Genomic DNA, 140132 nt, shown 5'->3' with positions numbered 1-140132 from the left:
CTTGGGTGAGACTCTGGATCAGACTTGGATATAATTTTTAGATGGTTAACATTGGAGATGAATCCCACACTATGGGTTTGGAATGACTTTTCTAGTAACAACTGACCTATAGATACCTATTAGGATCTCAGCTTTGGGAAAATCGCCCCATACTTAAACCAAAGCCTCTTTTGGGTACATCTCATGAAGACTATTCAATCCTTCATGTTCTCCTGAAATTGCTAGTAACCTGTCTTGACTGGATCATTATTTCTGATAAGTATAGTATTTAAGTTAAGGAGCAAGAAATGTCCCTGTATACTCTGACCTGTAACTATTTTGCTGGTGAGAATTACTGTACACAGGTGACATCCCAGAGAAAGTCCTGTTCAATTTTAATTCACTCTTCTGTTTATTTTAGGAAAAAAAAGCAAAGCACTAGAAACTTATTTTAACATGCATTTGGTGTAGGGGGCCAGAGGTGGTGATAGGTGTGGCCAGGACTGCAGGGGTGGCACCTGTGAGAAGACGCAAGGGGCTATCCTGTATCCTATTCCACCCAGCTCCAACGGACACACAGCAGGACACAGCTGAGCCCAGCAACCAAGGTGGTGTCACCTCTGGGAAAACATATTTAAGAAAGGCGGGGGGGGGGGGGAATGCTGGATAGAGAGAGGAGGAGGGAGCAAAAAGAGTGAGAAAAAGCAGAGGGAACACCAAGGTTGGAGGAGAAGGAGGAGTTGGAGATGCTCCATTATGGAGCAGAGATTCACTGCAGCCCATGGAGGACCCATACTGGAGCAGAGAACAAGCATGAGGAGGAAGGAGCAGTGGAGGTGAACTGTTCATGCATTGATCATAGCCCCCCAGTCTCCATCCCCCCTGCATCACTCGGGGAGGTAGAGGACTGTAAAGTGAAGGAGTGAGGTGGAGCCTGGGCAGGGGTGGGGGAAGGCAGGTGTTGTTTTAATGTTTGTCTTCCTGTTTCTCACTACCCATATCTATTTTAATTGGCAATAAATGAGAGTTAATTTTCCTCAAGTCAAGTCTGTTTTGCCCACAGTGGTAACTGGTAAGCAATCTCCCTGTCCTTTTCTCAACCCATGAGCTCTCATTCCTGTTTTTTTCCTATTTTCTCCCCCTGTGCCACTAAGGAGGGGGAATGAACAAGCAACTGGGTGGGAGTTTGCCTGTTAGCCAAAGCTAACCCGCCACAGTATTGCACCAAAATATGACTTTTAACTGGTTTAGACCATATAGTGCTACAGAAGCAGCTGGTGTTTGCAGCTGGCGTACATACTTTTACCTTGTCTCACCTAGACTTACCAACACCTGCAGGAGAAATTGCTGAAGAGGTGCTTTTCTTCCAAACCCAGCCCTTCTGCTGGGTAGAAGACTAACATTGATCATCTCCTGTTAGATCAGACCTAAGACCATGTGGCTGGTTTTTTGACATGTCCTGTTTGAACAGAAAGAAGATTAGCCAAATCAAGAAAAAATTGTGATCAACAGGTCAGTAGAGAAGGCTGCTAAATCTAAGACATGTCAGTATGATGAAGATGGACTGCAGCCAGGCCTGGGATCTAGTCTGGGACTGTTTAACACTGTAGATATTATGGGAGGATTTATGGATTTAGTAATGATAATGCAGAACACATTACTGTTGTAAGGTAGTAACCTAATCTTTGGAGGAGATTTGTTGTCTTCATTTGTCATGTGACTTTGGTCATTGCTCACCCTTTCAACTTTGCTATACAAGTATTATATTCAGACACACCTGTAGAGACTACTGCCAGAAGTGTTCAGGATGTCTGGGTTTGACAAAGACTATCAAGGCCTTTTTAGTTGGTCTTTGCTTGTGAATTGGACTAAACAAGCATTATCACTAAAACAAAGGCTGTGTGGTAAGAGGGGATTGTCAGAGTTTGAAGCACAGGAGAGTCACTGAGCCATTATGTCTTGAACAGCACTACGGGTATCCTGCCACTGCTGAGCATAGCACCATCACCAGGTGTTGTATTAGACATGCTCATACAGTAGGCTACTGGAAGACGTCCCAACAGCTCCCCAAACTGAAGTGCCATAGAAACAAACAAGGTATCCTTCAAGAACTTACTACCTGCACTGCACCCATTTATGTCTTGTTGAAATAGTATCCCATTGCTGATACAGCAAAGTGCATATTAGAGAGGCTGAGGCAGTCTCACAGGGTCAACAGCTCAGTGTGTGCTGCTTTACAGCTAAAAACAGAATTGCTGTAACAGAGAGACTACCCCTGTATGGGTGGAAAGAGTACTAACAACTATTCAATATTTAGGATTTAAAAAGTATTGTATCTTCTCTGAATATCTCAAAGGAAAAACTACACCAACTTGAAAAGTAGAGGGTAAATAGTTGTTAAAAAGACTTGGAATTAAAAAAAAAGAAAAGCAGAACTAGCTTGGATAGTATATCTCACAAACTTGAACAACAGATCAATGAATGAGGTACTTCTAAGAAGAAAACTGCTCTGATGCAAAACCTCACTAGAAAGTGATGATTAGAACATGATAAGCTCAAGTTTACTAAGAAATACAGAAAGGCAAAGGAAGAACACCATTAGTTTACTTCCTTAATATTTTTTCACACAATACTCAGCATAGCCTAGACTGGAAATGACTGAAGAAGAGCACAATGCTCTGTGAGTCAGAGTATAATACTAAGTGCATGGGAAAGAAATGAAAATACTTATGTTACTGCTGTATACCCACAATTTCAGACTGATGCATATCACCTTTCTGGGAATAATCAGATGTTTGTCATTGCAGCTTAAAAGGCAAAGGAACTCTGAAATGAAGGAACGTCTTTTCAGTGGAGATATTTATATCCCACTGAATCAGGTTCAGCTATCATTATTGTCAATGAAAAGAAATACACTGACAAAAAACCATTCCCCTCACCCTGTTATTTTCACCCAGAAAGTATCCATTTCTCTTCACAGAGTCTGAAGTGGGCACAGAGTCGTGTAACTGAAGTATAGATGAGGACAATATGCAGTTTTAATCTGCACTTCAGAAATTAATCCCATCCTTGAAGTCTTGTTTAATGTTCACTGTATGGAGCTATAATGTATAAAATGACTGTAAACAAAAGCATAATTTAGTCTGGTCAGTCAGCCTACCTGCAAATACAGCATTGATCTGCTCCTTGTCAGTATATAAACTCTGTTAACAGAACTTATGTTTTGGTAAAAAGGTTTTAATTTGAGTTTTAATTCTCACAAAAATAAAATAAAATATAAAATAAAAACCAGGACCAGGAGTTAACAATGTCTGTAGCTAAAAATCTTTATCTAATCTATCTCCTTTTTTCTACTTTTTAAAATTTTGTTGTTGTGCTGGTTCACACTGGAACTCCAGTGTGAACTCGAGTCGAAGGGACTGTGACCTGTGGATGAATCCATGTGGGAGCAGGACACCCCAAAGTGTCTGTGCCCATGGATAAGCCCACGCCAGAGCAGGTATATCTTGAAATGTCTGTGGCCATGGTTATGTCTGTGCCACAGCAGGTACACCTCTGAAGGCATGGTGGCCCAAGGATAAGTCCACGCTGGATAAGGTGCACCTCAAAGCATCTGTGGCTGTAGATGAAGTCCATGCTGAAGCAGGTACACCTCGAAGCATCAGTGGCTGTGCATGAGGCCATGTTGGAGCAAGTTTATTTCTGAAGGGACTACAGTCTGTGGATAAGTCCAAGCCAGAACAGGGGCAAGGGGAGGACTTCATTGCAATGTTAAACCCAGTCATCTGGTCCAAAGGGACCAGGGGTGGAGATTGTAATGGAAACACCTTTAAATTGTTGTAACCCATTCTTTGAGTTGCATGTTATAGGAATTACTATAGCAGGAACCACCTGAACCAATGGAGGACAAGCCTTACAAGAAGCAGTGCAAGTGCAGCGGTGACCTGACCTGAGCTGGCTTTGGTGCCCAATAACTCCAAGCAACACACCACCTCTCCTGTCCTGAGTGACCACCATAGCAGATGGAGCCCAAAGTCATGGACTAAATGAACTCAGTGGACATTTTGTGGACATCTATGGACATTTTAGAGACATTTTACAGGGGTGTTCCATAGACTAAGGGAATGACATGTGTGTATTATATCAAAGGATGGGAAGGGTGATGGTGAGTGATGAGAATCTATTGGATAGTGTGAGACCTGAGCATGACATAAATGGTATGGAATAAGGGGTGGAGAATGTGCTGATTTTGGCTGGGATAGAGTTAATTTTCTTTATAGTACCTAGTATGGGGCTATGTTTTGGATTTGTGCTGAAAACAGGGTTGATAACACACTGATGGTTTAGTTGTTGCTAAGTGGTGTTTGCACTAGTCAAGGACTTTTCAGCTTCCCATGCTCTGCCAGGTGCATGGGAAGTTGGGAGGGGGCACAGCCAAGATAGTTGATCCAAACTGGCCAAAGGGCTATTCCACACCATATGACGTCATGCTCAGCATATAAATCTGGGGGAAGAAGAAGGAAGGGGGGGACATTCGGAGTGATGGTGTTTGTCTTCCCAAATAACCATTACGCGTGATGGAGCCCTGCTTTCCTGGAGATGGCTGAACACCTGCCTGCCCATGGGAAGTAGTGAATGAATTCCTTGCTTTGCTTTGCTTGCGTGCACAGCTTTTGTTTTACCTATTAAACTGTCTTTATCTCAACCCACGATTTTTCTCACTTTTACTCTTCTGATTCTCTCCCCCGTCCCACCAGAGGGGAGTGAGCGAGCGACTCTGTGGTGCTTAGTTGCTGGCTGGGGTTAAACCACGACAGTTGTACACGGAGAAAAAGGGTAAGGTGAAGTGTTAACACCACAATAAACACACTGTTTGGGTGGAGACTGGATTTAGATTTCAAATTGTAATTGACTCCAACATAGATTTTTTCCTGATTAAGAGCTCTAACAAAGAATCCAAGTCTGTTCTGCAATTAATATATCAAGTATGTAGTTTCTTTTTAAATATTATTTCCATTACTACATGAATAAAAATTAGTCCAGTACAAGAGCCTTTATTTGGTACAAAGTTTTGCTCCAAAGTATAGGCTTGTGTTTGACCTGGAGATCTCTGTTCCTACCCTTACAGCTGCAAATCTATAGCATCAGATGTTTCCATATTTGCTTTGATTCACAGTCTGAAACAATAGCTCAGAAGCATAAGCTATGGAGAGTGTTTACTACAATCATATTTTATGGAATCACAGAATCAGAGAACGGTTTGGTTTGGAAAGGACCTTTAACCATCATCTAGTTCCACCCCCCCATGCCCCACCCCCCACCATGAGCAGGGACATCCTTCACTAGATCAGGTTGCTCAAAGCCCCATCCAACCTGACCTTGAACATTTCCAATTAAGGGGCATGCACAACTTTTCTGGGTAACCCGTTCCAATGTCCCACCATCCTCATCGTAAAAAATTTCTTCCTTATATCCAACATAAATCTACCCTCTTTCTGTTTAAAACCATTGCCCCTTGTTCTGTCACTACAGGCCCTGGTAAAAAGTCTTTCTCTGCCTTTTTATAAGGCCCCTATTGAAAGGCCACAATAAGGTCTCCCCGGAGCCTTCTCTTCTCCAGGCTGAACAACCCCAACTCTCTCAGCCTTTCTTCATAGGAGAGGTGTTCCAGCCCTCTGATCATTCTTGTGGCCCTCCTGTGAACTCACTCCAACAGGTCCCTGTCTTTCTTGTTGTGGGCACCCCAGAGCTGGATGCAGTACTCCAGGTGGGGTCTCACGAGATCAGAGTAGAGGAGGAGAATCACCTCCCTTAACCTGCTGGTTACACTTCTTTTTATGCAGCCCAGGATGTGATTGGCTTTCTGGGCTGCGAGCACACATTGCTGGCTCACGTCCAATTTTTTGCCCACTAGTATCCTTAAGTCCTTCTCTGCCGGGCTGCTCTCAATCTATTCATCCACCAATGTAAGACCTTACACTTGGCCTTGTTGAACTTCATGAGGTTCACATGGGCCCACTTCTCAAGCCTGTCAAGATCCCTCCAGATGGCATCCCTTCCCTCTAGCGAATCAACTGCACTACTCAGCTTGGTGTCACCTGGAGACTTGCTGAGTGTGTACTCAATCCCACTATCTATGCCATTGATGAAGGTGTCAAATAGTACTGGTCCCAGTACGACCCTTGAGGGATACGACTCGTTACTGGTTTCCACTTGGACATCGAGCCATTGACTGTAAGTCTTTAGATGCACCCATCCACCAGTTCCATAGCCATCTAACAGTCCATCTGTCAAACTGATATGTCTCCAGTGTAGAGACAAGAATGTTGTGGGGGACCATATCAAAGGTCTTACAGAAGGGATGTACATAGGGATGATTTGAAACTCTGAGTTTGGAATGCGTGGGCAGAAATGTCCAGCACAGATAAACCTGTATCTTAGACTTTAATGCATGGAGTGGCCCAATGCTGCTACTTACAGAAAAATTTGCACCTTTTCCTTCTGAAATTAGGGTATGTCTTGTCAGTATTTGTGGAGGAGAATTAAAGTAGAACAAAACACACACAAACCAAAGGGCAGAGTGTCTAAGTAAGGGATGACTGAGTGTAATCAAAAAGCAAAATTAAGCCCTCTGAAAGCTACGTGTGGCCTTCATCTTGTATGCAGGCAGTACCTTGCTGCTTTCCAGGCTGAGGAATCAGTCTTTGTTTCTGTTACTTGGGAAGATTCTCAAAGTGGCCACATGATGGTAGCCTAGGATCAGAGACAAGCAAGCTAAAAATCACGAAAGTAAAGGAAATAGGGTGAAAGTTTACTTTTTCTTGTAAACTAAAATCAAAACAAACGTTGGGACCAGTCACCACCACAAAGTGAGGAGCTGAGCTATATTTCAGCTTCCAGGTAGTGTAATATCCACGATAGGGCTATCTAGTGTACCTACTGGATAGCCCTATACCAAGATATGCTAAGTGTCTGGAGCTCTGCATGGTTATGGAGAAATTTATATCTAGCAAACATGCTTACACTTCCCTTACCATGAGAGGTCAGCATATCATCCACTGCAGTTGCTTACAATTTCCCCTTTTCTTCTAAAGTGCAAAAAAGAAGTAGTAAAAGGTTTAAACAAATCTTCCTACAGTCTCGGAGTGCCTTATTAATTAGAAAAACAAATAGCTTTGACTGTATTTCACAAATAAAGGAAAAGGAGGGGTTTGGACAAAATCAGCCAATTCTGTAGTTTGAGGGCACCTGGTGGTATCTGCAGATTTGAACCAAATTGAGCCAATAGATTCTTAGCCCTGTTTCTTGGAAGGGTATAAACTCTGCTTGTGAGATTTTAAGCATAGCTTAGTTGTGTACAAAGGTGAAGACAGTGTTTGTGTTCTACAGAAAACGTCACTGGCCCTGAAGCCAGCCTGGGGCTCAGGCAATTCTGCTACACAGACGTGTATATTTGTTGGTGGAATTAAAAAAAAATTAAAAAAAAAAACAAAAAGCAAAAAGCAAAAACCAGTTTTAAGCCATATCCAGGTTGCTAATATCACTTGTTTTCTTCTTCTGATACTTCATATAAAAGGTGATAAATTTAAAATAGATTAAGCCAGAGAAACTAAAATAAAAATGAATGAAAGATTCTCTTTTGATTATTCCCTTCTTCTTGACTATAACAGCAATGTTCTTTCTTAGCATTAGCTATGAAGAAGACTAAATGCAAATCTTTGAATTCTTATGTTTTAAATTAAAGGTTACAAAGCTAGTCATATAGAGCTTGTAAAATTAGTCTGGTTTTAAAATACAGATTGACCCAAAAAGTCTGTGGTAAAACGTGCTGGTCTAGTAAAGAATTCTTTTAGACTACTCTGGCATGTAATTCCCCTCCCTTTCATTAAGCAAACCAAATAATCCTTCAGACTGCACAGCAGCTAAGGAGAACTTCATCTTCAAGTTGACTGGTTTGGTGAAAACGTCCATGTCTAGGTCAAACACTGATTATGAGACTCTGAATGACAAGACTGGGATGCATGCGTAGTACCCCAAATCCTCTGCAGAGGTGATCTCAGGCATTTTGTGAATTTTCATGAAGCCGTACATCCATATAATTAGTTAAATTGCCTGTACTGAAATTGATAGCATACAGTTTATTCTGTATAAATATTGAAGGTTTTAACTTTTCCAATCTATATGTAAAATTTTCATAATTAAGGAAATTCACTTGACAATAAATTAAGGCTTTTATACCAGCCCAGAGTCCTGTATCCTAATTCACTGTAACAGTTACATGATGACCCAGCTTCTCCTGTGCTGGGACTCAGGGTTCCAAGAATAATTCTGTTCTGAGAATCTGCGGGGTCCAGTTTCAAGAATTACGGAAGCTGAGTTGACACAAAAGTCTCAGCACTATCTTTATCCTCTAGCAGGACTCTTTCAATTCCTTTACAGAGCAGCAATCAGAACAACTAAGTTTTTCTCTCTCCCATTTCCTGTTTCATGAAGACAGTAATTGTACTGAATAAATGCATTGGCCCATAATTCACAAGGTCTCTCAACCTCCCAGACATTGCCATAATGCAATTTGTCAAAATAAACTTTCGGCATAACTGTAGACTTCTATTTACCTGCTGTTTATGGGCATGTTTGATGCAAGTATTCTTTTAAGAACTATAAATAGCCACATAACATAGCTCTTCACAGATCAGTGCCACTATCGTTCCACATGCTCTGGCATGTGTGTGTTTCAGCCCCTCACTTGCTTCAGGAAGGTGTTTCTCTTGCTGAAGGGGCTTCGGCAAGAAGCAGCACCAGCTTTGGAAGACTAAGCAAATTCTGTCTCTTCTTACTGACACCCCTTGGCTTTCTCAGCAGTTTGCTCATTCTTCCAGGCTTAAAGAGGCTCTCTTGATTTCTATTTGAAATCACAACATTAAACTTTCTTGGTATGTTTATCCTGTGAAATGTTTTGTGCAATCACCTTCAGTTCTAACATGAAGCCATCACTGAAGGAGAAACAAAACCTAAACCATAAAATCCTCCTGATATCAACCTCACCACTGGCAATATAACGGTTGTTCAGGGAAGCCTTTTACCTGAAGACAAACATGCACTCAAAGTGCTAGTTTTTTTGGGGGTTCACTTAAGTCTTGCATAAATGAGTTTGCTGAATGATTCTTCACACCTCTGAAAGTGAAGTGGAGCATTTGTTTTCTTTTATCTTTGGATTCTTTCAATTCCTATATTTTCACAGTAATTCTGCATATCTTTTTGCATCTGTTCCCACAAGCCTCCAATGAAAAGTCCCTTGCAGAGTCTTTTATGCAAATTGGTGTTCTTTAGAAGGAAGGGAATAAAGAAAGTGCAATACTTTCTCTTCAATAAGAAGAAACGGATGACTGCCCTCACTCATACTGCGTTACTTCATCTGCTGTTAACCACAATACGTGCATGAACACCATCCACCTATCTGCATTTTCTGTTTGTTGTACAGGAAGCTAATCAGAAAAAAAAAAGGAAAATAATTACAATTTCAGTCAAGTTTCTTTCCTCTGTGACTGCATTAAAATAGCTACTGATTATACAATTTGCTGTTTTCTTTATTTCTCTCAGTTTCTATTCTAAATCTTTTGATCTGTTTTGCCAACTAAGCTGTCCCTTTAAAGTGCAGCTTTACAGTGAGCTTTCACCTTTTTGCCATTCGTTGTTGCAGGGAAAGTATCCTAGCCAGGGCAACTTCACAATCAGTGGGCAGCGGAAGAGCACATTTTAAAACTTTTTCTCTCCTTGAGAGCTTGCCAAAGAGAGATTTCCACCATTTCATTTGGAAATTAATTCCAAGCCTAAATAGAGCTTAAAAACTAGTTCTTCCCTGAAGTAAACAAATACCCCAGCATTCACAGAAGTTTTCTGAAAGACAGACAGGGACAACCAATTCTGTGTGCTGAGCTCAAGGTGGAAATCACAGGTGAGTGTATCCTAAACCTTTCCTCAGCTTGTGGGAGAAACACTGGTAACACGAAACATACCTGTAGTAGCTGCATCCATAGAGAAAGAGTGTTGTTCTGTGGACCCTTGCAGAGGTTTTGAGGGAAGCCATTCTGGGTGCTTACTTGCCAAAGCACGCCCTTCCCACACACATGCTCAGGATGCAAGAATGTTGATACAAAAGAGAAAGGTAATAAAATTGATGCTTTGCCTTGCAGCAGTAGACTACCACTTGATGCTTGGGTTTTTTTCTTTATCTCATCAGTAAACAAAGCATGAGAAACTTGCATGCTGGATTGTCATGAGAGCACTTCTCTTACAAAGTGTTACAGCTCATCTGGTGCTAACTTCGCATCTTGCCACAGGTGCTACAGGGGTAGAGTTGGTTTGACGGAATTTTCTCTAGTCATTGCAAGATATCATAAGTAATGAGATTTCCTCGGTGGCCAAACGGAGAATGCACACTAGTCCCAAGATCACCAATTAGCTTTTGTTCTACCTGAAGATAATAATATAAAAGCACACTTCACAACTTGATGGTTACCTTTCTGTACACTATGGAACAGTGAAAGAGAAACAGTGCTGAAAATCTTGTTTTCCGTAAGAGCCGCCAGTTGGTCTGAAAGATGTGCCAGTTTGTACCTTGCTTAGGACTCCCATCATGAAAGCCATTTTGTTTCTATTTTGGCAGTTTCACTTATTTCCTGAGGTTAGGTCATGATTTTTGGGTTTTAGTTGCAAACAATGCATATATTGTTTCAGGGAAGACGTAGTGAGTGCACCTCGTGCAAGTTCACCAGGTACCACATCTTGGAGCTAAATCAAATACTAAGATCTGAACCAGATGCAAGGACAAGTTCTTCCTCTGTCACTCTTGACAAAGAAAACATCCCTAGTTTTATTCTGCATGATCCCACTCTGCTGTTTTCATGAGTGGCTTCACCTGAAGGCTCATGTGTTCAATGACAGATTACCTAGTGATGCCTATGGTTCTGGATCAGGTCTCATATTTTTCCTCCTGCTTGGCATGTAGAGAGTGCACATTCAAGTGTGCAATTCTCTAGGAGTTTATATGTAACATTGATGGGATTTGGACTCTTTTCTGCTCTGGCCTTTCTAAATCCTTCAATTTCTTTAACTTCTGTTTTTTTCCTAGGCAACCTGCCCTTAGTTTCAAGAACGCAGTGGCAATGTGCCTTGTCAATAGTTCATTAAAAGTGAGTGTAGAACTAACTGACACTTTGGAAAGCAACAATCCCACCAATGGACTAAAGAACACAACCAAAAAAATCCAAGAAATCACTGGACTATTACAGTTGTTTTCCTGGATAATTCATCCCTCTAACAATGTTAAATGTTCTGAGAAATTCTCATTTATTAAACTGTAAAATAATAGTAAGGATTGCAGATTGTGTCCACTACACAACTAGTTTTCCTGCCACACTGAAAAACTTTGACGTCAGTGTGATTTCGTACTTACAACCTTTCCACACCTTATGGGTGCATATGAGAATCAGTTCTTTAGCTTCCAACCTATACAGCATTATCATCATCTAGCTGGGCAGGTTGTACATACTTTATAGAAAATGAGGTTTCAGGTTCACTCATACCAATCTATCCCAAAACCATAATTCATGCCAATTTTACAGAAGTGTCTTCAATAGAAAGTGAGAAAGAGAACAAAAGGTCTTACTTCTGCAGCTCCTGCAATAAAGTGTCTTAGCAGGGAATGTGCTAGTGTCCTCTTGTCTACTCTATGAATAAAATTGAGGAATTGAGACCTGAAGAAGAGGAAACATCTTCTCAAGAAATCCCCCGATTCCTCCTCTGCCCAGAAGAGCAACAAAAACAGAGGCTGATGGGAATGAAGCTATACAAGATACAGGCAAACAGAAGCAGGACAAATCTGATCTGATTTACCATTCTTCCAGTGAGATATAACAGGTACGTATAGTAAGACTGAAATACTCAGTGAATATTATAACTACTCAGATTTACATGCTGTTGTTTACTTTAATAACTTCATTTTCCTGTTCAAATGATTTAAAGGTGAGAAAAGCAGAGGGATCTCTAATCAGACTGTACTTTGGTTACATGAAAAGGCAGGTGCTATGTTTCTCAGTTCACAGAAAGTTGCTTTGCTGGGCAAACATCTTTCAGGACCCAGGCACACTCTTCAGTGTCAAAAGCAATCACGATAGCAAAAAAGGCTTGGGCTTACTCATTTCAGAGCCTGATAACACAGGCAGTTGTGGATCTCCATGCCTGGGCAGCACACAGCTGACTGTGTTAGTACCACATATTGTGTGCTCACATTGTTGAATGCAGTTGGAAAGAGGACGTTCAGACTCTGCAGCCAGAGGGCAGGAGGGACTGTACACCCTCCTGGGACTAGGGCACGAGCACAGACAAGTGACATAGTGTTGATTTGGTACACTCAGGGCATTTGCATGCATGAAGAAACTTTTCCTGGTCTGTGCATTGAATTCGCCCAGCCCAGAAAAATGTGTACATGTCAAGTGGAAAAGTTGTGGAAGCTGGTGACATTGGTTTGTTACCCACCTACAGGAAATGAGGCTGGCTAGTGCAAAGCTGGAAATGGCTGTTACGAAGTCCAGAGCACCAGACTTATTCTCCTGTGCAGGGCGGTAACCCAAAGCAATAAGCAGAAAATAGTGGCGTGGCTTGAAACAATGGTACCTGACCTATAACTGAGCCAGAAGATAGACTCATATATCCACCTACCTTTGAGACTGTGCCCTGTACAAATGCCTATATGAAAAATGTGTGACAGAAATGAGTTAAAATTATGTGAATGAAGTGATAAAGAGGGTGTCCTTCTATTCTTACCTATTTGTCTCCCTGTAGAAAAACAATGGCTGTAACCACGCTTTTCCCTGTTACATTACAGAAGTACAGGGTAAAGGAAATGAGTAAGACGTAGGCGGGATTTCTACACCCTGTTACATGAGCGGTTCAGAAGACTTAATAATGAAATCACATTATCAAAGCACACAAAAATATGCCACCAAGGCAAATTCACAGCTTCCATCCTTTTTGTGCCCCATTACTGCAACTGCTACAGGGAAATGGGTTTTCAAGGAGGAGGTAGGTTTACTTTTGCCTTTGTCTGTTGTTTACTTTTACTCCAAAGAAGCTAGTCAAAGAAATACTGCATTTTGTTATTTGTGCTAGTTTTACTGTTGTTAAAATAGCTGTGAGGGTTGGATAGACACTACCTGCAAATGCATGCTTTTGTCTGATTAATGTCTTAGCCAAAAATTTGATCATGTATTTTTTCTACAGTCTGAAATTAATTATATAAATATATTTTAAAATTAACAGAGTTTCCAGCATTACTGGCCTCATCCACATAGCAGTATTTTCCTTGTTAAGTTAAAACCTGCATTACAGCATTGAAGAGAGCCTATGTCACTTTCTGTATTCTCTTGAAAACACAGTCAAACTGGAAATGTTCAGGTTTTAGCTCTTTACATGCATAGAGCAAAATCACTGTGCAGGGTGAATCCTTTTTAGGAGTACTGCATTTAGGCACCAGTAGAATGGATGTATGCCAGTGTCTTTTCTCTTATTACAATTTTAATACTGAAGAAGATTTCACATATACACAGTACTCTGAAAATGTCACAGGAATGTAGGCAAAATTTTTTCCTCATAGCACATCCAACATGTAAGCAATAATTCCATTTTATATATTCCTCCAGACAAAAATAACTTTCCAAGTGTTTCAGGGGCAAAGCTGGGAAATAAAACTCAGAGGTCTAGTCTTAAGTACTATACCCAGAACAGATAAGATATCTCCCTTAACAAATAATAGTGATACAAAAACAAAGTACAAGGTTTTTGGTTTTTTTTCAATTACAGACCTTCTTTTTCATTGGTTATAAAAATCATAGCAGTATCGAGACATGATAAGCTACATGGTTATATGTTACTTACAATCAGCAGGTTATTGGACAGTTTTTATTCTCATCTAATCAACTCTCTAATCACCCTGGATGAGAATAGTCACTGCAGTAGGATTTCAACCTCGCTGATATTTCCAAATTCCTAACATGACCATCTCCTGTGGACACGTGTCAGGATTCAGCATGCTCTGAGAGGTGACTGAGAATGGCTTGTGCTGTAGCACAGAGTCTAGCAGTAGCCGATTTTCACAGAAAGTTTATAAACTACAGTGCACAAAGGAAACAACTTCACAGAGAAATACTTTATGTTTCCTTAAGATTTTGATCAATAATCTGCACAGGAATTATTTGAGATGTGAAAGAAAGTTTGGACCACCTCTGGGGAAAATAGTACTGTTCTTCTACTGCAACTGTTTTTCTAAAGAGAAAAAGCATGATACTAGCACAGTTAGTGTGAGGAGGATAAGAAAGAGGAGGATAAGGCATTTTCAAAAATAAATTTGCAGTTTTCAGTGAGAAAAGAATAGTGGCAGCATTTCTGTTTAGTACTTACATGTGGATTCCAGATGATGGAAGAGGGGAAAGGAATGAATCCTCCTGGATTCACCTGACCAAGGTGGATCGCTTAGTTTTAGAAAGATCCTCCTGGGCTGGTCACCCTGGGCTATTTTTTCAGTCACTGGCAGGAAATAAATGCAGTGAAGCCTTCATTCATCCTGTCCTAGACTAGGTTGAATAAACTGTATCTTAAGTAGCAGTTTCTTTCCAGCCACTATTAAGGCAACGTCGAATTAGTGGTTCCCCTGTAGGCATGTCTATACAGCACTTGGGTAAGTTTAGGTAAGACAAACTCTACCCCACAGTTGACAGCATCTTCAGAGTTAGGTTAAAAAGTTAAAGCAATTTAATTTTCCTTTTATTCATTTCCAATAGCAAGTATGTTAATTACAATCCTTTACAAATTATCTATCTCATCCATTGTGTCCAAGAGTCAAGAGCAGTTTATGCATTTTCTATTCAAGAACTACTGAATAAAAGTAAAAAATCTCTTGGGCTCAAGGCCCAGAGGTGAGATCCTGTCCTTCCTTGTTAATAATCCTGATTACCACAAAGGATTGCAGAGCCAAATTTTCTTTTCTCTGATATTTTTCTGCAGCTACTACTCCTACACAGTTTCTAACATCTGCCCAAGAGATGGAGGTAATCTAAGTTGACTCAAGAAAAATAAATAAATAAATAAAAGAAAGCACTGTGTGTGCTTAAAACAGTGGGTTGTTATGCAGTTGGGCGCAATCACAATCATCACATCTGTCTCACTCAGTTAAGTACCTTACCTCTTCCATGAAAAGATATAAAGAATGTCAAGAAAGATTTCAAAAATAGCTAAAGATACTAAAATATGGGAAAATAAGTTATTCAGGTGTGAAACAAAGGATGCTTGTGAGGATAGTAGTATACTTGCATATGTATTTTATTATCATTATCAAAGAATAGAGGAGGCAGTTCAGAAGGAAGAGTGCACTACAGACAAACTAAACTGTTCTTTGCATCACAGCTCACAGAAAAGGATCATGAGAGTATGGTGCTACCTCTTTTTTAAGGAAATAATGATAAAGAAGTGACAAATATGGGCTTATTAAAAGAGGAGTGGTTAAGCAAGAAGCTATTAGAACAATGTAGCTAGTCCTCAAGTATAAACCGGAAAGAGAAAAAATTCAGTGCCCCATTGAAATAATGGGAGATAATGGGAGAAATGTCTCAGAAGAAGACTTAGCTCCATTCCAGGTGTTGTTAAAAATAAAAGTAAAACTGTTAACACTTACCCTGTGGGTGAATACAGTAGGCTCAAAAATAAGCCTTAAAGGAAGGGTAGTCATACTTGTCTACTCTGCTAGATTTTCTTTGGCATATCCACAGAAAAGTGAATAAAGAAAAATTGAAAAATAAATCCCCTCAAAACCTGGGAAAAAAGTCCTGTCAACAAAGGGAATAAAGTGACTCACACATATCTGAGTAATCTTCCCATCATGTGCTTGATGTTGGTATGAACATGACACTGTGTAGCTGATCGTGGCTGTTTTGTAGGCAGAGTAATGTTCTGGCTGTAGAACTTACGCTAATTAAAGAACATCTGAGTATATGTCTATATTCTTCTCTTGGATATAAAAAACTGAGGCCATCACTGAAGAGGCCAAGTATGTGGTTTCATTTGCTTTTTCCTTGACCACAATGTAATTTTAGGAGTTCCTTTCACCCTGTTTCCTATGCTGCCAGTCAACTCAAATCCTCGTTGGCCCACACGTGAACCAGTTTGTGATCTGATCTGAAATCAGAATAACCCTTTTTTCTTTTGATTTGCAGCATTGCCAAAGGCTTTATGGAGCCTATCCCCCTAAGACCCTTGCACAGCACCTGTGATCATACTTCAGACTGCTGCATTTACTTCACAATTTCTTGACGGGAAGAAAACTTCTCTATTTCTTTTGTAAATGAGGAAGTGAAGTACACAGATTTTATTGACCCTGGGTCACAAAGTGAATCTGTGGCAGACCAGAGAACTGAGCAAAGCTCTCCATCATCTCAGTACAGTACCATAATAACTGGACTCTCAGGAGTGGATTGTTATACATATATATATAAACTTATACATAAATTGGATATAAGCAACTCTATGCTGAGAGCTTAGATGCCTCTAGTGACTAGATATGGGTCAACATTTCTTACAGCAGCAGAAATAGCTTAGACAGCTCTCCTCTGGGTCTTTCTTGCTAACCCACACTGTCATCTCAGATGAAGTCATTCCACTGTTTGTGGTAAAGGATGCTAAGCCAGATGAAAAAACAAGAAGAAACAAAAACTGCTGGGGTGGGAGGAGCCTTATTAGTTTTAGTGATGATCACTTCTTCAGAATTACTCACTACAAGGCCTTACAAGGAAAGGCACTAGCACAGCCAGGGAGGCAGGATGGAATCGAGAAGGAGCCACGGAGGATGGGGAAGGAGAGAGAATGCTTAGGCCAACACTGCTGTCAAAAGAAATGCTGCTGAACCAAGCTCTTAAAACAGTTTCAACCTTCCTCTTGGAAGAGAGGAAGTTTTCCAGAAATCCAGAAGTACTCTGATAACTTACGTTGTCACTTGAAGAATTCCTCTTTATTTCCAAAGGAATCAGATGGTTGCTACTCTTGGGACTCCTTTTCAAGGTCCTGTCCCTGACAACATTTCTCCTAGTGCATGCTGACTCCCAGTGTGATGAGTGTGAAGTGAATGCTTCCACCGAGGTGTTCTGAGGGATGGGGTTTAATTCATCCAGCTCTATTTGTAGCCAAGCTACACAACATCATGTTAGGTTAGGTCTCCTAGATAACAGCCTTTCCCTCTGGAAACTGTGATCCTAGCCACCTTTATTATGTACCTGCACTTGTAGTACACCCAAATGAAAGAAACTTCATTATGCAGAGTAGTCCCCAAAGCCTCCATACAGCACAGTAGCTGCCTGGAGCAAGCCATGAAAAAATATTAGGTACGAGAGTGTGTTTGAGCTCCTTCTTTTCTGGAGAAGAATCGCCTTTTCTCACATTGCAGCTCAAGAGAGGAAAGGAGCCAGAAGGAAAGTAGACCTTTTGAATTCTCCCATTGCTCATCCTATTGGCAAGGGATGCGGTAGAGGTCAACAAAATAAATGGATTCAAACGGGATGAAGGAAATTAATGGGAGATCAGGCTTTCTTGGACTGCTAAGCACAGTGATCTAGGAGGTAGCCTGTAACTTCGCAAGTCCATAGGGAACTGCTTGCTGGTAGAAGAGAGAATATATAGGCAAAGGCCTGCTTGGTGTTTTCTCTCTCCTTATACTTTTCTCCCTAAGTGTCCACTGATGTCAGAAGTTTTGGTCTGATCAATAACCACATTTCTTTTGAAATCAGTGCTGTCAGCTACATGATCAGATGCTTGTGGGAACATAAGGAAAAAGAGGCTTCCAGCTTGGACTGCAGTGAAGCTTGGGCAGGAAACAGTCGCTTGTGGCTTCTGAGCCTTGTTTGGGAACCTGTTAGACACATAGGGAGCTTTAAGGCTAACTGGGGAGGTACATGTAAAGGCGCTACATGTGGTGCTTAAGCTCAGTGAATCATTGTCTTGGAAAGCTGTGACCCATTCCTTCAATTCATGATGATAGCAGTTAAGAAGAGTTACGACATGATTATTACTTCCTGTTGGAGATCTCACCTTTTGATAGGGAAGAAACACACAAGGAATTAATTCCTCATGTGAATACACAACCTGGATAGTCTTTTAACTTAAGCAAGCTGTCAACTTCTGCTTCAATTTTGTCTTGGTTTTACACTAATGACATGGATATTCAGGCCTGCTTCTATCAAGTTCATTGCAAACAAAATTCCTCCTATCCTTGCATCCGAAGTGCCAGAACGGGTTAGCAACTGTTTTCAATTCAAGATCAAAAAATATGCCATTCTCTCTTCAAAATCATGACAATTCTGCAGGGGCTAGCTTCAGGAAGCAGTCTCAGGGTCAGGTTGTAATCACCCAGCTGTTACACAGAAGAAAGTGGTGGTCAGCTTATTTTAAATCCTTAGTCCTTTATAAATCAACCAAGGGTCAGACCACTTAAGATAAACACAGGAGAGAGAACTGGCCTTGCTCATGGTGGTAGAATTTATATTCCACTGTAAACTGGACCTTAGATAGACAGTGGATCTAAACAAAGGACACAACAGTGACTGTCTTTGTTATTAGCTTCCACTACATCACCATGACTGAGTTGATTAAAGAGTTGATTAAATCCTAGTCACATCTTCAGCATCTGTAACAATGGTAGGTAAGCCTCATGGCTCAACACAAGTAAAATCATTGCTATCTTAAAGTAAGCACCTAAGTGCAAGGCCCAAACAATATGCGGTTGGATTTTCTAATCAGGTGGCTAAAAATTACTACATGAGCTTGCAGAGATCTGCATGATTTGAGCAGTTATACAGTCTTTCCGCAAAGTAGACATGGGATATTCTTCCTGTGTTTGCAGGCATGAATGGGACAGCCATTGAAAATTTTGTCTGTGTCATTTTTAATGTTTCCTTCATGAACTGCACTTGGCAGGCGGGCAGGACTGCTTCAGAAGATACCCAATATTTCCTGTACTGGAAGACCTCCTCGTAAGTAGGTCTGCTTGAATCTAGGGAATTTTGATTTCTGGTCTGACATGTGACATTGTCAATATTTAACTGATGCAATATCTCATGTAAAGGAAGGAAGATTTCACAGGATGCCAGAATTACATCAAAGATAATTGTGGAAGGCACACAGGATGTAGATTCCAAAATGTGACAATAGAAAATAAGAGAGCCTATTTCCTGGTAAACGGGTCTAGAAGTGGACAAAACATTCAGTCGTATAAGGAGATAATTAAACTGTACAAAATTGGTAAGAATTTTTATTTTTTCAATTTTATTTCCAGTTTAATGCTAAGAGAATGAAGAATTTATCCCTGGGAAAAAAGCATACAGTTTTAAAATACTTCTCCTCACAACAGGTTTTTTTTTTCCTTTTCCCCAGCCTTGATGGCTGAAAAGTCAAAACTATAAGAATGAATAAAAACAAATGAATGCAGAGACAATCTGAAATCACAGGTCAGAGAATTGTGAACATTTCAGTCACATATTTATGCTCTGAAAGACAGGTTTCAACTCTTGGGATTAACTAGCTAAGGATGCCTGAGCAGGACTATCTAGATGTTGGTCTTATATCATTATCTCGTAGTTCTGTTCATCCACATAATACAAAAGAACCAATTACCTTAACACTGTGAGCAAAAACTTTCATTTTTTTTAATGGAAGAATGTTGTTAATAAAAACAAAAAAATTACTTCTGTTTAATATGACCACAGTATAAAAAAAAACCCTACACAGGTTGTATGCTGCATTCAGTAAAATCTAACAAATGGTTTGTGTTTTTTAATTTTACCTACTGTTTGTTATTGATGATACTCCAGGCTCCTCAACTGGAGTGTTAAATCAGGGAATCCTGCTTCAGAATATGCGGTGAATATAATAATTCTGGTAAAGCTGCATTACATCTTTTTAGACTACCTACCTAAATGTCTGTATAATACCTACCTTTGAATGTCTACCTACCTAAATTTTAAAAAGGCGGAGTGAAGAGAGCTTATTATTATTAAATAGTGTTTCTGATTATATTATTGTAGAAAGACTCACCCCTCCATTAAATGTTACTGTGAACTGTACAGAAGCTTCTCATGGTTGTGAAATTCGGTGGCAACCACCTTGCACAAGTCATGTGAAAAAACATGCTTGTTTCAAATATGAAATTGTCATAGAAAACAAGGTAAGAATAATTATGACTCTTAATAGTATTTTGTATGCCTGTATTTCCACACATGCTACCATACAACCTGTCCTCTTTCCCTGTTCTCTTTCCCTACTTAACTAATCTCTCCCTTTTGATATGTAGTGCCCCTCTTGCATATGAGCTGAGGACTGCTGTCACTCACAAATAGGGGCAGCAAATTGAGGGAATGCTTTCAGTCCACTGTACAGCTGATCCTTAAAGAAACTGGGCAAAGGATTCCCCACACTGAGGGTGAATACCTATTCTAGCACGTATAGGGGGATGGACCATATTACCTGATGACTTCATTATGAACAGTTATAGGATATATCAAATGAACTCTAAATATACTACAGAAAACCAAAGCTATTGTTAAATTGGATACAACCAATTTTACGTGTCCCTATAAGGCAGTTTGGGTCCCAGTGTGGTCTTTCAGTCCTACTTCTGGTTTTTGTTTAAGTTAGGTCAGGACCTTCTGTTCTGTGGTTTTCCTCTCTACAGACTCCTATCCTATCAGTCACTTTTTGTCATGTCTGTCACGAACTCACTTTGCATTTGTTCCTACTTCTTGTAGTCATCCTTACTGCTCAGTCAGGTTTATGGTATTACTAAATTAGGTCCAAAGAAGTAACACACGCTTTATTACAAAGGCGTACTTGTAAGTTAGGATGTGCTGCAAGGGCTCTTAGGTATCTCCACCTGGACCCCCGTACTTTCCATCCTGCCCTTTGTGTATCTATCTGGCCTTGCCTTCTTCTTGACTCCATTAACTGACACCAGTGTGGTATTGCTGAAGGAGTTTAGGAGTTTAGGTTTATCTAAAGCAGGTCTGCAGCATACACAATCAGGATGGTTGCACCACAGCTGTCACAATCAGATGTAAGGGGTACTAATACAGCATCTGTTCATTGTGGGGTTTTATGAAGTTCTGTGTCCTTTCTTTTTAACTTAAAGTGGAAAAAGTCATCCATGTCTTTGAATAAAAGAAATATTCTGCCAGGTTATTGGAACAGAATATCCAGGTTTCCCAGGTCTTAACTGTGTATGGTTGTTGTTATACATTTCAGTATTGCAAGCATTTTGAAGACTTGGATGAATATGGAAAGCAGTATTATATCCATCAAAAACAAAGTTCGAAATATTTGCAGAAATATTTGTGAGTTCATTGTTCCAACAGGAAAAAATAAAAAAAAATGGAGACATAATGTAGCTAAATTAAATGTTTAAGAATGTGAAAGCTACACAGACAAAAGTTCTAATGGAAAAAACATTACTTTTTCTAGTATTTTTTTAGATACAGGTAAAATGTACGATTTTAATTGGTGGGCAACCTGATCCTTTTTTTTTTTTTAGTTCTTTGATACTCAGTTCTGTAATCAAATTTAAAGGGTACGGTATTTCAGAGCACCAGTGATGTGGAAAAACCTTTTAGTGGAAGAACAGTGCAGTGGGTTGACCCTGGCTGGATGCCAGGTGCCCACCAAGCTGCTCTATCAGTCCTCTCCTTGGCTGGACAGGGGAGAGAAAATATAATGAAAGGCTCATGGGTGGAGATAGGACAGGGAGATCACTCACCAGTTACCGTCATGGGCAAAACAGACTCAACTTGGGGAAATCAGTTTAATTTATTACCAATCAAATCAGAGTAGGATAATGAGAAATAAAAAGTAAATCTTAAAACACCTTCCCCCCATCCTCCCTTCTTCCTGGGCTCAACTTTACTCCCAGGTTCTCTACCTCCTCCCCCTCAGCAGGGCAGGGGGATGGGGAATGGGGGTTGCAGTCAGTTCATCACACGTTGTCTCTGCCGCTCCTTCCTCCTCAGGGGGAGGACTCCTCACACTTCCCCTGCTCCAGCGTGGGGTCCTTCCCACGGGAGACAGTCCTCCATGAACTTCTCCAACATGAGTCCTTCCCATGGGCTACAGTTCTTCACGAACTGCTCCAGCGTGGGTCCCTCCCATGGGGTGCAGTCCTTCAGGAACAGACTGTTCCAGCGTGGGTCCCCCATGGGGTCACAAGTCCTGCCAGCAAACCTGCTCCAGCGTGGGCTCCTCTCTCTCCTTGAGTCCACAGGTCCTGCCAGGAGCCTGCTCCGGTGCAGGCTTCCCACGGGGTCACAGCCTCCTTCAGGTGCATCCACCTGCTCTGGGCTGCAGCTGGATATCTGCTCCACCATTAACCTCCATGGGCTGTGGGGGGACAGCCTGCCTCACCATGGGCTTCACCAGGGGAGCGCCTGGAGCACCTCCTCCCCTCCTTCTTCACTGACCTTGGTGTCTGCAGAGTTGTTTCTCTCACATATTCTCACTCCTCTCTCTGGCTGCAGTTTTCTGTTGCACAGCAACTTTCCCCCCGTCTTAAATACGTCATCCCAGAGGCACTACCGCCATCGCTGATGGGCTCGGCCTTGGCCAGCAGCAGGGCCATCTTGGAGCCGGCTGGCACTGGCTCTGTTGGGCGTAGGGGAAGCTTCTAGCAGCTTCTCACAGAAGCCACCCCTGTAGCCCCCCTGCTACAAAAACCTTGGCACGCAAACCCAATACGAACAGCTTAACTTCATAGTCTTTAAAAGAACGCATTTAAAATATTAAATGTACATTTTTTCCTGAAAATCAAACATTCATAAGGCAGGACCCCTTATTATACAGTAACAAAAAGAACAATCATAAAAATTGAAATTTTCTCTTGTTACTAGGCTGATCCTGAGAAAAACATCAAGTCTAAAACAGTAAGTCTTTACTATTGTATTAATCTAATGTTTATGCTGGGTTGAAATGTCACCTGTATCAAAGCATCCTCCAACCAAATTTTTTTTGTTTCACACTACAAGTTTCAGTACATATGTATGCTCTTTATTGACAATTTTCCTAAACTCAAAGTTTTAAACTGCTATTTATAAAACATGGTACAAAAAATACCTGCACATGTAGAACTTTACATTACTTCCGTGCAAGTCACAAAATCTTCCATTTTACAGTGTTTTGTACTTCCTACCAAATTCACATATATGTATAATTACGGATCATAATTCCACATTACACTTAGACACAAAAAATGTGGAGAATTTTTTTCTTTATTAATGGTCTCTGGAAGGGGTTGAGATGTAGGAGGCAAGAAAATATCACCTGAAAGATTAAGCCACTATAAACAAGGAAGAAAAAAAAAGAACAGGTTTTCAAGAAGGCTCAATATTCTTCTGAGAAGGATTTCGATATATGTCAAATTTTTCCCTTCTGCATTATCTGGCTGATAAACTCTACTTCAGTTTTGGTAGAGTGGTAAGGGAATGCCAGATCTTTAAAGAATTACCTTATAGTAGAATACAACATTTACAGACCGAAAATAAACTATTGATTTTTTTTCCCAAAGTCCCATTGTTTAGCAGAGGCTTAGGAGCCTGGGAAGAATACTGCAAATTTCATCTTCACATCACCAATAACAAAAATGTTCAAACAAAAGGAATTAGGATGGAACAAGCTAATTTATTAAGGGATAATTTTCTAATTTTTATTTCACTCTAGTCTCTTCATAGCAATATGTGTAAAATTTTCTTTTGTAATAGATTGCATCGTTAAATGAACCTGATGCATTCTTAAAATCTGTACATCTAGTGAATAAAAAGTTCTCAGTCTAGTTGTTTTGTATTTAGGAAGGAAGCAGCACAGGAAACTCCTACATATTTGAGAGCTTCAGTGCAGAAAAAAGGTACAGTGTCAAAATCAGAGCAACTGACAATGGCTGTTTAGTGAGCACAAGCTGGGGAGAGTGGAGTACACCCGTAGAGTTTGGTAAGAATGAAAATCACCTCCTTCACTTAGTTTTCCCTCAGTTATTACTTGTCTGCCTCATTTATTATTTCATACTTACAGATGGAAACACATTGATATTTGCACATTAACTTCCTAGGATGAAAAGGAGCGAAGAATTGTCATCTCTCTTAATATGAGGGAGGTCTCCAAGCATTCTGGTGTGACAGTGGGTGCTTCTTGCAAGGAGACAGTGAATAAAGCAGACCTGTTTGAGGTCTGTTGCCAGCTCTTTTCCTTTTTCCATTTCTACTTCTGGCTTTATAAACTTCTCTTTTCCCCTGTTACTCTCTGCCACCTTGGATTTTGAAGTACTCTCTAGGCCTCAGTTCCTCACAAAATGCTTGGTAAGGTCTCAGGTTACCATAGACAGTCCACATAGTGTCATCCGTCCCATTCCTTCACATGTTACAGGGCAATGAGGTGCTAAGTTAAAGAAGAACCCACTTCATACCAGTGCTTGACAGCGTCATGCAAAGCAGGTTGCACATAGCTGTGCAATCATTCCTGTTCTGTAACCCTAATCAACGCTTTGATGATTGCTTGTCTTTCAGGAAAAGAACAATTTACATCTACTTCTTCATATATGTTATTTCTGACACCAGTGCTGGCAGCAAGTCTCGTACTTTTTCTCTGCATACCGTAAGCCTTATTTCTTGTGCGAAATTTTTATTCTGCAGTTCAAATAACACCTCTTTCCCCAAGAGAAAATTTCTGGGCTCCTTTTAAAGGTGAGGAGGGAGGGGGAAAATTAACACTGAACTATAGCAGGAATCATGACCTGCTGGATGTTCCTCAAGTGGGCTCTATACTTCTGATTCCCCATCTTCTTACTCATCTGATCAATATAACACAACACTTTCCAATACTGGGACAAGGCCTTAAATCAGTGCCGCTTTCCTGCCATCAGACCCTGCAATATAGATGGGTGGCACAGGAAATTGTATCCTTGCTTTGAGGATATTTCCCTTTCAGATACTTAAAAAAGCAGCTTCCTATGATTCTTTAATAAGTCATAAAATAAATTATTATAATCAAATTCTGAACAATGAAATGATACCATTGTATTCAGCCTATGTAATTTTTAGTTACTCTTTCACTACTTTTGTCTTAGAGGAATAAAATAATACCTCAGGAGCATTATTGTATAGTACACATTCATATGTTTGCATAAGTCTTTTCTTCACCAATCCTTTTTGTCATTGTAGAAGCATTTATTTGAAAAAAACATCTGCTACAGTACCACAGCCAAGAGACCCATTCCATGAGATCTCTCCAACAGATTTCCAGGTATGTTTTCTTTCCATTTGCCTGAAATTTGTTGTAAATAAGGATCCATTGCAGTCTCAAAGGTATGACCTAAGTGTCAGAAAGATGCACAGAAGCAAGAATAAATTTTATTTCTTTTTCTTGTTCTTGGGGTATTGAAAGAGAAGGTCCATATGCAATAATTCTTCTGTTTTTCCTTTTCCTTTCTGAAACACTTGTCATCTCTCTACCTGGAGCATTGGAGAAAATACACAATTTCACCCTGCTCTCCCTTATAAGCCATATGCTATCACTAGAATAGTGCTGAGCCTAAGCTCCTCAGTCCAATAATAATGCAGAATCAGACTGTTGGTCAGCTATGGGGAGAGAAGGGGCAAAGAAATCTAGTGCTGGCCAGAAATAGTTGTGCCATAGCAGATGTTGATACACATGTTAGTATCTGGCAATGATGCTGAAGGAGGAAAAGTTTCTACAGTATGGTAAGCAAGAAAGTATAGCAGAGAGCTGAGAGGTTCTAGCTTATGCGGAGAGCTGAAGAGACTCATGAGAAGAAGGGACAAACAGACAGATTTTGCAAGTAACAGGGGAACTGCCTATCTAGAGAGCATGTTGCAAAGTCTGCTGCAATTTGCTGAGAGTCTTTAAGTTGGCTACAACCAGGTCTGGAAGCAAGAATGTGTCTGCAAGGACACACTGGTGAGCCTTTATAAATCCTTTTACTCTCTGTTCCTTTGTCATATTAACTTTCCTATGTTTAAAAAGATGAGTTTTCTGGCTTTTGAGTTGAAAAGTCTTTTGTTCCTTTTTGGGGAGCTCATCATGGTGGGGAGACCTAGACATGTCTACTTCAGTCCTCTCATTGACAGAGTCCCACTACAGCTTCTATATAATAATAACAACTCTCTGAATAACAGGAGATTCATAAATTGTAAACTGGTGGCTAATCTCATGCATGAAACACTAATGAAATTTTTTATTCTTCCTTTAATAGACAGAATATAAGAATCAATTAATAAAGCATGAAACTGAAGAAATAATAACAATTATTGAAGAAGTCACATAATGGCATGGAAGTGAAACAAGCAACTTGAATTTTTTCAAACATATATATGTTGTTGGCAGTAATTTACAGGTTTTTCATATTCTCTCTCCCTTGCAAGCAGAGAAAATAACGTTGCCTGTAGAAACTATTCCCCAAGAGCCTATCTTTAAAAGCCTCTTTGTATTTGATTGCATTTTCCATGAATAATTTGAGTCATTTGGACTATTTTTGTTTATTCTTTTGATGAGTATTCTTGCAATGTTTCAGCAAAAATATTTCAGTAGTGCTTTGGAAGTTATACTGCTTTTCAACACCATGCAAAAGAATAAAATAAGAACAACCAAACTTAAGGGGTTTATACAGGATTTCCAGCGGTCCAGTGCCTTGGAAAAGGTTCAGCTATGTTGAAATTGTGATCAGGAATAAAAATTTGTCATCTGTATGAAAACCCACTGAAAACTGGCCAAGATTAAACCTCTTAAAAAAGATCATTTACTCATAGGAAATTAATATTGTTAAAGAGTTCAGGAGACATTTTCTCATAAGTCTATTTGTTGCCTTCAAACTATGTTGCTACGCCCTTCAGCACAGCATGCCCTAGATGTTGCTCACAGCCATTTACAAAACCAAAAATTTCCTCCCACTTTTCATCACTTCATATCTGTGGTAGATGAAAAATAGCTTAAAATGTGACTGCTAGCAGATATTTATGTGTATGTGTGGGGGGTGGAAAATGCTGGAAATTGAACTTTTGATCTCTCCGACAGAAGCCTGCCACTTGCTAGCTGCAAATGGTACAGTCTGGTTGTGTGGTTTTTATAACACCTGGACAAAACGGAAGCGGCACATCCTGAATCCTCCAATTAGTAAGGACATATGAGACAAAACCACCAATTTGGAGGCTGATCACACATGGTGCTTCTGTGGATGGATTATTTAGATTGGGAAAACCAGGGGTTAGAGGCCATTTATAGCCATGAAGTCCCCAGTGCCATGCCTGTGTCCCACCTCTTATCCAGCCCCATGCCTCTACACCTCCATGCCATATCCTTGTGTGTCCACTTCTAAAGGCTTCTGCCATCATCTAGACCTACACTGCATCGGTGTGTTAGAATTGTAAAACCCTGGTGGTACCATACAAAGATAAAGAAAAGTAAAACAAATTAGCCATGGACACCTGGTCAAACAAAACTACAAACAGGTCAAGAAAAGTTCAAGCAGAGCGAGCCTGACAAACTTCAGCTCTGAGGCCTTGCAAACTCATTACAAAGCTTACAGCCTGTTACTAGCAATGGCAATACCATATTACAGGGATACACGGTTACAACAAATAAGTTCACTAATACTGCCATTACAAATGATCTGTTTTTTCCTCACGTCAGCATTATTTTGAGAGTATCTCTACAGAATAAACACTAAAGATCACCCGTGCCTACCAGGCAATTCTGTTCCTGACTGGCTTTTCCAAAGCTTTACCTTAGGATGCTAAAATGACTTATTCTGAAATTGGTTTGATCTTTGTTTCTGCATTTCTTCTGGAAAAAAAAAACAGAGGACAGATTGCAGCACAGGGGAAAGTCTCGACTGATTTGCACGTTCTGGTAAATTGAATACCTGCAAAACAGAAGATATGCTGCTGAGGTTAAGAAAAGACTATGCCAGGTGAAAAAACTCAGTATGGTGGCCCTTAAACTGAGAAGCTGGAGCTAGTTGTCCTCATCAAACCAGAGCTTCCTCTGACAGTTTTACTTCTGTACAGAGTGGAGCCCTGGCCGGAGGGAGGGATGCCTTGAGCCATCCCATAGCGTGAACTGAGCTCCAGCAGACAGACACCAAGGGAGGGATGCCTTGAGCCATCCCATAGTGTGAACTGAGCTCCAGCAGACAGACACCAAGGGAGGGATGCCTTGAGCCATCCCATAGTGTGAACTGAGCTCCAGCAGACAGACACCAAGGGATGTCCTGCAGCAGAGGAAATCCGCAAGGTCAGGAGGAAGCAAGTGGTGGTAGAGGGCACAAAGACCTGGATTTGTGAGGTATGCGAGGACACCTCTGGCATAGTACATTGCGTGCCTAGGCAAAAGTGGAAGATGTCATGACCTGTTTAGAGAGGTTATTGGGACTGCAAAGGATGAGCTGTGGTCCATGTCACAGTATCCCAGACACAGGAAAGAGCAGGAAGGATGTGCTGGAGGCTAAACCCAAGCTGTTGGCAGGATACTTCAGTCCAGCACACCCATAGTGGGAGTCTCTGAATTACTGCCAGTCTCTCAGTTAAGGGCTGAGAGATGGGCAGAGCACTGGATCTCAGATCCTATCCTGCCCTGAGCAAGCTGAAGTCTGCTCTCATCTGACGTATATAGTATGCTATCTGCCTTCCTCCTTTCTCTCAGGAGCTTAAAGTCCACCACATCATGATCCTTACAGTCAAAACTGTCAATGACTGTCACATCCATGATCAGTTCTTCTTTGATGAGTTGCAGATCCAGCTGAGTACCTCCTATAATTGTCTTGTCCAGCATCTGTATCAAAATATTGTTCCTGATGATCTCTATAATTCTCCTGGCTTGCTTGTACCCTGCCGTTTTGCCCTCCCAGCAGGTCTCAGGATGGTTAAAGTAATCTCAGGTGGCTGAAATTCCCCTATGGTAGATAAAGTTCTCTCAGGGTGATAAAATTCCACTAGAGCAGATGACCTCCAAGAAGCCACCTTTGAAACCAATTTTTTCTATGATTCTGTGTTTCTAAATAAACTTTCATTAACAATTTGTTTTGAGTAGCTTTTTAAAACACAACCAGAGAAGGAGCCTTCTGTTTAAGTTATAACAGCCAAAAGGTAAGAGCATTTTCATCAGAAGTGGCCACCTAAAGCCAAAGCTTACTTTAATCTAAGGGGAATGAAACAGATAGGGTCTACTGGATCCTCTTGATCCTGCTTCACTCACAATCGATCATGGCCATTGGTGCACCCCTTACATCCCCACTGCTTTCACTACAAAAGCTGCTGAGGCTGCAAAGCCATTCAGAAAACTGGAATTCATTACTAACACCTGATGAGAACACCAGAAATCCTGTCCATGAGGTAGTGGAGGTGGGAGTAGGAGTGGAGTGAAGGTATCCCTTTCCCATCTCTGGGCAAAGGCCCAATATAACACTCACTGGGAAAGGATGGTCAGGCTATATAACCTTCTAACCAAGTAGTTCGGATATTCACACAGATAGGAGTCCTGTATTTTGGTCTCCTATGGCTGTTCCTGTTTTTTGGAGAAAGACATTTGCTAAAAACTAGAAAGTTCTTGCTGCAAGGACCAAAGAGAAGGCCTTGTCTCCCATTTGTATTGTTGTGGTCTACACAAAAGTAAGACACCGGCATAGCAAAATGCCCAGGAAATTCTTGTGAGCGCTTCTATTGTTGTTGGAGCAATGAATTATTCTTCAAGCTTTTGGGACTTTTAAGCAAGGTTGGTTTTAATCATGTTCCTGCACTGACTCTACTCTTTGTAGAGCCAAAAGTTGGAAAACAGCCCTAGTGTCTCTGCCCAGCTTTCTCTTCTCTTCTTTTTCTCTTCTTCTTTCTCTTTCTTTTCTTCTAATTTCTCTGCCAGCTCCTGGGGAGGCCACTCAACACTAGTTTTCTGGCCTCTAAAAGATAACAGACTATGGTGGCACAATCAATAGCACCAGCTTTGCTTGGGATTTTAAAAATTTTTTTAATTTGTTTGCATTTTTGAAAGCCTCAGGGAAGGACTTGCCCTAAATATAGACAAGCAAAGAAATCCCCTGGGTAGGAGAGTTCCTTTGTCTGTGGTAACATCACTGTCCTTGTGGGCTGTTTGGATTGTTCTGCTGCAGTATATGCCAGTTTAAAAACAAAAAGTACCCAAACCCCAAAACCTCAAAAGCCAGACTTCCTCATTTTGTTACAGAGGTGCATAATCTGAGGCAGCACCAGAGAGAGCACGCTGCTCCCCTGCTGCCTGCTCTGCAGGCTCAGGAGATCTTCAGAGTGGGAGCATGGGGTTTTGCCTGGGGCGCACAAGTAGTCACACAGTTGAGAGTTCAACTGGAGAAAGAGAATCTAGCACTGGACAGATGTGTTTGTCCTTGTCCACCCATTGCAAGATGCATAATTGGGATGACTCAAAGGTTGGAAGCAGACAGCACTTCCCAGGACCAGATTCACAGAAGAAAAACCACAGTTGCCCAGGGCACTCAACTTCCCACTGCATCAACACAAAACTGTGATGAAAGGGTGTCTCAGATACAGACACTGCCCAGCAATCCAGCCACAGCCGTTAGTGGGCACAGCCTTGTGGTCCAACTGCTTCTGCCAAGAAATCTCCATAGGAGTGTGGAGCTACACCCACCTCACAGCAACAGCTGCCCTTAAACACCATCCCTAAAGTGGTGCAGGATCAGCAAATGCAACTTTGGTGCAATTGATCCTAGCCTTCCTCCTCCCCAGCCCAATCTCTGGGCTGCATTGGTCACCTCAACTCCCTCCCTTCTCCGCTCCTGCAGCGTGAGGTGCCAGAGGGTGAGCAGAGCTCCTGGTTTGGATGTGTCTGCTGCAGGAGTGGATACGAGACTTCCTAACACTCTGGGAACTGACCTATTGGAGGAGGGAGGCCAAGGGAGGTGAAAGGCTGGGGGAAAGGAGAGAGAAAGGCAGATCCACGAAAACTCTCTCTTCCTTCATTTTCCAGAACCCCATTTGATTCTCTGTGACATTTCCTACAGCCCTGAGTTTATTACCGTGGGCACATCCTCCCCCCACCTTCTCCATGAAATGCAGTCTGTTACCACCACAAAATCGCGTGCTTTTCTTCCAAAGATGAGGATTCAATAAAGTGTGTGGTTTTTTCATTCTTTGTGATCAGAAGTCCTTTCTTCCACCTTTACAGCACAGTAAGTGTTAAAAAAATACCTACATGGATAAGTATGGAATTTCTGTAATCTGGAAGTGCAGTGAAACTTCTGACAATGAACTACTTTTTCCTCTGAATGATTATCATGGGCCTAGACCTGAAGTCTAAACTTGCAGTTGCTTTGTCTGTTGACACCTTTAATGTGACAGGGATAGCGATAGTGATTCTTATCAAAAAGGGCTGCTTCTATGACTAAATCCACTTTTTGGTAGAATATCCACCTATTCTTATTTGTTCTTCATTCCCACTGTTTGCTTCATAACTATGCTTCACAAAAACTGTTACATTTTTATTCGCTCCTGGCATATGAAGAAAGTGAACTCCCATGAACTGGTCCTTATAAAGCCACCATTGCCTTAGACCTTTCCCTCTGAAGCCACAAAAGACCAGGCCAGGCCCTGTTGATTCTCTCATGATTACTGTTTCTAGGATGACTAGAACTTTTTAAAGTTCTGGATGCCCAAGGTGAGTTGTTCATCTCCTCAATCAATACCGAGTTACTGATAGACATGATCAAACGCATGAACACAACCATAGGGTGTCACTAATACATTGCTTTTCAGTTCAGACCTTGCTCTGTGCTTCTAGTACTGCATGTGAGAAGAAGTGGAGCTGGTTCAATTTTTATTTTTGTAGAAAATACTTTTGCAGTCAAAAAGTTGCTAATATGACGAGTAGACTTGCTGTGCTACACCTGTTCCCTTTATACTGTATGAGTTGTGGAGAAGAAAGCAGGTCAGATATCCACTTTGGGGTGTTGGCTGGTCTCAGTGACTACTCAGTATCATTCATGCTTACAAGCAACGTAAGAGAATGAACCTGGAAAATGACAGCACACTTATAGCTCATCAGTCATCAGTCTCACACTCTAGCAGGAATCTAGGAAGCAGAAATACTCATGAGCCCAGGCATTTCTGGGTGTCTAGAAAGTAAGCCCTCTTTGCCCCCAAAGGCAGTCAGCACTGTACTGTCTTTGGATTTCTCTTTTGTAAATAACTATATCTTAGTTATGTATGAATAGCTGATATATGAACTACTGCTGATATGGTTATATCACTACATATGTCAATAAAGAAGCATTAGGATAAGAATTGGGATTTTGATAAAGGTGAATCCTGGAGCATCCTGGAAGGGTGCTGGGCAGCAGGTGACTTTTTCCAAATATAGTAGGCAAGAAATGGGAGTGGTAGAGAAGTACCCGGACAGTTCTCTCTCCTACAAGTTTTTAACTCCAGCAGAACAGATCTGCTTGTTTTTAAGAGGAAAATATTGACATACCTTGCTGTTTGAAAAATATCGTATTTTCTAGTGATGCTTCAATTTCAACATGTGAAGAAATGAAATTACTTTACATGGATTACAAATCTCCATATTAAGTAAATTACATTGTTTTCTGTGAAGCAAAGCCTTTCAGGGTATAAGGGAGCTTTTGATGTTTTATACTGTTTATAATAACCCTTTCCTTTAGAAAATGCACAGCTGTGACCTGAGAAGGGAACAAATGCTCAGCAGCAGGCCTTGGAGTGGCTTTTGTAGTTGGATGCTTACTACTTGCAATTTTTTGTCTCTTTTTGCAGTGGTTTGTGGGTTTGGGTTTTTTTTGACACTGGGAGAAATGGACTGAGAACAAACCCAGATCACAACTTTTGATAGTGATATACCTTATTTGAAGACTTCATATCCAAGATTTGAAATCCTCTTTTTCCACAGGCTTAAGGAAATTTTACAATTTGCATTGTCATCTCCCTGAGTGCCCCCATAGACCACCCCTGCCCAGCCCCCTGGGGCTCCCCCACCCTGCCCAGGGCCCAGGACCCCATGTCAGGAGTAGTCAGCCCCTGCCCCAGCGATGCCACAGCAGGGCCGGTCTCCAGCTCCCCACAGCCCTGCCCTGCCCGGCCATGGGCCCCACTGAGCCAGGCCCACCCGTGAGCCCCCAGCCTGGCCTCGGCCCGTCCCTGTGCCCAAGGAGGTGCCCGATGCCCGGGGCTGGGGCTGCCCCGGTGCCCCCGGCTGCCCTGCGCCTGGCTGGGGCCGGGATGAGCCCTGGCTGCCAGGCCCTGCCCTGAGCCACCATGGGGAGCCCCCACTGCTCCCAGCCCCCAGAGATGGTTTGTAGTGAGAGATGCTTTGTAGTACTCAGTATTATTTAGAGCTAGAGAGAAATACCTGTAAAAGAAAATACATTTATGCGCTCGCCGGGTTCCCAAGCACCAGCAGACTCTGTATAACAGAAGGGAAAATTTTATCAGCTAACTGCTTGTTCATGTTATGTGAAATCATGAGTTGTGCAATTACATTAATTTGGTAAGAATCAGGAGGGAAGTGATGAACATCTTATCTTGCAACACTTCCGATGATATGACAGTTCCCCAAAACACAAGTGGCAAGGGACACAGCCCTATTTATAGCTATCCAACCATTTAAAATTTAAGTCTTTCCATCTTCTCTGAGCCTGAAGACTATCATAGAAAGATAAACGAGATAAAGATGTTTCGAAATAGAAGGTAGGTCCATCTTTGTCTTTCTGACTATTTTGTTTGCTGAGGTATTCACTGAGACTCTAGGAAGTCCAGGGCTGGAGGGGTGATGTCCCAGGCAAAATCTAAAAAGCTGTCAGAGGAATACATGGAGTTAAGTTGAATGAAGTTTTCTGCAAATAAGGTACCTACTGCCTGCTAAGAAATGTCCTAGCCACAATGTTAATTTTCTTACCAGGTTTGGTACTGAATTTGTAGAAGTTAGACACCGCTCCTAGATCCACTTTTAAGTGTATACTCAAAAACTTCCTGAAAGTACATGAACTAATGCCCCCACCAAACTTACCATATTCATCATTGGGTAACTTGAGCTGATTGATATTGCTGTGAACCATTTTGATATTTTCTTTTTGCAGCTGTTTACCCACCTGCTTGACATCTATTCATCCTAACCTTTGTATATAGCAGATAGATAAATAACCTTTAGACCTTAAAATAGCAGTCATCAAATGTATGTATGTAACGTTTATGCAGTGCTCCCGAGATCACCAGCTTTATGAATCATTACACAAATTGGTTTTGAAACAATTGAAAAGGACAACTTCTTTAACTGTGTTACTGTTTATTTGAACATTTATCTGACTGCTTGAGAAGTCTACCTTATCTTTCCTCCCACCAGAACTGAGAGACGGTCAGATGGTGTAGAAGCAGGCATATGAGCAGGTCAGACTAGACAAATTCAGAGGAGAGCTGGCATCTTTCACCTTGAGCAAGTTTCACTGTTCTCTGTCTCCAAGGAGGAAGACATGGTTGCTCCTCTTGCACTCATCTTCATGACCCAGTGGATGCTGCTGATCACCCAATTGTGTGTTGGCTGGCACTGCACAGAATGTGAGTAGAACAGTTCCATGGGGCAATCCTCTGAGGTGGAGTGTAACATGCTTCTCATTATTTGAGGAGTACTTGTGCTTAAGTTGCCTCTGTCTTAGATATGCTAGGTAGTAACCTCTGCACCCAAAAATCTGGGAATCAGTCCTGCACCTTACTGATCTTATTATGTGACAATTGCAGTGGAGATGCCAGACTCACTTATTAGAAATTTGATGTTGAATCGGTGGAAAATGGAACTGAGTTGGATGAGCAGCATGAATTTCACTGAGGACTGGTGTTCAGTGACTGCAGGAGATTTTACTGAGACTATAATGGTAAATTTGCTGTGTAAAGTTTTAATGGAGATAAATCATTATACTTTCTTCTTTTCCTTTCATAACCTTAAGTAACTGAGAAAAGTATCCTTGGTAGGAACAAGATAGTCTCTGTTTTAGGAGTCCTTTCTAGGTTTTGTTGAGCCCTATCTTGGTACTGAGGCATATCTATCCTCTGTGGCCATTCTTGTGAAATTCTTGCCTTCAGAGGACTCTTTTGGAATCAGGGTCTTGATGGGACTGAAGTGTAAGATTGTCTCTTTTCCTGGTTTCAGAGGAACTTTGGTGAGAGGCATCTCATGCTGTGCAGATGAGAATTTTTAAGTACAAAGGACAGACTGAATTAGATACATGGGTCCTTACTGACTTACCTAAAAACAAGACATAAGCCTTCAGGGACATTGGAGATGCAGTGATGTGCTTGCTCAGGGCTCATAGGTGTGACACAGAAGCCTGTGAAGACACAATATTTCTGGAGTGGCTCCTGAGGGCCAAGCAGGTTCATACAATCATAAAATGATTGGAAAGGGGCCTTTAGCCTTTCCAGTCATTACCTAAAAGGTTGGAAGGGAGCTTTAAAGATCATCTAGTCCAATCTCCCTGCTATGGGCAGGGGCATCTTTCACTAGATCACTTTGCTCAAAGACCCATGCAACCTGACTGTTGTGGAGGTGCACAAAGTCAAATTAGGCAGGTGATGAAACCCAAAATAAGATTTATTCTAATCAAAGTGTTTTGGTACTCTGATGAACATTAGTAAATCACAAGTTCAGGATGCCAACTGAAATTAATACTACACAGCCGACTTAAGAATTCCTAAGGTTTAGAATGATGACCCAAGATGCACAACCACTCACCAAGGTGAGGGCTCTCAACCCCAGGGAGTTACCTTGGGTAGCGTCGCGACCCAAGGGAAGAGTCCCTGACTGCAGACCCACTGCTCCGAGGAGGACTGACTCCATTTGCCCTCCGGCCAGACTCCATTTATACACTGGTCAAATCTGACCTGTGGTCGTACATGGCCATACCAGTTCCCTATTGACTGAAGGCACAATCTACCAGCAGCTGTCACTGTAAGGGCATAAAGGCACGAAAAGTGACGGCATGAAAGTAAGGGTGCGAAGGGAATCAACAGTCACTATGTTAAAGCCCCGGTCTCTGTCAGGGTGGGTGCACCTGCCACAGTGACCTTGAACACTTCCAATGACAGGGCATCCACAACTTCTCTGGGCAACTTGTTCCAGTGTCCCACCACCCTCATCGTAAAAAATTTCTTCCTTATGTCCAATATAAATCTACCCTCTTCCCGTTTAAAACCATTGCCCCTTGTTCTGTCACTACAGGCCCTGGTAAAAAGTCTCTCTCCATCTTTCTTATAAGTCCCCTTTATATGTTGAAAGGCTACAATAAGGTCTCCTCAGAGCCTTCTGCTCTCCAGGCTGAACAATCCCAACTCTCTCAGCCTTTCTTCAGAGGACAGGTGTTCCAGCCCTCTGATCATTCTTGTGGCCCTCCTCTGAACTCACTCCAACAGGTCCCTGTCTTTCTTGTTGTGGGCACCCCAAAGCTGGACGCAGTACTCCAGATGGGGTCTCACGAGATCAGAGTAGAGGAGAAGAATCACTTCCCTTAACCTGCTGGTTACACTTCTTTTTATGCAGCCCAGGATGTGATTGGCTTTCTGGACTGCTAGCATACATTGCTGGCTCATGTCCAATTTTTCGCCCACTAGTATCCTTAAGTCCTTCTCTGCAGGACTGCTCTCAATCCATTCATCCCCCAGTCTGTATTGATACTGGGGATTGCCCTGGCCCAGGTGCAGGACCTTGCACTTGGCCTTTTCAAACTTCATGAGGTTCACATGGGCCCACTCCTCAAGCCTGTCAAGGTCCCTCTGGATGGCATCCCTTCCCTCTAGCAAATGAACTGCCCCACTCAGCTTGGTGTCATCCACAAACTTGTTGAGTGTGCACTCGATCCCACTCTCTATGTCATTAATGAAGATATTAAATCATATTTGTCCCAGTATGGACCCCTGAGGGACACCACTCCTTACTGGTTCCACTTGGACATTGAGCCATTGACTACTGTAAGTCTTTGGATGCAACCAGCCAGCCAGTTCCTTATCATCTAACAGTTCATCTGTCAAATCCATATCTCTCCATTTTAGAGGCAAGAATGTTGTGGGGGACCATGCCAAAGGTGTTACAGAAATCCAGATAGACAACTGTTGCTCCTCCCTTATTGACTGATGCAGTCACTCCATTGGAGAGGAGCACTAGATTACACAGGCATGATTTGCCCTCGGTGATGCCATGTTGGCTGTCTCTAATCACATCCCTGTCTTCTATATGCTCCAACATAAATTCCAGGGGGATCTGTTGCATGACTTTACCAGGCATGGAGGTGAGGCTGACTGGTCGGTAGTTCCCAGGATCCTCCTTATGACGCTTTTTAAAAATGGGTGCGATATTCACTTTTCTGCAGTCACTGGGGACTTCAACTGACTGCCATGACTTTTTAAATAAAGAGAGTGGCTTGGCAACTACATCAGCCAATTCCCTCAGGACCCCAGGATGCATCTTGTTGGTCCCATGGACTTATGTATGCTCAGGTTCTTCAGGTGATCTCAAACCTGATCCTCATGCTCCTTACTCATTTGACAGGGTGCTGAAGAACATCCTTCAAATAGAAATGCTACAGCAGCGTACTGAAGGATGACAAGCAAATGTTTCAATTTGTGGCACTGTGGCACCAGTGCCTCCTTTTGCATGTGAACAATTCAAAGCACAGGGGTAGCCACTTTAGGCATCAGCCTGTACTAGAGCAGTGTAGGCTCCCCTGAGACTTGTTCTATCAGATGCAGCTATAATCATATCTTTGGAGGATTTATCCATGACAAATTCTTCATTGAATCTGTCAGTGCAAATATCTTCCTGTGTTACTACCTAAAATGAAGCAAGTCATTCCTAAGCCAAGCAATAACCAGCTGGAGTTGCAGTGTCTCACATATCTAAGCATGTGCCAAGATCCTCCAGCTTGGAGCAGTCACACGATTTTTCCTCATCACGGATATTCCTGTGTTTGCAGGCATGAATGGGTCGGCCATTGAAAACTTCTCCTGTGTGATTTATAACGTTTCCCTCATGAACTGCACTTGGCAGGCAGGCAAGGATGCTCCAGGAGATACCCAGTATTTTCTCTACTGGCAGAACTCAAGGTAAGCAGGTCTGCTTGAGTCTAGGGAAGTCTGAATTCTCATTTGACACATCACACTGCCCACATTTAACTAAAATACCTTGCTATATACAGATATGATGATGCAAGGGAATGTGAGCTTTACATTAAAGATGAAAATGGCAGAAACACGGGATGTAGATTCCAAAATGTGAAGATAGAGACTGATAAAGCTTACTTCCTGGTGAATGGGTCTAGCAAAGACTCTTGGATCCAGTTCTACGATGAGCATGTTCAACTGTATAAAATTGGTAAGTAAATAATTTCTTTCTGCTTCATTTTCATTATTGCATGAGGGTAGTAGAGCATTTATCCCTGAGAAGGAGCCAAGTACCCTGTTTCACCTAGAGTCAAAAGTAAGAGACTGTGGCCACTTCAGGAAAACCTATTCCCCAAGCAAAAGAGCAATGAGGAAATTTAAGCAAGAAAGCTCCACAGCTGCAGCCCACCTCAGATTCTTTAGCAATCTACCCTTACTGTTTTTACGTCTTTGTCCAGCAAGGTCCACAGGACTTAAGAGATTGTACTTCCCCCTGCTGTCCTTTCAATGATGGCCAAAGGCCTTTCAACAGAGGAGACATTTCCCAAGAAGTTTATCTGAGCACCGATTTCTCCTCCTTGCCAGTGGGGGTGGCATGCACTGACACCATACCCTTGATTAAAGAAATTAATAAGTGCAAAAAATACCCCAGGTTTTCATATGCTCTTTCACATGTGGTGCTCTACTTGGAAGCGTCCTGTGCAATTACTTTTACTGTGACAAAGCTTTTTCAGCAAAGTCCCACTGTTTTTAGTATTGCCTCCAAAAAATGGACAAACAAGGCTTCATCCTATAAGGAGAAGGACTTGAGCTGTAATATCACTTATGGCAGATGAAACAAGACTGGTCTTTGACCAAGCCCATCACAAATAGGCCAGGTCTGTCTCTAAATATTGATGTAAAGCAGCAGTGTGGCTGAAACTAAGGTTTCCTCTATCAGCCTTTTGTCACCCTTTCTGTCATGAGTGGCTGTCTTTTGCTGTTACAATAATCAAGCCCTTGGCAATGATCAAAATATAAAGGTCCTCATATTTTTGCTCAGATCAGTGAATTTAGGGGAGATATGTGAAGACGTTAGCTAGATTCTTAAAATTGAAGTGTCATTCTTAAATTTGTATGGCTAATTTTTTGGAAGGGTGGAATAAACTGCATAGTTCACAACACCAAGCAAGCAACACCTTCATGTTACAGAAGCATTGCATGAGAAGGCTTGAAGAAAGAAATGATCTTTGGATTTCTTACATTAGGGTTAGCATCAGCTTGTTCTTCTGCAGTAAAAAACATCCTTATTAAAAAAAGACAGGACTCTACCTTATTCATCTAGAAAAGTAAATGGAGAGGGTTTGTATCTTTGTATGCTCCTAAGTCATGTTCCCTGGCTTAGTCCCTGTTTTTTCTGATCCTGGGGAAAGGATTTAAAGAACTTTGGTCTTTCAATTATGTCTAACAGAGTGCCTAAGAAAAATAGATACAAATTAGTATCTTTCTTCATAGAGGTGTTACTTGCAATTTATCAAAGCAAAAAGGGATCAAGTGATTTTAATTATTTGAATTCTTGGTTATATCATTTCAGAAAAGCTCATGCCTCCATCAAATATCACTGTCAACTGTGATGAAATTAAAAATGATTGCATAGTTCAATGGCAAAGACCCCAAATAAGTCATTCTAACAAAGACAAGTGTTTTCAATATGAAATCAACATGAAGGATAAGGTAAGAGGAATTTCTTCACCTACTTTTAACATTAATACATATGTTTGCACTTACCAATACACATGGTTAGAAAGAAAATCAATCTCTCTGGTATGGTGTAGCCTTCCTCATATGTAACACCATATTCCTTTGTGGTTGTGCCTTTCAGGCACCCTGTTATGCCATACTGCCCCATTTTTTTTATTCCTGTTCCCCTGTGTGAGATATTGCTGGAGATACACTGGTTGACTGTGACTGTGTAGGACTAAGAGAAGCATGGTTAATCAAGACTTGAACATATCACAGCTTTGGCTGTGACAACACTCAGAAAAGGCATTTCTTTCACTAAGACCTGTTGGAGCTGTCCTGGATTGGAGTCCTTCCAGTGGTGACTGCCTCTATGTGAAAGGGCAGAGCTCAGCTGTAAACTCTGGACAGAGAAATGTGCATCCACTTAACAAGATGGAGGTGAATGAAATTTATATATATATATATATGAAATGTAAATAGTTTATCCAGGTATCATATATAAGCAACGCACCTGTTGGTCCAAGAGTTGAAGCTTATACATTGTTGAACATTATACAATGTTAAATAAAAGGAAAATAAATGTGACAGAAAGCAGAAAGGCAGTGTGAAGAAGCACAGGTTACTGAGGGAATCATTTAAGCTACTGAAAGTCAAATTCAGACCTTGGCTTTACAAGTCCTTGTGTAGCATTAGGGAAGGAGCGAGATTGCTGTGTTCCGCTGCAGGAGTAGACCTACTGTAACTATGGCAGAATTGCATCAAATGACCACAGGGTGGAAGATAGTGACTGCAAAGAAAAAACCTGCCTGTACTACAACCAGATTTGGCCACTTAGTGTCTGATTGAAGGCATTCCCTAGATTTCTGGTTTTTGGAACTTCTTAGTCTGGATTGGGCTTGCTATTTCATAAATGAGTTTTCTTGAAAGCCCAACTAACTGCTACAAAACTGCATTACTTCTCCGAATCCCTTGGCCATTGCAGCAAAGAAAGGTTATAGAAAACTCTGTGTGACATTGGAATAAAAGTGCATTGCAGTAAAGCAATACATACTTCTTAAAGTCTTTTAATATGCCTAATATTCAGTTTATAAAGAATATTCAATTCACACATAATCTGAATTGCTTAGCATTTTTTAAATAATCATTAGCAGTTTTCATGTTACTAATTATGTCAAGGTCCAGCAATTACTGTATTGCAAAATTTATTGCTTTACCACTGCCAGGTATAAATTTGTATTGTTTTACTAATACACTATGACCAACATATATTGTATTACAGTTAGCCTTTAAACTTTATTTTCACAATTGGAAGTTACTTGCATTGGGAGCAAACAAAAAAAAGGATAACACTGTGATTAACATAATTTCAATCACATTTTTTCATGTCTGACACCAATAAACTGAATTTGCTGAGAATCTTGGATTCTTCTTCAGCGATGTTTTAAGTTAAGGCTTTATAGATAAAGATATCTGAGAAACCTGAAGGCAAACCTTATCAGTGAAAACTGAGCTAAACAGGCACCAAATACCTCAGCCTTTCCTATGTCCTTTGTCTCTAGGTTCCCCCAACTCAGTGAGCAATAGGCCTGCATTCTCCTTAACCTCCCTTTTGCTGTCTTTGAGGAGGCTGTCTTTGTAGATCAACCAGCAACTTTGCTCTCCAGGGCAATTTCCCTTGAGTACCAAGGCCTGTGGCTGTGAGGCTTTCTCACGTTGCCTGAAGGGGGTCTCATCTATTTCCTTTTCTTGAACAGGAGATCGGGAACAAACACCTACTACATTGTCACCTGTGTCGGTCTGTCCTCTGATGCCTACTCACAAGCTCTCTTACTGGTTCATCATTAGTCCCAACACAGAGCTCTATGTATTCAAGGCACTCTTTTACATAGAGCACAAGGATCAGGTTAGCAGCCTGTTTGCAAGGACACTCTCACCCCACTTGGTGAGATGCATCCCATGCCTGCTCAGTAGCCCCCGTTTCTCAAAAAGGGTCTGTTGCGTTAAGAGTTACTGTCGCGTACAAATAGGAGTCTGAGGAGTGGCTGGAGGGGGGAAACCCTCCCGTTGAGTCACGAGGTTCAGACAGGACCCCATTGCTTTCTAAACTGCTTCTCAGAGAGGAGTCTAGGTGTGGCTAGATCCAGTCTTAGTCTCAGACTTGGTCAACGGTTTATTTTCTAGGGACTGTGTGTATAGCCACTTATCAGAACCAGAGCCCCCTCAGGGCTTTCGCTAAGGCAACAGCATTAATTTACAATGTTATAAATCCAGTCGTGTCCAGCGTACTGAACTTCATGATTACGGATTAACTAATAACGTGCTTACACCCCCAGTCTAGTCGTGTTGCATGAACTATCACGGCCACACTTAAAGAGTCTGGTTGTGTTCAATGAGAACTACCATGGCTAGATCAATGAAGAGTGCAGTTTATTAGAGCAACAGACACACATATTCTTTGGATTACTGGTGATAAATTCACTATCTGCAAAGCATGTGCAAATACCAAGAATATGAGTAACACTGCTGGCTACAAAGACGTTAAAAGATAATAAAGCGACTCTATAGAGATTTCTAAGTTTCCCGGGGAGGCACTTGGTATAACCAAGTGTTGGACTCTTACCCAAAGGCGTCCCGATGGGGGGGAAGAGAGGCTCAGCCCGTCGACTGATCCCAAACGTCAGAGTGGTACGCGATGGTGTCTTCCCTAATATTCTCTTTCTCTTAAAACATTTTATACTATCTTTCACCTTTCGGGTGGAGCTTGAGTGACTCTAGTCATACATCTTTGTTTAGGATTGGTGTAAAGTTTTCTCGCTTTGCTTTTAAAGGTATAAGCTAGGAAAATTCAGAGCGCAAGCTCAGTGAGGGGTGGTCGCACCTTGGAGGCGGGTAGCTTTTGGGAAGGAGGTGTGTTTTGGTATTATAATGATGTTATAATGAGCAAAGTTCACCAAAAGGACAGCATTTTGTAAAAAATGTGACAGGCTGTTGGCCCAGGGTAGTAAATATGCAGCTTATCAGTTCCATAATACCTTTAAGCTCCCATATAATCGCAGAGCCTGGCCGCAGCATCTCCACACCGCTCCACCCTCCGAGCAGTACCTCTTAGAGTCAGCACACCAAGTTCCCCTGGCGTTACCGACGTCTAAGGTTGCAGGCCTAGGGAGTTTCCATGGAGTGGATTCCTTGCATGTCAGCCACATTCCACCCGGGAAGCTTCTTCAATGCTGTGCCTTACCTAAAAGTGTAATTTCTAAGTCACCTCAGCAATTATCCCACAGGGTCCCAAGGTCATAGAAGTCAAAGCCCTGCCTGTGACACCAGCCACTCAGACAGGTGTTGACCTGCTGGATGAGTTCAATACTGCTCAAGCCTTTCCCTCTCACTGGAAGGACTGAGGAGACACGATCTGGGCTTCCTGCCCTTCACCATCCCCCTAGTGTTCTGCAATCACCCTTGAAACCATCCAGGTCACCCCTGGCCATATCATTGGTGCTCACACAGAAGAGCAGGAAGGGGTGATAGTTCAATGGCCAGACAAGTCTGGCAGTCCTTCTGTAGCACCCTGGATCCTGGCCCCTAGGCAAGCAACAGACAGGTCAGTAGATTGGTGCCACCATCCCCTGAAGGAGGGAGTCTCTTTTAACTATCAATCATACACATTTTCTCCTTCGTTTTTTTTAAATGCAGTGCCCTTTAATAGATGTCTTCTTCCAAAATTTGCAAAAGACCAGCTGTCCTTCTGGAACTCCACTTTCTGAAGTCTTCCATAACCTCATTGTTTCAATTTCTCATATATTATTTCAGTATAAACACAAAAAAAGGGAAACTGTATTGTTGCACTTTCTCCTAGATTGATGCCTGTGCTTAAGCTAGCTTGTTTACAGATTCTAGAAGCTGTCCTGTACAGCAGCATGCCTTGCAAACTCATGTTCAGGTGCCACATGAGCATGCATACAGTTATTTGATAAAACAAGTTTGCATTAATTTCATTTTGTTTTAAAATGTAGCAATACAGAATGCAAAATAATTTAAAAATACATAACTCTGACAGGCTAATGGAGATGATACAGTCTGCAGTCATTAGTTGTATGTGGTCACTACATTACATGGTAGTCATTATGGCTATTCAGAAGAGATGAGTGAATTTTATTCTATCTATCAGAAATGTAGTTGAGGGCAGCCTAAAATATGTGTGAATCCATGTTAGTCCTGAATATTTTTATTGGAGAGAAAAGGAAACAATATTTACATAGTATTTGGAAATAAATATAGTGACATTTATTGTAAGATATAAACACTAGATGTAAACTAAAAAGTTTATTATTTCCCACATTTTTATCTGTTTTTTTTCCTGGTGTTTTTAAGAATAAAGTTACAGTTTTCATTCAGGGCTGGTTTGCTTGTGTTTCAGTTTAATCACCAATCTGAAATAAAATTTAATTGTCAACTCTGGTGGTAAGGAAAACAAATACTTTTCCACAGAAGAATTAGTTACTATATAAACTTGGCGTTGTAGATGAATTATATATTAGATACTAAAGGTTAGATAAATTACTAGTTCTTCTGAAAAACTGTCAGGCAGATAAGAAAGAGTAATGCAGAAAAAGAGGACAGTAGATAAAAAGGACTTATTATCTGAACACAAAACAAGCAATCATAAAAATAAAGGTTTTCTTCTCATTTACAGGATAATCCTGAGGGAAAAAACAAATACATTTCTATACAAGTAAGTCTGCTTATTCTATTAATCAGCAATACGTGTTACTTTCATAGTCATTTGTGAAAGGTAAATAGTATGCAAATGCCTTTAAATAAGTATGTGTTCAATGTCCTAAATCAGTATGTGTTCAATGTCCTATGCTTTATGGGATCCTTATTTATAAATTTCATGAATGTGTCAAACTGCTAAATCATCATGACATGTCATCTATTATACATTCAAGTGCAGGACTTTATTACTATTCCCGTAAGTATTTTGAAAAACCTTCCATTTTACATTGTATTGTCCACTCTCCCCCTCACATATTTGGATCAGAATTTGAAGTTACACATCAGTGACAGCAGAGAAAAGAGACACAGAGAAAACATCTCCTACGAAGTTAATTTTTTTATGAAAAACAAAGACCACAAAAGTCCTTTGGGATCTTTTGGGATGGAGGCTGTCCTCCAGGTATGCTACACCTCCTTCTAAATCGTGCAGCTTGCACATCCCACCTCTATCCTGAAAGTATCCAAGAGCAAGCATGTTTCAGTAAATTGTAGTAACACTAAGTATTGCAGTCTTCTACTTGTTTTACAAGTTTGGCTGGAAAGTTATGTTTTTCGTGAAAAGTCATAATGCAAAGACTGAGGAAGGTGAGGTGCATGCAGACAGTTTATTCCTCAAATCACTCAATTCTAGCAGTATTGAAATGAGACAATTCAAGATATTTTTCTGCCTCTGTCGGTGCCCCAAGGGAAATTATCAATAGATCACACTATATCATAAGAAATTACAGGATATAGTTTAAAAGATGAAAAGCTTCTAAACATAAAAAGTTTACTGAGTGACAGGTTATTTTTTAAATGAGATACACAGATACGTACATATTATATACATAATAAACATACATATGTTTATTTTTTGCTTTGTAACAGCAGTCTACTTTAACAAGCAATGCTCTCCTAACCTTGTAAAAGTTTCACTGGTAAATGGCACTTGTATATTATGAACACCTAGACATGCAACAAAGAAAACCAACTCAGTTTTTCTTTCTTTTTAGGAAGGGGGGAATAGTCACACGTTTCAAAGATTTAATACAAGAAAGAAGTACCTCTTGAAAATGAGAACAGCTGGCAGTGCCTGCCTTATGAGCTCAGCCTGGGGGGAGTGGAGTGCACCTGTAGAGTTTGGTAAGAACAAAAATCCATGCCTTGGGCTACTCTTCCCCCAGCGACGTCCTGTCTACCTCACACATTGCTGCGCTTCTACGGACACACAGATGTCACCGAAAAGTGACACCGAAATCAGGAATCAAACTCCTTAACACCAACGTAGTATTAAGAAGCAGGCATTCTTTATTACAGCGCCGGATGCACGGGGGACCATTCCACCTAGCGTGCATACTGCAGGTTACATCAGCCACAACATATATTGTCCAGTTACATACATATGCATCAAATTTCCCGGAACAATCATACATATTCATTCTATTTCCCAGAACTAATTATCATATTTGCATGGTCATTACGCATGCATCCTTGAACTCTGAGGGGCTTCCGTGGGGGTCTCTGGTGGTCCTTGGTGGTCGTACAGGTGTGTCCTTTAGTTGATCCCTTCTTATGGGCATGCACGATATCATCTTGCTTATGTAACTTGCTTCCCTTCTTCATGGTGCATGGTTCCTAACAATGATTTGGCACCCTTATTCCTATTCTAACACAAATCAATTATTCTAACTGCCCGTCAACTCATTGTCAAGATGGGCTGGGGCTGTACTGAAAGCATAGCAGCATGTCCGTACTACTCCTCGTCCTATTGTCTTTGGGCACAGTAGCATATCCATAGCCATAGGTGTACAAACACAACATTAAAGTATTGTCACCCCGCTCCTATCTCTATGTTGCTTAGTTACGAAAGAATGAACTAATCATTTCAGTTACATCTGGTTACAAAGGCTTGGCAAACATTTTGTTTCCTTCCACATTACTGAGAAGAAGAGGAGGAAGAGAATTAACACATCTCTTAACAGCCTGACATTGGAAATCAGTACAAACAGTTACACATTTGCAACTGAAGTGCATACCTGCTTACTGCAGGGGATGGACAATCAGGCTTGATGTCAGTCCTTCCCAGCAGATGTTACTGCTAAGGTGTTAAATGAAAGAATTGATTTTTATACCAAGTGAAAACTTTCAGACTGACATTCACCAGTCAGTCACCAGAGTAGATGTTTGACACAGCTGTGCATCTATTCCTCTCTATTAACAATAATACTTTATGACTGTTTCTCTTTCAGGAAAGGAAGAAATTATTTCCTCTTCCGCATGGATTTTACTTGTGGTGGCAGTTGCGACCCTCTTAGTGGCAATCATCACAATTTTGTTCTGCAAAAGGTAAACTTAATTTATGCATTTATTTTATTTTGTGTGGGTGTGTGAAACATCTGCAGTTCTTAAATAAATAAGGTAGAGGTGTCTCTGTAGTATAGATAAAACTTTTTCACTCACACTGTAGTAGAAATCAATCCAAATGAGTGATCCTGAGGCAAGTACTATAATGGTGATGCCCAAAGTCCCTCCCCAGCTGATCCACACAGCTTTTTCCAGGGCCTCTTCTGTCAACATGGCAAAGAGAGTAATTGCATGCAATTAATTATATTAACAATACAGCTGCTCTCAGTATTTGCAGTGTAGACTGTCTACACAACAGGTGTTCTGATTTCTTGAACTGCTGAATTTATTGCAAATACACAGGTTGATTGTACTTACCGGTAAAGATTTTGCAACATTCACTAGAATTGTCGTAGCAAACTGAACATATCTGAAAGCACATGAGCTAAGCAGCTTGCTTCTTGAAATAAACCATGTACATGAAACACAAGGAAAAAGGATATTCTGCACTTTGTATAGAAATACACAGTAATTCAGAGATGATACTGTTCTTCTAACTTGTTAAAATTTTTACACCCACTTTTCACTGGTTGTCGTGACTTAAAGAGCAGGACAATTGGGTGTTCCTTTTGCTTTCAAAGAGGAAAATAACTACTAGTGAATCTTTAACCAAAAATGAAACTATTAACTATTACCATCCAAATTCTTAGTGTTTTCCTGATATATGTTCATTCTGTGCTGAGATGATGTTGTCATGGATTCGGAGTGAGAGTGCACTTCACTCGTAAGAGAGAAGCAAAAATATACTTTATTAATATAAAACAGTGAGTTAACAAAGTTCAATGCGACAGCAGTTTAACAAGATTTGATGGCAAGGCACACTTGATTACTTACTGCATAGAGGACAGGGTCAGACAAAACTGTCAGGGAGACCCTCCCGTTGAGTCATGAGGTTCGGAAAAGGACCCCCTTGCTTTCTAAACTCCTTGTCAGAGAGGAGTCTAGGTGCGGCTGGATCCAATCCTAGTTCCAGACTTGGTCAACAGTTTATGTCTAAAGGATTATATACGAGCAAACAATCCTTTATATCACTTAGCTAAGATTTCAAAGTGTAACATGCTATTAGTCACTTACCGAGGATCTGTTGCGGCAAGAAATCTCTCAGCCTCGAGGAGTAACCTTGAGAGGCGTCCCTGCTCAAGGGGAGATCCTGGTATGCAGCCCGGTGCTGTGCAGGAGAGCTCAAAGGGCTCTTGGGCTGCTCAGTATTTATGGGGGTAAGATGATTGACTTGTAGTCATATTTGCATACCAACCACAGATTTTAGTTTCTTAGCTGGGCACATTGCACAATAACCCTTGGCTATTGTGTTGTTATCTGTCTCCTGAATCCACTTTGAGCCAGATGCAGCCATCACGACCATCACTGGTAGTTATCACCTGAGCAGGGTTACAGGAGATAACGGTCAGGGGCAGGGGAAGCGCACTGTCACAGATGTATATTTTTCATTTCTCTTCTGTCCTGGGAGAGGAAAATAAGAGCTGGTTCAAGGATGCAGTGGTTTTGACACATGATAGTTACTTAATTTTTTTTTTCTATTCCATCCCTTTTGATCTCCAGGACTGGCTGTTGGAAAGCAGCATTTCCACAAATCCCAGAGCCAAAAAATGCATTTTGTGGACTGCCTGATACAAATCCAGAGGTATGTTCTCTTTCTATTTTATATGCAATGTATGAAATACATACAAGACTCTATTGCAGGTATTTTTTAAATGATAAGGAACTTAACACAGAGAATAACTCCTCTCTTTGCCATATTTTGAGGAATTACAAGAGCAAATCAGCAGGCAAGTTTCTTAAGGGAAGTCAAATGCAATGCTCTTCCAGACTCAGGGGGTTTCTCCTGTTTAACAGGTACAGAGGGTGTTGCTCCCATTGGTAGGTTTAGACAGCAGCAAGGGCTGTGCGTTTTCCCAACACGAGGCACACACATGCACAAACACACACACAGAGGACACTAATGCAGACAGCGACAAAGACCAGCACGGGTGCCTTTGCTGGCAACACGTCAACACCAACAGCAGTCACATAAACAGGGTCGCAGACAGCCTGCTGCTCCTCTCTGGCTGAACAGGGCTGAAGTTTGCCGGTGAGATGTGCATACACCCTCACTCTCTTCATTCACACAACCATAAATTCGCAAGTTCCTCACATCTGATCTCTGTGTCCAGACCCTGGGTCCCCCCACCAGGTCACCAGCTCTCACCTTTGGTCTCTCCAGATGCAGGTCTCTCAGAATCACAGAATCGTATAGGTTGGAAAAGACCTTTAAGATCATCGAGTCCAACTGTAAACCTAACACTACCAAGTCCACCACTATACCATGTCCCTAAGCACTCTCCTACCTACCCACTAGTCCAGCTTCAATGAAGTTCACTAGCAAGTTAGACACACAGGATAGAAAGCAAAGTGACACAGAAAACAGGATTTTGTAAGATAACAGGACGGACTGCAGTGGTCACACACAGTGTTTGACCAGACCAGCATACCAACCAGCAGCTCACTTGCACCCTTTTCTTGTCCAGCAGTTTATCATGTTATATCCAGTAATTTCTCATGGCCTGTTCAATTAGCTAAACTTCAGGCCGATGTGTACTCATCTTCTTTCACACCTTAGCAAAGTTAATCCTTTTGTATTAATTAATTTGAGATGATTTGTGGTAATCTGCGTGGTGCATTGGAGAAAAGCACGTTCTCCCTGTCTGCTTCCAGGCCAGTCAAAAATCATGTGTCAGCATTACAAAGTTGCTGAAATTTCACTGTTATGTCCAGCTAAGGAAAGCTTATGAGCTAAGAAACAAAGAAGTGAAATATTTCTATAAAATATGCAACAAAAGTTGAAATACTCTCAGAATTGTGCATAAGTAAGTAGAGACTAAGCTAACCTTACATATAAAACTCATGGAAGTTTTTATTTTCCTTTCAGCTGATGGAGAGCAAAATTCAGTCAAACACATCTGAAAATGAAGAGATATTATTAGTTGCTGATGTAGTGAAATAACCAAGAAAAAATGAGGAATTTGAAAGTGCATTTCTTAGCTCAGGCAACTGTATATTCCTGTGGAAAGTCTGGAATAATATATAGGCTTTCTTCTCTTTCTTCCTTTTCTTGGCAAAAACAGCGGTGCAGCCAAGAGAGAATGATACCTCACATGTAACCTTTCTAAATGCCATTGTCTTTGCTTTTAATTTTGGCTAACTTTAACTGTCTGGGTAACTTGCCCTTATTGGATATCTTCCATTTTGTGAAGATGATTGAAATATTTCTGTCAAGAAGTTTTAGTTATATTTGAATTTGTTTAAGAAAAAATAATGGGTTTGTCTCATATTAAAAAGAGTAAGAATGAATTTATTGAGATGAATAAATATTTTTTAAAAAAAATTCTGGTGCCTGAATGCCATTGTTCTCCTGCCAAGAACGGGCTTATTCATAATTGAAGTTTCCTCAGGTCTCTTAAAGTACACATGGACAACTAGAAAATTGAGAATAGGATTGAAAACAGGCTGACACATTGAGTGGTGGCCTGTAATCAACAGGAATCTCAAAGGACAGGAGTATGTCTAAAACCCTAACTAATCTTAAAGCTTTAAGTGTGTTAGTTACAAGTTAAGAGATCAGCCACCATTAACTTGATATCAGCCCAGAATTTACTTCTGTAGGTATCTAGCTCTTCATGTTCTTACTGCTCATTTGCCTTTTTATTACTTTCATTCCTCTTTAACTTCTTAGTATTTTAAAATATTGAGTGCGTGACTCAGTTTTAACCTCTGTGTCCTTTTGTTCAGAGGCCTTTGCTACTCAGCTGGACAATAATTTTTCAGAGCCATAGGGTTAGGACAAGGTATTGAGAAAACAGCCCAGGCTCTTGTTGAATGTAGTGACTGGTTATGAGCAGCACTCCGCAAGGATCAATGCTGAGACTCAGTGTTTAGTACTAACAGTAACTTGGACAATGGGATGAAATGCAGCCTAGCAAGACTGCGGATGACAGCAAACTGAGGGCAGGCCTGCTGTTCAGATGGCTCTTGACAGGCTGAAGAAATGGGTTGATAGGAACCTCCTGAAGCAAATGCAAAGCCAAATACCTGGGAAAAACTAACTGCATGTATCCTGGAGAATGAATGACTGACAGGTCTGCAGAAAAGCCTCTGAGGTCCTGGTGAGCAACAAACTGAACATGAATCAGAAGTGCTTCCTTATGGTAATGAAAACTATCCACATACTAAGCTATGCTGGGAGGAGTGGACCCAGCAGGTACAGGGCAGTGATTATTCCCTCTACTCAGCACTCATGAGTCTGCACGTGCAGTTCCATGTCCAGATTTCAGCCTCCTAGTACAAGACAGACATTGACAAACTGGGTAAGTTAAGCAGTGGGGCACCAAGATGATTATAGGGGTCTGAAGGAACTGAGATTTTTCAACCTGGAGAACAGAAGATAAGGGGATCTACTGCTGTCTTCCACTGTATGTAATGAAGACAGAACAGACTTGTCTGTCAGTTGCACAGTGTGAGGATGAGAGGGAACAGTCACAAGTTGCAGCAAGAGAAAGTCTAATTTGATATAAGGAAAAAGAATGATTTACAGGTGAGAGTGGTTGGATGGCTCTGGAACAGGTGTTGAGAGAGGCTGTGAAATCTCCATGCTTGGATATATTCAAAACACAACTGGACAAGCAACTGGATCTGATATTGAAGTTGGCTCTGTTTTAAGTGGGAGGTTGGACTCAATGACCTTCAGAAGTACATTCCAATCTAAATATTTCTCTAAATATTTCTCTAAATGGCTCTTGTCAAAGCTGGTCAGCCTTTCTAAGTCCCTGTTGTGGAACAATGGTACCCATTTATACACTTAAAGCAACTGGGAGAGCTGGAGTCATACTATGTACTGGTAAAGTTGCCTAAAGAACTACTGCATAACACATGCCTCTTCCAATTGGGAGTAGGGCTTGGCTCAGAAGGATCTTGGTTCTTTTCAGTGCTGAGCTGTCAGTTTGACCCAGCACTTCTTTTTGATTTCCTGTTGCATTCTCCACCTAATATATAGCATTAGGGTAGGGCCTGGGGAAGCATAGCAAATCCCAGTACTGGAAAAGATGAGGAGCTCAGGTAACTCATGTGTTTTGGTGGTCCCTCTGAGGTAGGAAAAGGAATAATGTCCTTCAGAGCCAGTTCTTCATTTTCTGTTTCACTGACTGGAAGGGCTCTTTGTCTCTCATGAATCCCAAAAGGAGAACTAGTCTTTGCAGTCAGAATGCATCATAAATTGTGATTCTTATTCAAAGGAGAAAGCACTGAGGTGTAGTAGCAAAAGGGGGGTGCTTAGGTCTTATTATTGTGGAGGAATGTAACCCATTTTGATAATATGCTCGCTTTGTATAGATGTAGGAGCATGTTTCTCACCTTCTGATCCAACGATACTGCAGACCAAGGAATGTGAGAATTATGCAGATCATTATCAGAAGGGAAAGGGACTGGTCTGGTGAGAACTTTTGTCCTTTTTAGGGTTCGGACATTTCCAATAGCATTTATAGTTCCCAGTATGAGGTGAGATACAGCTGGAGAAAGCTGCCTGAGGAGGCCTAGATTCTTCTGAACATTGGAGGGTTCTCAGACTTATGAAGAAGTATCATATCTGCACAAGACAAGAACTACATGTATTCTCTGGAAAGCGCTATACCTAATGCTGAGACTTTGAGACAAGCACAGACTTACATTTCTGTTTGAGAAAGATCAGACCCTTGTGCACAGAGCAATGGTTCATCTTGGAGGATGGGTACATTAGGATCAACTGTATTTTCCTCTTTCATTTTCTATGGGAAGTGTATAGTCAACCTCTGTTCTTTCAGGTTCACTCCTGAAAAACATATAAGCTCCATCAAAGGTTTTCAGAAAAGTATTTATATTCTGTTGTTGGTCACGGGTGTCTGACATGGTCTTACCTTGCCATAAATTCATTTGTATGGATGGAGCAATTTTGAAAGGACTAGCAACAGCCTTTTCAGATAAGTGATAAACATAAGGGAACCATTTCTAAAGAGATGTGAATAGGAATATCTTCCAGGATATTGTTCTTGATGTAGGCTCTGTTAGGCCATTTTCCCAGAAGCCTGGGAGTAAACCAAAGCCTAAGGTTTACTTTGCCATATCTCAAATTTGAGGTTGTGTTCTGTAGGAGAGGTCCTGCTTTAGTGTGGCTGAGTAGAGCAACACTAGAAATTAGCCCTGACCTGAGCTAACCCCTGGACTATGTCCAGGAGTTGTTCAGGACACTGCTTGCAAACCTTGGCCAAACCAGTGCTGGGAGCAGTTGTTCCTGGACCCGTTCCAGTGCTGGGGAGCCTTCCAGTTACTACTGGAAGGCTCCAGTGGTAACTGGGGATCCTGGTGATCCCCCACACTATCCAGCTTCTACTATAGCTTAATGCAAACAGCTCTTGGCATACCTACTGTCTTTGACAAAGTTAATGATTGCCTTTTGGTCAAAGTCTCGCCTGGGAAGCTTTTTGCAGCAGATCAGAACAACAAGGACAATTTCTTAATGAGGTTGAGTTAATGCTGGACACACACGCAAACCATCTTTGTATTTTTCTTATTATGCAGCAGTGGCCAGAGTTGAAATGCTCACAGTCACTTGCTAAAAGAGTGATAGGGTTGTACACTAGTTTATACAACACTAGTTGTATATATTTTATACAACTTTTATTTATAAACTATATATTTTATATGTATTTATTTTATATATATTATACAACTTATATTTATAAAAACTATATATTTTATATATAGTTTATATACACTAGTTTATATATTACGCTAGTTTATACAACCTTTCACGATACCTTTCTTCTTGGGCAAAAGTGCCAGAGTGAAGCATAGTTTGTCTCTAATCCACCAAAACCTAGCCATGAGCTATGAACCATTCATTGGCTCTCTGTAGGGAAGGGAATAGGAAAGTATAATAAAGACAGTGTTGAGACACTCAGAAGATGGCATTACGGTCTTGTTAAATAGATGCTATACAAACTCCTCATTTGTTTCCTGTTTTCTCCTGGAAAGGGATAACATACTTCAACTTATTCAGGAAAGGTGTTACACCCATGTTCAAAAAAAGACCAAAGGCTCAACCCACAGAACTGCATGCCTATCAACCTGGGAAATTCATGGCATGAGTCTTCTTGGAGCACATTTCTGGGCACTTTAAGGAGCAGAAGGTCACTGGGAACAGTCAGTATGATTTTACCAAGAGTAAATGCCTGTGACAAGTGGGGTACCACAGGGGTCTATCCTGGGACCTATCCAGTTTAATGTCTTTATCAATGACCTGGAGGAGGTGATGGAGTGCATTGTCATCATGTTTGCAGATGACATCTGTCGTGGTTTAGCGCCAGCTGGCAACTAAGCACCACGCAGCCGCTTGCTCACTCCCCCCCAGTGGGATGGGGGAGAGAATCGGAAGAGCAAAAGTAAGAAAACTCGTGGGTTGAGATAAGAACAGTTTAATAATTGGAACAAAATAATAATAATAATAATAATAATAATAATGAATTATAATAAGAAGGGAAACAACGGGAGAGAGAGAGAGAGAGAGGAACAAAACCCAAGGGAGGGAAAAAAAGAAGGAAAAAAAAAAAAAATTATACAACCGCTCACCACCCACTGACCGACGCCCAGCCAGTCCCCAAGCAGCGATCGCTACCCCCGGCCAACTCCCCCAGTTTATATACTGGGCATGACATCATATGGTATGGAATAGCCCTTTGGCCAGTTTGGATCAACAACCCTGGCTGTGCCCCCTCCCATTTCTTGGGCACCTGGCAGAGCATGGGGAGCTGAAGAAAAAAAATGTCCTTGACCAATGTAAATACCGCTTAGCGACAGCCAAAACATCAGCATGTTATCAATATTATTCTCATACTAAAATCCAAAGCACCGCACTATACCAGCTACTAGGAAGAAAATTAACTCTATCCCAGCTGAAACCAGGACAACATCAAATTGGGGTGACCAGCTGATTTGCTCAAGATGAGGGCTGCCATCCAGAGAGACCCAGATAGGCTGAAGGAATAGTCCAAAAGGAACCTTGAAATCATCCACTACTCACTTGAATTTACATTGTTCAGAAGAGGAAAAGGTAAAAAATATAACAGTATTTTAAGATAGCTTTTTCAAAACCAGTGTTTCGAAAAATTGTGCTGTGCATTTCCTAGAACTCCGTGCATTATAGCAGCCCTTGTTAGTCTGTCACAAAAGAGCTTCATACAACATTTGGCAGCTTCTTGAAGGGTATGAACACAATTGTTCCATCTACTCCTTTTTTATGAAAGGTTGGTAACATTTCTGAAGGTTTTATTAGCCTGGTGTTTTTCTTAGAGCTCCTCCTAATGCTGCAAATGTTAATGCTAAACTGAGACGTTAACAGATTTTTCAGACCACGTAGAGTGAATTTTCTTTCTTTCATTTATGACAAGCTATTCATGAATTGGCTAGCAACATCTACATCAATAGCATGGAACACAACCTGCAAGAGATCCTTTGGGTACAGATCCCTGTACTCTTGGGGGAGTCTCAGCCACTCACATTGCCAATACCCAACTAGAATAAACCACAGAAAAGCACATTAAACTAAACCAAAATCGTTGCTGGCTTATCATAAACACCAGGCTGTAGACTGTGGCAGTTCACAAGCTGTTGAGATGACTGTTCCCAGGAGAAGGTGGGGCCTGTTGATGGGGGGCACAAAAGATTTCCTATGTCCTGAAGGAAGCTGGTCCCCAAGAGAGTCAGAGTCCTGGTCTTATCCAGGACCTGAGGGCAGCCACGGTGCCTGAAGGGCCATGCCCTCCCCGACCAGGGCCCATCCCACACCAGCCAGTGAGGGAGCACAGGCAGCCAGACCCTGAGAAGAGGGGAAGGGTAGCTGTGCCAGTTGGTGCACACAGAGCCCTGATGAATTAATTAATCCAGACTAGAGTTTAAACTGCATCAATTAAAACTATTTCAACCACTGTTTGGGCAGCCTGAAGGTACTGGTCAGACGACACTGTAAGACCACCCTCAGGTTACCCAGAACCTGTCCAAACATGCCACCACAACAGGATGCAAATCCCTTCATCAGAATTAATCAGGCATACTGACACACACTTTGCATCACAAGTATGTGTGGCATGGGACGATGGTGCTATAGAAAAGTTAAGCGAGGTGGTAGTGGTCACTGAGGTGGCTGGTGGTACCCAAGTAGAGCATATTTGATGAATAGGTAGTTCCAGACCACACCGACACATGTACCATCTGTGTTCTTTTTAGGCTACCTAAAATAAGCAAATTAAATCCTTTACTGAGTAGAAGATTTGAAACATGCCAGTCCTGTTCCCAAGGTGCTGAGAAAGCTGGCAAGGAAAATAATACATTAGAAGGAATAGTCAAGGAAAGGAAGGTTAAGAATAGTTCTTCCTCTAACAGACTAACTGCTAAGGATCCTGCCTCACTCCTAAGGAAATTCTTCTCCTTCCTGCTATTGTGCCTGTGTTGGGTCTGGAAGGTAAGGGGTAATCCAAATAACTCTTGCTACAAGCATTTGAGAACAGCAAGAAATAAAAAGAATCTGTTACACGAAGATTACATATCTGCATGCCAGATATCACATAAAACAAACTGGGAAGTGGCTAACGGTTAGCATGACCCGGAGCCACGCCTACAGTTGCTGGAAGTTAAAGCAAACATTGTGGCTTAGACTCTCAAGTTTATATGACTGCAAAGTCTTTTGAAAACTTGACATTATTGAATTCAGCAAATGTTTTGGCTATTTTCTTTTTATTTGAATATTGAGACACTTTTGCACCTAACCCATTATATTGTACCCTAAGATGAACCAAACAAAACCAACGCAAAATCAGGCAGTGAGAAAGTTCAGAAAGTTGGATCTGATATTTTCCTTGCCACTTCTTTGCCTACAAATATGCAAGATATAATTTTCTTGGCTGCAAATGCATGCTAAGGACTGAACTTCCTCAAAGGAGAACCTAGGCTGGTGCAGAGGTCATAAACGATGTATACAGCCAGTCAGGTCCTGACAGAATTAAGTGGCCACGCTGCAAGCACTTTAAACATGGACTAGCCACACAACACTGCTGTTATTTCCAGACCATATTATTTATGAAAATGTGTTTATTTGTAGGAGAAGTATTTCTATGAGCATATTCGTGTAGTATGACTACTGAGTATTTATGTATTTTTGTATTATGAGTTTGCATATTGTGACTATTAATACTTAGTTAATCCAACATAACAGGAAGGAAGAGTTAGTTGCGTGATGAGTTCATGTGAAATCATTAACATCTGCAAATTCAGAAATTTAAGGAAGTTTTAAAACAGCAAGAGAAATGATAAACTGAGTCACTTTCTGACTTGTAGCATTTGCTACTTAATACTGGCATGCAGTAAAAAAGTTAACTGGCAGAGCAAAACACTGATGCCTGCATGACCACAGCTACAGGTTCAAGTGTCCTTGCTGCTGCGATTCAAAATCAAACAAGATAAAGGAGAAGGGATTTTTCAAGAGGAGGTATGTCTCTCTATGTTGTCTATTGATTTTCATGTGCCACATTTGTGCATTGCACAGAAGATTTTGTACAGAACACAAATGTTTGCCAAGGATTAAGTTAGGTACAGTTATACTAGCAAACGTACAAAATCTGGATTAGCTACCTGCTTAAGAAAGTCTAGGCAAAATTTTGGTGATGCTGTAGCCTATTTGAATAAAAAAGGTAAATCTGTGTATATATAAAATTTCTAAAGATTTCTGCAAGATTCAAGGAAGACTATGAAATGTCTATGATGTCTGTTGGACTATTTGACATTTGTTATCTGACATCTATTTTGCAATAACTGAAAGAAATTCTATTTTCTGTACCCTTTCTATAAATTGATCTAACTAGAAATATGTGGATTTCTATTTCTTGAAAAGAAGTAAATCACAGAATCAGGATGGTTGAGGCTGGAAGGCACTTCTGGAGATTGTCCTGTCCCACCCTTTTGCTCAGAGCAGGGTCAGTTACAGAAGGTTGCTCAGGGCTTTGTCCATCAGGTTTGAGTATCTCCAACATTGGAGACTCAACAGCCTCCCTGGAAAACCTGTTCCAGTAGTTGACTAACCTCACAGTAAAAAGTGTTTTCTTGTGTTTAAATTGAATTTCCATTATTTCAGGTTTTGCCCATTGCCTCTTGTCCAGTCACTGGGCACCACTGAGATGAGTCTGGCTCCATCGTCCTTACTCCCCACAGTTAGGTATTTATACACATGGATAAGATCTCCCTGACCCTTCATCTCTCCAGGCTGAACAGTCCCAGCTTTCTCAACCTCTCCTCATATGTCAGAGCCCTTAATCATCTTTGCGGCTCTTTGCTGGACTCTCTCCAGTAGTCTATATCTTTCTTGTACTGGGGAACCCAGAACTGGACCCAGCACTCCAGGTCTGGCTTCACCAGTGCTGAGCAGAGGGGAAGGATCACCTCCCTCGACCTGCTGGCAACGTTCTGCCTAATGCAGCCCAGGATACCATTAGCTTTCTTTTCTGCAAGGGCACATTGCTGTCTCACGGTCAGCTTGTTGTCCACCAGGACACCCAGGGCCTTCTCTGCAAATCTGCTTTCCAGCAGGTCGTCCTCAGCCTGTGCTGGTGCTGGGGGTAGTTCCTCTGCAGGTGCAGGACTCGGCACTTGCCTTTGCTGAAATTCATGGGATACTTGTCAGCCCATTTCTCCAGCCTGTCCATGTCCCTCTGAAGCAAAATAGTGGTATATAATCCACTTCTCCCAGTTTTGTATTCTCCACAGAAATCAAAATACTGATCTAAAGACTGAACCAGTTCTGGGAAAGTTGCATTTAGGCAGCAATTTGAGAGGAATATTTCATTGCCTGGTATGCATTGTAAGCTTTTTATTCCTATTTCTATGCCTCCTGGTATGCTTAGCAAGTGTATGGTACTCTTCCTATGTCCGCAATGTATAAGCATCAGTTTGTCTGCAACGTATAAACATCAGTTTATCCTCACATCACCCTGTGAGTAAAATCCAAATTTTCATTTCTGGAAGTGTGTCATGGGCAGGAGTAACTTTCCCAGAGCACTCAAGAAAATAAAGTCACTGGCAAAGGTGGGAATTAGAACCCTTGGTCTCAGGTGACATCTTCTGATATCATCCTGCACTTACAGCCTAAGAGTGAAGACGACAGACTGTACAGACTACAAGGGTAAGAATTGAAAGTGCTTAAGTCATTATTTAATGGATGCTTTCTGTAAAAACTACTATAGGCATACCACAGCTTTTAAATGTGACTGTATTTTCCTTCTGACACATTGATACTGAGATCATTATAGAGCAGATAGAGTTTGACCATGCCTGCTACAAAAGACCAAACGGACTCATGTTTGCTAGCATCCAGCTTACCAGGGATATGATCACGACTGCTGAGTAAGACACATCATACATCTGAATAAGTTTAGCAATGTTTTCCTTGATAAGATTTTGCTAGTGAAAAACTTCACACAGGGGCTATGCACATACCTCTAAGTAAAAGAAAGCTCCAAGGCCAAGTATCACTGGCTGGCTCATATTCACATAGCTTAAGTGGATAGATTAGGTTTATAGCGAACCTGTCTTGGAGAGAGCTAGGGAATGAGCTAGGAATTGAGGAGTGTGGAAACGAGGTGCCTGAGTCCTCTCTGGGGCCCTCCCCTACGTAGCAGGGTAGACACACGCTGAGATGTCAAGACACTTGTGAGGCTGGCCAGGAGAGAAAATGGGAAAAAGCAAAGCAAAAACAAGCATAGAGTTAAGGATGGGGGTTTTCATCCTAATAGATTCTATATTATCTCTTATCTTAATGAAATATGAGGAAATACCACTTGCACAAGAACATATATGTTTCTTCTGGTCTGATCCTCCAAATAACACTCCCAACCAGTTTGACATAAGCATGTGTTCCTTCTGACACCTTCAGTCCTGAGGTCTGTTCAGAGCAGAGGGAGTTTTACCACACCTGTCTGCAAAAGACCAGTCTGGGAGAGGGTGGAGGTCCTGGAGGCACAAAGCTCCTACAGATGTGGTGCTGGAGCCATTCGCTTGGCCACTGGGCAGAAGGTATGGATGGGTCAGGCAAACGGCTTAGGGGTCACCACAACTCCTATATCTCTTATCCTCCCTGCAGGCCAGAGAAAAGCCAGAGAACCCGGCTGTGTGTTAGCACTTTCAACTGGGGCAACAGAGAGAACATAGGCACAACCCAATACTAATCCTTTCTTGTGTAATTTGTTTTAAAAGTCAGTCAACTGTGAGACACAAATCCTTTGAGAAGCAAACCCCCTTAGTACTGTGGTCAATGGAAATAATTGTCATTTCTTATGAGGAAAGTGAACACTTACAGGCCCTGCTATTCCCACTGCAAGCCCAATGACACGTCAAGAGCCTGGAGGCAATGATGCCAAGCAAGCACTCCTCTAAGCAGGCAGGGCTGCAGATGACTCCTTTGGCAGTGCTCCAGACAAGCATTTCCATGAGAAAACGTGGAGAGTACTTGCTGAATGGGGCTGCTGTCATGTGTAGGAAACCTGAGGGAGATTTTGAAAGCAGAGGAGTCATGAGAGCAGACAGAGGGAGATGACAAGAAGAATGAAGCAAAGATTATAAAGGAAAGGTGAGCAGACAGTAGCCAGGGACTAGGAAAATAAATGCCTAAAAAGGAACATAGGATGAAGAAAGGAAGGAGAAAAGGTTAAGAGTGACTGAACAGCTGGCACAAAATGGAGAAAAATATGGTCATATGAAAAGGGGCAGACTAGAAGGACAAGAAGTCTCGAAGTTCCTATGTTCATTGCCGGAGAGATCACTGAGAGCATGGGAAAGTGGAAATAGCTGTTGAGACCATTATCTCACATAGCATTTCACAGCCAGTCCTCCATACTCTTTGTACTTAAGATTCTTCAGTATCACTTCCCAGCAGCTGTAGCCACATCCTTACTGTAGCATGATGATTTCAAAATAAAAGATTGATGTTGCAAGAGATAAGCAGAGAAGAATCAGGCTACAGTGAAGAGTCTGTCTCTGTTGCAACCCTGACATGGTGTCCTGTCCTTGCTTGATTCCTGGAGACCATGATGGATGGGTCATATCAAGCCAATTTCCATGAAACGTGAGGTGCCTCCTGGAAATACTCAACACTCCAGCTTGCTTGGAGGGTCTGGCTGGGTTTTTGCTTTCACCACAAATGGAATCGGTCTGGAATCAGCACTCTGAAATGACCGTAAAAATTAATATAGAAGGACAGACAAGTAACAAAATATTACCATGATTTTCTTTTTCCTGAGCTTGTAAGAATTTACCTCACAGTCTTAGAATTAACCTTAGAAATACCTGCAATCAAGAAAATTGCTACTAGGAAGTTATACTACTGGGAAATACTAAAACAAAACCAACATTAACCAGTGTTGCTTCTTCTTGTAGAAAAAAAAAACAGAAAAAGAAATGCTGGGAACACAGAATTCTCTTCCAAAGAGTTTTAACTTCCTCTGAGAAAAGGAAAATGGTACCTAAGATACAGATAGGCTTGTAAAGAGTTGATGCCAGTGTTTGACTAGCTCTGCTCAGAGCTCCATGCCACGTGAATGAATGTGGAGTCACCCTTTGCAGGTACTCACACTTCCTTAGTAATTTAAATTTCCTACAGTGATCTGTAACATCTGACTCCTCTGTTTCTGACACGGGAAGAAGCAAAAATTTGAAATAGACTGTTCTGGGGTGAGGGATGTAAACCGCTAAGAACAGAGGGAGTTAATCTAGTTTGAAAAGTGGAGAGCCATTTGTGATAGCAAACAGGAAAAAAATACTGTGGTGGTTTGACCTTGGCTGGCTGCCAGGTGCCCACCAAGCCGCTCTCTCATTCCCCCTCTTCTTTATTCTCTACTTCCCATCAGCAGGCTATATCCAGCCACGCCCTGGGAAGGAGGGCCTCAGTACGCACAGCAGTTGCTTTGGAAGACAAATGCCTTCATAACAAATGCCTCCTCCCACCCCCTCCTTCTTTCTCCCAGCTTTTATTCCTGAGTATGGCGTCATATGGTCTGGAACATCCCTTTGGTCAGTTTGGTCAGCTGTCCCAGTTGTGTCCCCTCCCAGCCTCTTGCCCACCCCCAGAGTACTGGCCTTTATGGGGTGGGTGGAGTGGGGAGGGAGAGACAGCCTTCATGCTGTGCGAGCACTGCTCAGCAACAGCCAAAACACTGGTGTGTTATCAACATCATTCTAGCTACAAATACAAAGCACAGCACTATATGAGCTGCTCTGGGGAAAGTTAACTCCATCCTAGCCCAACCCAATGCAATCTCCACCCTTTATTCCATACCATTCGTGTCATGCTCAGGTCCCACATACTTTGATACATTTACATGTCTTCTGACCATCCCATTGCATCTGTTTCTCTTTCCTGAAATCCCCTCTTACCAACACTTACAACGTATACTACATACTTAACACATCTTTATATCCAACATACAGATTTATACATTCTCATTAATTAATATCCCCTGTCCCTTAACAAATAGCTAGATATTATTTCTCTGTTCCATGGGCCTCTGTCACTCACCAAAATATCCGTAAGAACAGGCTATGACTTTGGCCCATCTGTCAAGGTCATCGCTCAGAACAGGTGAAGCAGCATGTTTGATTGTTGGGCACCAGCACCAGCTTGGCTTGGGTCATCGCTGCACTCACTGGTTCCTTGCAAAGCTCACTCTTTGTCAGTTCAGGTAGTTCCTGCTACATTACTTCCTACAGCATAAAATTCTCAACATGGATTATGTTTCCCCAAGGTTAAATCTCCTTGAGGTACACACTTGATCTCCCCGGCCTTCCACATTACCCACCAAATACACCCAGGTCCTTGAGAAAACACAATCTCACGAATGGGCTTACCTTTTGCTAAGGAGGAAGAACACACACCGCCTTCCCCAGCAACTTCCCTGTGTGCACTATGGTGATCTTATCTCCTCCCACAGTATGCAGGGGCTTTGTTTGGGCAGGACCAGGAAGGTTAGCAGTTCCTCTGGTGGCTTCTGCTAAATTTAAATCCCAGTGCTTCCATACCCTAGTGTCCAATGTTCTCAGCATAGTCTTTAACAGTCCATTATATCGCCCAATTTTTCCAGAGGCTTGTAGGTGGTAGGGGATGTGATACATTCCATCAATGCTGTGTTTCTCAGCCAAGGAGTCTATGAGGTTATTTTGGAAATGAGTCCCATTGTCTGACTCAATTCTTTCTGGGGTACCACGTTGCCATGAAACTTGCCTTTCAAGGCCTAAGATGGTGTTTTGGGTGGTGGCATGGTTTACAGGTATGTTTCTAGCCAGCTGGTAGTTGATTCCACCGTGGTGAGTATGTAACACTTGCCTTGGCAAGTTTGTGGAAGTGACCCAACGTAGTCAATTTGCCAGGCCTCACCATATCAAAAACCCAGCCATCACCCTCTATTCCAGGGAGACTTTACTCACATGCCTCACTTGATTGTGGCAAATTTTTCACATCCATGGGTGACCTGCATGATGGCCACCATGGTCAGGTCCACCCCTTGATCACAAGCCCACCTGTACATTGCAACTCACTCTAGATGTCCCAATGTTTCACGAGCCCATCGAGCTACAACTAGCTCACCATTATGCTCCCAGTCCACATCCATCTGACCCGCTTCAATTTTGGCAGCCTTGTCTACCTGTTCATTGTTTCGATGTTCTTAGTGGTGTGGTTCTTGGGCATATGAGCGTCTACATGATGTACCTTTAGAGCAATGTTTTCTACCCGGGCAGTGATGTCTTGCCACAATGAAGCAGCCCAGATGGGTTTACCTGTGCACTGCCAATTGGTCTGCTTCCACTGCTGTAGGCACCCCCATAGGGCATTTGCCACCATCCATGAGTCAGTATAGAGGTAGCATACTGGCCACTTTTCTTGTTCAGCAATCTCTAGGGCCAGTTGGATGACTTTCACTTCTGCAAACTGACTTGACTCACCTTCTCCTTCAATGACCTGTTGTGTGGGACTCCACACAGCAGCTTTCCACTTCCAATGGTTTCCTACAACATGGTAGGATCCATCAGTAAACAGAGCATAATGCCTTTCATCTTCTGATAACTTATTATATGGTGGTGCCTCTTGGGCACGAGTCACCTCCTCAGGCAATGCTCCAAAATCTCTGCCTTCTGGACAATTCACAGTCCTTTACAGGATTCCTGGGTGGTTGGAGTTCTCCATTTGAGCCTGTTTCATGATCAATGCTAGCCACTTACTCCACGTTGCATCAGTTGTGTGATGTGTAGAGGGGATATTTCTTTTAAACATCCAGTGTAGTACAGGCAATCATAGTGCCAAGAGGAGCTGTGCTTCTGTACCAACAACTTCTGAAGCAGCTCAAACCCCCTCATATCCTGCTAGTATCTCTTTTTCAGTCAGGGTGTAGGGGGCTTCCAATCGTCGATACCCCCAGCTCCAAAACCCTAGAGGTCAGCCTCAAGTTTCACCTGGTGTTTTCTGCCAGAGGCCCTAGGTGCAGTATAGAGCACATTTTGCACAGCTGGTCCTGTACAGATTGGCCCAACAGCTACTGCACAAGCTATCTCCTGTTTGATCTACTCAAAGGCTTGCTGTTGCTAAGAGCCCCACTCAGAATAGTTCTTGTTTTGGGTTACTCGATAGAGAGGGCTCACAAGCTGACTATAACCTGGAATATGCATTCTCCAGAATCCCACAAGGCCTAGGAAAGCTTGTTTTTCTTTCTTGTTACCTGGTGGGAACATAGCTGTTACCTTATTGATCATATCCATAGGGATGTGACAACGTTCATCCTGCCATTTTACTCCCAAGACCTGGATCTCCTGTGCAGGTCCTTTGATCTTGCTTTTTTTTAATGGCAAAACCAGCTTTCAGAAGGATCTGAATTATTCTTTTTCCTTTCTTAAACACTTCTTCTGCTTTGTTGCCCCACCAGTGATGTTGTTGGTGTATTACAGATGTTCAGGAGCATCACCCTGTTCCGGTGCAGTTTGGATCAGTCCATGACAAATGGTAGGACTGTGCTTCCACTCCTGGGGCAGTTGATTCCAGGTGTATTGGACACCCCTCCATGTGAAAGCAAACTGTGGCCTGCACTTTGCTGCCAAAGGAATTGTGAAAAACACATTGGCAATATCAATTGTGGCATACCATTTGGCTGTCTCCAGTTCATACTGGAGTTCCAACACATCTGGTATGGCAGCACTCAGTGGTGGCATGACTCCATTCAGGCCATAATAGGCCACTGTTAACCTCTACCCTCCGCTACTTTTGCACTGGCTGTATGGGTCTATTAAAGGGTGAGTGAGTCTTGCTGATGACTCCTTGTTCTCCAATTGATGAATCAGCTCACAGATGTGAACCAGGGAGTCTTGGTTGGTGCGATATTGCCACCGGTGCACCGTCATGGTAGCAATTGGCACATGCTGCTCTTCAACCCACAGCAAACCCACAGCGGAGGGATCGCCCAAGAAGCCACATAAGGTAGACAGCAGTTTAATCTTCTCTGTATTCACAGTGGTGACACCAAAAGCCCATCTGTACCCTGTTGGGTCCTTGAAGTACCCTTTCCTGAGGTAGTCTATGCCAAGGATACACAGGGCCTCTGGGCTGGTAACACTAGGGTGTTTTTGCCACTTGACCCTGCTAAGCTCACCTCAGCCTCCAGTACAGACAACTGTTGGGATATCCCCATCACTCCAGAAATCCAGATGGGTTCTGTGCCTTTATATCCTGATGGCACTAGGGTATGCTGTACGCTGGTGTCTACCAAAGCCTCATACTTTCATGGATCTGACATGCCAGGCCATCGAATCCACACAGTCCAGTAAACCCGGTCATCCCTTTTCTTCTCCTGGCCAAAGGTAGGGACCCTCTATTATTGGTTGGAGTATTCACTGTCTGACCCTTACAGTGCCAGACAAGAAGTCCCTTCACCAGATTCAAGGGAAGCAATTTCAGTCCTTCTGTGTCGGGAGGATTGCAGGTCGCCTTCTTCTGTCTCAACAGCAACTAAGCTGACAGACTTCTTGGGTGGCCCGTTCTTAGCAGCTGCCTTCCCCCTCAGTTCGCGTACACTGGTTTCCAGTTTAAAAGTAGGCTAACCATCCCACTTCCTCATGTCCTCCCCCAGGTCACACAGGAAGAACCAGAAAGTGCCACATGGCATGCGCCTGGGGCTCCCTTTCCCTCTGACCAGGGCCAGAGGGAACTGACTTGGTGGGGTGTCCCTGACAGCCCAGGTGCTGGCCCATGGGGAGGAGGAGGGAGAGATTTTCTTCAATATTTTGAAGCCAGGAAGATGCTCTCTCCACAGCTGATGTATCTGAATCTGGGCAATAAATCATCGCCAAGCTGTCAGAATATCATGCTGGTGAATTTTGGACCACCTTCCTCCACATGGCCCACACGCACAGGACATCATTAAGATCTTTGGAGACCTGGTTGTCGTCCAGGTCACTGTAGATGACTTCCAGCACTGCTAATTCTCTCAGGTGCTGGATGCCTTCCTCAATGGTAGTCCACTCCCCTTGATAATTCACAAGATCTCCCTTGAACGGATATCTTACCATCATGCTTGACAGGAGCCACCTCCAGAGATTGCAGTTTGTTGCCCCTTTTCCAATTCCTCTATCAATTCCCCAGTCCCTAGTGAGGGATCCCAGCTGTTGCGCTTCCTTGTCTTCTAATTCCTGACTGTTGGCCCGCTATCCCAGCATTGGAGCAGCGAGGCAGCAATCTGCTCCCCTGGCTAGCAGCTGTAATCTTTCTGCATGTCTCAAAGTTCTCTTCAGGTCCTAGCTTTTATTGCATTCAGCTTTCATTGCTGAGCATTACCTCATATGGTCTGGAACATCCCTTTGGTCAGTTTGGGTCAGCTGCCCCAGTTATGCCCACCCCTGGCTTACTGGCCTTTGGATGAGAGATTGGTGAGACAGCTTTGATGCTGTGCGAGCACTGCTCAGCAATAGTCAAAACGTTGGTGTGTTATCAACCTTTCTAGCTACCAGTACAAAGCACAGCACTATATGGGCTGCTCTGGGGAAAGTTAACTCCAGCCCAGCCACAACCAAGTGTTCTTAAGCTAAAGAAGGACAACACATGAAAGCACAGCCATGAACTTCCTTCTTGAACCAGCAGCAGTGCCAACCCTCTCCTACACTCACACAGCCTGGAAGGGGAGGCATAGTCTCCTACACATGGTCTATTCACCAGAGGCAATATTCACACACCCTGTGAGAGACAAGAAAAGAAAAAAGTAGGCAAAAGAAACCCGACCAGGTGTAAGATTTGGTTGCTGATTTAAAAAATGCCTTTAGGAAAAAGACTTCCAAATCAAAGAAACTCAGCAGAGGGAAACAGAAAATCAAATATATAATAAACAGGAAGATACTAAAAAGGTTAAGAAGACTTCTATATAGCAATAGTCAAAGGCTTTAAAACAAGTAATGAGAAATTATTTATGTGTACCAGAAACAGTGAATGGAATTCAACCAGATCTCCATTGACTATAACAGGAGCTTAAACAGCTTGTGCTTATGTAAATACTGACTTGTAGATACTTTTAGATGTTTTAATATCAAAATTCATCCCACACAGGATATCCACAGGTATCCTAATAGGTCCGTTTCATTATCAATACATAATGGAGGCAAGTCAAGAGGGGAAAAAAAACACTGAAAAACATCTCGTCTTTTGTAGCATTCCTCATTGAAAAGGATCATTAGCATATACTATGTCATTTCAGGAAATTGGACTGAAAAACAAAGACAGAAGTAGGTTCTAGAAAATGTTGACAACTTACAGAAATAAAGTTGTAGGTGAAGAGGACCAGAATACCAAGAATGAAGGTGTACACTGTTTGTAATTATGTAAATCTTTTTTCAAATGAACTGTACATGAAGACTTGCGAGTCACATGCTCTGAAATAGCTCTAAGCAGGTTCAGCATTTTTTCCTATCCTCTCAAGTATATTTTATAGCCCAGGTTCAATTGTGCATCACTGCAGTTATATCAGTTTAAAATTATTATGGACATATTTTATGAGCTACCATCATATTTTGATTACAGAGCAGACATCCTCGAAGTTTAACAATGTCCACAGTAAGATTCAACAATTTCTGGACCCAAAACAAATAATAACAAAGAAAGCATTAAAAAAGTGTCTTATTTAATAGTCAGATAAGTAAACTATACCTAACAACTGGGATTCTTTAGTATATTCGGTTTTCCATGAAAAGAGGTGAGAAGTGAGAGACCACATATAAAAATGAAAAATTCATTCAGGTTAGTCAGGAACTGACAGAAGTGTCATCAAGCTTATGATAAATGCTGCTATTTGGGATATTCAGGAAAACGCAAAAGCAGCTGAATCCAGGGCTATCCAGTGCCAAATGGCCTTTGGAAAGGCCCATCAAAATTCCAGCGCCTAAGGTACCTTTTTGAATGGAAAGCTGTTCTTAGCTGATCTGTGGTCAGAAGCGAAAAGAAGAAAAGATGATACAAAATAGCGCTGAAATTGATAGAGAACATATACAAAACTAATGGTCTGTCTGCAGTCAGCTTTGGTCTTTGCCTCCAGGAAAAGAATGAGAAGTGATTCAGGGCATTGCTCTAAACATTATTTTAAGGGCTATTAAGGCCTTACTACATGAAGTCTCGACATCAGCAAGATGCAGCAATCTTTCAAGCAAGACTGTAGATTTGCCATAGTCAAAAATAGGTAAGCAGGTCAGCATTAATTCCTGCTAAAACCTGACAGAGATTGAGACCTTTCTCTTCCTGCTTTGCTTACACAGTTCAGATCTCAGGGACGTTTTCCATGTGCTTCTAAGTCATGCTGGCAGGAGCAGGTACAGGCTCTGAACATGCCTGGTGGTGATGCTGGCTTTAACAGAGCACTCAACAGAGAATTGAGTCATCCACACCCTGACACCCTGGCCTTTGGACAAAAGCCAAACCATCCACCTCCCAAAAGGTGCCTTCAACAAATGGTTGAAAGCCATTCTAAATGCGCACTTTGCAGCAGAAGCTGGAGCACTGCATAGGAAAATCTGCAGTGATGTTCATAGGATCAGAAAGCAAGAAAAGCTGACTTTCTGATGGTATGGTTAGGATAGATATGTGGGACAACAGTAATCCTAAGTCATGGTCTCTGCACTGAATACAGTGAGTGTATGTATCATAACAAGAGTCTGTGGCCTCTCTATCTCAAACTGCTGTGTTGTAATAGACAATAGTGAGCCTACTCAGTTCTTTCAAAGAATAGGTGCCTTCAAGAAGTCCTGAAGCACACCCTCTGCTTGGCTTTTCTAAAGAATATTTCCTAGGGGTGAATTAGACAGCATCTTTGACTCTTCCCATGAAAAAAAATTAAGCTTTGCAGAAACCAAAGGACACTTGGGCATAATTTTTCTTTTTTTTTCTTTTTTTTTTTTCCCTGAAGGCTTCATTGTCTCTTTCCAGAGAAGAAAAGATGTTTGATACTCTTGGACTCATTTATATGATTTGGTGGTGTGTGATGCTATTTCATCCCTTGCATGCTGACATCCAGTGTACAGGGTGTAAGTATGTTCTTGCAGATATAATCTGAGAAACAGGGTTTAATTCTTCATTTATCAGAGATATTTGCAATTAATTTGGCAACTGTCATCTTAAGCCTGACAGATACTATCCTCTGCATTCAACAAAAACAATAGCATATCCTTACTGAACTTATTCTGTAACACTTTCAGCAGAAGCACAAGAATCACCTATTATGAACGTGAAAATGAATGGGAGAAAAATGGAACTGTCCTGGGAGAGCAGCAAGAACTTCTCTACGTACAAATGTACCATCATACACAGGGACATGGAAAGTGTACAGACAGAGGTAAACTTGCTTTTCATTGAGATAAATAACGCACCTTTTTCTTTATCTTTTATCAATTTCACTTACTTTGAAAAAATGAATCAGTTGCAGGTAAAATCTGATCAGTGATTGTTTGCAGTCTACAGCTTGATCTGTCAGGGGCTGTGGAAAGCCATCACCAATGCCAGGGTGCATCTGCTGCAGGAGGACCATCCTGTGCATACCGCAGAACTGAAGTTCTGGCACCAAAGTGGAAAGGAGGTGATAGCCTGAACTGTACCTATGTTGAATCATGAATAGGGATGCAGCTGCTGAAAAAAGCGGCTGTGAGACTAAGTGAGACTCCTAGAGAATTTAGAGAGACAGAGCAAGAGACCCTTCAAATAAAAAGTTAATTCCCCAAACACTGCCATGGATTTTCATTATCTCAAGTTCTTCACTTGTTTCCCAGTAAATTGGATCATGCCTGTAGCACAGGTTATGTTATAAGCCTGCATTATCCAAAGAGAAAAGTAGGAAGCTTGACAGAAAGAGAGATAGAGATGGCTTATTTGGCCCAGCAAAGCAGATGCCTTAATTACAGAATCACAGAATCACAGAATCGTATAGGTTGGAAAAGGCCTTTAAGATCATTGAGTCCAACCAAGAATAGTTTCTTAATAAGAAAATGAAGTTATCAAGATGGAAGCCTTCCTATATTTCTGCATTTTCTCTGTGACTACACTTCTTTTTCTACAGTAAAGCATAATTTGACATGAATCTCCTTCTGCTTGGTTTATATGTTCAAAACATGCATAAAAATACAATGAAAAGGGGAAATGCAGTTCATTTAGAAACACATATTACAAAAACACACCATATCTTTATTGAAGATTGTAAGTATAATCCCATAGACACCTTTCTGACCCCTGGGGAGGTCAGAAAAGGACTTCTCTTTTGCTTAATCCTTTGATTAAATTCCGTTGTGGCTCCCCCATTTATTAACCATCTTCTGTTATGCCACTGAGGTACTATTAGCCTTCTATAATAGTTGCACATCAGTGTAGCATCCAACTCCTGAGCTGCAAAGCTTTTTGTGTAGTTATGCTTTTGATCACTCAGCTCCGTTCTACATCACCCTCAAGTGGTAAAGGAGAGAGTTAGCTCTTGAACCTAAAACGCATACATATACGTGCAAGATTTTGGCCCTATGAATTGAGTTTCTGAGTTGCACTTCCATAACCAGCATCATCTAACTCCAGCAGAGGAAAAACAGAGAAATAAAACATCAACATGTTCTTTTTCAGGTGAATAGTCCACTATGCAGGTTTCCAGTGGAACAATACATACCTCTGCATGAAGGGGTATTCTTCATCATTGAAGTGCCAAACACAAACATCTCAAAAAACTGCACCTTTATCCCTGGAGGTAATGTCTATGGCCTGGGTAAGGTTTTCTCTATGGCAATCTTAAAGGTAAACATTGCCTTAGAAAACAATTCCTTACACAGCTGATAACTGCTTTATTTTCTATTAAAAATGATTTTTTGCAGATCTGCTAAAATTATTTGCTCTGTAATGAATGTTTCCACAATTCTGCAAGAGATGCATTACTACGAATGTATCAGTAATTCCCTTATTGTCTTTCATACCAGGACTCCAAAATTACACTAAATTACCGTGGTTTAAGGGTGGATTCAAATAACTGTTCTGGCTGTTACAAATTAAGATGTTTGTGCCCATTTCTTTATTAAATGCTTTTCTGCTGGGCTGTTGGTGAGTTTGTCAGGAGCCAGACCACAGAGCTAGCTAAAGGCACATACTGGGGATCAGTGAAACCCATAAAATGGAAGGAGGAGAGGAAAGGAAATGCTGGTGATAAGCAGCTAGGGGCAAACTGAATGCAGCAATCTCCTCATCTGGCCCTGGCACGCAAATGCACACACACACACACACACATGCGGGTTCCCTCAGCTGCTGTGCACCCACTGAGCTGAGGGAACTGTTTACAAAGAAATTCTGAGCCTGCCCCGTGTGGGAGTTAATCAAAGTGGGATTTAGGCAGATCCTAGGTTCATAATTCCAAGCCTGAAGTTTTTACGGCCTGTTTTGCCCTTCCTTTGGGACTTGGAGTTCTCCACTAAAATTGCCCAGTCACCAGTGCTCCTGCAGCTGTGCATAATGGGGTATTTCAGACTTGACAGAGGTCATGAGATTAGCAGGTTACTCATATCTGAGCAGAGAAAGTACTCTGTACTCATCTCTTCCTGGGGAGCTGACAGAGGAAACACTCTCACGGTGATCCTCAAAATACAAGCCAGGACACACTGCCTCCTAAAACCTCTTGCTTTTGGTGTTTCTCCCCAGCTGGCCCTAGCCTCCAAGCACGCAGGTTCCCCAGGGGATTCCCCCACTGTTTCCACAAGGGTGCCCTCAATACTGGGCACTGGAGGGGGCTCAAGGCAGCAGCAGAGGAAGCCTCCACCCTTTCACTGAAGTTGGGGCACACCGCAGAAAGAAGCAGAAAATTGGCTGAAGAAGAAGAGAGAAGGAGGCTGAGCATGCCTGCACAGCCCAGACACGAGGGAGCTTCCAAAGAAACGAGGTTGCCACTTCAGTGTGCTCCAGAAAAGGAAGAGATCAAGCCCCTGTTGCCCACGTCGGGGTGGAAAGCTCTAGCTAGGAGGCTATTTGATCAGAGGGCCCCACCTTACTTTTCAAAGTCCCAGCTTTTTAAATGCTGTGTGTAAGCACTTCAGGAGTGGACTCCTGAGCCTTAATTTTAAAAGGAGAAATACTTCTCTCTGTAGCACCAAGGATGGTGTTAAAAGGCAATGTGCCTTCCTTTATCTGTGTGAATGCTCTACTCACTCCCAGGTTTCACAGTTCAGAGGCAGTCAAGATACGGTGAGAGTCCAGCTTTCTCTCAGTTGTCATGCCTAACCCCAAAAATAATCAGCTGGAGTTGCAGGTGTCTCACATGCAACTCCACAAGCATGTGCCAAGATCCTCCAGCTTGGAGCAGTCACACGATTTTTCCTCATCACGGATATTCCTGTGTTTGCAGGCATGAATGGGTCGGCCATTGAAAACTTCTCCTGTGTGATTTATAACGTTTCCCTCATGAACTGCACTTGGCAGGCAGGCAAGGATGCTCCAGGAGATACCCAGTATTTTCTCTACTGGCAGAACTCAAGGTAAGCAGGTCTGCTTGAGTCTAGGGAAGTCTGAATTCTCATTTGACACATCACACTGCCCACATTTAACTAAAATACCTTGCTATATACAGATATGATGATGAAAGGGAATGTGAGCTTTACATTAAAGATGAAAATGGCAGAAACACAGGATGTAGATTCCAAAATGTGAAGATAGAGACTGATGAAGCTTACTTCCTGGTGAATGGGTCTAGCAAAGACTCTTGGATCCAGTTCTATGATGAGTACATTCAACTGTATAAAATTGGTAAGTGAACATTTTTATTTTATTACTGTTTTATAAAATAAGGAAGTGGGGAATTTTCCTTGGAAGAGAAAAGTCTGTAGCCATCACAGGATCCTGTACTACAGGTCAGACTTTGCTCATGATAGCTGACAGAATATAGTTCCAAAAATTAACTAAAACAAGCGAAGGCAGAGGCAGCCTGAAATAATGGCTCAGAGAAGTAGTGTGAACATATCCATGGAATCCAAGTGATGAAACACAATGGTTAGACTTTCAAGGCCACCTTTCTGATGGGCTCATTTTGCCATCCCTTAATTCCACCCTCTCTGAGAGCCACAAGAGCTGTGTCTTGAAACCAGAGGGAGGGCTCAACTTGCAAACTTAGACTGCATTAGTTACATATGTGTGTACCTATGGGTGAGCTAGGTATTTAAGCTCTGATAGAGATCTGGGACAGGATTCAGCTGCCTAAAAACATGCCTCTAGTGCCATTTGAGACACCCTCAAACACTTGAGGCATCCACAAGGCTTGCAGATGTGGCCCAGGACCTGTGAGAGACCAGAGTCCTCCTGGGTGTCCTATGTGGTTTGAAATGCACGGTGTGAGACTGACTCCGGCCTGCAGCCAATGCAGGCTGTAAAGCCCGGAGCTATTCAGCCAAGCACATCTGCTCCATGGTACGCCAAACCACTTTGCAGACATCATGGACACTACCGATGAGATCTCCACTGACTATAGTGGTTAGACACTTAGGTCACACCTAGTCAACTATTTTGTAGGCACTCAAATTCCGATGACTTGGTCTTCCAACTGAATACTACCACATGCACAAAAAGCTCCAACTTTTTTCCTATGGAGACTTGCATTGTCAATGTGAAATTTAGATGTAAAAGAAGATGGCACTGTGCTGACTGTACTACTGAATTACACAAAATTCTTCATCCCTTTTTTTACACAAACTTCAGTTACTTCAGATGTCCAACAACTGAAGTGCTGTAATCCTGAGTTTTGCTACTGTATTTTACTCCTGTTTACCAGATAACATTTGTTAACATCAGTAGCACACAGCTGTACATCAGTTGCCTCAACTTCACATGTATTTTGCTATGAACACGAGTTGTAGCTGATTACTGACCATGTCTACATTAATAATTTAATTTCTTTCCAGAAATACTCACTCCTCCATTAAATGTCACTGTCAATTGTAATAGAGATCCAGAAGCTTGCATAATTACATGGCAACCACCCCTTACAAGTCATGTGAAAAACGGACACTGTTTTCAGTATGAAATTAGCATACAAAATAAGGTAAAAACAATTTCTTGGTTTGTATTTGGCACCATACCTACATACATGCATATCTATAACATGCAAACTTCTGTTTCCTTTATTTATTAACTTCTCTCTCATAAGCTGTGGTGTCCTCCTGCTCCAGCCCTGCTGGTCTCACATCCCACCGCTCACGACCTTATTTCAAACTAACAAGGTGCAAAGCAGAAAAGCAGAGGAGAGCAGGGAAATGCTATGAGGGGTCTCTGTCCAAAGACTGGGAGAGCACCTGAGATGCTCTCCTGCATGAGCATGCCTCAGGAGATGACTCGGTGACGGCAGCCTGTGATCTGCAATGAGGGCACTGCCTGGGCAACAGCCTCCAGCCCAGGCCAGGGCTCCTCATGCTTGCCCTGCTTCCCAGGGCACCTCAGCTGCAGCCACCCTGACGGCATTTTGCAGATGCTGGAAAGCTCACAGCTGCCCCTCAATTTCAACACGTGGGACTGTTTTGCCCCCCTCAGCTTCCACACCTCTCCCGCCGCCTGTTGCCCTCTGGCAGCTTTCCCTCGGATGCCATCCTTCCCCCAGAGACTGGTTGAGCCAACCTGACCCCCACCTGTCTACACAGTGTCTGCCAAAACCTCCGATTTGAAACCAGTGCTGAAATAGAAACCACTCTTCTGAAAAATTAGATACCAGCAACTCAGGGGAAAGTTCACACAGGCCCAGGGTAGACATCCGCAATGGATGTGTTTGCTTTTCAGTGAATTACCCTCTACGCTCTCTGTAGTCAGATGTGGTGTTACCCATCTCCTTCCAAGGTAGATGTCAGACAAATCATGTGCTTAAAGTCCTTCTTTCTTTCCATTGGCTATAAGAGAGGAACCTAAGATGGCTATCTCAGATGTAAACATGTATGTACCAAAAGTGAGCTGGGACTTGTACGCTATAGGCAGAGCACTACCAATTTACCCTAGTGCCCACAGGAAAAGTGCAGGACAACACAGAGCATGTCACTTTACCATAGCTGAGGTATGTCTGGTTTCCATCAAGTACAATGGAGCAGAGAGGCTGAGGTATCAAATCCTCCTCCACAAATCTCAGTGCCTAAAGGACCTGATTTTAACACCTCTAAGGACAAAGGGCAGGAAAATTCTTTGAGCCCATGAGTTTGACAAGGAGGCAAGAAATAGCACTCTTCCACCCCATCCCTGGGATACCTGTTTCACCGTTACGTGATTTTCACATGTGGGTAACGTCTGCGCCGTGACAAATTAGGGCTCCCTACCACTCAGAAGCTTACCGTAGTGGCAATTCCTCAGGCATTTGTAACACAAGACCATTACAGGAAAGATCAGCCAAGGGTTAAACATAAATATACAACTGCAATAAAGCAATACATCATTAAAACTCATTAATTCCGCCAAAACAAGGCCTGCAGCTTGCATGCTGTTTAGATTGCCTGGCTTTTGTATCTTGCATGCATTAATGGTATCCACCTTGGTAGCTATTCCAAGGAGCAATTGCAGTACACGTAGCTTTCCAGCTGGCTGGTATAATCTGACAGTAAGATTGTGTGTGTGAAATACTTAAGAGTATTTTACACAAAGATATATGTTACAACATATGACTAAAGCAATATTATCAAAATGTTTCTTTTAAAGAAATACACGTTACCTCTTCGTTCCCGTGCTGCAGTTAGAATGGGTAAAGTTCAGTAGATTTCTACACGTGGGTGTGAAATTCATCTCACAGACTGAGACACCTTAATGTAGGTGTCTGCAAAGGAGCACAGATATTCCATAACAGTCAATGCACATCTAGGGCCCCATTCAGCTGAGCAGTAGGTGCCTCATGCCCCTTAAGGTGCTACAGGTACTGGACGTACCACAGGTACCTACATGGAGATGGCAGATATAACTCACACCTTTCGGGAGGGGCTATCAGAGGCAAGGCAGGATACCCCGTAGCAGCTAAAATGGCACTATACATCTAAGTTTAGGCAACTCAGGTGCACCCTCCCTGTTCACAGCAAAGGCTGATGACTTCCATCATGTCCTAAACTGAAAAAGCTCAGCTGACAATGAGTAACAGGGAAATACTAGTCTACTTTATAACGCAACATACACGGCGGGTGTATTTTCTGAAATGAGACATTCCTTCCAACAACATCTTTCAGACTTTTCCATAATGCCAGCTATCCTTCTGAAATTACATGTGATAGATGTTTCCAGGACCTCAGCTTTTCAATGTTTTCTGGGATCCTTCCTAAAATCACTGCTGTTGATTTTGTTCACTCATTTTTAACCTATCCTTTTTTCAAAATTTTCAGGTTCTTTGATCCAGGTCAATGCTTGATTCTAGTTAATTAAATTTTGATTGTATGGGTCGTGTAAGTAGGTCTTCACAGTACTTTGGGGAAAGCCCCTGAGTATGGATCACTCAGATGTCTAACAGAGACTTTGACTGGAAGGAGGGTAAATTTGCTGTTCACATCGATTTTATGCCCCATGTTATCAAACTATTCTGAAATCACGGCTTCCAGATCTGCTGTGTTTGGAGGATGATTTGATTTTTGCGTAATTTGAATATACTTCTGCTGGATGAGAATGCACAGTGTAAATATGCCCTTAGAGGCAAATACAGCTTCTCACAACCACTGATAAATAACTCATGTTTCCTTCTTTTTCTAAAATGAAATGGAGGAAGCCAAAACTCTGAATAAAGTGCTATATTCTGGGACATTACTGGAGCAGAATATCCAATTGATTTTTCAGTTTAAAATTACTTATGATCTTTATAAGCAAGAAAATGAGAACAAAAGAGGAAGAAATATTTGATTATTTGACAAGAAAATAATAAAATGAAGATTTGTCTTTGGTTTGCAGGATGAGCCCAAAGGCGAGAAAAAGGATCAGCCTGTAAGAGTAAGTATTCTTGTTCTATACAAGTCTGTGCTTTTGCCCACTTAGGTGTATAAATACCATTACACAGAATATAGTTACTTCTAGAACTATAGTTTTTGTATCAATATAGCAATAAGAATTCAGGAAGATATGTTCCTGTGGTATCTTTATGTGGAAACTTCTTAATATATCCCTTTTGGATGGGTTAGGTTACACTAGGCAAAATTTTCCATGAATTTCAAAAAACTTCATACTTTCCATTTATCACACAAACAGATTTTAAGACAGATGTAACATTTTGCTTAATACAAAATTGGAAAAATTCTCTTTCTTGTACCTGTTGGTAGAAGAATACCACTGTAGTTCAGGACAGCTAGACAGAAGGAACGCTGAGATCTTCAAAACCTGTGGAAGTTAATTGGGATTTCAGTACACACTGTCAGTCTTCCCCTGACAAATGAGTGGTCCTTTCAGCCCTGGAAGCATCTTAGGCTTGGCAGATTCCAGACTTTGTATGAAGTATCATGAGGCCAGATGATACGTATCTGTTATTGGATTGTCTCAAAAACATTAAGTCTGTTTAGCAAAGACAGACACCATCCAGGGAATATTTGCATGATTAATGCCTGTAAAGGTTGCAAGGTAAATTTACTGGGTGCTTCTCCAGTTTCAGCTTTCTGTCCTGGGTTTTTTTAGGATCCATAAACAAGGACAGGGGAAAAAATGTCCTGAAAGCATAATAAATTAAAGTAAATTAAAGACCCAATAAGCTTCAAAATCCGACTTTAAACTTCAAAAACCAGAAGATTCAGTGGCAGGTGTGAACTAATTTATCACACTTTTAAATTTGGGGAGAAGAACATTTAACTACTATATACTTAAAAAATCACACAAACTAGTTTTTTATAGAAACTATCAGGAAATTAACCCCCAAACTTTACTAATATTTGCCTATGGGGTGAAATGCACAGCCTGATTGTTTTGATTTTAGGTAAGGAACTACAGATACGAATTCCAGAATTACAATAAGAAAAAAAAATACATTCTGAGAATCAGAGCACGTGGAAAAGGGTGTCTCGTAAGCTCAATCTGGGGGGAGTGGAGTGGACCCATCGAGTTTGGTAAGACTGTGAAATATTATTTTAATATAGGGTTTTTTTTCAGTATTACCACATTTGCCTTTCTTTCTCCCTCACGCTCACAGATACGAATAAAATCTTAATTCTTACCCAATGACATGGAAGTAACCAGGTGGAAATTATTGATGTGGAGGAGATGCTTAAGTACTATGGCAACAGAGGCTGATACCAGCCTTTGATTACTTGGGATTGTGAAGGCAGAAGTTTCCCAGATGCCAGGGCTGCAGTAACAGGCTGAGATAGACCCAGTCTTGTCTTCAGTCTGGAGTGCCAAGGCTATCTTTCAGTTCTTTTAAGTTTCTGGCATGAACATAATCCTCTTCCTTCCGCATCTTCCTTTTCACCCTTTCCTCGAGACTTTTTACAGTTGCACCACTTTTGCTCTGTTTTTCATTCTGTGACACTGTTTCTCCTTCCCCTTCTCTGGAGTTTTAAAATTCTCTACATTTTAAATATTCAAAATGGTTTAAAATGCACCAAGCGTACCTGAACTTTTTGACAAGGTTCTGTAAGAAGTCAAGTTGAAGTCCTTCAGATTATTTCAAAAATTAGGTGAAATTTGCATTCATTACTGACAGTCACAAAGGTAGCTTTTTGGCATGCTAAGATATTTCTCTCTCTTGGATGTTTCAGGTCGAGGGAAAGATTATTTTATTTTTGTGATTTTATTTCTGATAGCACTTGGAACAATGTTAGTGACACTGCTCCTATATTGTCTTTTCAAAAGGTAAATCAACCTTATTACTGTAGAAACTATTGATATAGTATTATTTGTACGAAACACACTCCTCCTATCTCCTACCTTCCTACCTACAAACTTAAATAATTTGATTATTAATGTCAAAGTACTATTACCAGTATTGTGGTGGATGCCACTTTGACATGCAAAATCACTACAGGTGAAAAAGGGGGAAAAGATGTTAAGGTTAGTAAGTGATTGATCGCACTAGATCCTGCAAAAACATTTCTCTTCTTACTTTTCAGCATTTAATGCCCACATTGCTTTGAAGCCATTGGCTTCACACAGTACCAGACAAGAGGGAATGAGGGAAAATAAATGTGTCATTATGTTGATAAAACTACTCACTTAGTGGTGGAAGAAAGTTATGTTATGTGATTTATTGAAAGTCATTGTTTAATAAAAGTATTTACTGTGACTCTTGTCACAAAATAAGTTTTAGTTACCCAAGTGATAAGATAGTTACCCACCAGTCTACACTCAAACTATTTTCCTTCTCACTTAGTGGTTTGTAGAGCAATAGCTATTCAATCTTGAAAATAAAAAATGTCCTTATGTACAACACAAAATGTTTGTGTAAGTTATATTACCAGTATTTTTAATTTCTTCACAATCCCCTTTTCTACCCAAAGGTATTGCAGTTTCAAAAGCGTATTTCCTCCCATTCCACAACCAAGAGACAAATTTAATGCATCAACTGATGAAGATATCCAGGTACGCTTTCTTTCCAATTCAAGTCCAATTTGTTAAGTATAAACCACGATAGGCTAAAGACTAGAATAATTGGCATATAAAGATGAGAGTTAAATTTGGTCCATTAAAAACTAATTTGCTCCCATGCAAAGTATGCTGTTTTGAACCTAGAAATGCTCTATGCCAGTGCTGAGACTAGTGATTATCCTGTACATATTTGCAGCCATATTTTAAGATCAGTTATCACTTTTACTGAGATCAGTAATTTCTGCGTGTACCTGTTTAGCTAGGTTGCTGTTCATACTTTGAAAATAACCTGAGTGTCCTGGTTTCAGCTGGGATAGAGTTAATTTTCTTCCTAGTAGCTGGCATAGTGCGGTGCTTTGAATTTTAGTATGAGAATAATATTGATAACATGCTGATGTTTTGGCTGTCCCTAAGCGGTATTTACATTGGTCAAGGACTTTTTTTTTTCTTCAGCTCCCCATGCTCTGCCAGGTGCCCAAGAAATGGGAGGGGGCACAGCCAGGATAGTTGATCCAAACTGGCCAAAGGGCTATTCCATACCATGTGATGTCATGCCCAGTATATAAACTGGGGGAGTTGGCCGGGGGTAGCGATCGCTGCTTGGGGACTGGCTGGGCGTCGGTCAGTGGGTGGTGAGCGGTTGTATAATTCCCCCCCCCCCTTTTTTCCCTCCCTTGGGTTTTGTTCCTCTCTCTCTCTCGTGTTGTTTTCCTTCTCATTATAGTTCATTATTATTATTATTATTTTGTTCTAATTATTAAACTGTTCTTATCTCAACCCATGAGTTTTCTTACTTTTGCTCTTCCGATTCTCTCCCCCATCCCACTGGGGGGAGTGAGCGAGCGGCTGCGTGGTGCTTAGTTGCCAGCTGGGGCTAAACCACAACAGTGAGAAAGCATTTGCCATTAGCATTTTCAAATATCAATTATCATAATACAATGTGAACATATATTGTATAAGTTTGACCTATAACCATGTAAAAAAACCTGTTGCACTGAATCCTGAAAAGCAGAGTTGGAAAGTCTCACTGGCTTAACTAGCCTTCCTCTTTGCTTCAGTTTAGGATTAGTTATGAGAATTTTGATGTTTTGAGCAAATTGTGTTCAATCGATATTCTACAGCATCTCTATGCAGTCTATTCTAATGTTTAATTATCTTTACTTTCAGAAAGCTTTTTTAATAGCCTGTTTTACTGCATTTAAAATCCTTTACATCTTATCCCTATTCTTTTCCTGTTTACAGCATCTTACACACTTGCACACTGTCAACAGCAACTAACTCTTCCAGTCTTTCTTCACATGTCATGACAAACAGGCTTCAAATCATTCATGCTTCTCTTCACATTCGTCCATTTGAAGAATGGTTTGCACAGTGTCTGCATAGCGAGGGAATGCTTTGTATCAGCTGGCTAAAGCAAAGATGTACTTGTAAGTCGATAAATCAGGCTAGTTGTCTATTGCCTACAATGTTCCAGTGGGCAACACCACACTTGTCAATGAGGCTTTCAGAAGTGACAGAAATTTTCCATCAATCCTTTACAAAGAATCCTCAAAGCTATTACTCCTAAAACTTTCCAGTTTTGGTTACTATATACCAGCACATTATCCTGACTTATTTGTCTTTGGTCCTACCATCTTTGGCTTTAATAGAAGGCAAGTAGCAATGTAACTTGGATGAGTTTCATCATATATCTGAAGTCAGAAACATCTGATATGTCACTTCATATCAGGCTGTCAGAGCTAAGGTTACAGAGCAGCAGTCCATAGCCCATCAAATCATTAAATAGTAATTGCTAGTAAAGTAGCAAGCAGTCCTTCAAAAATTGCAGACCCCCCAGATTGTTTGCTTTTACTAAACTTGAGGGGCTCCCAAGTTCCTGTACATACACTACCAGAATTACTCAAATCACTCCACTACCACCCAGAAGCCTTTGTGGATGTGGTTTTGTAAACAGTGCCACAGGCACTTCCACACAGGCAGCAACTAATCAGCAGTAATTGTCCCAGTTCAGGTGAAGCCCTCAGCTCAGGTTGCCTCATGCCTGCCAACAGGCACTGTGAAGGTAATTCCTAAGTCTGACATGTCTAAACAGTTTCTAGACTCTTCTTTGACTATTTTAATTTAGTGTTAAAGCTTAGTTTTATTTCACCTCTTATCTCCACACTCAGGTATCTAAGGCTGATTAAACGCTGTAATTCTTCAAAGCAGATAATAAAGCACCAATAGGTTATCTCAGGAGAGCTCTCCTCCATTGAATACCCAGACTCTCTCTTCCTGGCATTTAGTGCCAATATATTTATGAGCTATTTTGAACCTGTGATGTCCTTTAATCACACCTTTTTAAAGCTTGCATTCCCTCATTTTGTCCCTACGGACTCAATGACCTTTCACATTTTCTCATTAGTTGTCCTGTTTCACAATACTTTTCCTTAGATCACTGAAAAACCTCATGATTTACAAACCTAACCTTTCTGCACTGAGTTCGCCCTTGTATCCTTAACACTCATGTTAAAGAACTGCCAGTTTTCCTATTTGCTGTGGGTAAGACCCTACCAACCAATTCGCTCAGTTCATCAGACACCTTGCATTCCTGTAATCTGTTTTATTTTACTCATCTTCCTTCATGGTCATTCTTTGCTTTCCTCACTCTCACTCAGAATTACACTTTTAATACTTTGTTTTCCTCTCTTCCTGAATTAAATACATTCCAAGAACTTGCAAGACACACATCTGCAAGACACACACAATGCATCACACAGATGCATTGCTCTCCTCTGTGAATGGCCAAGTAGCATAAAACACCACGACCGTGGAGCCCTGCAGTGCTTACCAGTCCCACAGATTTCCTAGACAAAATTCCTCACCAAGACATCTTGGTTTGATGTTCTGTAACATACCCTCAATATGACAGCAAGCTTGCTTTTCCCCCCCCGCCTTCCTTTTTCCAGTACTATCCCTCCTACTTTTGTAAAAATCAAATTTATCTCCCCTTAATATTTTAAGCCCCAAGCCCTGTATCAGTACTATGATCTTACCCAGCAACTTCCACTCTTGTAGAACTCCAGGTTAACCAATGTAAAACCATGATAGCAACCAAAATGTTTTCTCTTTAAGTCTAGTTAATGCCTACATATGGGAAAATTCAGACAATACTCACTAAATAAATGAATTTTATTGCCTCAGCTAAGGTTGTCCAGCATTTAAATCAACTTTTATTCTTTTTCCTTCAGCTAACAAATAGCTAGCACTGATCATACATGTTAAAAGTCAAACAATCCTTAACTGTCCTTAAACTGTTTTCTCCTGTTTTGCAAGCATTTCTTATGTATTAAACTAGCAAGATGAGGTGCCTTTGGTACTGGTGTATCTAACATTTAGAAATTTTCTCTGATCAGCTGCCATAACTCTGTAGCTTATTGCATATGTTACAGAATTTTCTTTCTCTTTAGGCAGAATACGTAAGTCTACCAAAAAAATGTTGTACTGAGGAAATAACTACGGTTGAAGAAATGCCCTAACTTTCCAAAAAGAAAGAACTCGCATTCCCCAACATGAAAGAAAATCATGAATCCACTTGGCAACTAGGGAGTACTTCAAAGCACAGACCAGAAATGAGTATCACCGATAAAACTATTGGTCTCGTAAAAATCCACCTAAAATGGAGCAGGGGAAAAAAGTGAAGAAAAAAAAATCAGTAAAATTTGTTCTTTTCCCTTTGTTCAAAAACACAACGCCTGGCAGCTAAGCTTTTCTGCAAACACCTACTGTGAAGACTTGCTTAACCCTTGCCGAGATTTTCTTCACAATGTGAGACAATGCCTCTCATCCACAACACAGAAGAAACTTGGTACGTCTTCATTGCTATGATGCTTCTTTCCTCTGAATATACTGATTTCTTATAGGATGATAGGACTGCTCAGGAATGCCACAGTAGTTCATTTTCCCAGCTTACCATTTTTATGTACCCAGAGTATTTTCTGAAGGAGAAACTAGCTATTCAAAATGTGTTTACAATTGCCCTTCAACCTTGCAATCAGCAATAATACCAAACTGTCTCAGCTTATTCAGTAGGTTTTATGCAAAAAGAGAAAATGGGAAATAAAATGACATTTGCCAAAAATAGCTATTAATGCTGGGCTGCCAGTCAGCCATTTCATGAGCTCAGTACTTCCAGTGCAAGTGTGAGCCTCTACAATATTAATATGGACTTGACTCACATAGATAGTATTTAAGTCTTCAAAAGAATCCAGTGTAACAGTTGTGAGAATTAGAATAAGATCTGTAATAAGATTTAATAACTGGATTTTAAATACAAAGGTTTCCTCACACCAATGCATTTTATTTATTCTGTTCAAAGTGTGCAAGCTCTATTATTTTTAAAATATAGGCTTTAGATACCAGTATTTTTCTTTTTACAAATTCCAGATATTTTCCTGTCAAAAATATTTTTCAAAATAAATACATTTCACTAAGTGTTTTAATAAGGCAGAAAACAAATGCTTTTTTTTTTTTAAAAGTCTCATTTATTGTTTGCCTTTTATGTTCCCACACTGTATAATCACACATTGAAAATTGCTGCTGCACAACTAAGGGAAGCCATATACTAAAAAAATAAACACCAAGTAGTACATGCTGAACACACAGCATAGGTAAATTGCAGTTCCACTTAAACCCCTCACACTTGCATTGATTTCTTTTCCTATTTCTTCTGGTTAAAACCTAGTGGGGGAGGGAGGGGGGAACAACATATCCTCCCCCTTTCAGGGGCTGCTCAAGTAATCATGTTTGGTTCTTTCTCACAAAGCTAGGGCCACCATACACTCACAGCGAGTTATGGGAGGTATTCTATTATCTCTACCTTTCAAGCCACTGATATAGAAAATAAACCTAAGCAACGTATTTATATCGACAAAAACTCTTCCCCTGCCCCCCAAAATCAATATAATTACAAATGAATCAGCAGGTTGATTGGCAAGGTCAACATCAAATGACCTGCCTGCACCACGAGACCTACCATTACTGAACAGGATAAAAACGCTTGCAGTAGGTACATGAATTTTGCTATTAGTCTGTATACAAAGTAGCTGTGTAACATACTTACATTCGCATACAGATGTAAAAAGCAGTACTTCTGCAACAGCAAAAGGAAAAAGGTAAATTATGTTTGAGGGGAAGGTAACAATCAGCCAAAGCCAAGTAGTTAATTTAAATACTTCATCTTGAACAGCAACCTCAAAAGGCACACAAAAGAACTCAAGACAGCTCAGCCAGCCTTCAATGACTCATACAATGACACACTGTTTCCTTCTCGAGATTAGAGAGAGTTCTTAAAAACATGATTTGAAGATGAACACCTTGTTTTCCTTTAGTGGTCCCCCTACCATGTCTTTGCAGATTACAAAGTACAGAAGTAAGATTATACACATACGAAGAACAGCACATAGGTATTACATTATCTCAAATAGCAGTATGAGAAATTGTTCAATCTGATTTTGGTCTTCCAACAATCCCCACAACTACACATCAATCAGTTAATATTGAAGGCTGACCTACCTTGATCTGTATTTACAGCTACACAGAAGCATACATACTCCCTCCCACACACCCCATCAACTTAACTTCTTCGAATGAACCTCATTTCAGATTAAATTCACCTTCCACAGAGGTACTGACCACTGCTACAGATCAGGCCAAACAGTATCTTGAATGGCACAATCAGCATTTCCAAATAGCAGCAACAATACAATACATAGGTTACTCAGAAGTTGAAGGCATTTACTAGGTTCCTGGGTTTTTGCATGAATGCCACATTGCTTTCTGTATGATTTAAAAAAAAAATTAATTTTAAGCTGTTTTACCAAGGGTAAGAGTATTACTTTTTGACTGTCCTTGGGACTTTGGGTTCTCCTAGCACTACAACAGAAAACCCCCTATTTTAAATCATGAGAAGTTGCAAATCAATTTCTACAAATCATGCAAAAAGCCACTTGCAGCAGCCCATCATACACTATCAGGCACAAAGAATGGGAGTGGTTTCTATTAGTATAACCCATGCTTCTCCCCCCACCCCCAAAGTTCTCACATTCAGTTATTTCTTAAAAAAAATCAAGCTTATTCTGTTACAGAGTGCAGTGTAAGTGTATCAGAGGAACCATTATCTGAAACAAGTTTTCAAACAAAAGAGGCTTTCCCAAAGCTTTTGTGTAATAATTTCAACACAGACAGAGTAAGTATGTTTATTGTTTTACAGCAGAATGCCCCAATTTAAGAACAAAATTGCTAGATGTTCAGCTGTGCAAAATGGTACATAGTGCTTCAGTACAAGTGGAAAAGAACATGATTTGTTAGCAAGTACTTTCAAATACAATTTTATGGTCCTAGAAGATAGGACTTGAAACTGGAGACTGATCCACAGGCAAACAATTTTTTTCTGCCTAAATTGGACCCAGCCACTTTGGACCCAGAACCAACACCACTCATTCCTCACTGCTGAAAAAAAAAAAATCACCACACTGAATTGCCAGATTCAGTGTCTTCATGCATGTTACAGAGAAATGGATCAGTCCTCTATGTCAGTTTCTAGCCCCATCTACAAATATCATCTGGCTCCGATAAATAAGACTCACAGGAATTTCTTGAAGGTCAATGGTCCATAATGGTAGTTATTCTACATGATCTGCTCAACTTGATTTCCAATTCTAGTTAGGCTGCTTAAAGGACTTTCTTGAATTCATCGTACAGCACAAGCACAAAAGCACCCCCCATGCCTCTGAGAACATTAGACCATGCACCCTTGAAGAATGCCTTTCCTCCCTCATCCCTTGCAATCTTCCGCCAGCAGTCAATTGTTCCAGAGTACATGATATCAGCTGTAGAAAAAGAGCAAAGAGTAATTTTTAACTCCTGTAATTGTATCTAAGACATTCTTAACAACTGCCCTGTTTCAATTCTCTAGCTACTTTGTGATGCCCCAAACCACATTTTAAGACTCTAACACAATACTAGTTCAAGCAATGGAAAAGCTTCCTATCTGCTTGCCTAGTTATTGAAAGCTAAGTTACAAAACAAAAATGCTAATCATTCTTTTTGGCAATTACACTGTCCCCTAACTGCCTTCATTTAATTTGTCTTTGCAAACAGGCAATCCATTTTCCCATTTCATATTCTATAAAGAAAAGTCATCAGCATAATTCCTGACAAACACCACAAGTTATGACCCTACCGCATCTTCTCATATGATTTAAATGTAATATAACTTAAATCAGATTTATGGAACAAGGAACTGTAAGTGTTGAGGGATTATTATTAGGAAAAAAGTACTCCATCTTTTTAATGCTGCTTAAAGAAATGCACAAATTAACAGCCTACCTCCTTTGCGTCCTGACTGCATCATCATTCTACGTCGCACTGTATCAAAAGGATAGGAGACCACACCAGCCACAGCAGTCACTGCCTGGGCAATCATCCAGCTGATGATAATATGAGTATTTCTGGGATCTGGGAGCATGCCTGCAATAAAAAGTAATTAGTTTTTTTATCTTGCACATCCTCCTCCAGTTCACTCACTGCAGGACAGCTGCTTTACTAGACAAAGTATTATGAGACATTGTAAAGCCACACTTTGAAATTGCACCAAGACACTTGATTAAGTTTAAACATGCTGAAGCAACATTAAAAAAAAAATCAAGGAAATTCACAGGATTTTCTTCTCTGTAATCAGAACAGGTAACATTTAGGCACATGATTCTTTTCAGACTGGCGTAAGACAAGATGTAACTATTACCTACTCTTTTCAGAAGTAAGAGTCACTAAAATAAGTCGTTGTCCCTGTTAATTACATTCAACTATAAGCTAGTATCAATGACCTCTATGACCAAATGTCAACCTTAAACAAATGCTTAGCAAAAGCACCGCTCAAGTCCCATTCTGCTAAACACGCTTCAATTGCTTTAATATAACTACAGTAAGGCACTGAACAAAAAAGAACTTGTAATTGTCTATGGTTACCGACGTGCTTTGCTGGCATTAGGAAAAACTCCTTTAAGGACAAGTACAAAACTAGGAGTATTTGAAAGTAGCCTGCTGCCATCAATATATGCCTGAATTTTACCTTGAGCTCTGCAGTGTCACTGATGTTGGCACCGAAACCCGCCTTCCACCTCCACACTCACATAGTTACTACAGACAGACAGGGAGTAACATCCAAGAACAGACACAAAGAGACAATACAATTCTGAAAATAGGTTTATCAGATCCTCTCTGAAATTTTTACCTTTTGCTGTATCATAGATCCCAAAGTAGGCAGCTCTATAGATGATGATGCCTTGGACAGAGACATTGAACCCTTGGTACAAGCCACGCAGACCATCAGACTTGGTAATTTTGACTAGACAGTCCCCTAGACCAGTGAATTCTCTGTCTGCACCAGCTTTTCCAACATCAGCAGCCAAACGGGTTCTTGCAAAATCCAAGGGGTAGACAAAGCAGAGGGAAGTGGCTCCAGCTGCACCACCAGAAGCCAGGTTACCAGCAAAATACCTCCAGAATTGAGTGTGCTTGTCTATACCTCCCAAGAACACCTGCTTATACTTATCCTTGAAGGCAAAGTTGAGAGCTTGAGTTGGGAAGTATCTGATGACATTTGCCAAGTTTCCTCGCCAGAAAGACAGCACTCCTTGTTCCCTTGGAATACGCACTACACAATCAATGATGCCCTTGTACTGCTTATCAGCGGCAATTTGTTTACTTGCATGTTGTACCTGCAAATAAAAATACATATATTTTGACTGTATGCCTTAGCAGGCCTGCACTACAGCTGAGCTTAGTCTGCTTACACTTTAAAACAAAGAGCTGTTAAGCCTGAATGCTTGATGGCAGTGGTACACAGAGATCAAGCCTCTGTTTACCATGATAAACCAGCTGTGGCAGCAGACTTCTGAGAAACAAAAGCTCCTGGGTCAGTTTGAATCTTAAGACTGAGGAGAACTGACATTTATTTGTATTTTGGTGAAGACCAAAGAACTCGAGGACTGTCTTAATTCTCAAGAATTAAAAGCCTAGGCTTTACACATACACACAAAAAGCGAATGTACATGAGGAAAGAACCGTACATACAGGAGCTCTTGTACAATCCTGAGAACCATGAAAAGGCTCGACATTGCTTCCCAGCTTCTTCAGAGCTCAGGACTTGCCAAAATAGCAAGGGCCAGGCGGGAAGCACAAGGGCAAGCACAAGGCAAGTAGGTGAAGGCCGGGACTACCTAGAGCCGAGAGCCCGTACCGACAGAGGGGGGCCCGCGGGCGGAGGGCCGCCTGAGCTCCCAGCCAGCGGAGGGGAGCGGAGAGGAGGCCGCCAGCCGCACCCACGGCGAGGCCGGGGCCCGCGACCGCCAGCGGCCGCCGCGAAGGTCACGGAAGTCACCTTGGGGCGCGCGCCGCCCCGCCCCGCCCGCAGGGGTCACACGAGGCCGCGCGCGCCGGCGGCAGGCCCGGCCCCACCGGCTGGCCAATGCGCTGCCCGGCCGTGCCGTCACGTGAAGGTCACCAAGATGGCGGCGCGCTGCCTCCCCCCCTCGCCCTCTGCGCGCTCGGCGCCAGGAGCGGGACGGGAGGAAGTGACACCGGGAGCCGCCCCCTCGCCCCTCCCCCCGCGGCCCGCCCCCGCCGCAACGCCGCGCCCCGCATAGCGGAACCGGCTTCCCCGCCGCGCCGCGGGCGCCGCCGACCACGTGACCTCCCGGCCCGCCGCCGCCTCGCGCGCGCCCTTTGTTCCGCGGCCCGCCCGCCCCCCTCGCCCCCCCTCCCCTCCGCCCCCGGCCCGGCCCGCGCGGGCCTCGGCGGGCGCCTGCGGGGCACGGTGACGGGCTGCCCCAGCTCCCGCCGGGCTCGGCCGCGCCGCTGACCTGGAGCAAGAGCTTGACCCGCTCGATGGGCGCCACCGCAGTCTTGCTGATGGCGGCAGCGACGCCGCCCGCCAGAAAGTCCTTGAGGAAGGAGATGGCCTGGTCCGCCATGTTCGCGCCGCGCCGGAGCCGCCGGGGAAGAAACGCCGCTGCCGCTCAGGCCGAAAAGGCGGGGCCGCCGCCGCGCATGAGCTAAATGCCGGGCCCCGCCAGCCCCGCCCCCCGGCGCCCCATTGGCCGCACCGCCCCGGGGGCGGGGCCTCGCCGCCCGGGGCGGGAGGGGCCGGGTCGCCCCAGGGCGGTGGTTACGGCGGGCGCGGGGCGCGTCTGCCCCGCGCGCGGCGGGCGGAGCAGCGCCGCTCCCGCCCCCGCACGCCCCCGCCCCTGCGGCGCCAGTGGCGCAGCGCCGCGTCGTCCTGCGCGCCCCGGGCCCCCCGGCCCCTCCGCCCGCGGCCGCCACCTGTGAAGGGCGAGAGGCCTCGCCTCTGCCCGAGCCCGGCCCCCGCGGGGCGGGGCGGCGGGGCCGGCACCGCAGTGGGGCCCGCCGGGCCCGGCCCGGCCCGAAGCCCACCGTTGCGCGCGCAGTTTTTTCCACAACGGTCTCTTTCTGAGGCGTTTTCTGCCGCGGCTGTGAGCCGTTCGCGGTAGAGCACACAGGAGCCTGTACAACTTAACAGGTCGCATCTCGCAGAAACGGTGTGCCCCGCACGGGCGGACACCGAGCAGAGCGCCAGGCGGCGGAGCACCGGAGCTGGGGTACGGGCTTGTGAGCCCGGCCGGTCAACGAGCGGCACAACCAAGCGAACCGGGAGGCCCATTTGGCGGGAACTGTTGGAAGCCAGCGTAGGACGGAGGCACTGCTTTCCGCGCCGGGCCTGGGCGGCAGCAGCAACCGTTGGGAGGAGGGGAGCGGATCTGGGGCGCTGTCTGAGCGCCAGCGGGCCTTGCTCCGTGCTCGCCACCCCCAGGGTAACGCTAACGTAAGGCATCTCCTTGTGTCCAGGTTCTGTTCCCATCTGGTCCTCCTCGCCATTGCGGTGCCAAGCGTGACATCGCCGAGCTTTACCATCAGTCACTGAAGTGACCCGAGACAATGAAATGCCAAGGAACTTAACCGTGGTTTCCTAGCGGGACGATGGTCCTGGCTTCTTGTTTGGGCGCTCAAAGTTGGATGCTGTGAAAAGCCCTTCTGCGGGTTGCCTAAGTAGGCACTCATGGCAGGGCCTCTGCCCCTACAGACACAGGCCTGATCTCCATCAGTAATTTCTGCTAATCTTATGTATGCTAACGTATGCTGAAAGTGAAATTTTACACCTAATGGCCAAACTTCTGTCTGAAATTATACCTATTCTTTCTAAAAGTAAGTCTTGAAATTGTCCTAGCTGGAGGGCATTAGTTCACATGCACCTTTTGTAATTGCTTTCGCTTTTAATGGATGTTTCCTACAAAAGTAAATAAAGCCAAACATTTTTTTAAAAGAGATGACTGGTGAACCACAAAGTTGCAGTAGCTGAGGTGTCTGAAACCACTGCTTACACATGCATGTACTTTGCAGGATTTCAAAATGAGAGCATCCCTCTCGGCGGGCATGTGAGAACAGGACGTGCCAGGCATAGCCTCTCTGCTGTAGTATGATAGACCACATATTATACATCACTATACCTTTTTTTTGCACATCAAAAGATATGAAGTAAATTGTGTGCTATTTTATATTCTAAATCGTAATACAGATACAGTGAACTGACTCCTGTGCCCACAGGGTTAGGCACATACAGTGTTACAGGACCATACTTTGGATGTAATTAATGAAAGGCTGTGGTGCATATCCTCAGGCAGGCACACACAGCTTAGTGTGGTATTTTTCTTTTAAATAAAGCTCGTAACTGAATGTCAATACTCTCATAGCACAACATAATGTGTGCAAGGCTGGGATTTTTTTCCCCATAAAGTTTTCTATTGATTAAAAAAGAACTTCATACTCAGGGACTCTGAAGTGTTGTTGGTTTGAAAAATGAACGTAAAACGTACGTAACTTTTGCGACATGCAACTGTTCAGTCAATAGTCGTCCTGTTGCATTCACCTTGGGAGCTCAGATGCATCTGACTGGGGGAAATCCTTTTCTTTTTAGCACCATGCTTTTCCTTCTGTTTCTCCCCTTTGTTTCTTTTCTGATCTTTATCTAATCTCATATTCTGCTATCCACTTTCGTAAGAGCTCACAAATTAAGTAAGGCTAAAAAGGAGGAGGACGTTCTTGAACCAAATGTGGTGCCCCCACATTTCATCTCCAATTATAATCACAGATTAAACTTGTGCTTTTATACAACTGCCTTTTCCAGAAACCTCACAGAAGGCAGAGGAGTCTGTCTTAACTCTCTCGAAAAGCTGCTGCTCCAGTTCTTCTGTTTCCAGTCTTGACTACGCCATTGCAGTAGCAGTTTCCAGACTTCATTAGACAATGTTTCTTTATTTACAGTAGAGAGTGTAACATAAAATAGTATTAAAATGGATGGTGATAGAGTATTGAAATGATATCTCCATTAACCTCCTGAAACAGGGGCAAAGCAATGTGTGCTGGTCTAAAAACTGGGCTACTCTAATTGCACCAAGTATGAAGAAGCTGTGATTTCTCAGCCAGGTGAATACCGCTGTAGGGCTGCTGATACCATTTGTGGTTGGAGACTTGTTTCTGAGGGCACTACAGGTGTTGTGCAGCCACAGTATCACTGCCATCAAATGATGCCAGAATCTTCCAGCATAATTTTACTCAAGTTCAAAATAAATGCAATCAATCTCTCCCCCTTTTTAAAAGTAACTTCAAAAAGCTGATGTAACATTTCTTGTTTATGATATTGATGGGAAACTGAGAATGTATTTGCATAATTACAAAACAAACATGACTAGACACATCCAGATTTTACTACGAAATCCATTTTTTTTCTAGGTCTTAACGCAGAGAACGACATCTAGCAAATTTCCTGTTAATCTGATTTTGACATTAGTGAAGCCATGTTGTTCCAGTAAGCCTCGATATTCAGAGCCACTTCTCTCCTTTCCCTCTGTCTGCACAAGCATGTTCAAAGACTGCAGCAAAGCTGTGCTCCTGTTCTTCTTCTCATCATCCAATACCATTTCAGCCAGCAAAATCCCACAGCCTAATTTAAAAACAAATGCATGCAACAGTACTAATCCATTATCAGGCAAGAGAATTTCTGCTACCATATATAACGGTGCAAACTACAAGACACAGGTAACTTCATTTATCATTTATGGATTTACTCTGCCATTAAATGACTAATCCACTATTAAATGTATAATCCACTCCTCTCACAAAATCCAGGAAGTTCCCTTCCACACTAGGGAGGGATCAAACACTCACAAGTCAAGTCACGTCTCTGTTTTCAGGGGAAGAGGGGATGAATTCTGTAGACTTGGAATGAGGGTTATGGAAAACAGTAAGACAGGAATAGTAGTTACACCTCTTTGGGATATATTGGTGCTTCACATTCATATTGAAATGGTGCCGAGCAGACAGAATGGTGGGTGGTGAGCATTACAGAAGCAGAGAAGTCGTCAATGTTGTACATTATTTCTGTAGGAGCTAAGGTCTTTGTGGTGGGACTGACCTAGGGATGTGAGCAGAACTTAAATGATCCTGTCTACACACAGTCTCTTCCTCCATCTTCAGACCCGTGAGGGGAAAGGAAAGAGAGGGCTACTGACAAAATGAGCATCATTTTACTCATTGACTTTTGGCCTTGCATCTTATGTGGTGGTTTCTCTTGGCACAGTGGGGGTAGGAGGCCACCAACTCAGATCAAAATAGCAGCATTTTACAGTGATTTTAGTACTACTAAGTGCTGTATAACATTCATATTTTTCTGACCCTTAAGACGATCTCCTCAGAGCCACTCCTACCTGTATACACCCCACACATTTAATAATTGATAAAAAGTAAACTAAACATAATATTGCAGTTTCTCAGAGAAGAAACTGAGATCTGCAGATAAAATTGCTGGCTGAGACCTCGTTGTTAACTATCAGGAGTCATGAAAGTCCTTCTGACAGCTTATTAATAAATTCCATGTTTCTTCCCCGTATCATCAGGTACCTTACTAAATGCAAGTTCAAGCCACCTACCCTGTGATGAACCAATGACAGAGGTTTGCTTCACAAAGAAAAAGGATTAGCCAAGGGAGCCTGAACCTACATTATCTGTCCAGTGGGACTCTTCTGCCCTAATTCAGTCATCCATAGATTAGGTAGCTGTATTTCAGCTAGTCCTCTTAAATGTGCTCTATCCACTATGAAATATATAATCACTTTTCTTAGGAAAACCAGGAAATTTCCTTTCACAGATAGATGAGATGAATCATCCTCTGAAAATGCCTGGTTTTCTACTGATTGGAGACCTCAAGGTAAGTAGATACTTTGAATGCCTAATCTTTAGGTATCTAAAGTTAGGGTGATGAAGCCCATTTGTTACGATTCAGTGGTTTCTATCCCCCCCCCTCCCGTGTGATTCTCCTTTGCCTCCAACAGAGACACCTGGGAATCACCGTTCCTGGTTACACAGCTTGCTAGGTAGAGTAATGCAGGACTATCATTTCTAAGTCACCATTATATTACAGCTTTGGAAGACGGTATCCAAATTTTGTACACTCTGAAAGGAGGACACAAATAGAATGGTCATTATGATTTGCCACAGTAACTTATTTGGGACATCCATATAACATCAGGGTAATCTGGAAAAATATACCCAGAAAGCGCAACCAATGTGGGAAGAACACCTTCAAAAATTAGCCACAGTAAATTAAGTTAGTACAGGGAAAAAGAAAAAAAAATTCTCTCTACAGTTAATGAAGATTTACTAATGTAATTGAAATTTCTTTGTGAGGGGGACTGAAACAGAGCTAACTTTCAACCCTTTCAGGAAGCATACTCTGAGGAAGAAATTTTGGCCATGGTTTCATAGGAGATAAAAAGTAATGGTTGTAACAGTCTTTTCTGAATTAGAAAGTCAATTAATCCAGATTATCATTGTTTAACAAGGACATAATTTCCAGCCAAAAGGGGAGGGGGGGGGGAGAGTAAAGTGCCAGCCCTCCAAAACCTTTTTTAAAAACAAAACAAAACCCCACATTAAATACTTCCACTATCCAGGAGTCAGTGAACATATCCAAAACTGAACTGAGAGCTCACACAAAGGGGCTTAGCCATTAAATAGCTCTTCCTAAGCTTTTGTGCTGGGTGGCTCAGATCATGTACTACCCTGTGCTTCCGTCCCATTACTTTTCCAGGCACAAGTACTGTTAATAGCTGTAACAAGGTCAAAAATTGATATAAAAATGATTGAGCTAGGACAGCCAACCAAGTTGTATCTCTTCTTTCTTACAAACTTCTCTTTCTATCTTCCTCAAGGATTCTTACCTCAGCATTCAGTGAGCAAGTGCTGAAGTTCTTGTTTCTATTATCTTTCATTCTGTTAACCCCCACGATTCTCCACCTCAAAAAATTGTTTTCTGTGCATCGCATTTCCTCTAAACTGTTGTTAAGGCAGAATGTGGGTAAAAGACAGCATCCTCAAGAAAGCATAGCTGAATGCCACTTCGCAAGGAGCAACACAAAACCTACAGACTTTATTGGCAGAAGTTCATTTGGATTTTGAAACTTAGCCCCCTCACTCTTCATGTCTTGATTAGTGAACAGGCCCAAATTTTCCTGTTATGCCTATTGCTTAGGAAGTCTTTTCACCATTAAATCCATGCCTTCTACCAGTCAGCAAAAGATACCAGCTTTCTCCAGAGCAACTGGAAAACTCAATTTGGACATTAATGAGAGGAGTTTATAATTTCTCAGGTGACTGGGCTACATCAAATGATTATAGAAGAGCTTAGGCTGAAGTGGACCACAGGAGATCTGTAGTCCAACCTCCCGCTCAAAGCAGGGCAGGTCTACAGTCAGCTCAGCTTGTTCAGGGCTTTGTTCTCAGATCTTGAAACCTCCAAGGACAGAGATTCCACAACCTCTCTGGGCAACCGGCTGCAATGTTTAATTATCCTGAGAGTGCAAAGCCGTGGTGCATTACCACAGACACCATGCCTAAAGGACTAATGCTTAGTGTGTATAGAGTGTGGTGCTTTAATCACAGAGTATGTTGAGGCTGTGTGGTAGCCAAGCACATTCTATTCAAATATTACAGTCAGATACATAGTACTTAGAGGTACAGTTTTAAAGTCTGTGACAGTTACAGGTGTGCCAACTTTAGGATTGAAATTTTCTGACTCAAACAGCTTATAGCAGCTTAAAGAATAGCATTATGAACTTTATGAATAACTATGAGATGAGAAATATCTGATTGCTGGAACAAGTCTCTCTCAAAATACAAACCTGTTAAGCATAATGGCAAGCTTCATGTCAGTATGGAAGAGAAACATTTTATTCAGCTGTTGAATATTTTGCCTTATCTCTTTAAATGTCTGTACAGATGAGATCAGTCAAATTTCCATTCATAAAAACCTTCTATTAAGAATTAAAACCCCCAATGTGGTAAAAGCCTGACATTTCCCTGATTTTGTGCAGCTGAAATGCTCTGTAGTAAGCATATTTCTCATGATGAATTGAATCACTGTGGCACTTTTGCTTTACTCAGTGCTCAAAGAGCAAAGTAACTTCTGATTAAGTAACATAAGACAGAGTCTACCAGACAGATGCAACTCTTGACCTTGCTCATCAACCCTCTTTAATTTGCTGGGGTTGGTGATTCAGCATAGGCACGGCCTCTTTCACACTGGCTTATTGGGATTATTGCTGTACAAGTGTGACAGGCAAGAAACTCACAACTGATAGAGAAGAAAGCTAGTTTGAAAGTGCAACTTTAATCTCCAAGGAAGGCTTCCACTACAAAGTACACTTGGAATAGAAAAAATAAATATCAATGAAGTATCAGGAAAAAATAAACATTAGGAGAGGTGACATTAGTGACAAATTACTTGAAGAGATGGGATACAGTATGTACTTCTCCAATTAAAGACTGGAACATGAAGAAACTTCTATTTTTAATTTTCATAAGAGAACTTATACATAAATCCTAAAACTCATCTCAAGTAATGAGACAAAAAGCATATGGCCATTTAACCATATTCAGAAAAAAACAAAACTGATAAGAACCAATAGGAACAGCTCTCAACTGCAGCCTGTGTGGGTACATACTGTGGCTGGAGGTCAGAGGCTGCCAAGTTTCTCTGTGACATTATAGCTGCTCTAGGAATGTGTTTGAGCTTTGTCCTATTTTCACTTTTGGCTGCGGAAAAAGTGCTTTAAAAAGGGTATCCTTGAGATGTTTTTGAGTAAAGCCCCACAGAAAAGTGAAAAAGAGGACTAGTATCCCCAAATTCAGACAGATGGTACAGTATTCATTTTTATTTTTTCACTTCTGATAAAAATGAGCAGTAACCACTGAATACACTGCAGAGAAAGAATTCTCTTTCATTTTAAGGTCCAAGAAAACTAAGGTATTCATGTGGCTCATAAAAGCTTGTAGTTCTAACTTGCCATGCTATACAGCTATGGCAAGTCTAAGCTTCATACAGTCTGCAAACTAGCCAAAAGAACTGGACATGAAGGTATTTAATACATAGGAGTTTCAGCCTGCCCCAGACACTGTTTAAATGCATAGAACTCACTCCTGCAGAAGCTGCAGTCCAACTTTTATTCAAGGCCTGTAACAACTATGCTGCAGATAAAGGGTCAAAATGATCCTAAACTGACTGTATGTACTGGTTGATGATGGGTATATTGCACAAGTGTTGTAAAAACTCAGCATCCCAGTTTGCTTCTGGGCACACTATGGTGACAGATTCTTCTTGAAGCACAAAACAACATCTAATAAGTTTCCTGTGATCTTAATTTGTACATTTGTGAATCCATATTTCTCCAGTAGCTGTTTATATTCTGAGCCACTTCTCTGCTTGCCTTCAGTCATACTGAGGGACTGTAGTACAGCTCTAGGAGGGTGCGTCTTCTGTTCGTCAAGCACAATTTCTGCCACTAGCAAGGCACTTCCTGCATTTCCAAAACAACCAGAAGTGGTTCAGTAAAGTATTTCTAGCTTCAAGTTTTTAGTGTTTTGTTCAGAGACAGTTATAGAGGTCCCTCAGACTTGTGTTTTAATGGTCTTCAGTGGAAATCAGTGACAGAACTTAACTTTCAGTAATCTCTTCCTGGAAGCAACCATTTAATTGTTAAAAGGAAGGGGGAGTTTAGAGCACTGTCTCCACTTCAATGAAGTTCAGATTACTTCCTGACTATGCTCTTAAACTCAGTCTTGTTTCCATTTGAACCAAGGAACTCCTGTAAGCATCTGTCATACCCCAATCTTTGCATAAGAAGATTACAACAGTCACCCACAATTTTCTTTAATAATTTATAAACAGGATTATGCTTTATGGCCTAGATCTAATTTTGAATGCTCTCCTATGGAACAAACTTCATAGCTACAGTTAATCCTGTTGGATTAAGGAATCAGTTGATCTTAGCAGTCAGGCTTTTCTGCTTTTTGTCTTCTCCTCTGATCTTTAATACTGTCCAAATATGAGTCAACAGCATGCCCTAGCAGCTAAAAGGGCCAACCATGTCCTGGGGTGCATCAACCACAGCACAGCTGGACAGCTGAGGGAAGTGATTGTTCCACTCTGCACTGCATCGGTGCAGCCCCACCTCGAGCACTGTGTGCAGTTTGGGGCGCCCCAATATGAGAAAGACATCAAACTATTAGAGGGTGTCCAGAGGAGAGCAACCAAGATGGTGAAAGGCCTCGAGAGCAAGACTTATCAGGAGCGGCTGAGGTCACTTGGTTTGTTCAGGTTGGAGAAGAGAAGGCTGAGGGGTGGCCTCATTGCCATCTACAACTTCCTCAAGGGGGGCAGCGGAGGGGGAGGTGCTGATCTCTCTCTGGTGACCAGCGATAGGACACAAGGAAATGGAATGAAGCTGCGTCAGGGGAAATTCAGATTGGATATTAGGAAAAGGTTCTTCACTGAGAGAGTGGATGGTCATTGGAACAGGCTCCACAGGGAAGTGGTCATGGCACCAAACCTGTCAAGGAGCGTCTGGGTGGCGCTCTTAGTCATATGGTTTAGTTTTAGGCAGTCCTGCGAGGAGCAGGGAGTTGGACTTGATGATCCTTATGGGTCCCTTCCAACTTGAGACATTCTATGATTCTATGATTCAAATGCAGGAGACAGCAGAAGAGGCTACATAATTCTCATTAAATCTGTGCATAAAGTAGTGCTGAACCCCAGTTTACCATATTCTGGGCACTACTGAGATAGCAAAAAGACAGCAAAACAAACTGCTGCTTCTTGATTAACCTAAAGGAACTTTAGTTAGACTACTTGTATATATAGAAATAAGCACATGCTTAGTTATTTGATGATACAGGGCTTAGTAAGAAAAACTGGGCATGGCAGAGATAGGGGAGATGATTGTACTTGAAGCCTGTAACTATAGTAAGGGCTTATTTTATATAGTTTTATTAGCAGCTTTGTTTCCTTTTCTTCTTAGTAGGTATTACCATAATGCAAGCATAGACATTCAAGCAAAGGCAACTATGACAGAAGAAATATGCTTTTTTAATATGAACTTCTTATGATTACTCATCATATTCATGCATTAACATGCACCTTTAAGCTCACAAGATAAAAAAAAACTTACCTGGTTTGCAAACAGCTGATATCTTGCTTAACAGCACATGTATCTTTTCATCAGGCCAGTCATGAAGAACACGTGAAAGGATGTAAAGATCTGCTTCTGGAAGATTATCCTTGAAAAAGTCACCTGTTGGAAAGCAGAGTTAGTACACTCCTACAGAAACCACAGAGTACATTCCTACAAAATGAAATGAAAATATTGCAGAGGAACTAGGAGCTTCAGCAGAGGTAAGGAAAGAAACAAGAATGAACAGGTATAGGGATGCACTGATGTAAAGATGAGGAAAGTGTAGTTGAAGAGAAGAGCAGATCACAGGTAAGAATTCTGTAACATACAAAAATGGAGAGAAAGCCTAAAGTAAGGAAGGAGACATCGAAGTCCTTTGGAGCCACCATGTTGATCTTGCCTAGAAAAGAAAAGCCTGAGACAAGGACATGCCAGCCTCTACTCCCAGTGGTACTCAAAAATGACTAATGCATACTTCCTTATTTATCCACATTCTCCAGCCATAGCCAGTTTGTTTTTATCCCCACAGGCTTGAGAAATACAATGTTCCCATTTAGCATGGGTGAGCCTACGTTGCCTTGTACAAAGACACGTTTGGGGTTGGAGCAGGGTAGCACACCATTTTCTGCAGCAGAAGAGCCTGCTCTGTGCTCCAGGATAACAGAAATAAGACAAAAGATCATGTGTTACATTTACCTGATACAAATGTCACTGGAGCTGTGTCTTGTCCTGAAGGCTGAAAGTAAGAGGTGTTTGCAATGACTTCTGGAAGGTCTAATACTGTCACCTTGAGATTTGGATATATTTGTACTAATTCATGGGCCAGAGCTCCAGTACAACCTGTTGAAAGTTTAAAAAAGTCGAATGAAGTCTTTTCTCCCAGTATTTGCAGACATTTTAAAAGACAAGGCTGTATATAATGTTAAAATAGAGACATTAAGTCAGAATTAGAGGTAGACAGTCAGCTCCACAATTAACATGGGCAACAGCACTTCCTGGTGGATAGAGCAATGCTTTAAAGCTTGGGGAATGCAGGCATGACTCCTTACTGTCACAGAATTGCTAATATGACCTTTGATACCAGTACCTAAGGGTTTTTTGAGGGGTAGAAGAACATTAATGAAAGGACAAGGACTTGTAATTTGTGGATGAAGAGCACTGAAACTATTCACCATTTACAAAGCACTGTGATATAAAGTTTGACAAATACTCTCCAGCATGGTGAAGGATAGGGATGGTAAAGTCTTGGAGTCTCTGCACAAGTGGCAAAGGTTGCACCAGTATTGTGTTAATTCCTCTGACATGCTGTCCACCTCCCCAGGCACTAAGTAAAGTGTTCCTCCTTCAGTGGATCTTTCCCTATGTAATAACACACCCTCTGTGCAACTCCAAGCACAGGGCAAAAAAGGACACTAACAAGAAGAGTTTCTTCAGGTGTATCATTGGTCTTCAACATTTCGGTGGTCATCCTAGATATTAATTATTAACACACAAAACAAACCCACTCTAAAGGAATCAAAACTTTTTGTTCTAGCAGTGCAGTGTTTCAAGTTTGACACCCCAGTGTAGAAGGATTCAGAAATAAATCCTTCATTATTTTTGAAAATCTTAGACATGCCAAAGGGCAGCAACAGCACAGTTGAAAATGGAGCTCCCAGCTCAGTATTCTATCAGCTGAGCCACAAACCATCTTTTTTTCTGTGTTGAGCTGTGTCAGTATGTAACTGATTGTGACAAACATTCACTTATTTCAAACTACTCAAATACCATTTAAGTAACTCTGCTTTCAGTTAACTGCACTCAGTCCTTTTATTCTGACTACAATACCAGAAAAATGACAGTAGATAATATTACTGCAGTTCTAGTAAAAAATATACATATGTTTTAAGTAATAAAATACAGAACTGAAATTAACTTCTCCCTTTAATTTGTATACAAGTTCAATTACAGGCAATACCTCCTAAATCACAAGCAGATTTAAACTGTGAAAGATCAAATGCTGTAGCCACGTCTCTTGCTGTCAGGTGGGCAATGCTGTGCATAGCAGCCATAAAACGTTGCTTCACCTCCTGGCTGTGATAATAGTCCTAAAAAGGGAAAAAAGCACAGTAATTCAAGTTTATTTTCATTACTTAACTAAAACTATGTACAACCAAGGCAGTAGGTGCACACCATTAACATTAGAATTCTAAAATTAAAAGACCAGTTAAAAGTGCCATTGACTAGTTGCTCATCCAAGTCCTTTGCTGTTTCACTGTAGTGATAAGCAGATTTTTGCATCCTCTCCAAAATTCTGATCACACAGACATCTTTTGCAGTGCTTCTCAAAGGACATACCCTTGGCTGGTTTGAACCTTGTCTTGGCGATGTCCCAAGGGCTGTTAAATTCAACACTTCTGCCCACTGAAGCCGGGGCAGCATAGCAGGAAGAAGGGGTAATCCGAAAAGTGCTTTTTAAAGAAATACTGCGCCTTTGATACGCATTTACTAACACATTTGCTCTGCAGGAAGGTATCCCCAGACTTTAAACTGTTTGAAAGGACAGATTGAGTTTTTTCTTTCAGTTTCCTGAAGTGTTCCTCCTTCTTCTTGATATACTCACAAATTGCTTTCATTTAATTCTGACATTTATTCTCCCATGATGGGAAAATAACTAGATGATTGGACCATAACTTAAACCAGAAACATTAAAGCTCATACTGGGTTTTTTGATTAGGTGAGATGCAAGCATTCAGTATCAGAACCTCATGCCTTTACCTTTGAAATGATATGTAAGCATGAATCCCTTTATGTCTCACTTTCATACAGACTTCATCAATTATGTCTGGCTTTACAGCTACCATGAAGTGGAAGTATCTCCAGGTTGTGGTATGCACAGTGCCATAGGCAGCCCATATATTCTGCTTGGACATACTATCCTGTACACATATGGAGCCCAGGTCTGAACTGGTAGTGACTCCTGCTGCAAGCATCACCCAAGCAAACTCAAGTTGGTAATCCAGATGTTTAACAAAGGATGAGATCCAGCTCACCTCTGTTAAAATGCTTAACTTGCACATAAATTTAAGCATCTACTGCAGCATCTATCCTAAAGCAAAGTATCTAAATTCCCTTTAAGAGCCTTTGAAGGATTCCTGAAGGAGGTTTGGTCTACCAGTAATCTAGGTACTAACATTAGGCTAACAGGACCTTCTTAAGTCTCCAAAAGCCCTTATTTCCTTCCATCAACTGTATATGAGGGATATGGACATCCCATTTAGGAGACTAGCTTCATCAGCATCTAGAAGTATAAACTAAGAACCTCAGGATGTAGTCTGAAGTACACTTTAAGCCAGCACTGCTGTCAGATATGAATTCCTGACATATTCTCCTGCTCGCTCTACTAGCCCTCTCCTTAAACAGGCACCAGTATTTATGTCCCCAACATGCTTCATCAGGTGGATAATTGACAAGTTAGGCTAATTGTAACTCTAAGTGATTCTCCAGTCTGAACACATCCACCTGGGCTAGCATTGGAAAAGGAATGCTACACAGATGGAAACAGATGGAAGAAAGGATTACAATTCTTATCCACAATATATACCAGCTTGAAGCATATACAAAACTACAAACCTTCAAAAGAGAGACTGGATCTTTTCTCCACTGCATCAACACAAAGCAACTCTGAAAACAGCTTTGATTACACTGTCAGCACAGATTGAACTGGATGCACATCAGTACCAAGTGACTGGCATGCAATAGGGAAGGAGTGCACGTGCGATAAGGTACTACCTGGTGTTAGGCCACACAAATGTAAATTAAACAGGCCCAGAGGTTGTTCTGAGACTGTGTTAGCTGGATGGGCAACACTTTAGCCAGAGAATTTTAATCAGCACTTGAATTTCCCAGTATATTCTGTGATTGCTCTAGCACTTTAGAGCCTGAAGTTGAAGGGAACGTAAGTCTGAGACTAGTGAGTTGCATTGTGTTTCTACCACTTCTGAGACTGACCAACTTTCTTAGACAACTCAGTCTCCATTTGCCCCTAGATCAGTTCTGGGTTCCTCACAGCTCGTTTTAATACTAATAAAGAGTTTACATTACCTTAAATAAATCCTCTCCTTTCTTTCCAAAGGCTCGATGGTTCTGCCTGCTGCCTTCTTTGACAGCAGACTCCAAGTTTGTGAAGAGAGGCCAAAGGTGGTCATTAGAGTGGATAATATAGCCATGAAGTGAGTATTCACCATCTGAGGTCAGGTAGGTATTTGCTGAATCTGTATTACTGTAACCTTATGGGAAGAAAACAATTGTAACCAGCTTTGTTTCAGTACTTTACAACTGTCATTTAAAATCTGAAGGCATGTTTTCCTGCGTAGCTGTTAAATAGCTAGCAAATCCTGATCTTAGGATATTATTTTTCGTGCAAAGATTTCTATGAAATAATTCTAAAGGTCTTCTCATTCTTAAAGGAGCAGTTACTTTGTTTACAAAAAGAATGTAGATGCTGGAGGATATAGATAGGCACTGATTTTTTATTTTGGGGGGCTTTTTTCAAACCAGAGTATCTCAGTTACTACACCTGATATTCAAGGGAGAGTATCAGAAGTTCCTCATTCTTGACTGCATTTTTCTTTAGATTATGGGTTCTCCTTCCCTTAAATTCAAGCTTTCTCCAGTATGTTTTGCCTTTAGGGCTTTCTCCTTGGTCTTGTCCTCTAACAGAGTTGAAAGCCTCCTTTATTTCCTTTTCTTGGCACTTGACCATTTCAAGTCTTATTATGTAAATGATGCATAAGGAAACTTACAACTACATAGTGCAGACTGAAAAAGTTAATCCTAATACTGACTCCCTCACCTACATACACCTTCAAGTACTGTTCCAGTTAGGGGCACTACAATGTAAGCTGTTGTCCATGAGGAGGGACACATTCCAGAGCTCTCCTCATTATACCCTGATTCTCTGCTGAAGATTGTGACTCTGCATTGCTGCAGCAAGGAATGGAATTTGGTCCTTATTTTAGATAGAATCATAGAATCATTTAGGTTGGAAAAGACCCTTATGATCATTGAGTCCAACCATTAATCTAGCACTGCCAAGTCCACCACTAAACCATGTCCCTAAGCACCACATCTACATGGCTTTTAAATACCTCCAGGGATAGGGACTCAACCACTTCCCTGGGCAGCCTGTTCCAATGTTTGACAGCCCTTTCGGTGAAGAAATTTTTCCTAATATCCAATCTAAACCTCCCCTGGCACAACTTAAGGCTATTTCTTCTTGTCCTATCACTTGTTACCTGGGAGAAGAGACCGACCCCCACCTCTCTACAACCTCCTTTCAGGTAGTTGTAGAGAGCAATAAGGTCTCCCCTCAGCCTCTGCTTCTCCAGACTAAACAACCCCAGTTCCCTCAGCCGCTCCTCATAAGACTTGTGCTCTAGACCCTTCACCAGCTTCATTGCCCTTCTCTGGACATGCTCCAGCACCTCAATGTCTCTCTTGTAGTGAGGGGGCCAAAACTGAACACAGTATTCGAGGTGCGGCCTCACCAGTGTCGAGTACAGGGGCATGATCACTGCCCTAGTCCTGCTGGCCACACTATTTCTGATACAAGCCAGGATGCTATTGGCCTTCTTGGCCACCTGGGCACACTGGTGGCTCATATTGAGCTGGCTGTCGACCAACACCCCCAGGTCCTTTTCCACCAGGCAGCTTTCCACACACTCTTCCCCAAGCCTGTAGCATTGCATGGGGTTGTTGTGACCCAAGTGCAGATGATACATCTGAACTATTACACTGCTCCCTGGGACTGCCCACACAACTTTTTCTTAGAAATTTTGTCAGTACTATGTCCAAAGAGCAAAAGCAATCTAAGGATTCCTCAAAGGAGACCTGAATGTGTTCGCTAGATAAAGCCTGCCCCCAAATAAACCAATTCCAGCTACTAATAATGAAAGCAAAGAGGCAACAATCCATTCCTCTTTCCCCCAAATCCAAGTTACCCACAATATCAAGACAGACCCTGTGACCTTCAAGGCATCTCTTCCAGTCCTGCACGTCTTTCACTACTATATGCAGTTGGGGGGAGGAGAAATTAAGTCACCTTGTGGTGTTTTCTCCAGTAATCCAAGAGCAGCACATGCATCAAGGAGTCTTTCTGTTCCACACACAGAGGTTCCAACCTCATTTGCAATATCCATAGCCTTCAGTGGACCTTTATCTTTCAGATGATCAAACATCTTCAGCTTAGAGGCTACAAAAAGAGCCTACATGTAGGAAAAAAAATGTTAGCATGCTGTTTAAGAGACTGCAATCAAGAAGCAAAAGAACTATACCTTTTGCCTAGAATTATTCTACACAACTGCTGTTCTTTAAGAAGTGCAACACAGTTTAACAAAACTCCTAAAAATTGCTACGATACCTTTCCTTCCCTCTCAGAGGGTTTCCCTATCTTAGCCAAGTAACAGAATTTTTAAGAGGTGTTTGGGAGAGAAGGGAACTCAAAATATTCTGGAATGCAGCCTACAGATTTGTATGAAGACCACCTCTTTATTCAGATATTTAGCATATCTCCATCTATAAGCTTGTTCCATAAGGTCAAACATTCTTAAGCATCTGAACCAATGCCAAAAGATGAAATTAAATTTGATTTACTCAAAACATAAGCAACTGGAAAGCTCCACTAAGGCAGTGTAACAGCTTCAGTTGCTATAATATTGGTCTTTGTTTAATAAAAATTAAGGAAAAAAAGAATAAAACTTCAGAGCAGAACTGTACTACATGCACACCTTAATAGGACATGTACATACGGAATGAGGAAGAGAGAACAGCTAGTGCCTGATGGTGAAGAAAAACTCATGGGCAATGCAGCTGTCTAAGTTGAAAAACTTAACTGAACTCTTAGAGATATGCCAACCAAACCACAGGAAAGTGAATGATATGTGATAATATATGCCTCTCCGTTTGAAATTAATTTGCAGTTCTGCAGTTTCAGTATTCTGAAACAGTTAACACACCTAAAACCAAGGAACTTCTGTAGAGCACAACAGCAGAAGCACATACAGTAATCACAGAATCCATTTCTTTGCAACTGCAGGCAACTACAATGTACTTAAAAATCAAAGGCAGTCAAAAAAAATGGATTGACATTCTGTTTAACAAAAATCAAATGGAGAAAGAGAGATTAACTTTGAGAGGAAGGTCTGGTACTGTGTTTCTATATATTTTATTATCTTCATCCTCTTTTTACAGTTTCCTCTGTTATTCTAATAAGAACGTATAGCTGAGATTTATTATAATCCAGGCTTTCATGATACTGAGCCAATTGCATCTAGTCTACAACCATTTGGCTTCCAAGACCTGCCCAGTCTTTGGACTGTTACCACCTGGAAACCATAAGAACAGGAAAGAGAAGGTGAGAAGATAGGCTCAAAAACTTGGCTGACCCAAATCACTCTTTCTATGACTCTGTAATTCTCAGTTCGGGGGGGGGGGGGTGTCAAAAAACCCCGAAGGTCCGAGTTTGAATCAGACTATGCAAATTCAGAACATATTAAATTTGAGAAAGTATGATTTAACCTTGACCCCCTCCTGTTCTGCAACAGTAGCTGTTCAGAGTAAAACAGGTGGCAACATCTTCGCCTGCAGGAGATTTCACCCTGCTTTATGAAGACCTTGAAACAACACTCAAGGATCAGAATGAAATAGAACTTGAGAGCTTTTGTGAAACTAAATGCTTTTGTGCTCTTATCCCTATTGTACTAGTGGAGAGATGATGAGTCTTGTCAGATCACAGGAAGCGTTCACTGCAACTGGTAATTAATTTTACAAAGATCCAAGCCCTGAGGAAAAAAAAATTCCCACTAGTTCAAAATGAAACTCAGCACTTCATACTATGACTTTACAATGGATTAGCGTGAAAGGAAAGCTTCTGCTTCTATTTACAGCCTCCACCACCTTTCACTGCACAAAACCGAATTCAGCATCACATCACTGTAAACAGTGTACATAACATGCAACAAAATGCTGATGATTCTCCATATTTTTTTTACTTATACTGAAGAAATGCTAAGCATCATCTCACCTGTTCAAATATATCAAAACTCACTCCCTATGGATACACAAGGAAGTTCACAAACAGCAATATCAAGGCTGCTTTATTCCAAATCTCAATACTGCTTTGCATGCCTGCAAGCAGCACACCCACAGATTTACAGTGACCACAGTATGGTTTTCCTTCAGATCCAAGTACAACTTTCCGCTGTTTCAGCAAAACCATTGTCCACTGTCTTGAGCGTTTCCCTCCACCCCCCTCAAATTTGTTTTATCTTTAGTTCCATGTTTGCCATTTCACTGCCGCTTTAAGCAGTTTTTTCACCTCTCCTAAAATATGAATGACTTGATGGACATCAGTGATCTATTAGAATGATTGGTGTTCATTTCTTCTTCGCCTTCTTCACTATTGTCTTCACTACACTGGAGCTGTGAGTAGAAAACTTGGCAGCACTTAAAATGTCCAGCTACTCATTTGCCATCACACTTGGCTGCTACACAGAGCACATGACCTTCTGTTTGTAAGCTGTTATGTGTATGTCTCCATCAGATACTGCATGGAGATTATCAGCTAAACATACCTGGAACATGAAACAGGGTATGAAAAAAAATAATCTCCTTAATAGGGAATAAAAAAATTAAGATCTTCCACAGAATTCTAATGCTAAGCATTAAAAGTTAGAAAGGAAATATAAAATATACAATTCTTGTCACAATTTTAAGTCAGATAAGTTAACCATATTAAATGCTTTCTTTGCAGATTATATAAAAAGTAACCTCCTGCTTGATTGGGCTCTTGTGATCAGTTAAAAAAAGATCAAAAAAGATCAAACTTTTTTCCTCTCAACTCAAGAAACAAAAATTTTTATCAAATGGGTAACTGAAATTTCATAGAACACATAAAACTAAATACCAAAAAAACCCCCAGTATTTGCAATGCACCAGAAGCTTCAGCTATCTTAGATTCTCTGGTACTTCAGCAGTCCTTTTATACTAATTATTAATACATTCTTACCCCAGCTCAAGTATTTCACATTACCTGCTATATATTGAAGTCCAATGAAACAATCATATCAGTCAGCAATGTAATAAGTAGTTTTATTTTTTCCCTTACCTTTGAAGCTCTAAAACCATCCATCAGCTCTAGAATTTTAGATGGAAGTTTTGCTGCACTTTCCGACACTCCATTCTGATTTTCCAAAGGTACCGTAAAACCAGCTCTGACACTAGAACTGTTTTTGGAATTGTAAATAGCTTCTGAGGAACACATCCCACTGCTGTCCAACTTACTAGCTCCTTCGTGCTCTGTGAAATTTGAAGGTTCACTTTCTCCATCACTTAGGTTCTCAAAAGTGTCGACAGAAGGGATAGAGTCATACTTTTTATGTTGTACATTATGTTTAGGGGGCGGATAGTACAATTCTGCTAGCTTTTTGCAGAAGTGATTCAGAGGAAATCCCACCACATTCAAGAAGTCTCCGTGGACATACTCAACTAACATTCCACCGAGGGCCTGGATTCCATATCCACCAGCCTTGTCCCTGGGGGAGAGAAAGCAAAACTGACATATATCTAATTAAGGTTAAGAGTAAAGGTAGCACAGAACATAAATAATCCACCAGTACTGCAGAGTCTAGAATAAAGACTAGTGTACTCAAGTTAGAGGTGGATTAAATCTACTAGTTAGGCTCAACACTTCAATTTCTAAATCACAAGATAAATATTAGGATCAGTAATTCTACTAAGGCTGAGTAGCCTAAGGTCTGTATGCTTCAGACGGTCCAAGTGCCATAGTCACCCTAAGCAGGAGATACGTCAGCTGACTGCAGTCAGATTGTGTTGCCATAGGTTACCCAGCATTCTCCAAGTCCTGGCTACCAAAAAGCTAACAGCAAGCGTCACTGAGACCAACATTGCCACTGGGTCACCCAGCTGCATACTGACCCTAGTGCTATTCCACAAGGGGCTGAAGGGCCTTTAGGAATACTTTAGCTCCAAAAGGAGCTCACACTGAAGAAGACCTCTTAGAACTCAATTTTAGTATGCGTCTTATGGATCTCAGTCATAGGAATATCTAAAATGAGGATCAGGAAGATAGGACTTTCTTGGGGAGGAGCAACCTATTCAAATACAAAATCCACTACTATCCCATTCAGCCCTATCCAATTCTTGTGTAACCCTCTGAGATAGAAGTAGAGTTGTGGTTCACAACGCTGTGCTCTTAGATGTCATGGTAATACTAGTAATTTGGCACAGGAGTGTATTTTCACAGAAAGTAACCTTGGAAATCTGATTTGTCTTTAGGTGTAATTACAAAAACTCCACTGTGTGGAATGGAAATGCATACAGGCAGATAAGCTGCAACAGACCCAACAATTTTACTGTTTGAAACCAAAGGTCAGTCAGTCTCAGATCTGTTAACTTCAGATACTATGGAATTACACAAACTGCTTGTGAAAGGTTACTACACAAAGAAGAGTGTAGATTTTTCATCTTACGATTTGATTAGAAACAGCTCTTTACATTTTTAGAACTTATTTCTGGATTCCCTTTCAGACAGTCTCCTAAGAGAAACAGAGGAATCCCAGCAAATGGGATTTTTTAATTGCTATAAAGGAAAAGCCCTGTTCCCTAGTTTAATCTTGCATTTTAAGCACCACTGTATAGCTTTGTCATTCTTTAAATTATTCCTTCTTTTATAATATACTTAAGACTTACACCATCTAAGTTAGGAATATTCTTATGACTAAAAAGTCTTTTCATTTTTCAATGAAGTAGTGGTCCAGTAGGATGAAGTCATTCTGGTATGTGCTGACAGGGAGGCAAAAAACATTGTGACCATCAAAAGTAGTGGTATCATACTGCCAGCAAGGACATTAACACAAGTGGCCACATCTTGTTTATTTTTATACAGAACTTTACATTCTGGCATTGGATCCTGAGTAGGATTCTCTACTACAGCTTCTAGTCCAAAAGCATGAGGCTATGTAGTTAGTGACCGTTCCATTGATTTTTCAACGAGTTTCTTCCATGCTAAAACCCAGAATATATCAGTATTTACACAGCTCTCAACTAGCTCTGGCTCATCTGACTGGCTTTTGTAACTGGATACTTTTATTAGCATAGCACTAACTTTAAGGCTTCATTTAGAATACTATGCACAGCATCAGTTAATTTGCATTATAATAAAAAGTACAACTCACTTTAAAGACCTTTTGACAAACAATAAGATCACTGCTGCGACCAAAACATTTTTCAGTAACTGACTGTTGTAGGGGACACATTATTTCACCAGGAATGTGCGCAACATGCACTGATTAAAAAACAAACCAACCAACCCACAACCAACCAACCAAGCCACACATAATACAGCATACATGTGCAGCATCCACTGATTTTTTTTTTTTAAAAAAACAACAACAAAACACCAAACCAAACAATCAAACCCACACACAGTACAATGTGAGAAAAAAATGTTAAGAAGGAGGTAAAACAGAGGTAACTCTTGAAAAGCACATTTCCTTTGTTAGCTGTAGAACTTCTTTAGTCATGCCACAAAATAGTATATCTTTGTATACAATATCTGAATTGTCCAACACAGAGCCAATGATCAAATAAATCACTGTTTTACTAACAAGCACTACTGCTCCTACAGATAAAAGGAGATGCTTGGTTGGGTTTTAGGTGGGTTTCCAAACGCAAGAACACATGTATGAGTTATACATGTGTCTTGGCCCATACAGTCACATTAGCAGAAATACAGACAAATTTCAGCCACATTACACAGAGTCCATCTGAGCTAGCGACTGGGCTTCACTAATAGTAAGAAAGATATAGATACATCACTGACAAAATTCATCTTTACTGAAGCAAACATTTCAAATATGTTAGAAGCTGTACACTAATTTCTTGCATCTCTATCAACTATTAGTTAGTTGATTGGATACCCAAGCTTAGTTATCTTCATTTCATATCTACAAATTAGACAAGTCCCACATTTAGTTCCTTTAAATATGAAGTTAGTGGTTTTGTACAGCAGAGAGACAAAAACTACTGGCACAACAGAAGGTAAGGGGAAACAGAATTTGGTCGCCTATCTGTTTGGAGAGGCAACAGCTAGATGCCCAGCCAGCATACACACATCATGGAACCAGTCAGAGAGATGTTTCCATTTGCAAAGGAACTTGCAAAGGAGCAGAGGTAGGCAGGTACAAGAAAAAGATCTGCTAGTAAGTTCTGGTGAATGTAGAACAACTATGACATACAGAGTCATCAACTGTAGCAACATGATAGATTAAAAATAATATTCGAAGTTAATTCTATAAGACAATAAGACGATAAGACAATACAGCTCCCCTTACTTGTGTAATCCTGCACCTGGAAGATTTTTGCTCTTATGCTCTAAGAGCTCATAACCTCAATCTATCCATGAGCTAATTTGTGCTGTAAGACTGTAATTATTCATAAAATTTAAAAGATACATTTGCTATAGCTTTAAAGGAAGTAACTCTTAAGAGAAATCATACAAGGGAAGAAAGTTAGACATTTACATTCTACATTTTATTACTTCATAGTTAAGTCTGAAACTGTAGAATCCAGCCTCTGTAATCATCTCTTTCCCAGAGTGCAGTAGGGTCCTTTGGTTTCATCACCACCATTAGGAGCAGAGCTACCAAAAACCACATAGGATCTTCAGACTGGAAGTGGTGAGCAGAGACAGAGGAAGTTGTTCACAAGGGAAAGATTACAAAATAAAAAGCTGGGTCAAAGAGGCTGGCAGAAACTAAGTCTAGTCATTACACAAGCCCAAACTAGTTAGGATTACTATGGTCCAGCCCTCTTTCTACAGAGAGCCAGAAGACAAGAAAGAGACCCTGCCAGCAGGAAGAAAATCCTTGGCTGGAAAGAGGAACAGGAACAAAACAGAAAGGGAAAGCCCATCTTTCTGCAGACAAAGTTTTTGAGGGTTTTTATGGCCTCATCACAGTCCACCTTGAGATAGTGCTTTTCCCTCCTCCCTTGTTCATACTTTAAATCAGCTATATACTTTTAGAATTAGTTCCTGGGTCACCAGTGACTGACTTTTAAAATACTATATGCCAGTTTTGTCCTTGATATAAAAAGAACTCAATCCAATCCTCAACAGCACAAAAGAGTCAATTTTCTTTTAATTTTTCATGTGATCAGTCTTGTACGATTTCACAAAATTAAGTCGCCATTAAAAAAAAAAGAAACAAATGGTCACTTGAACTGCAATAGTGTTTAGAAAAACCTGTATGTACATAAATGTGTAACCAGTATGGGTGGCCATGGAGGAGGGGACAGAAAAAACAACAACAACAATAACACCACCCATGAGAGACTTCTTACTGTTTCGCAAAATTTATAGGACACTATATTTAGTAGTTCCTTCCCAAGGCCAGAGGAAATGCTGCCTATCCTCTTGATTATATGAATGAAGATTCATTGGCTTCTGCTCGAGAGAGTAATGAAATACATTGTCTGAACCTTTGGTCCCTGAGGAACCCTTGCTGTCACACACCCTGTTTAGCAGAATGAACAGAATTACCCAGTGCTGCTCATGAGCAATTTTGCTGCAGCACAGCACTGCTACAGCATATTTCCTTCCAGAGGAAATAATCAGGATATTCCAAAATATTTTTCAACCTGGCATTCTTCCTAAAAATCCATGGTCATTTCTCCTTCAAACTGCAACGTTCTGATCAGCTGCATACTAAAGATGACCTTCCAAAAACCTAACTAGGAATTTCTGTTACAAATTGTATTCTTGCCAAAAGATTCTTCTCTGCATAATCCAGTTTTGCTTCAGTCTCTTTAATAAACTGGGAACCTTACATGTTCAGAAAGTATGCCTCATTCACACATAAGCACTTAAATAAATCCAAAGTCTACACTGGTTCCTCTTTCCCCAGTCAAACATTACTGTATTGTTTTATAGCACAAATGAGTGTAAAAACCACCAGGACTGATATTACACAGTCAGAATTGAAGTTACAGAGCTGAAAGTTCACCTCAGATCACCAGATATATAGTCCATAGTGCTAACTATGGCCTGATTTGCTTTCACTAAGCATCAGCTAACACAAAGAAAAGGCAACTTCCATAAAGTCACAAACATTCCCTTGTTGTCTCCAAATAAGTACTTTTTTCTTTTTTTTTTTTAAACAATCTAGTCAACTTCATCCTAGGAGTAGTTAGGCATTCTGTTCTCATCCTATTTCTTCTGTGGAATCAATGTTTGCTGTGACTAACTAGTATATTGCAAAGGTAGAGGAAACACATAAGCTGAGACACAATTATGGCCTAAGAACACGTATAATCTGGCCACAAAAATAAGTGAAAATTAAGTGGGGGTTCTTGCATCAGAGCAGTGTGATTTTGATAAACTAAATGAACAAAGTTCTAGCTTCTTTCAGTACAGTTCTCCAATACCCTGATTGCCCAATACTCACTCTATTCACCTGTTTTATAATGAGACCTATCCATTGTGTCAGGTATCCAAGCTCCCTGAATGCCTCTGTTAACAAAGAGGTAATTGTGCATTGCATGAATGCTTGCTCTAATCCAGAATATTTCAACAGTCTTCACTTTTCAAATTTATCAGGGTACTAAAAACGTAGCTCACTTTCCCAGGAGGAATGATAGGTCTAGACAAGAAGAACAGAATATCCACCTTGCATCACCCATACTATCATTTATCATATATACACAGCAAAATTTCACAAAACACAGGACAAAAAGTTTTATGCTGGTGGCTAATAACATACCCTAAGGCCTATTCTCAAGTACTGTGTGATAGTTTCAGGTTCTTACTTACATTGGCTCCCCGCTATGAATGTACTCCCATAAGAGCTCTTCAGACAGGTCAGAAAATTTTACTTTAGTCTCTTCATAGAAATCAGTGACTTCTGTCTCTAGCTGATTATCTACAGAAAGGTAGAGGCCTTATTAGAAACAGAAACTGTAGTTTAGAGAGCATAACATCTCAGTTTAATTTCCGTTCGTATTCATTTGAAGTTTTTGCTTGGGAAAAATTAAAGATAATACACAGATGTATGAAATGACTAATAATGCTCTTTAGGACAGCGGACTCATAACTTCCCCAAAAAAGTAAAAGCTTGTATTTTCAATCTCTGCAGTCCTGTCTTGGGGCTAACAGGTTGCTCTCCCTGTGTGGGATGCACTCTTAAATTAACAATGCTTATGCAGAGCTAGCATACACATCCAGCGTACACATCCAGCACTGAGTACAAAGAAGACTACAAACACCCTTCTAACTTTACGACTGTTGTCAAAGAACTCTTAATAACATATCACAGTTAAACATGTAGCTGTTACAAATGCTTGAATGTGAATGCGCAGCTGTATTCACACGTATCTGTATTGCAGACTCAAGCATCCAGCAGTCCCATCAGTAACCATCAGTGTCATTTTCATATCATCTCTCAAGAAATAACAAGATTATTTCAGACTTCTGTATCTAGAAGTGGTTGAGAGAAGGCCAGAGGTGCAATAAAGTACTGCACACCTGGGTGGGGACCCTGTTGCATGTGGTACACTGTGAATCTGGTATAATTGCAGATGGAGTCTTTTCAAAAAGATGTTTAAAAGGAAACAGCCTCGCACAAATGAGTGTGCATGTTACAGATTATGAGTTCTCTCTAGTCTTTCCTATAAAAATCAAGGTCAGCATCTCCTGTTACCGCTGTTCTGATAGCAGTGGAAATTCTTGAGGAGTAAGAAAGATCCACAGTACAGACCATGGGAAGAATACTAACCAACTGGAAATGGTGTTCATGTTGAAAAAACTTGTTTTTATAAAATAAAGTTTTAAATAAAAAAGTTGTTGCATATGAAGACAGATTACTACGTCTTTCAGTATTAATTAAAAAAACAATCGGCTCAAGATGAAAATTCCATCTGTAACTTATATGTGGTACTTAACAACAACATTGTAATTATAAACTAAAACTAAAAATGTTTTCTAGAAAAGTATTCCATTGATTGCATCACTTGGGGAATATGCAGACTTATGCTATTTTTATTCATTTAAATATGATGTGGCTTAAATTCCTAAACTTCAAATGAGATGTGCTGTCAGAGCATCAGTACTGCAGTTGTGTGCACTTTTACTGTCTTCCTAGAGTAAACAATGGAAGGCATTATTATTCTTGCTGGATTGCTCATAGAAACCCCTTGATAACATGTTTTATTTCTTTTGCAGCAGCTCTCTTTATACTGTACTAGCATATTAGTAAGGGTACTGGATCACTGACTATCTCTGTTACAAGAGTTAAGAGTAATCATTCCAGTAAAGATTAAAAGCTGTAAATAATTTGTCTACAGAATGACTATGTCCAGTGAAATTTCAGAGAAATGATCCTTGCAAAAGTTCTACTAAAAGAATATTGGCATAATTATCAGAGGAACCTCAAACCAAACACTCCTCAAATTATATTAATGGTACAGTTCTCATAAAAACCACTTGCTTACTATATAAATTATCTGATAAAGAAAACTGATGTATTACTCCCTACAGTTCATTAATAGTCTGAGGCACTAAGCCATTCCTTTACTCATCCCCTAAAAACAGGCACTAAAGCTTCCCTTATTTACTGAAAAACGAAGTAACTACAGATACAGCAACCACTTGTATTTATCAGCTAGTGTAAATAGAACACAGGAATAAAGTTCATATGGATCAGATTCTGCTCGGTCCCACAGTTTGTAGTGCTTTACTTGGATTTCATTTAGAATATTCCCACAATTTACACCAGTCTTTAATTAGTCCCATAGCTTTCAGAGACAGTATTTCTAAAGTCTATTGTATTTTGTCATCCTCCTTCCTGTGTGAAAACTGAATACAGTAAGGAGGTTGGGTTTTGTGGGTTTTTAACTTATATATTGATAAGGTAATTCTCCTCTTGAGCAGGAAGCCAATTCAGACTGTATATGAAAAATTTCCATCCTGTTTCTTCACTTGTACAAGTCCTTATGAGAATAATTTTTAATGAAAATACTGAGTTTTAATAAAATGACACATGTACCTTTACTGCTGCAATGTATAATAGCCACACCTGTGAACACACTGTGCTCCTTCCCACTCAACCTGTTAGGGAAAAAATGTGCATTAAGCAACACTTATGAAATCTGTCATGTGCAAAAACGTTCTACATGAGTATGTTACTACAGCCTGAGAAACAGACCATTATATTACTACATCATCTGATGGCTTTGACATGTATCCTAAATAAATACATTTTATTTTTTAATTTCAATTATAGGTGAAAAGACATTGGCAAAACAAAACAATACTATAAAGAGATTCAGTCATTTCAAGTATCCAAAATCTCACTTGCACCAATGTCCACAATTTGGAAAAGTATTCCGTGCTATCAGCTTATTTAGTGTACATAGAGGGAAGTGACTATTTCAAACGCATAAGAAAAAGCCAATCAGCATAAACACTACTATCCATTACAGGCATCGTCACTGAAAGCTGGCAATAAATAGCTAGGTGATGCAACTTAGACTAAACTAGTGATAGGCAACTAGAGCTTACGTACTGATGTCATCCAGACTGGCCCCCAGGGATCCGCTGGCAAGCCAGAGTAACAGATGCAGAGCGCAGAGGAGGAGAGCCTACGTTCACTTAGCCCAGACCCATCTGCTCTCTCTTGCAGTGGCTCCAGAGCGCCACACCGCGGCCGATTAATTTTGAGGGCTTTAAGTTTACTAATCTAACGTGTAAGCAATGGAAGTATAATAAATAGCATGAGAACTTGAACCTTTGAATAGATTAATTAAGGCATAGTCTCCTAGAGGCTAGCCAGGCTATTATTCCATGTGATCAGAAGCATCTCGCACTCTTACTATCCCCCACAAGATTCCACATAATTAATTGTAAGATGAAACAGCGAGTGAAAATTTTAATCTGTACCTTGGATATATGCAAATATATATCGTCTGCATTTTTTCCTGTTCATATAGAACAAAATTAAGAAGAGTTCTAAAAAACTAAATTTTAAGTGCATTTCATATTTAAGACACTGACAAAAAAAAAGCCAAAACATTCGCAAGTGTTAGAAGTAGACTAAGCACTGTAAAAAAAAAAAAAAAAAAGAAGTACTATTTTTGAACTAACCAAACTTCGCATGATTTCAAGCAAAAACAGTTGTGAGAAATCTCTTGCCAGGCAGACTCCTTTGGGAATCTCCTACTAATAACATATGCTGCTGTCACTTTTTTTTTTTAAGACTACTACTTTTAAGTTAGCAACATGCCACAAAGGATCAAAAATTCAGTGTAAGTCATCAATGAAAAAAAAATAAATCTAAAATAGACTTACAGAGCAAAACTCCAAAAACTACCAAGCCACTTGTATTCCTTCTTTAGGAAATGCCTGAGTTAGAATGTAAACTGGTGAAACAAGCAGTGCACCTTTCTTTATTCCCCTCATAAAACAGAAGCGTGAGTAGTAGGTTCATCATATCTCATCCTTCAGAAAGGAGGTGAATAGAGTTATTCAGTTGGTGTTTCTTAAAAAAAGAGTGCTACAAGATAATGTTAAGCTTGTAGGGAAAAGTATCCTTTAGGAAAAAAGCAGAAGCCTCAAAAAACACCAGTGTACCATCCATGAAGAACACTGATGGAAGTAGGTTTTTCTTCCTCAGTTAAACTATAGAATTTAAAGCATTTGTCCATGGACACATATCACCATGTACTTTCTTGTACATGTAGTATTCTTCCATTAAATGTCAAGCATCAAACCACTTCTATGATGGTTCTGTCCTCTCTCCCATCATCATTTCTCTCTGTATCTCCCCTTCCTGTACCAGCTGAAGCATACGTACAGTCTTGTGATAAATGACTCTGAAAACTAATCCAAGTGAAAACAAAATGGTTCATTATGTCGCTGATCAGCTTTCTAAGGTCAAGGGGCAAGAGCAAGCAGCTGTGGGTAACATAAAAGCAGGTCTAACTTTTTCTGTGGCAGAAGTGGCTTACACTATTCAAAAATGATTGAAAAAATTTGTGTCCATGGAGTTCTTCATACACTTCAAGGAATCCGTACAGCTCCTTTTAAAACAGCTTAATACACACATTTGGAATCTTACTTAAAACTACAGACCTTGACAGCATCCTATACGCATCTTGCTTATCAACTGGTTTCTCCAGGATCTGATCATCCACAGTCTAAAACAGAAAGACAGAGTGAGTGTGCTGCTTTTTTTTTTTACTTTTCAGAAACTGAGGTCTGAAATGACATTTAAACCATGATTTCAGCCAGGGCTTCGAACATGAGTCTACTGAGTAGAGCAAGAAGCACAGATACTTTGGTAGAACAGGTAATTTAAAAAAACAGGTCAAGCACATAATGAGTGCAACATTCCACCCTCAAGTGGCTGCAGCTCTCAATCAAAAGGGCAATTCAACTTCTTCTGTCCTTAACCATTCAGTGTCTCTGTGGAGATGACAGGTATAAAGTGATGCCTGCTACAAGGCACGACATTGAATAGCTCACATAATCTGGACTCGTGGACAGCGAACAGTTGCCTGAGAACAGAATTCCCTTTACATACTAGAGGATCCAAGGCAATACTTATGCAATACTAGTGTCTCTGCAAAAACAGCAGCAAGGCTTCTAGCACTCAAGATAACAAAAGTTGCCTTGTTGGAGAAAAAACCCTAAAATCCACACCCACAAAACCCAAGAGATGCATCATATTGCAGGTATAACTTCTCAGAGAAGACAGTTTTCAAACTTCAACTTTAAACCTAAAGATACAAGTATTTTCTACACTTGTTATAAATTAAAACAATGCTAAACCACATAAAACTTCTTACCACAATAGTGTCTGCTCCTATGACAACATCAGGTGTTCTCAGGTGTTTCTGCAAAGGCATAAAGAAAGAAGATATTTCTCAAAAGAGGTAGAAAGAACAAAACCTTTTAAAACTTAAGGTAAGAAAACATAAGTTTGCTGGTTTATAGGTAGGGCTCTACACTGACCTACGAACAAGACACCATTTCTCCTTTTGCACTGTTTACAAAACAGTAATCATTTACATCACCATAAAAGTGAGGAAAACAGGAGGCTTGAGCAGACCACTCTCAGGTCACAATTTTGCCCAAATATGTTACTGATGAACAAATGCATTCAGTAAAGAACTAACTGCATTCTCAAAGGTCAACCTGATCTTCAAGGTGGCATGCAGAATTCCTTTAAAGGAAGTGCCCAGTAGCTGGAAGTCAGGGAGTACAGTGTTGAAGCCCTCTAGGATCATTTTTCCAAGCCAAGTTTTGCTGAAAAAAACCCCAACTTTCTTTAGCTACAGTTTGCTTCTCTCTCTCCAAAGGGAACACACACACAGTCCATTCTGGGGAACTGAGAGGTAGGGGTATATAAAGATTCCTTGTAGCCTTTTCTTGGCTTTAAACTGTAATCTGTTCTTATAGCTGAATTTTGATTTACTTGCATGTTATGATGTACATAGTTATTAACACAGCAAGTCAGGAAACTTGTCTGTAACTGTGGTCATTGTATTAAAAACTTTGTAGGGAGGTGATTCTTCCGTAGAAAGGCTATTGATGTGCTTTAAATAGTAGAACTAATTAAAGCTATCATTAAAAAAATCCTGTATGAAGAAGCATTTTGAAATCCACTGAACTCGCGTTATCACCACCATAGTGTTTTGCAAGGAAAGACCAATATAAGTCAGTTAGGGAGGTTGGGTTTATAATCCACTCTCCTAATGTCGCATGATTCTCTTTAAAAGAAGTTGACGGAAACCTGGATAACGATTTACATTGGAGATCATGCAATATTTGCTTTGAAGAATGGTGACATCTGGCAACGTTGTTGGTTTAAAGTGTTCAACATTCCTTTTCTGCCGTATAGGTTCCACAAACATACTCATCTCTTTCAGAGCTATATTATTAAGAAATTATTACGGTACATTTTGTGGGATCTAATCAGCTAGAGTTCTAAACAGGTTCTGGTAGAGAACAACCTTATGTGCTCAAATACAGTGATCACAGCCAAGGGCAGAAGTCAAATATGCCACTGATGGTATAAGTTGTACCACTAGTTTTGATGTATTTAGGATACAAAATTACTTGACTACAGAACCTGCAATCACATCAGCTTCTCCCTTCTTAAAATGAAACTGCCCGTTTCTTTGTCCACAATGCTTTAAAACAGAATGTGTTGTCTTTTTCTGCTTTCCTCTAGCACCTCTACACTCACAAATTCTGAACTATTCTCTTGCCACAACTGTTCAACTGAACTACTGTTCAATGAAAGCTACAGCAAAGCACTGGATTCACATCTGTGTTTTTCTGTAGAATCTGTCTCCACAGTCAACCAATACCTGGAATGAACAGGTATGATCCTGTGTCAGCATAAGATCCAGCCACACACCTGACTGTTGAAAGGAACTACCAAGTATATAACCCAAGCGAGAGTAGGTGTGCTGCTGACAAGAGATGCAGGCCACTTCTGTTTGTGGAAAGCCCAAACTGCAGGCATGAAACCTTCTTTTGATTAGGTGAGTTAATTTCAGGAAGCTATCTTTCACAAATGACAGATAACTTCAATTTCTCTTTCGTGGGGAAAATGCACTGAGACCACCCAAGAAGTACATGCAAATTAAGTCACAGTAACACGTACCACTTAAAGACAAAAATCTCATTGCTGAAATAGCTGGTAACTTACTACATGCATTCTGTTTGCTACTTCAAGAGCTTTCTGTTTTGCTGTTTCCACAGCATACTCATAAGGGGCTGCAAAAGATGACTTTTCAAGCGTCTCCTTAAACCAGGATGGAACTACCTCAAACCGCAGGCCCTGTAACAAAGGAAAGCAATGCAGTGAACCTAATCTTGTTATTAAAAGTTGTTCCCAAGACATATTAAGCAAGCAACAAATTTGATTTTTGCTCTTTCCACTTTAACACCACCCTCCCCCCCCCAAACCACACAGGGGAAAAAACAGTGCTTCTATTACAGTGTTTGGTGTATACATATCATTTGCAAGCAGTCCAAAACAAAAAACCCAATCAGAAAGAACTTTTAAACTGGTGTGCTTACTTGATTTTACCCTTATTATTTATTAGAACCTAATCGTATTAGTAATATCACCATTCTTCTCCTATAAAAATCTAACAATATAAAACTGATGCACTTCATAAACAGACTCTTCTACTACTGGATTTTTTTTTTTTTTACTTAATCTATCCATAGCACTACTTGTGCACCAGTAGTACACATTCTTACAGGAGCTTTATCACCCACACTTTGTGTTATTATACATGTGATAAACAGAAAACAAGAAGAGCCAGTTTCTGTATGGTTTTGTCAAAAAAACTATTCTTCCTACTTCTTGCCTCCAGGTTATACCTGTAAGTTTACTACACCCAGCAGGGACATTATGTTTCTAATAACTCAGTGCATGCTTAAACCTTCTCCACATCTCTGTATTTTGAAAAGAATATACTTTTTCCCATTTAAGTTCAACTTCTCCCATGAAGAATAATAACACTAAGCAATCTAAATTATATGCATTAAAACACTCAAGTGCCATTCAGCAGCCTCCTGCAGCCTGCCCAGCGAGGCTGACATGTTCCTCCACAGGCTGAACAGTCTGAATGAAGGGTCACAGCTTCCTTCGTGTTCCACAAGTGCTTTACAGAGAGGAGACAGGTACCTTATTCCCACTGCCTCCCCCCTGACCCCCAATACTAATCCCACTGAGTTTTCATGCACTTCAGAAGCGTAAATCAAATTTTCAGAAGTTTAGGTATTAAGTTTCCTAAGGAAGGGCAATGGAAGTACATTTTAAATTACTTCAGTCTATTGTAAGACCTTCCAAGCTTTTCTATTATATGCCAGAAATAATTACTCCAGCATTTTTCAGTCCCAGCAAGTCTTTTCTTTCTTTGATTACACCCTCTCCCTGTCAGCAGAATACTTTAATCCACTCTCATGTTAATCTGATCAAACAAAAAACCGACGCACACGTACTTGCTTACAGAGAAAACCTGAACAAGAAGAACTGAGACTGTGGGGGGGAAATCACATGTAAGCCGGCGTGCAGCTCAGGGGACAGAAACGGGACCGCAGCCGGCCGGCCTCGCGGTTCGGAAGCTCCGAACGCCGCCGGCTCTGCACGCCGCGGCCCAGGCTGGCAGGCGGGCACGGGCGCGGGGAAGACCGGCGGCTGCGCCGCCGCCATCGCCCCCAAACATAAAAAACCCGGCTGCGGCAGGAGGCACGGCTCGGGCTGGTGCCCGCCCTGTGCCACCAGCCCCCGGCAGCCCACGGGCGGGAGGGCCGGGAGGCGGCGGGCCCGCAGGCCGGCCCGGCGCCAGGCGGCCCCTGGACGGCCGCTGCCCGCGCCCGGCGCCTGCGCACCCCCCAGCGCCTCGGGCTGTGGGGCCCCAGGGGCAGCGCCGCCGGCTTTCTCCCCTGCCCCGGCGAGGCAAGCGGCCCGGCCGCACTCACCACGTTGGTGAGGATCTCCCGCCGGCGCGGCGAGGCGCTGGCCAGCACCACCCTCTTGCTGACCAGCTTCCCCAGCACCGGGTTCAGCACCATGGCGGCCGCCTCGCCTGGCCTCAGCCTCCCGCTCCGCGCAGGTCGGGGCGGGGGGCGGTGGCGGCGGCCTTATATGGCGCCGCGGCCGCGGGGCGGAGCCGGGCCAGGACCGTCCCAGCGAGCCGTGGAGGCCCCGCCGGGCGAAGGCGGGCGGGCGGGCAGGCCTCGGGGCCGGGGAGCGGAGGGGCTCGGCCGGCCGGCCCGCCCCTTGGCCCCCGCCTCGGCCTCAGGGCCTTGGCGGCCTCGCGGAAGTGGGCGTTCGCCGCTAATGGGCTCGGCGTGGGGGAAAGGCGCCGTGCCCGCCGCACGGCTGTGAGGGGTCGGGTAACTGCAGGGGAAGTTGCAGCTTCACCGGCACTTAGCTGTACACCACCTAAGGGCAGGCTTAACTGAAGAGGACTAGGCATCACAGGCAGGTTTCGCGTCGTAGGAGCCACGTGTAACACCCCGCCTCCCCTGCTCCAACAGTTCTTGAATGAACAGTTTGGCAAAGAGGCGATGTCATTCTTTTTTTGGTCAGAAGGAACTATTATCACCATCTGATTTGATTCAAATCTTAGATATCCCCTATTTGGCCTTTTAAATGAGTACAAAAAGTTGAGCATAAAAACTCGGAATTTTTTCCCAATCACTTGCAAATAGTGTGAAGCTGTGTGTTTCCTCAGCTGGCTAGTAAGCAAGTGAAATATGTACTCTTATCATTAAAAAATATATCCAGTCATTAAAATTGCAGTTTGCATTGAATCATCGGGTCTCTCGACATCCATCTCATGGGCCGTATGTCTCATGGGTTGTGTTAGGGGTTGCCAAATCTGGTAGCCCAATGGGGGCGAGGCTGCTGCAGCTCCATGCCCCAGGTGCCACCAGCAGTGTGGCTGAGCATGTGTTGCCAGCAGGCACACACGCACACACTGTGCAACACGCATACATGGATGCGTGGCAAACCACACAGAGCAACACGGGCAGGCACGCTCAGCGCTCACACAGACACGAACAGCACCAAAGGTCTTCCTGTTCCCCTCGCTGGTTGCTCAGGATGAAAGTCTGTTAGTGGGAAATACAGATAGATAGACAGATAGATATATCTACACACACACACACACATATATACCTACCTATACACAGTGTGGAGCCCTCCAGTAGCAGACCTTAGACACGGTTCCTGTGGCACCAGGAGGGGCTGGGGCAGGGGGCTCTGTTGCCCCTGTGGGGCTGCTGGGGCTCCCCCCACCCTTGGGCCTCCTGCTCCTGTCACAGTGCACGGGAATCAGCCTTTTGTCACCATAAACTGACAGGTTGTACATTATCCTCGGGATCAGAATTCAGAAGAGCATTTTCAGTCATAGGCTTGCCAAGCTGGTGAAGGGGGCTTTAAACTAAAGTTGCTGGGAGAGGGGAACCTCAATCCATCCCACTCCTACCAGTTTGATGCCAGTGCCAGCAATAGATGCCCAGGGCCTGGAGAAGGATGACAGGTCAGCAGGAGAGCACCTGAAGAGCAGCACAAAGGAATTCCAGCCACTCCAGCCAGTAAGTGAGCTTAATTGGGGGCCCAACTTAAACGCCTCTATGCAAATGCACGTAGCATGGGGAATGAACAAGAGGAGTTAGAGACGTGCGCGCACCTGCAGGGCTGTGATCTTACTGGCATCATGGAGACATGGTGGGATGGTTCCTGTAACTGGAGTGTTGGAATTGAGGGATACAGGCAGGGGAGACAAGGAGCAGGTATCACCCTCTATGTCAATGACCATCTGGAGTGCATGGAGCTCCACCAGGGGATGGATGAGGAGCTGACCAAGAGCTTTTGGGTCAGGATTAAAGGGAGGGCAGGGACAGGTGACATTATAGTGGGGGTCTGCCACAGGCCAGCCAACCAGGAAGACCGAGAGGATGAGGCCCTCTATAGACAGATAGGAGCAGCCTCACGTTCACAAGCACTGATCCTCATGGGGGACTTCAACCACCCTGATATCTGTCGGAGGGACAGCACAGCAGGGCATAAGCAATCCAGGAGGTTCCTGGAATGCATTGATGATAATCTCCTTCTCCAAGTGATAGAGGAACCAACGAGGAGAGGTTCTATGCTGGACCTTGTTCTCACCAACAAGGAGGGGCTGGTGAGGAATGTGAGGCTCAAGGGCAGCCTTGGCTGCAGTGACCATGAAATGGTGGAGTTCAAGATCCTTAGGGCACTGAGGAGGGCACACAGCAAGCTCACTACCCTGGACTTCAGGAGAGCAGACTTTGGCCACTTCAGGGATCTGCTTGGTAGAATACTATGGGATAAAGCCCTGGAGGGAAGAGGGGCCCAAGAAAGCTGGTTATTATTCAAGGATTACCTCTTCCAAGCTCAGGAGTGAGGCATCCCAACAAAGAGAAAGTCAGGCAAAAATGCCAGGAGGCCTGCATGGATGAACAAGGAGTTCCTGGACAAACTCAAACACAAAAAGGAAGCTTACAGAGGGTGGAAACAAGGACAGGTAGCCTGGGAGGAATACAGAGAAATTGTCCAAGCAGCCAGGGATCAGGTGAGGAAAGCTAAAGCCCTGATAGAATTAAATCTGGCCGGGGACGTCAAGGGCAACAAGAAAAGCTTCTATAGGTACATTGGTGATGAAGACTAGGGAAAATGTGGGCCCTCTCTGAAAGGAAATGGGAGACCTGGTTACCTGGGATATGGAGAAGGCTGAGGTACTCAACGACTTTTTTGCCTCAGTCTACACCAGCAAGTGCTCAAGCCACACCGCCCAAGTTGCAGAAGGCAAAGGCAGGGACTGGGAGAATGAAGAACTGCCCACTGTAGGAGAAGATCAGGTTTGAGACCATTTAAGGAACCTGAAGGTGCACAAGTCCATGCGACCTGATGAGATGAATCCGCGGGTCCTGAGGGAACTGGCGGATGAAGTTGCTAAGCCAGCGTCCATCATATTTGAGAAGTTGTGGCAGTCTGGTGAAGATCCCACTGGCTGGAAAAGAGGAAACATAACTCCCATTTTTAAAAAGGGAAAAAAGGAAGACCCGGGGAACTACAGGCCAGTCAGTCTCACCTCTGTGCCCGGCAAGATCATGGGGCAGATCCTCCTGGAAACTATGCTAAGGCACATGGAAAATAAGGAGGTGATTGGTGACAGCCAACATGGCTTCACTAAAGGCAAATCGTGCCTAACAAATTTGGTGGCCTTCTACGATGGGGTTATAGTGTTGGTGGATAAGGGAAGAGCAACTGACATCATCAGCCTGGACTTGTGCAAAGCATTTGACACTGTCCCGCACGACATCCTTGTCTCTAAATTGGAGACATGGATTTGATGGATGGACCACTTGATGGATAAGGAATTGGCTGGATGATCGCACTCAGAGAGTTGAGATCAATGGCTTGATGTCCAAGTGGAGACCAGTGACGAGTGGCGTTCATCAGGGGTTGATACTGGGGCCGGCACTGTTTAACGTGTTTGTCGGCAACATGGACAGTGGGATTGAGTGCACCCTCAGCAAGTTTCCCAATGACACCAAGCTGTGTGGTGCGGTCGACATGCTGGAGGGAAGGGATGCCATCCAGAGGGATCTTGACAGGCTAGAGAGGTGGGACCGTGCAAACCTCATGAAGTTCAACAGGGCCAAGTGCAAGGTCCTGCACGTGGGTCAGGGCAATTCCAAGCACAAATACAGGCTGGGTGGAGAATGGATTGAGAGCAGCTGTGAGGAGAAGGACTTGGGGATGTTGGTTGATGAGAAGCTCAACATGAGCCGGCAATGTGCACTTGCAGCCCAGAAAGCCAACTGTATCCTGGGCTGCATCAAAAGAAGCGTGACCAGCAGATCAAGGGAGATGATTCTCCCCCTCTACTCCGCTCTTGTGAGACCCCACCTGGAGTACTGCATTCAGCTCTTGGGCCCCCAACATAAGAAGGACATGGACTTGTTGGGGAGTCCAAAGGAGGGCCACGAAGATGATCAGAGGGCTGGAACACCTCTCCTATGAAGACAGGCTGACAGAGTTGGGGTTGTTCAGCCTGGAGAAGAGAAGGCTCCAGGGACACCTTCCAGCAGCCTGCCAGTACCTGAAGGGGGCCTACAAGAAAGCTGGAGAGGGACTTTTTACAAGGGCATGTAGTGATAGGACAATTGGGTAATGGCTTTAAATGGAAAGAGGATAGATTTAGATTAGATATAAGGAAGAAATGCTTTACTGTGAGGGTGGTGAGGCACTGGAACAGGTTGCCTAGAGAAGTTGTGGATGCCCCCTCCCTGGAAGTGTTCAAGGCCAGGTTGGATGGGGCTTTGAGCAACGTGGTCCAGTGGAAGGTGTCCCTGCCCATGGAAGGGGGTTGGAACTAGATGATCTTTAAGGTTCCTTCCAACCCAAACTATCCTATGATTCTATGATTCTTTGATTCTATGATAATTAGATTTTTTTATGGGTAGCAGTGACTTGAGAGCAGAATTGAAAATTTATCTTTAAAGACATTTTTGCTCAAATAATTAAAAAATACTAAAAACTTAGGGAAATTACACTAAATTGAAAATGGAAATAAAATGCTTAAATACAACTGTGAACATAGACAGCTGTCCTCAGCAAATCCTTAATACTGAAAATAGTTCTGGGATAGCTGGAGAGCTGACTAAAAAGAAAGGGCCTGCGTGAAACAGAGAGGAATAGTCTGTGCTTGTCATAGAGCTTGTCAGAATAAATTCACTGCTCTTTTTTTCAGGGCTGTGAACTGTAACATTGCTCCTTGCAAACAAGGAGGCTTGAAAGATACTACAGAAATGGAAACCAGAGTATCTTTCATGTTATTAATATAATTTTTGTCTGACTAAAAGGACAAGGATCTCATCCAATAACAGAAACCTGTGTTTCCTGGCACAGGTAGGACAAAAATGTGGAGTTACTCCTCTTGGAAAAATAGTACATCCCTACCCCTAATGCCTGCAAGTTTAACATAATTGTGAATCCTAATATGTGTCCATCTTCAACGTGACTGCAGTACTAACCAAAGAAAAGGCAATTGCAATTGAATGGATGCTCCTAGAATTTTGGATACACTTCTTATCCAGAGTCATCTTTCTATACTATGCCTTGCTTTGTGTGGGATATAAGCAAGCTTGATTGATAAACTAAATTCAGACACTCCAGAGGAGTAAGACAATAATGCAAAGTTTTCCATCTCAAACCAATGGACCTGATTTTCTTCTTTTTCTCATTTTATGCAGTCTTCCAGTGTAGTTTCACTGACACAGAACCAAAGCAATGAAGTTGTGACTCCAACCCCACACGTGTATACGTATAAAGAACAGACTTGACAACAAAAAATACCTTCTGTTCCTGCCAGCTTGTTTTGATAGACAATAACGGAACACAGATCTGTGTCTAGTCATCTGTAGAGTCTGTAGAGATGCATGCAACATAACTCATCTTTCTTATGTGTGATGTCCCATTAACTCCAGAATAAGACAAGCATGACTTGCCTCCCATCGCTGAATTCTGCTTGTATACTGCTCCTCTGATTTGCACAACAGACTTCTTGAAGGTAAAATAAATAAATAAATAAAAGAAATGTGTAGAATTTCTATAGATTATTTTCCATGAAAGTTCAGACAACGTCCAAAAATGAAGATCACTAAAAGAATTTTTTATGTGAAGAAAATGGGATGTGGCTTTTTGATTATTATTTTTAAGGAGTGGTAATTACTAAATTTGTTCTTCTAATAAACTTACATGACAAAGAGTGATGTACTTTATTTAAAAGACAAAACCATGAAGCTGTTGAAATACACGTTTTCATTCACCTTTATCTTATTTATGCTGGTCTAAATGTCAATCCAAAGAACCCTATGAGAAAAGCTAAACCACATCACATACGCTACCACAGTTGGGAGAGGTTTGACAAGTAATCATTATCAACTGCTCCATTGCATCCTTGCAAGAGTCAGGCAGAACAAGTGTGAGGCTGCAGTGAGCTGACTGAGGTGAAGATCAATGACACCAGTTATCAGAAAAGTTTCTGTCTTGGCTGACTATGCTAGTCAAAGATTAGCTTGTCCAAGGTTGGTTATGAAACTGTTGACTTTTTCAAATACCCAGGGTATTTTGAACACAAGCAAAATAGCAGTTAGTGCTCTGAACTGCAGAGACCTTTCCTTGATATTTTTGTTCTGGACTTCTCTGCTTTTCTGCCTATGTATCTACGCTATGGCCATCACAGTAATACCTTCAAGCATGTAAAGAACACTATGATAATCAAATTCTTGTGCCTACTTTTATTTGTATCATGTTGAGTGTATGTATTTCAGCCTGGATGTATTATTTGGCTGAGTCACCTGTGCAAGCACAAGATGAACTTGTTTGGGGAACAATGCATTTCCATTGTGAAGAAGTTTGTGAATCCTAGGGATGTTACTATGAAGGGAGTGAACGTTTCACCTTTTACAAGGCAGCTTGGCTTTTCTAAGATAACCTCTTAGCACAGAGTTACCCACCTCATAACACTCTATCTCCTTGATCTGTTAAGATTGCTTTACATGTTCAACTAGATTTGTGGGTTATGAAGGGGTATTCTAGATTTTTTTAATAAATTCAGATCCTTGCAAGGTGTATAAAACAGAAGTACATGTTGGCTCTCAAATTATTTTGTCATTGTTTCTTGTAGAGTACTGCTGAAGTTTTATGGAAAAATCGTAAGACTTACAAGTGCCATTTTTCCAGACTTGGGGAGTGCTTTCAGAGTGGGTACCCTAGATTTCTTTCACCAGTCTTACTGTTTAGCTCTGTGTTCTCATAGTCCATTTTTAAGAAGCCCTATCAATTCAGCTTTCTTCAGCTCAGGTCTAAATGCTCCTTTCTCCTCTTCTATCCAACTTGGAAGGCCTGCAATAGCTCAGTGTGTCGTGTCTACATGATCGCTTCCTATAATTTCCTTTCTATTTGAAGTAAAGTGGTGTTACAAGCATATAGAGGTATTCTGGGCAAACCACAGGGAGTCAGATTAAATAAGATTTTAAGTTAAATATGTGGGCTGTATAGTATGTAATGTCCCTGTAAATGTTTTTACATACACTTAATTTGAAGATGTTTATCCCACATAGCTATCAAATGACATTATACCTTGCCTGTGAGGAAACTCCACAACTGGTGGGGGAGTGCAGTATATCTAGTACCAGAGGAATATCAGCCTGTTTCTGAGACAGCTCCAGGTCCATCACATGGGACAAGGAGAAGCAGCTACATGAAACGTGGATGTAGCAATGCTCAGGAGGAGAACGTGGTCATTCACAAAGCATCTTTTAGCAACACAGAAATCATTATCCAAGCCCCGGTGAAGCATCCTTGGCCAGCATATTTAAATAGTGTAGCGTTTCATTCCAAGAATCATTGAAGAAGGGATGTCAGTGGTTCAGACTAACTGCTTTGCTTTTGGCCTCTGCCATAGACAACGTATTGCAAGGTGGAGAAGCCTAGAGTCTTGAAAAAAGAAAATCTCACTGTGAACACAGCTAAATCCTAGTGAGAGGAGCACAGAATGGCAGATTTTGTCCCTGTGTTGTCCAAGAGGACAAGCTGCCAGGTCCACAGCAGCAACACAGGGCAGAAGAAAGAAAAGAATGCTTCCTTCCTGCTAGTTTCCCTCTGATATCAAATGTGTGCTATAGCCCCTTCTGGGATGAAAACGTGTGCTGCAAGCACATCCCAATTTACACGATATAGAAGCAGCATCACAGGTGCATATGCTTCCAGTGCTGTCTTTCCCAGCTGTTGCCACAGCCCAGTGTCTGCCACTGAAAGCAACTTCTGGTCTGCAGCTGGCTTTCTCTGTGCTGTTAGCTTGAGGCCAACAATCAGCCCCAGAGGAGAAGACAGGGCAGTGCCTAATAACCTTGTAATCACTGGGACAGGAGGATAAGTGTTTGCTGACAACACCCCTAGCTATCTGTGTGTTTGAGTGTCTGAGGGGCAGCGGATTATATCGCATCCCTGAGCCTCTCTTAAAGTCACATGGCTGGTTTATGCTGCAGGGGTAGTTCCACCTCTAATCTCAGCATTACCCCAGTCTCACTCCTGTTAACACTTACATAATCTCTAGAGAAAAATGAATAGTATATCAGACTATAAAGACCACTGTTTCTGAATTGTTTATATTTGAAAAACACATAAACAACAAGTTCATAAAGTATTTTCAGAAAACATGTGTGTACCTAATGTATATATTGCATACACAACATGCACATGCTGTATATGTCTGTGTATTTATATAAAACACGTGCACATATATAATGTAAGACACAAATACATTTGTCTAAGTATGAAAAACAAGTCTTCCTTCTACTTGTACAGTATAATGATGACTGCAAAGACAACGGTATAAAGTTGGGGAAAATGAAGATAAGATGCAGAGAAGAGAAGGTTTATTGGCTCAGCTGGAACCCCAGCTCTTCCAGAAAATGACTTGTGAGGCTCCAAGGTCAAGAACATTTGTGGAGCTCTTAAGAATACGTTCGTTATTTGAATCTCCACAAGAGGGCAGTGCATCCCATATTTTTTCTACGTATTTGCTCGCACACTTTAACTTTCAAGTAGCTGTAGAGAGCTGTAACTTCTAAGGACCACGCACCACAAACACTCAAAGTCCTAGTTTTAAGTATAAGGATTACTTAATATAACTGGGTATGTATGCATGTGTGTGCATATAGGGACAATCAGAGCTCATGTTAATGTCAATAAGTCTAGCAATATCTTGAAAGAGATGCGTTGAGATTGGAGCTATAAAGGAACATCATAAACACATTAATAGGTGCTAAGATATGTTTGTAATAGAGCTTAAGGCCCCGCCAGCAAATTTGCATGGTTGTAAGTACAGGAATAATTCCACCCTGAGACCCAAATAACTTTACTGAATATGAAACTAAAAACTTAATCAGTAATTACTGTCATGAGTGAGTAAATATTGTCAGACTAAAGGCTTTATTTTTGTCTTCCATCTTCTCAATCTGATCAGATTTATCAATTAAAGAAAAGTTATTTGCTGTATTTTATCTTATTTTTGTAGTCCTTTAAAGGTTTAGCAGCAATATGTGGGAACGCTTGCCTTGTTAAAAAAGCTCAAATATAGTGACATTTTAGGTAAAAGTGTACAGAGTGGTTTGCATTATTCATCAGAATGGGGGAGATACTGATGCGTTCTGCATATACTATGGAAAATAAGGTGAAATAGGGAAAGGAAAAATGTCAGCCTGTGGACAATAATGAGGAACTGAGGAAACAGAACCATCAGTGTTGCAGTGCTGAAACTTTTTGAAGGAGAAAAGCCATTGCACCTCCACAGAGGGTTTCTAATTGAGAAGGTGGTACAGTCTCTTTGTAGAGGTAAATGATGAGAAGAGGCTTCCAGTCATTTAACTTACATATTTGCTTTTATCTTCTGAAGCCATATGGGTTTGGGGAGGTTAGAAAGCCCTGCAGCCTATTTAAGTGTTTGCTGAGGTCCCCAGGAATATTATTTCTCACGTCATGAGCCAACATGTCTGTCCATCAGATGAACAAGCTGCTGTTACAAGCATGAAGATGGCAAAATCCAAAGACATCTGTCAAGAAGGTGATAAGAGTCCTAGGATACCAACATTGCTTTTGTGGTGTAGTCCGTGGTAACACAGAAGTCTACCAACATCTGGATGTCTGAATGCAACCAACAGCCAAAGCAGCTACCATGGAGGTTTCGGAAATGGAGGAGGCAGTCAACATGAACGCTGCCAAGCAATAAGATGCTTGGCACAACACTTGATATCTACTTTTGATCAGCTAAGTTGTAGCTTTTGTGCCTGGCAAGCCCACATTTCCAGAGATCTGAGCCACGCTGTGAGATGTTTGCTTGGTATCTAGGTAGTGGTTTGTTTGTCTGTGAATCCCATTCCTTTCCTTACAGCAGAGATCTGGAGATTTGCTGCTGCTTCCAGTTTTCACACTGAAAGGGCTCCATGTTTCTAAAACGAAACTGTTTATGAAGAAAACTATTGACAGACATTCTCTAACTGCAGTTGGCCTCTTGCAGAGACTAACTTTCTGGATCTTTTTCCCAAACTCTCACTTTTGTATTTCCCCCCCCTGCTGCCACAGAGGTTACTTCAGTCTCTCTCCCATCTCTATTCTGAATCTGTTTATACCTCCCTTATGTCTGTTGTTCTTTCTCCTTTGACAAGGCTGCTCAGGTATACAGCAGAGGAGCCAAACCTTTGAGTTTCCTCAGATTTAAGACACTCAGCAAAACACTTCCCCATTTTTCTGGTACCTCACTGTATCCAACAACAGCAGTTAAGGGTGTGAAAGATATTGGGGAAAGCTTCAAAGGACAATTCGCCTTGGTAGCTCCCAGCAGGACAACATGCGCAGTTTACTTTCTGCATCTGAGGAATTCTGGCATGCCAGAGCCAAGTCATGTGGGCAGGGGTGCAGAAACTGGGGAAAGAGGACCATCAGTGTCCCAGTGCTGAAAACTTCTGCAGAAGGAAAAGAAAAAGACTGACTGCAGGCCATCGTCGTGAGCCAAGATAGTCAAGAAGGGTTGAGGTATTTATTTATGCTAAAAGCTAGAAAGGTATTCTGTCTGGCAGCTCTGAACTTCTTGTTTTATAATTAAAGAGGGCTGAGAGTCTTCTCATTTGATAACATATTCCAGCTGTTCAGACTTTAAGGAAAAATACTAGAAGTCATAAGACTTGCAACCAAGTCATGAAAGACCAGGACTTCAGTAGGAGTCCAGACTTCAGACAGGCAGGGTTTTTTTGTCAAATACAAAAGCAAGCTTTAAAAAAGGTATTTCAACTAAGCATTATGCTCTACTCTATTATGTGCTCCATAATTACACTTTATACAGGTTCAACAAGAGAACACTTACTTGCAAAAAAATTAATCCAGAATGAATGTAATCCAAATATATCAAGATGAATAGTATGATTGAAATTTTGCTCTCAATAACTCCTTTTAAGACTATGAACTGCAGCATAAATGAGGAAAGACAGTACAAGATCTATTCCAATAAAGAGTTCCTCTTTTTTTCAGGATGGAATTAAGGACTAAGTACAGTAACCAAGGCTTATATCCTAATCGTTCTTGTGAGAGTCATTTTATATCAGAATTTTCATTTGGGAATACTATCAGAATATATTAAATCAGCTTCCCTGGAGGAACTTGTCAGGTCATTGAAAAAGAGACGAGTGTTACATGCTCTTTCAGCAAAGGGACACTAGAAGTCTTGCCAGTGTATTTGTGGCAATTCAGGCCAAGGAATCATATTCTTTGACTAAGGCAGCTGTGACAGCTTTTAAGAGTAGACTAGGCTGCTACCTGGGAAGTTGAAAGAGAGCCTGCAGCTGTGAATGGCCCTGCCCCAAGAGGGCAATGAGGTCTGCTGCTAGTCAGCTCCAGCAGCAGCAGCCTTCAAGGGAGTCGGGTGATGGAAAAATGAGCACAGAGGTGAGAAAAGATGTTAGAAATGGAATTAATAATGATATGCTTTGAAACAAAATGGGTTAACTGTTACCAGCAGCCAGAGGGGTTTGTTGAAGGGCGATACACAAGTTCATCTTTACCTGAACATGAGGGACTGCTTGATCAGGGGGGTTGGACAAGGTGACCTCCAGAGAGCTCTTCCAACCTCAGCCATCCTCTGATTCTGTGACTTGCCAACGGGGCTAAGTGAAAGAGGGCCAAGCGTGTGCCCCAGGCTCCCCCGGAGCACTCTCAGCTCCCTCCCTGACTGGCGTGGCCTCTTCCACAGGCAAAGCTCCCCGCTGAATCCCTGCTGGCAGCACCCCGGCAGGCAGGGTGGAAAAGGCCAGGCTCCAAGGCAGTTCTGGCAGGCCTTATGTGGGAGCGTGAGACTGACTAGAGTGGGGCCAGAGGGCTGTCTAGCTTAGGCTGTCCTGCCTCAAGCACTGGCATTTCAAGAAAAGGAAGAACGGGGCAATCAGATAATGTCACTTCCCCTTAATACTCCTCCAACTTCTGATCATTTTAAGCTCAGGGGTTTTCCTGAGTCTGTTGTTGTTTGCCTATTTAGTAACCTACAATGGATTTCTTTTTCAGGTGCTTTTCCAGTCTCTCTGTGGACCCATGTACTGTGTGTATCCACAGCATTCTTGGCTGGGTGTTCCCCAATTATACTATGAGCTATGAGAAGAGATACTAACTTTTCCTGCTTTTGAGCCTGGATCTCATTAGCTTATGTTTGAGCGACAAGGTTTTGGTAGTGGGGGGGCTACAGGGGTGGCTTCTGTGAGAAGCTGCTAGAAGCTTCCCCTATGTCCAACAGAGCCAGTGCCAGCCGGCTCCAAGACGGACCCGCTGCTGGCCAAGGCTGAGCCCATCACAGAATCACACAGAATCACAGAATCGTATAGGTTGGAAAAGACCTTTAAGATCATCGAGTCCAACCGTAAACCTAACACCACCAAGACCACCACTATACCATGTCCCTAAGCACCACATCCAAACGTCTTTTAAATACCTCCAGGGATGGCGACTCAACCACTTCCCTGGGCAGCCTGTTCCAATGCTTGATAACCCTTTCAGTGAAGTAAAATTTCCTAATATCCAGTCTAAACCTCCCCTGGTGCAACTTGAGGCCATTTCCTCTCGTCCTATCACTTGTTACCTGGGAGAAGAGACCGACCCCCACCTCTCTACAACCTCCTTTCAGGTAGTTGTAGAGAGCAATAAGGTCTCCCCTCAGCCTCCTTTTCTCCGGACTAAACAACCCCAGTTCCCTCAGCCGCTCCTCAGAAGACTTCTGCTCTAGCCCCTTCACCAGCTTCATTGCCCTTCTCTGGACACGCTCCAGCACCTCCATGTCTCTCTTGTAGTGGGGGGCCCAAAACTGAACACGGTATTCGAGGTGCGGCCTCACCAGTGCTGAGTACAAGGGCACAATCACTTCCCTACTCCTGCTGGCCACACTATGTTTGATACAAGCCAGGATGCCATTGGCTTTCTTGGCCACCTGGGCACACTGCCAGCTCATATTCAGGCGGCTGTCAACCAACACCCCCAGGTCCTTTTCCACCAGGCAGCTTTCCAGCCACTCTTCCCCAAGCCTGTAGCATTGCATGGGGTTGCTGTGGCCCAAGTGCAGGACCTTGCACTTGGCCTTGTTAAACCTCACACAATTGACCTCAGCCCATTGATCCAGCCTGTCCAGGTCCTTCTGTAGAGCCTTCCTACCCTCCAGCAGATCAACACTTCTGCCCAACTTGGTGTCATCTGCAAACTTACTGAGGGTGCACTCGATCCCTTCATCCAGATCATTGATGAAGATATTAAACAGAACTGGCCCCAGCACAGAGCCCTGGGGGACACCGCTTGTGACCGGCCGCCAACTGGAGTAAACTCCATTCACCACCACTCTTTGGGCCCAGCCATCCAGCCAGTTCTTTACCCAGCGAAGAGCACACCTGTCCAAGCCATGAGCAGCCAGTTTCTCCAGGAGAATGCTGTGGGAAACCGTGTCAAAGGCTTTACTGAAGTCTAGATAGACAACATCCACAGCCTTTCCCTCATCCACTAGGTGGGTCACCTTGTTGTAGAAGGAGATCAGGTTGGTCAAGCAGGACCTGCCTTTCCTGAACCCATGCTGGCTGGGCTTGATCCCTTGGTTATTCTCTACATGCCGTGTGATGGCACTCAGGATGATCTGCTTCATCAGCGTCCCCGGTACCGAGGTCAGGCTGACAGACCTGTAGTTCCCCGGGGCCTCCTTCCGGCCCTTCTTGAAGATGGGCATCACATTAGCTAACCTCCGGTCAGCTGGGACCTCCCCAGTTAGCCAGGACTGCTGGCAAATGATGGAAAGGGGCTTGGTGAGCACATCTGCCAGTTCCTTCAGTACTCTCGGGTGGATCCCATCAGGCCCCATAGACTTGTGAGTGTCTAAGTGGTGCAGCAGGTCACTAACCCCTGGATTATGGGGGCTCCATTCAGGTCCCCGTCCCTATCTTCTGACTCCAGGGGCTGGGTACCCAGAGAACAATTGGCCCTACTATTAAAGACTGAGGCAAAGAAGGCATTAAGTACCTCAGCCTTTTCCTCATCCTTGGTCACTGTGTTCCCTCCCCCATCTACTAGGGGCTGGAGATTCTCCTTAGCTCTCCTTTTGCTGCTAATGTATTTGAAGAAGTATTTTTTGTTGTCTTTTACAGCAGCAGCCAGATTGAGCTCTAGCTCAGCTTTGGCCCTTCTAATTTTCTCCCTGCACAGCCTTGCTACGCCTTTGTAGTCCTCCTGAGTTGCCTGCCCCTTCTTCCAGAGGTCACAGACTCTCCTCTTTTTCCTGAGTTTGAGCCAGAGCTCTCTAGTCAGCCAGGCCGGTCTTCTTCCTCACCGGCTCGTCTTTCGGCACCTGGGGACAGCCCACTCTTGTGCCTTTAGGACTTCCTTCTTAAAGAATGTCCAGCCTTCCTGGACTCCTTTGCCCTTTAGGGCTGCCTGCCAGGGGACTCTCTCGACCAGTCTCCTAAACAGGCCAAAGTCTGCCCTCTGGAAGTCTAAGGTGGCAGTTTTGCTGACCCCCCCCTTGCCGCTTCCATCAGTGATGGTGGTAGTGCCTCTGGGATAACGTATTTAAGAAGAGGGGAAAAAAACGTGCGCAACTGCAGCTGGAGAGAGGAGTGAGAATATGTGAGAGAAACAGCCCTGCAGACACCGAGGTCAGTGAAGAAGGAGGGGGAGGAGGTGCTCCAGGCGCTGGAGCAGAGATTCCCCTGCAGCCCCTGGTGAAGCCCATGGTGAGGCAGGCTGTCCCCTGCAGCCCATGGAGGTTAATGGTGGAGCAGATATCCAGCTGCAGCCCATGGAGGACCCCAGCTGGAGCGGGTGGATGCCCAAAGGAGGCTGTGACCCCATGGGAAGCCCCCACTGGAGCAGGCTCCTGGGAGGACTGTCTCCCGTGGGAAGGACCCCACGCTGTAGCAGGGGAAGTGTGAGGATTCTTCCTGTGAGGAGGAAGGAGCGGCAGAGACAACGTGTGATGAACTGACTGTAACCTCCATTCCCCGTCCCCCTGCGCTGCTGGGGGGGAGGAGGTAGAGAATTTGGGAGTAAAGATGAGCCCAAGAAGAAGGGAGGGGTGGGAGGAAGGTGTTTTAAGATTTAATTTTTATTTCTCATTGTCCTACTCTGATTTGATTGGTAATAAATTAAACTAATTTCCCCAAGTCGAGTCTGTTTTGCCTGTGGCGGTAATTGGTGAATGATCTCTCCCTGCCCTTCTCTTGACCCATGAGTTTTTCATTATATTTTTCTCTCCCTGTCCAGCTGAGAAAGGGGAGTGATAGAGCAGCTTGGTGTGCACCTTGTGTCCAGCCAGGGTCAACCCACCACAGCTTATTATGTTATTCCCCAGTTCTTGCTTGGGCAAAGGCAGTGAAACTCATCCCTATCAGCTTCTGCACTCTGGATTTTGTAGAACTTTTTCCTACCTACCATACATTGTCTCTTTTCTGAGCTGAAGAGTCCTAAATGATTCAACTCATAAGGTTTTAAATTCATACCTTATATCATCCCACATGCCCTTCTCTTGACCTTTTCCAGTTCTTGCAGATCCAATCTGTGATGAAGAGACCAGAAGTGCACCAAATAAACAAGGCGTGGGTGAACCATGGCTTTCTACAACACTGAGCTGATGCATGGAATTATGTGTTATGATTCATAGTGGTTGCTGCCAAGCAACATCATTTTGTACACAAAGCTATGACTGGATTTCCCCATATGCTTTACTTCACACTTACCAACGCTGCATTTCACCCTCAAACATTCATGCTATCATGCACACCTTTGGGTATGTAGCTTATACCCTAAGCATCTCCTTAGAGAAACAGCACTCTTGTGGGTATCAATGTAGACCTCTTGTTATTTTAAACATTTTGAACTGGAAAAAATGACAAAAAATGATTGAGTAACTTTAGGAGGATCTATGGCCCTCTCATGTATCAGCATAGATGTAGCCAAACAGACATTGAACCCAAAACGGAGCATAGTCAGTCTAGGAAATGTTTATCAAGGCACCACCAGCCCTGACTGTCCCTACCCAGGCCCCCAGGCTCCCCCCACCCTGCCCAGGGCCCAGGACCCCATGTCAGCCTCCCAGGGCCATCAGCCCCTGCCCCAGCGATGCTGCAGCAGGGCCGGTCTCCAGCTCCCCACAGCCCTGCCCTGCCCGGCCATGGGCCCCACCGAGATGGGCCCACCTGTGGGTCCACATCCCGGCTGGGCCTCCACCCATCCCTGTCCCCAGGGAGGTGCCCAGTGCCTGGGGCTGGGGCTGCCCCAGTGCCCCCGGGTGCCCTCTGCCTGGATGGGGCTGGGATGGGCCCTGGCTGCCAAGCCCCTTCAGAAATGCATTGAAAGTTAAAAATATATGTATTTGGTGCACCTATTGGGCAAGGAGAAAGGATTCCAAGTTAGCCAACATCTAATTCAAGTACTGCTGCTTTTAACATTTGTGTGAAGGGGGCATGCCAATGCCAGCTTCTAAGATATATATAAAAAAAAGAAAAAAAAATAACAGGTATGCAAAGAAAAAAAAAATCAATCTTCAAAA

The 140132-nt window shown here is 42.1% G+C and overlaps 5 protein-coding genes across 7 annotated transcripts; 3 read left to right on the top strand and 2 right to left on the bottom strand.

The window, feature by feature from the left end:
- Nucleotides 1-12951: 12951 nt before the first annotated feature.
- Nucleotides 12952-27133, top strand: LOC140647922 (granulocyte-macrophage colony-stimulating factor receptor subunit alpha-like). The gene is made up of 9 exons (XM_072853144.1): nt 12952-13062; nt 18920-19049; nt 19142-19317; nt 20100-20239; nt 22944-22976; nt 23898-24036; nt 24609-24696; nt 25263-25344; nt 26315-27133. The coding sequence occupies exons 1-9, from the start codon at nt 13044-13046 to the stop codon at nt 26384-26386; spliced, it is 879 nt and encodes a 292-aa protein (XP_072709245.1). The 5' UTR covers nt 12952-13043; the 3' UTR covers nt 26387-27133.
- Nucleotides 27134-33683: 6550 nt separating this feature from the next.
- LOC140647916 (granulocyte-macrophage colony-stimulating factor receptor subunit alpha-like) lies at nt 33684-50319 on the top strand. The gene is made up of 10 exons (XM_072853131.1): nt 33684-33800; nt 34571-34664; nt 38069-38198; nt 38291-38466; nt 39829-39968; nt 44668-44706; nt 45743-45872; nt 46979-47075; nt 48693-48774; nt 50059-50319. Exons 2-10 carry the CDS (start codon nt 34580-34582, stop codon nt 50131-50133), a joined length of 954 nt encoding a protein of 317 aa, XP_072709232.1. The 5' UTR covers nt 33684-33800; nt 34571-34579; the 3' UTR covers nt 50134-50319.
- A 7239-nt stretch (nt 50320-57558) lies between these two features.
- LOC140646128 (granulocyte-macrophage colony-stimulating factor receptor subunit alpha-like) lies at nt 57559-83852 on the top strand. Of its 2 annotated transcripts, XM_072849558.1 has the most exons (12): nt 57559-57696; nt 69674-69791; nt 69963-70099; nt 71365-71485; nt 73124-73253; nt 73346-73521; nt 74670-74809; nt 77662-77700; nt 78671-78800; nt 79452-79545; nt 80190-80271; nt 83727-83852. In XM_072849558.1, the coding sequence occupies exons 2-12, from the start codon at nt 69704-69706 to the stop codon at nt 83793-83795; spliced, it is 1206 nt and encodes a 401-aa protein (XP_072705659.1). In that variant the 5' UTR covers nt 57559-57696; nt 69674-69703; the 3' UTR covers nt 83796-83852. The 2 variants fall into 2 exon arrangements, with proteins under 2 accessions (XP_072705659.1, XP_072705660.1); XM_072849559.1 differs by lacking the exon at nt 79452-79545.
- Nucleotides 83853-86499: 2647 nt separating this feature from the next.
- SLC25A6 (solute carrier family 25 member 6) lies at nt 86500-90358 on the bottom strand. The gene is made up of 4 exons (XM_072849561.1): nt 90180-90358; nt 88550-89036; nt 87646-87786; nt 86500-87146 (listed from the first exon to the last, which is right to left on the bottom strand). Exons 1-4 carry the CDS (start codon nt 90288-90290, stop codon nt 86989-86991), a joined length of 897 nt encoding a protein of 298 aa, XP_072705662.1. The 5' UTR covers nt 90291-90358; the 3' UTR covers nt 86500-86988.
- Nucleotides 90359-92637: 2279 nt separating this feature from the next.
- ASMTL (acetylserotonin O-methyltransferase like) lies at nt 92638-123755 on the bottom strand. Of its 2 annotated transcripts, none has more exons than XM_072849557.1 (13): nt 123454-123755; nt 121667-121798; nt 119796-119843; nt 119080-119144; nt 116996-117057; nt 114766-114874; nt 109042-109468; nt 105979-106141; nt 103980-104164; nt 101854-101983; nt 100593-100736; nt 99894-100016; nt 92638-93334 (listed from the first exon to the last, which is right to left on the bottom strand). In XM_072849557.1, the coding sequence occupies exons 1-13, from the start codon at nt 123544-123546 to the stop codon at nt 93120-93122; spliced, it is 1896 nt and encodes a 631-aa protein (XP_072705658.1). In that variant the 5' UTR covers nt 123547-123755; the 3' UTR covers nt 92638-93119. The 2 variants fall into 2 exon arrangements, with proteins under 2 accessions (XP_072705658.1, XP_072705657.1); XM_072849556.1 differs by lacking the exon at nt 92638-93334 and adding an exon at nt 93353-98243.
- Nucleotides 123756-140132: the final 16377 nt, after the last annotated feature.

This window comes from Ciconia boyciana, chromosome 1, assembly GCF_034638445.1.
Source record: "Ciconia boyciana chromosome 1, ASM3463844v1, whole genome shotgun sequence".
NCBI lineage: Eukaryota > Metazoa > Chordata > Aves > Ciconiiformes > Ciconiidae > Ciconia > Ciconia boyciana.
This window is presented reverse-complemented; position numbering and strand designations above follow the sequence as displayed.

Bases quoted from the DNA above. Each gene is read 5' to 3' on its own strand.
- LOC140647922 (XM_072853144.1), top strand. The intron at 24,037-24,608 runs GTAAGAATGAAA...CTTGTCTTTCAG, and splicing joins GAGTACACCCGTAGAGTTTG to GAAAAGAACAATTTACATCT. The intron at 24,697-25,262 runs GTAAGCCTTATT...TTGTCATTGTAG, and splicing joins GTACTTTTTCTCTGCATACC to AAGCATTTATTTGAAAAAAA.
- LOC140647916 (XM_072853131.1), top strand. From the start codon at position 34,580: ATGGTTGCTCCTCTTGCACTCATCTTCATGACCCAGTGGATGCTGCTG. The intron at 34,665-38,068 runs GTGAGTAGAACA...CTGTGTTTGCAG, and splicing joins TGGCTGGCACTGCACAGAAT to GCATGAATGGGTCGGCCATT. The intron at 44,707-45,742 runs GTAAGTCTGCTT...CTTTCTTTTTAG, and splicing joins ACAAATACATTTCTATACAA to GAAGGGGGGAATAGTCACAC.
- LOC140646128 (XM_072849558.1), top strand. From the start codon at position 69,704: ATGTTTGATACTCTTGGACTCATTTATATGATTTGGTGGTGTGTGATG. The intron at 73,254-73,345 runs GTAAGCAGGTCT...TGCTATATACAG, and splicing joins CTCTACTGGCAGAACTCAAG to ATATGATGATGAAAGGGAAT. The intron at 79,546-80,189 runs GTAAATCAACCT...TTCTACCCAAAG, and splicing joins CTATATTGTCTTTTCAAAAG to GTATTGCAGTTTCAAAAGCG.
- SLC25A6 (XM_072849561.1), bottom strand. From the start codon at position 90,290: ATGGCGGACCAGGCCATCTCCTTCCTCAAGGACTTTCTGGCGGGCGGC. The intron at 89,037-90,179 runs GTCAGCGGCGCG...TTTTATTTGCAG, and splicing joins GGGTCAAGCTCTTGCTCCAG to GTACAACATGCAAGTAAACA. The intron at 87,787-88,549 runs GTAAAAATTTCA...TTTTTATTGCAG, and splicing joins GATCTATGATACAGCAAAAG to GCATGCTCCCAGATCCCAGA.
- ASMTL (XM_072849556.1), bottom strand. From the start codon at position 123,546: ATGGTGCTGAACCCGGTGCTGGGGAAGCTGGTCAGCAAGAGGGTGGTG. The intron at 119,844-121,666 runs GTAAGTTACCAG...ATGCCTTTGCAG, and splicing joins TAGCAAACAGAATGCATGTA to AAACACCTGAGAACACCTGA. The intron at 119,145-119,795 runs GTAAGAAGTTTT...TTTCTGTTTTAG, and splicing joins TAGGAGCAGACACTATTGTG to ACTGTGGATGATCAGATCCT.